This window comes from Sarcophilus harrisii, chromosome 1 (genome assembly GCF_902635505.1).
Source record: "Sarcophilus harrisii chromosome 1, mSarHar1.11, whole genome shotgun sequence".
Classification (NCBI taxonomy): domain Eukaryota; kingdom Metazoa; phylum Chordata; class Mammalia; order Dasyuromorphia; family Dasyuridae; genus Sarcophilus; species Sarcophilus harrisii.
The window spans coordinates 519,920,681-520,064,859 of record NC_045426.1 but is presented as its reverse complement, the minus strand read 5'-3'; positions in this window follow the sequence as shown (position 1 = coordinate 520,064,859).

Genomic DNA, 144,179 nt, shown 5'->3' with positions numbered 1-144,179 from the left:
TTCCAGAAAAGAACATCTCCTTCTACTTCATTGAGTACAGTAAAGCTGTGGTTTACAACAGAATGTGGCAGGTCCTCAAAGACATGGGAGCATCAGACTAACTTGTCTTTTGAGGAATCTGTATGCAAAACAAAAAGCAACAGTTAGAACTGAAGATAAAACAACCAATTGATTTAAGATTGAAAATGAGCATCACAAGGCTATATATTATTGCCTTATTTATGTAACTTACATTCAGTATACATCAAGCAAAGTGCCAGGCTGCATGAATCAAATGCTGGAATAAGGTTTTAGAAGAAAAATCAACCATCTCATATATGCAGATCATGGCTACACTGTTAGCAGAAAGTGAAGGATTAAGAAGCCTCTTGATGAATGTGAAAGAGAGTATAATCAGAGAGTATAAAAGCTGACTTGAAGTTTAACATCAAAAAACAAAACCAAAAACCAAACCAAAACAAACAAACTCTAAGATTTTGGCAACTAGTTCTATCACTTCCTGGAAAATAGAGAAAGAACTGGAAACTGCGTCAGATTTTATATTCTTGTGTTCAAAGAAAAGTGAAGATGGCAGCTATAGCCATGAAATTAAAAGATGTTTGCTCCTTGGAAGGAAAGCTATGGCAAATTAATACAGGATACTAAGAAACAGTGGCAAAACCTTGCTGATAAAAGTCTGTATATCAAAACTATGGCTTTTACAGCCATATTTAGAAAAGCTATGAGAAGTTGATTAAAAAGATAGCTGAGTGCTGCAGAATCTATGCTTTTTGATATGTGGTGCTGGAGAAGACTTTTGAGAGTCCCTTGGACAGGAAAGAGATTAAATCAGTCAATACTTCACAGAAATTAATTCAAAATATTTACTGAAAGTTAAAATAGTGAAGCTGAAGCTTAAATACTTTGGCTATACATTGAAAAGACAGGGTTCGTTAGAAAAGACCTTGATGTTGGGTAAGATTGAAGGCAAAAGGAAAAGGAAACATTGGAAAATGGGATAGGTATACAGTGTCATGGAAATAATGAACAAGAATTTGGACAGTTTTCCAGAGATAGCTATGTCCATGAAGTCATAAAGAGTTGGATGTGAATTAATGACTAAACAACAAAAAAGTGTGTGTGTATGTGTGTGTGTGCATGTGAATATGTGTGTGCATGTGTACAAACACTGGAGAGACTGGAGATAAGCTTATAGGAAAGGCAAATAAGATTAGGAAGGAATGGGAGTAGCTTCTTTTCTTTCTTTTAAGCAAAAAATTCCTCTATTATATATGCCATTATATATATATATATCATAATAATATATATATGGCATACACAGTAGAGGAATTTTTATATGTGCACATATCCTCAATATGTGTATATATTTATATATACTTTAAATACTTAAAATATTGCATATTTTAGTAATAATACTCTGAATACTTCACTTTTCTATCTGAAGGTAGGTAGCATATTTTTTCATGGGTCCTTGAAATGTCCTTGAAATGTTGTTAATCATTCTGTTCATCAGAGTTTCAAAATTTTTCAAATTTGCTTATCTTTGCAAAATCTTTTCCTGTTCCTGCTCATTTTATTTGATATCAGTTCATATAACTATTCAGTTTCTCTGAAATCACCTTTATCATTTCTTTTTTTAATAATAGCTTTTTATTTTCAAAATATATGCAAAGATAGTTTTAAACATTCACCCTTGGAAAACCTTGTGTTCCAAATTTTTTTTACCACCCTTCCCAAGACAGCAAGCAATTCAACATATGTTAAACATGTGCAGTTCTTCTATACATATTTCCAGTTATCATGCTGCACAAGAAAAATCAGATCAAAGAGGGAAAAAATGAGAAAGAAAACAAAAAAGAAAAAGAGAAAAATACCATGTTGTGATCCATATTCAGTCCCCACAGTCCTCTTTCTGAATGCAGGTGACTCTCCATTTGATTCCCAGCTTTCTACTTTCCTTCTAATCTTGTTTGCATTGGTTTTGTTTGTAGAAAAGTTTTTTCATTGATATAATTAAAATTATTTATTTTATATTTAGTAATTCAGATCTCTTATTTGTTCATGAATTCTTCCCTTTTCCACAGATCTAACAGGTAGACAGACTATTACTTGCTCTCCTAATTTGCTTATGATATCACCCTTTATGTCTAAACCACATATCAATTTTTACCTTTTCTTGGTATGCATTGTGAAATGTTGGTCTATACCTCATTTGTCCACTGCTTTCTATTTTTCGCAGCACTGCTTTCTATTTTTCACAAGTAATGAGTTCTTAGTCCAAAGTTTAGAGTGTTTGGGTTTATCACACACAAGGTTACTATGGCAATTTGCTACTATATCTTCCATAATTAATCTATTCCATTTATTTCTTAGCCAGTCCCACATATCTGATGATTATTTTATATAGTATAATTTGCAATCTGGTATTGATAGGCCATCTTCCTTTGTATTTGTTCTTTTTTAAATTACCTTAATATTCTTGACCTTTTTGTTCTTCCAGGAAAAATTTGTTATTTTCCTAGCCCTATAAAATAATTTTTGAAAGTTTGATTGGCATGGAACTAAATAAGTAAATTAGTTTAGGCAGAATATGTTATATTGACTAAGCCTACCCACGAGTAATTGATATTTATCCAATTGTTTATACCTTCCTTTATTTGTATGAATAAGCCTTGTAATAATGTTGAAATAGTCCTGGGCTTGTCTTGGCAGGTAAACTTCTAAGTATTCTATATTGTTTACAATTAATTTGACATCTCTTTCCAACTTGTCTTGCTGAACTTTATTGATCATATAAAGACATCCTGATGATATATCTTATTTCCTGCAACTTTGCTAAAGTTAATTTATTTCAAGTAGATTTTTTGTTTTTAGTTTAATATATTATATCATCTGCAAAGATAATATTTCCTTGTTACCTGTTCTAATTCCTTGATTCTTTTTTCTCTTATCTCTATAGTTAACATTTTATGTAGTGAAGCATTCTTGCTTCATTCCTAAATTTATTTGGAAGGCTTCTATTTATGATTTTGGATAGAAATAGATTATCATTTTATGGAACACACTTTTTATTTCTATGTTCTCTAAGGTGTACAATAGAAATGGGTGCTGTTTTTTTGTCAAAAACTATTTCAGTATCCATTGAGATAATCACATTTTTTTCTGTTGGTTTTGTTATTGATTTGACCAATTATGTTATAGCTTTCCTAATATTTAACCAACCCTACATTCATGATATAATAAATCCCACATGGTTACAGCATATAAGATTTGTGCCATATTGCTATACTTACCTTGCTACTACTTTATTCAAAATTTTCATATCAATATTTATTAGAAAATTGGTCCATATTTTTCTTTATTTTGGCTCTTTCTGATTTTTAAAGCAGCAAGAAAATGAAGGACAAAAACAACCACTGTGAGCAGAAGTCATCCTACAGGGAATACAACTTTCTGATTGCCTACTTTCCTTTATCACTTTCTTCCTTTTTCCTTTCTTCTTTACTAGATATCTTGAGGTTCTCTGGCAAGATTTCTTTCTGAAGGAATATACCTTAAAACCCATATCACTCTGGTTCTTATTGATTGACTAACAGAAAATCCCAGGCCAAACCCATTTTGTCTTCCTTTTGGCAATGATTGCCTTGGAGTGAATGTAAATAGCAATTGCTGGGTTTTGGTCAGAAATTCTTAGTGTCCTCCCTCCCAAATCAATTCCTTTTTTTATTCTTTATTTTTTGTTAGATTAAAAAAACGCCATACTGTGCTTCATTTTATTATTATTTAGCCATAAGACTTCCTCAGTCAAACTGAGACCTGTTAAAGGACTAAGCTTAAGAAATCAAGGACTCTCATTGCATCTGTCTCCAGCTATCTTGATCTATATCTGAACACTGGACCCAGATGTTTGCAGAGAAGAAAGTGAGGCTATTTATTCCTATAACTCACTTAACTTCTCCTCTAGGAATATTTTACTCTAGGAATAATACTTGGTATATATAAATTTAAAATTGATATTGCTTCATTGTCAATGGTACTTTTTAGAAAAATGAAGTTAACTTATCTCTTTTCAATTAGAATTATTTTTGCTTTTGCTTTGTTTGAGATCAGGATTGCTACTTGATTTTTTTTTTTACTTTGGCTGAAGCATAATATGTTTTGCTCCAGTCTTTTACCTTCATTCTGTGTATCTCTCTGCTTCAAATGTGTTTCTTGGAAAGATAGCATAGGATTCTGGTTCTTAATCCATTCTATTATATGCTTTCATTTTATGGAAAAATTCATCCTATTCACTTTCACACTTTTGATTCCAATTATATTCCTCTACCTTATTTTCCCCATTTATACTTTCCTCTTTTCTTTCATCCTATTCCTCTTCAACAGTGCTTCACTTCTGATCACTCCTCAATCTACTCTCCCTTCTATCAGCTCTGCTATTTCTTTCTCTTTTCCTCTCCCACTTCTACACTCCCTTCTATCAGGCTTGCATTTTCCCTTTTTCCCCTATCCCCTCCTACTTCCTAATAGGGTAAGAAAAATTTCTATATCCAACTGAGTGTATATGTTATTCTCTCTTTGAGCCAAATCCAATGAGAGTAAAATTCAAACAATGTTCATTACTTCCATATTTCCCCCTGTTGTAACAAGTCTTTTGCAGCTCTTCACATGATGTAATTTGCACTATTCTGCCTCTGCCTTTTCTCTTTTCCTAGTTTAACTTTTTTATTTTTTTAATACCTTCACATGAAAGCAAATTTCCATACTCTCAGTATATGCATACTCATTCTAATTATATAAGAAATACAGTTTCCTAGAGTTTCAAATATTATCTTCCCATGTATGAATGTAAATAATTTATTCTCACTGAATTACATATTTGTTCATATTTTCTTTCTTGTTTACCTTTTAAACTTTTTCTTGAGTTATATTGGAAGATTAATTTTCTATTCATCTCTTGTAGAAAAGTTTGAAAGTCCTCTATTTCACTGAATCCATTTTTCCCTGAAAAATTATGCTTAGTTTTGCTAGGTCATTTACTCTTTGTTGTAATCCATGCTCCTCTGCCTTCCAGAATATCTTATTTCAGTCCTTCTGATCCTGTAATGTAGAAGCTGCTAAATTTGATATAATCCTAACCATAGCTCCTTGTTACTTGAATTGTTTCTTTCTAGCTACTTGCACTATTTTCTTCTAGATTTAATAATTCTGGAATCTGACTCTAATATTAATTGGAATCTTTAGTTTGGAATCTTTTAGGAGGTGGTCAATTGATTCTTTCAATGACTATTTTACCTTCTAATTCTAGGATATCACAGCAATTTTCTTACATAATTTCTTGAAAGATGCTGTCTAGATTGTTTGTTGTAGTTTTATCATGGCCTTCAGGTAGTACAAAAATTCTTAATTATATTTCTTGATATTTTAAAGACTAGTTATTTTTTTTCCAAAGAGGCATCTTACATTTTTTTCTTCAATTTTTTTTTTATTCTTTTGATTTTGTTTGTTTGTAATGTCTTATATTCATTAGCTTCTACCTACCCAATTCAAATTTTTAAGGAATAATTTTCCTCAGTTAGCTTTTGTACCTCCTTTTACATTTGGCCAATTCTATTATTAAAGAGTTATTTTCTGGGAATTTTTTTTCCAATTTAGCTAATTCCATTTTTAAGGAATTTTTTTCAGTCAATTTTTGTGCTTCCTTTTCTAAGCAGTTAAATCTTTCATAATTTCTTCTGCATAACTCATAATTTTTCTTCTATCTCTCTTACATGATTTTTAAAATCCTTTTTTTTTTTTTTTTGAGTTTTTCCAAGAGGATTTTTTGAGTTTGGGACCAATTTACATTCTCCTTTGAGGCTTCACAAGTAGTCATTATACAGTGTTGTTCTCTTTTAAGTTTCGGTTTTAGTCTTCCCTTTGAATATAACAGCTTTCTTTGGCAAGGGTTCTTTTCTGTTTCTTACTCATTTTAAGCTTATTTTGTGTCTTTTAAAATTGATTTTTGCTTCTGGGATATAGGAAGCATTGTCCCAAGCTTCTTAAGCTAGGAGCTAAAGTCTTGTTCTTGGCTTTCCATGCAGCAGTTTCAGTTGCTTGTGGCTTACTTACTCTCCTGGTATAGCCTAGCCTAGTTTCACCTATTGTGTCAAAGTTCTGGGCCTCACAATTTGCCTTCTGTAGTGGGGGTAGAGACCTCACAGCTAGCTTGTTGTGCTTTTAGCCTGCTGTGCCACAACTATGGGGCTTCTGTTCCTTGTCTGTGCTGTGGCTAAGAAGAATTTACCATTGTCTTGTCTGGACACCATCTATGCTAAGCTGTTCCCCTTTTACCCAAGAGACAATGCTCTCTTGAAATCCTTCTAAGTTATTTAAATTGGAAAATTGGTTCACTCCATCTTTTTGTTGTTTTGAGGATAAAGAGAAATAATATTTATAAAGTTCTTTGCAAACTTAAAAGCACTATATCAAAGTTAGCTGTTAATATTATTACAGCAATGAAACTTTAAAATTAGAATTAAGAGAAGTGTTTTTCCAATCAACTATGGACAAAGAGAGATGGATATATTTGGCTATACTGTCTAGTGACTATGAATATGCAGAGACCAATATGAAAAAGTTAGTGACAAATTGCAGAAATTAAGTCTTCAAGAGAAAGACTGTAATATTATTATTCACTTCTGTGACAGACCAATTCATGAGTATAATTTCCCTATTTTCAAAAGATATATTAATGTAATTAAAAAACATTAATTCATTACTTTTTTTTCCTGTTGTACTTCAATATTTATTTATTTTTATTTTTCCCTGGTATGGTTATATATGCAAAATTCAATAAAAGATAATTTTCACATTTTTCTACTTATTATTATTATTTGTTTCATGTCATAATTAATACTGAAAATAATTTTGCTAGATGAGGGTGATATTAAAAGTTATGCATCTTAAAAGTCAATTGTGCTAATACTCCACTGTCAACCAGAAAACATTCAGTAAGTAATTATTATAAGTCAAATACCATGCTAAGAACTGCAAACACAAAGAAAGGCAAAATTTGTTCTGGTTTGGTTTTGTTTTTGTTTTTGTTTTTGTTTTTTGTCATAGTGATAAGAGAATTTCTAGTTCAGGGTTGCCACTGTGCTAAGAAAAACTGTACCTTGATCCCTATCTTGAAGTTTCAGACATTGTTACTGGAAGCTAGAAAGACACATTATCTTCAAATAGAAAGAGTTTTGATGTCTGCAAAATTCAAGCTTGGAACATGAACTAAAACTCCAGTTTTGACCAGCTATTTCCCTGATCTTCCCAATACAGATATCCTTATCTTCCCTTTCTGATACTTGCCTCCAAACATATATGATCTTATCTGTAAAATTTACTTTTTCTCATGCTGCTGACATACTTACATCCTATATAAGGCTACTAACAACAAATTATCTGGGGTCACTGATTTTATGTTCAATGAAGCCTGTTCTCTTAGTATCATAAAACTGCAATAATTATATTTGCATTATTGATCCAGTGACTGATAATAATATCTATTTAATGGACCTTCATATATTTTTATCTTACCCTTGAGAAGCTAGTAATCAAATGGAGGAACAATATATAAGCAAATAGGTACATATAAGATTCATACAGAGTAAAAGGAAGAAAATCTTAGAAAGTAGCTGAGGGAGGAAAGGAGGACTAAGAAGGTTTCCTGCCAACAGTGACATCAGATCTGAGTCTTTAAAGAAGCAAGAGATATTGTATAGCAGAGATAAGGAAGAAGAGCATTCCAGCCATTGTAAAGACATAGAAATAGAAAGGGAGTATTTTGCATGAGGAATTACAAGAAACTGATTCAAAGTTCATATCGAAGGAAGTAAAGCATCTAAAGTTTGGAGAGATATGCCTGAAGATTAGCTTGTTAAGACCATTAAATAGCAAACAGAAAAAATTATATTTGATGCTGGAAACAATAGGGAGTTAGAGTCTAAATACAAAATATTTTGTATTTACTTATATTTACATATTGCCTTTATATGCTGCCCCTCTCCCACAAAGAGAATGCAAATCCCTTGAAGGCAATGAATATTTTCATTTGCTTTTCTTTGTTATTCTGGTAGTATGAGGAATAAGATGTGAAAGGTAAAATGAGTTTCTTCCTCTTTCCAGATCCCACCCTCCCTCAAGTAGCCCTATCTTTTCTCAACTCCTCTTTTAAATTCATGGACCACGTTTTTAATCCAGGCATTGTTCAGGAATCATGCCATCTCTGCTCTTGGGAAATTATAAAATTTATTTCGATAAATTTATTTTGTTGTTCTCAGTACTAAATTTTCATGCCAGTGAAAGCCTCTTGATAGCAACAGAATTTAGTAGTCTCTCTCCCTGTGTATCTCACCAAGTATGTCCTCCCATTTGACTATATTTAATACTCCCAACACACAACACAGTACTTCCTTGAAAAGACATTTAGTTTGTCGGAGAATGTTTTCATTCGAATCAAATAGCAAGAGGGAAAGAAAAACTCTTAAAGAATGGGAGTAATAAAAAAAAAAGGATCACTCTCTTCCTTGAAACAGAAGGAGGAATAGAATGGAAGCAAAGGTTAAGAATCAAAAGCATCAGTTCTAACTCTTGATCACTCACTCTAAATTGATCTTCTAATGTAATGCCAAAGTAACTGAGGCAAGATAGAGATTAGAGATTTCAATTTATTTGAAAGGGAGAGATTTCCTGGGACCAAAGGGATCCATGGTTTGGTCCCAGGGCTGAATGAGACTATCGTCTCCAAGAATCCAGCAAACAATGTGAGTTCTCAATGACATATGTACACACATGTGGCCTAGAAACAGGGGTAGACTGAGACAGGTGCGGAATCAGGGTGCTGAGAGCGGGAACAGGACTATGGATCTGGTTCTGACAGGATGGGGGGAGGGATGGGGGACATCTGATAAATTACAGAATGGGGAGAGGCACCCAACTTTCTGATGATGCCTGAGGTAGAAGGTCTTTCTCCTTATCTGGATCATCATGATTAGAAGGAAGGGGTGGTTGAGCAGAACAATTAGAAACCAAGGCAGGACAATTTAGGGAAACTGAGTCAGGATATTTAGGGAAACTGAGTCAGGATAATAAAAGAGAACTGTGGCATAACACTAAGAGGTTTTCTTTTAGATCCTTGGATCAGTATCTTTCCTTATTTCTCAGGTCTGATGTCTGTCCTATCAGTGGCTCCAATTTTAGCTCACTGTGGTAAGGGCAATGCCATTGCTTTTTACTACTGTGACCACTTTACATACATCCATGACCTTGATTTAGAACAATCATATCTTTTAATGTAATCACTTTTAATGAAAGCTTCTGCTTCACCATTACTACTAGCTATGTATTTATATGTGTATATATATGTGAATATATATGGTATATATAGGTATATATGCATATATATGGTATATATGGATATATATATACTTTGGGAATAAGAAGGACTAGCTTTCATCCACAGTCTCATGAATCTACAGGAACTTAAGTAGTATTCTCTTGGGAATATATGTCCACTAGGAGATTCCCAGCACAAATACCCCAATACATTTTTATTCCAAGATTTAAAGCTGAAGCTTTGCACATAAGTGGAGCTTAATTAATGTTTGTTTAAACAAATTGTAATCAAGACTGTAGCCTGGAGAAGCTGGATGTTGTGAACTCAAAATAGCATTATTGTCAATGAAATTGGTAAAATCCTGACAAACAGGAAATAACTGTTTATCAAATAGGAGTTATATAAAGTCAGATAATCTATTAAAATGTTACAATCATCACTCAATTTAAAGAATTATCATGAGAAGATTTGATAAGCAAGAAAGCATCTCCGAAATGAGTGTTTAGCCAGCCTATTAAAGAGAAAAATAGGAAATCTCTAAAGAAATACATATCACCTATTCCTATGGGAGTTTAATTCATGGAACAAAATGACCAAAAGGCACATTGCCAAATAAGTCAATTATTTAGAATATCATCTTTTTTGAAAAATCTTTCAAATAAGAACAATAAAAATATGATCAATTTTATTAAATATAAGTGAGACAGAGCGGATGAAAACAATAATCACAAAAAGTAAGTATGAGATGGACTTGAAACTATTCCTCTCCATCTTTCTGTAGATTTTTATAATCTTAATTAACCCCTCTCTGTGTTTTTATATACTGCTCACTCAATTTTTCTCCTGCTTTTCACATCAGAGCTTGTAGCCACAGGGAAGCTGGGACTTTGGTCATAGTTCCAGAGTGAAAAAAATAATTGTGGAGAAACAAAAACTAAACCACTTCAAAAAAATGCAATAACTTTTAACATATTTATAAATATTTAGCAAGTTAAAAGCCATTTCAGGCTCAATTGTGCATGTGTGTGTGTGTGGGGGGGGGGGTGTATGTAATCAGATCTTAAGATAAGATAGGTAATGTAATGCATGGAGTACTGAAACTGAAGTAAGAAAGATTCCTCTTCATGAGTTCAAATGCAATTTCAGACATTTTCTGGGTGAACCTGGGAAAGTCACTTAACTCTGATAACTTCAATTTCCTCATCTATAAAATGAACTAGAAAAGTAAACAGCAAACCACACCAGGATATTTGCCAAGAAAACCCCGAAAGGAGTCACAAAGAGTTATACACAGATAAGAAATGCCCAAATAATAACAAATCACATCTTCAACATCATAGCAAATTTTGAATTGTGTAAAGTCTAGGCCAGCTCCCTGGAGGCCTCAGGAATAGCCAGAGTCAGGATAAGTAAAATTCCTTGGTCTTCAGGAGGAGAAGTGAAGGAGAAAGACAAATTGCCACAACCTTGCCACGTATAACAATCTTATCATGTTTCAGAGAATCCAATGATTCCTGAGGGTTTTGAAGTCCAATATGTTTTGATGTCCGTGAGTCAATTGCCATAAATGCCATCCTCTTTCAGTTGTGGGAACAGTCAGAGACAGAACCACCAGATGTTTCTTGGGTCTTCTCCTTTGTTTTGAGGTTTTTCTCTTTTTCTGTTTCTCTCTGATGGACAAGGCAAATACGGTTCATTGGCACCCATCTTATTCCTTCTCCATCTGAGGAGATACAAGGAAACCCTCTCCCCCAAGCAGTTAACCTATTTGGTCCCTTCCATTCACCACTTTCTGGGGCTCTCCAAATCACCTGGCGATTATCTAAAGATAGTGGAGCCACTCACACTGGATGCTGCCCTTCTCATGAGTTATAAAACCTGTCTGCCGGAGGCAGTTCATCTTTGTCAAAAATCAAGAAATTAATAGTATAAAGGGTTAGATTCAGAAGTTCTCTAGAATTACCTGTGGCTCCCCCTTTCTTTTGTTTTTGGAGGAGCATCTTAATGTCTCTGTTTCTCCTCTCTATTATTGCCTTCCTTGAGGCTTAAAGGGTATGCCAGTGATGTATAAAATCTTATATTGGGCACAAAAGTGTGCAAAATGTTTAGAAGTATATGAAGATCCATTGTCTGTTTTTATTGCTTGTGGCACAAACAAAATTACAAATGCTTGGATAAGGAATTCAGTGACCACTTGGACTGTCTCTTTTGCTGTTGGTATTGCAAAAATGAATCCTGAAAAGGTGTTTACGACAATATGGATAAAAGACAGATGACCAAAAGGTTTATAATGGGTCACATCCATTTGCCAAATTTAATTGGGGCTCAAAGCATGAAGATTTTTCCCTCAGAAGAGCATAGGACTGTGGAAAGGAAGGCAAGCTCTACAGCCTTTTACTATGCTCCTAGCTTCCTCTTTTGTTATCCCAAACTGCAAATGTAAAGCTCAAGCAGCCTGATGATATTTAGAATGAGATTGTTGGCCTTCCTGAAATAAAGGAGTATTGGCCAACATGATTAGAAGGCAATCTGCCTTTCAATTATCTTCAAAAATAGGACCTGGAATTCCACTATGAGAGTGGACATGCAAGATATAAATCTTACCTGAATGCTTTCTCACTTGTTCTTGAAGTTCCTTAAAGAGTTGATATATATTAGAGGCTGCAAATTTTATTTGAGCTTTGGCAATTCTTTGTACCACACCTACTGAATAGGTGAAATCAGATATTATATTTATATCTCCTGAGTAATAAGTAAGAGCTAGAATGATTGCATATAATTCATTCTCCTGAGTGGACTGAAAAGGAGTTCTGATTACTCTCTTTAGAGTCAAGTCATGAGAGTATACAGCACAAATATTGTGTTTGGATGCATCTGTAAAGATAGTTGGTCCTCTAAGAGGAACTTTAGAAACCTTTTCTTCAAGAATCCATTGTCAATTATGTAATAGTCTGGTTACCTTTAATGGAGACTCATATGTGAAATTTGGAGCTGTGGCCAATAAAACTTGCCACTCTGGGATGTTTTCACAGCATACATTAATTTCTGCAGTGGTATAAAAGGTGTATATTTTGTCAGGTCTTATCCCAGATAAATGTACTGCTTGCTTAATGGCCTTTCATAAAATTCTAGCCACAAGCACTGGGTAAGGAGTAAGGTTTTGTTCTGGTTGTGCAAAGAGGTTCACCCACTCTATCACACTGTCTCCTTGATGGAGGACTGCTGTGGGTGCCTTTTGTGTGGCAAAAATTGATATTTCCAAGGGTTTTTGAGTGACTCTTTCAACCACATTGGATAAAACCAGTTCAACTTCTCTCAAAGCCTCATGAGTTTCTTTTGTAATCTGGCGTGGTGAGTTTAAAGCACTGTCTCCCCTTAAAATGTCATATAATGGTTTCAATTGCAAGGTAGTCAAGCCTAACACTGGCCGTATCCATTGGATATCTCCTATCAATTTCTGAAAGTCATTTAAGGTGTTTAACTTCTCTGTTCTTAAGGAAAGTTTTTGCACCTTAAATTATAGTTCATATCCTAAATATTGAAAAGGAGCATGTCTTTTAATTTTTTCTGGAGCTATGTACAATTTGTAGTTCCTTAGTGTTTCTATAGTCTTTTGCAGACATGCTTCTAACATTTGTCCCTCAGGTGCACATCCCAATATATCATCCATGTAATGTAATAACATAACTTTTGGAAATGCTTTTCTTACTGGAGTAAGAGCAGCAGCAACATACATTTGACACATGATAGAGCTGTTTTTCATTCGCTGTGGCAAAATTGTCCATTCCTATCTTTTATAAGGCTCAACTAAGTTAATGCTGGGCACTGAAAAGGCAAATCTTTTCATATCCTCCTTATCTAGAGGGATAGAATAGAAACAATCCCTAATGTCTATAACCCAAAGAGGCCATTCTCTAGGCAACTGAGTAGGAGATGGAAGTCCAGGCTGAAGAGTTCCCATAGTTTCCATCTGTTCATTTACCTTTCTTAAATCAGTCAACATCCTCCATTTTCCAGCTTTTTTTCTTAAAAATACTGGAAAATTCCAAGGACTTAGAGGAGGTTGTAAGTGTCGTTGGTCAAGTTACTCCTGTATTATATCTAATAAGGCCTGAATTTTATCTTTGGCTAAGGGCCACAGTTCTATCCACACTGGTGCATCAGTTTTCCATTGGATAGGAACAGGTGAAAGTGTTGCCAGGCCTTCAACAGCAACCCTGTTTAAAAAACCAAAGTACTCATTTGTAATCCTATTTGTTGTAAAATGTCTTTTCCCCACACATTGATGGGGATTTTTCAACTATAAAAGGAGTAAAAACTCCTGTTTCACCTTTAAAAGTCCATCTCAAAGGGGTAGCACTAACTTCAGCTGCTATTAATCCTCCTATGCCAGACATGTAGGTGTCTGCCTTAATATTTGGCCAGTGACTGGGCCAGTTGGCTGTACAATCTGCACCTGTGTCTACCAAACCTTCTAATGGTATGCCATTTATATAGATAATGAGCATAGGTCAGTCAGCTGTAACTGCTGCTGTCTAGTGTATTAAATCAGGATGACCAAAAACTTTTTTGTTGCTTGGAGTCAGAATCTGGGTGACTATCACCAGGTTGCTTATTAGGATTCTGTATCAGTAAACCTGATGCTGCTACTTTGTCTTACCTGTATTAGTGATTGGGATATTACCTACACATCCCCCAGTTTCTCACATCAGTGTATGGATGAACACTGTTTTGTAAGTACTCTCAGGAGGTGACCATTTGGTCATCCCTACTGTGCCTGGAGGCAATGGATCCATAGACTGGAGAGGAACAGATTTCACCTCTACAGGGGGTATCTCAGTATTCCCAGCTGCATACAACTCTATTCTCCCCAACTGTAATCCCTTTCTCTCATCAGATTGCTTCCTGGCTGATTGGTCATGTCTGGGTATTGAACTTCCAAAGGCTCTCTGATCGGCTGTCATCATGCCCCAAGTATTTTTTGCCTTGGGCCCCCCATCCCGGTTCCCTGAATCAGTCTACATTCTGAGGCCCAATGGAAGTCTCTGTTGCATTTTGGACATGGTGTTTTGGGTCTTGTTCTCCCATCCTGTTTTCTCACTCTGTCTTTATGACAATATTGAATTTTCAGATGCCCTACTTTACTACATTGATAGCATTGAAAGTCTCTCTGAAAGTGCCTTGTCAAAAGGCACCCTGTATTCCCATGTTTGGGTCTTGGGAAGTCTGCATCATAGCCTGGCTATAAAAAGGTATTTGTGCCCATTTGGCACAATGTCTTATGATCTCTAAAGGAGCATCCTTTCATAGTCCTAGTATAATTCTTCTACAAACCTCATTAGCAAGTTCCTTATCATAATTTCTGCTGTTGCATTTTCACCAATCGTTCCTATGACAGCTGCCTGCAGGCTTCCCACAAAATCAGCAAAGGGTTCATTTGTCCCTTGTGCTATTTTTGTGAAGGCCTCTCCTTTGTCCTGTTTAGCTGGGATTAAATCCCATGGTTTGACAGCAGCAGAAGTAATTTACTCATATGCTCCTATGGAGTAATTAATCTGTATTCAAGTGTCTGCATAAAAACCCACACCTGTTAGTTGGTTATAGGTGATTGTAATATTAGCTCCACTATGACTATTTCCTTGGGTTTGTATCCTACAGAATTCACTGTATTCAGAAAGCCACAACAAGTTTTGTCCAGGTTCTAAGCATGTCCTTGCTATAGATTTCCAGTCCCTATGGATTAACATTTCATAAGCCAAATTCTGTAGTAACATCTTAACATAAGATGATATAGCCCCATAAAGAGTGCAAGCCTTTTTTAGGTCTTTGATGATTTCTAGATCAAAAGGGATGTATCTTCTACTTTCTTGACCTGAAGAGTTAAACTTGAATCATAGCATACATTTCTATTCTCAAATCAGCTGTATTCTGCCCTTCTTCTGTGGCTTTAAGTAGTGCCTTTTGCAGTCTAGTCATAGGAGGGGATGATTGCAGGGGGGAGGTGCTGGTGATATCACTGCTCCTCCCACTCCTCCTCCTCCCATCACCCTGAAAGGTGAAGTTGATGGGGGAGGGTCAAGGACCTGCTCTGGTGTAGATGGGATTGAAGCTGGGTTGAGAAAGAGAAAGAGAGAGAGAGAGAGAGAGAGAGAGAGAATAACCATGCCCTTCAAGTTCACCTAAATCCTTATGCCCTCTGGCGAGATTTCCATTAATTTGTCCTTTATCTTCCTCTTTTTCCTCACACTTCCTCATCTGGCCGTTCTAAAACTTTTATTTTTTCTATAACATGTGGGATTCTTTAAGGCCAATTGTATTATGTTGTATATAAAAAATGTTTCCTTAGAAACTGAATCAGGACCTTTATCATTATAATATTCACATAGTTGATCTCCTACTAGTTCCCAATTATCTGCCTTTATTTCTTCTTCCTTGAAGAACCAAGGGGATGTGCATTCTAATGTATCCAAGAGGCCACCAATCTGTTCCCAAGTTACAAGCAAACCTTATCTTTTGATCAACCTAAGTATGCTTTCTATAGAGCTCCCTCAGGGTGGGAATGGGGGTGGATTTGGGGGTGTGGGAGAATCTTTTCCTAATATCTGCCTCATTTCAGTTAGAAAAGATTACTAGTTTAACCCTTAACAAAGTAAGTTCCCTATTTTTCTATTAAATTACTCATCCTTTTTCCTGGTCATCTGGGACTTCTTCAGTGAAATTAGGGTTCTTGGTTCACATGTTGGGCATCAAAATGTAAAGTCTGGGCTAGCTTCCTGGAAGCTTCCTGGGCTCCTGGAAGCCTCAGGAACAGCTGGAGTCAGGATAAGTAATATTCTTGGTCTTGAAGAGGAGAAGTGAAGGAGATGGATGAAATTGCCACAAGCTCTCCACCAACCTTCCTTCTCCTGGTCCTGCTGCAAAATGAAATTTTCTCGCCTCTCTCATCCCACCCCCTAATCCTTACCTACCATTCTCTTTACCCCAAACATTGAGTCAGTATTAACTGAGAGAAGAGCAATTCCAAACATGCTAATAGAGTCATTGTCCAATAGGCAATTAGCCTTAAGTGCTCAGTTGTCTGATTCAAGTGCACCTGTTCAGAGTTTCAGCCCTTTACAGAAATAAACACAAATTTAGAAAAATAAGCATTAAAAAGATGTTGCATATTATCATAAAATCTCAAAACAACTTACTTAAATAAGGTATTCCATCCAAAATTGGGAAATATATAAAACTAAAGACAACTTCAGATTATCAATATTTTTGAGATAAATATAACTGATATAAAACAGGCAAAGTTACAAAGATGTCAGAGGATAGCAGAAACAACCTTAGACACCAAATGCTTCATCTTTAACAAGCAGAGAAATATTTTATACAGGAACAAAAAAAATTAAAATGTAATTCAATGGCAATATATTAAGGAGTAGGATAATAGGAAATGGCAAAATCTCCCCAAAAAATATTGAAAACAATGGGGAAGGGAAGGATGACACTTAGAAATGTTGGCATAATACCCAGCTAAGACAACTTTTCCAGAAAATATTTGCAGAAATAATTGGAATAAGGAAAAGAAATAGATGTGAAATGTAATTTTAATCAGCATTTCTTTAATGATATTCTTCTCATTCTCAATGACAATGAAAATGCCACATATGGGCTCTCTTCACCCCATATATCAGCTAATTTAGATGGAAACAGCCCTTAAGAATGAATAAATGAATTTTTAAAAATTAATTGTTATCTACATACCAAGTACTGTACTAAGTGCTGCATATATAAATGTACAGGAAAATGTTGGTTCAAAAAAAGTGTGGTCATACTACATTGACACAACTATTTCTAAAATTAGAACATAGTTAATTTGAGCATTACTCTACAACTAGGAGAGTGGATGACAGGTTACTATCACATAGCAATAAGGCAGTTAACAGATTTGTTAAGAAGATGAATAGGGAAGTGCCTACATCACAATAGGTGATTAATAAATGTTTATTGAATTGAATTTAACATGAAGAATAACTGGGACTTTTACATATAAGTAATCCTCATTTTTTAAATTATACAATTTCAAGATTACATTCTTTATGTCATTTCTTGAGAATATTCATTATGAGTAACAATTTTATTATTCAAATAAAATACATTTAAAAAGATATCAGTAATTGTTGGCCTATATGCCTGTTTTCCTAACTTCATTAAAATGTTCTATGAATACATTAAAAGTATCCATAAACATCCAAGTATAAGTTGGCTGCTGAGAAAATGGTTAGAAAGAGAAGAAAAATTATGGAATGGATTGACATGAATGAATAAAAGCAAAAGAAAGTTGTGTTAGAGGTGATACAATTTTATAGACATTCTGTGATCAATTTTTCAAGACACCTAAAAGAGGGGAAGATTTCAAAAGGATTAAAGGGAATACAGATAATATATCTTAAATATAATGTACTTTGATGGCTATATTATCTCAGCAATACAATTATTTCCAATACAGATTTTAACCCAATTGCATCTTCTTATCCAGAGCAATTCTTCTCTATAACATTTCCACACATATGCAGGAAAAAATTTAGGATATTTTATAGATAGATAAATGGATAGATAGATAGATTGATTGATTGCTTACAGGTACCAAGTATAACAATCCAACTGCCAACAGCCACTGATGAAAATTCTCTTATTTTCCCTTCCTCTTAGAATACAACCAGTCCCATTCATTTTCTTGATTATACATTTCCAGGACAATATTCCTTATGTTATTCCTTGGGTATAATTCATTGTTGGTTAGAAATAATAGTATTATTCCTCCCTCCCCCTTAACTTTCCCCTTACCAAAAAAAAAAAAAATAGACATTTAAGAAGACTACAGAGATTATTGATTTTTTGTGCCTATTTTCTTAACTTCATAAGAAAGTTTTATGAACAAATTAAAATTATCTATTATAATGATAATGATAAGGTTTTAAAAAATAATAATAGCTTTTATTTTTCAAAATAGATGCAGATAGGTTTCAACATAAGGTTCAAAATAAGATTAACAAAAAATTGTGCTCCAAATTTCTCTCCCTCCCTCTCCACCACTTCCTCCCCTAGACAGCAAGTAATCCAATAAAGGTGAAACATGTGCAGTTCTTCTAAAACAATTTCAACATTTATCATGCTTCACAAAAAAAGTCAGGTCTAAAGGTGGTGGGGAGAATAAGAAAGAAAAAACAACCAAGCAAATAAAGAACAACAAAAAAAAGGTAAAACTATTACATTGTGATCTACATTCAGTCTCCACAGTTCTCTCTCTGGATGTGAATGGCTTTTCTACCACAAGTATATTGGAATTTCATTAAATCACCTTACCATTGAAAAGAGCCAAGTCCATCACAGTTGATCAGTAATCTCATTATTACTGTGTACAAAGTTTTATTCATCTGCTACCTTCACTTAGTATCAGCTGATGTAAGTCATTACAGGCTTTTCTAAAATCAGCCTGTTCACCATTTCTTATACAACAATAATATTCCATTACGTGCATATACCATAACTTATCCATTTTTCAACTGATGGGCATCTATTCGGTTTCTAATTCCTTGCCACTATAAAAAGGGTTGTTTTAAACCCTTTGCACATATGGATTCGTTTCCCTTTTTAATGATCTCTTTGTGAAACTGAGTAGAGACACTGGTAGATCAAAGGGTATGCACAGTATTATAACTCTTTGGGCCTACTTTCAAATTGCTCTTCAGAATTTTTGGATTAGTTCACAACTCCACTAACAATGTCTTAGTGTTCCAGTTTTCCCACATCCACTCCAACATTTAGCATTATCTTTTACTGTCATCATAGTCAGTCTGAGAGGTATGAAGTAGTACTTCAAAATTGTCTTAATATGCATTTCTCTAATCAATAATGATTTAGAACATTTTATCATATGAATAGAAATAGTTTTAATTTCTTCATCAGAAGATTGTCTCTTCATATCCTTTGACCATTTACCAATTGGAGAATGACTTGTATTCTTATAAATTTGAATCAAATCTTGATATATTTTGGAAATGAGGCCTTCATCAGAAAATATGGATGAAAAATTGTTTCCCAATTTTCTGTTTCTCTTCTAATCTTGGCTGCTTTGGGTTTGTTTGTACAAAACTTTTTAATTTAATATAATTAAAATTATACCTTTTGCATTTCATAATGTTCTCTACTTCTTTGATCACAAATTCCTTCATTCTCCACAGATCTGAGAGGGAGACTATCCCTTGTTTTCCTAATTTGATTACAGTATCACCCTTTATGTCTAAATCATGAACTCATTTTAACCTTTTTTTCATATAGGGTTTTAGGTGCTGGTCAATGCCTAATTTCTGCCATACTAATTTCCAACTTTCCAAGCAATTTTTGTCAAATAGTGAGTTCTTACTCCAGAAGTTGGAGTCTTTGGATTTCTTAAACACTGGATTACTATAGTCATTGACTATTGTGTCTTAGAAACCTAAACTTATCCACTACTCTGTTTCTTAGCCACTACCAAATGATTTTGATTACTGCTGTTTTATAATATAGTTTTAAATCTGATATAATAAGGCCACCTTAATTTTCATTTTTTTCATTAATTTTCTATTATTGATTGAGGGAAGACAAGAAAAGCTCAGGCAAAGTCTGACATCTTGATTAAAAATAATAGTATATTCATATATTGTGTATATACATTTTCTGCATACATATGCAAATATAGGTGAGTATAGATATAGATTTCTGGGATTTTAGAAATTATTTTATCCAAAAAAAAATCACCTTCATAGTTTAGATTTACATGAAAAGTGCAGGGAATTTAAGATCTTGCACTATTTATTATTTGCTAATTCAAAAAAAAAAAAACATATAACACTTGACGCAGTAGAGCAAAATATGACCTCAGAGGCTCTTTCAGTAGGATACTTTCTATAAGATCATATGAGATTCCTTTGTAAATTCAAATAGGAAGACCACTTCTTTAACAATTTCCTCAGTATTGATATCAAACAAGCCTAAAATATTATGTTTCACTGCATATTCATCAAAACTTTGAGGCATATCTCATAAAGTTTAGTAAATCAATGTTAAATGTCTATTCTGTTTCAGATACTGTTCTATGGAAGATGAATTTATTTAAATATTCTCTGTTTTAGGCATGACATTATATGAATTGCATTAATCATTTTTCTTTTTAAAATGTATTTTATTTATTTCATTAAATATTTCCCAATTATGTGTAAAAAGGTTCTTAATATTATTTTTAAAAAATCTTGAATTCCAAATTCTATTTCCCATATTGCTATTCCTCCTTGAGAATATAAGCAATTTTATAACATTTAACCTTACTAAAAAATTATGTTCCAAATTTCTTTCCCTCCCTCTCCACCACTTCCTCCCCTGGACATCAAGTAATCCAATATAGGTGAAACATGTGCAGTTCTTCTAAACAAATTTCCAAGTATGTGTGTGAAGTCATGTAAAAAATATTTCCATATTAACCACATTGAATTGCTTCAATCTTTTGAGTTCTGACAATATATCTTCTTTCAAAAGAAAAAAAATAAACCCTACTAATCAAAAGGAGAGTATACAATAAATATTAATTAAATTAGCATACAAACTCAAATAGATAATCAATTAAATTAGTTCATTAAACATCACTTTGGAACAAATGGAGCTCAGCCATAAGCATAGAAATGAAAGAGTAGAGAGGGCTGAATAATATTTGAGAAACTCTGGAGCACTTTCAATGAATGCAAGTTCTTTTCTAAACACTTATCATGTTAGCACTTAAAATATTCCAATAATGGAAATTATTGACTATGACTCCCATAAGAGTCAAAATCATAGTGATTTACCAAGAGTGATGTAAAGACATGCTACTGGATGCAAGCTAGGTACAGCATATTTCCAAGGATAATTTGTATCCAAGAAGTATTAAAAAAGACTTCTTAAAAGACATGTGAGATCAGAATATGAAATGGATTGGCTATGTAAGAAGAATGACACATAATAAATGAATAGTCCATGTGCTGGAGTTTAGAAAAATAAATGAAGGCCTTCAACAAATTGAGTCAAATTATCTATGAAGAGTTTTTAGAAGGACCAGCGCAAACATTGGACAGGATTAGAGTTTTCAGTGAGTTATAACTCACACCCATAAAATGTTATCAAACTTCTGAGATCATAAATATACTTAACCATTAAATTAATCCTGTCCAATGTGCTGGGGAAGAATCAAAAATTCAGCTCTCACCTTCAAATATCTTATTATCCAGGAGAGGAGTATTTCATAGAAAAGTATAATCAATAATAATAATTTCACATTTGATGGTAATAGAATCACTCTAAATTAGATGGGGAGAATGGGGCTCAGAAAGGTGACTTGCACTTCCTCACCATTTTCAGATTTTTTTTTATATTCTGCTTTCCCCAGTTAGAATGTAAACTTCTTGAAGGCAGAGACAGTCTTTCTACTTACATTGTATTAGCAATAATATAATTAATATTAATAATATAGAACATATATACAAAAATGTATAATAATAAATAATATTAATATAATAAAGTGCCTTGCACATGGAAGGCTCTTAATAAATGCTAATTGACCGACTGATGATGACTAACTGGGTCACAGAATGAGTATAGTAGAAGATCCTATATTCTAACTAAGGTTTTACTGCAAGTGCAGTACTGTTTCTGTTCAACCAGCTTTTTATTGTACTTAAAATGACATAGCCCTGGAGAGATTTATTCTCTTACTTAATCTTTGAATTCGTTCTTTAGTCTTTTCAGTCATGTACAACTCTTCCTGACCCATTTGGTGTTTTTTTGGCAAAGATACTGGAGTAATTTGCCATTTCCTTCTCCAGATCTTTTTATAGATGGGGAAATGAGGCAAATTAAATGTCTTGCCCCAAATCACACAATTAGTAGGTGTCTGAGGCAAAATTTTAGCTCAGAAAGTTGGTAATCTGTGGGTAAACTCTTTTAAAATGCAAATCCCTTGAAGAATAACTCGTTACAAAGACAAAAATAAAACAACAAAACCTTATGAATACATTCTATTGTGCCAGAACCAGCAGAGAAACAAGAGTTTTGAGATGCAGTCCCTATCTTTAAGGGACCTATGCCAGTCATTCACATTCAATAAATACATTCCTCAGATTTGTACTTTTCCTTGACTTGCATGGGTAGAGTTTTGAGGAAAGGATAATTTTGAGCCATAAAGGAAGACAGCATTTTATGAGAATTATGGCCTAAAAAGACAAACTTCAATGGGATGTCAGAATAAAGAACTTAAGATGTCCTGGAGTCAATAGGAGGGTATTGGGTTCCTAGGAAGGCAGAACATTAGAATGAAAAAAGGAAAGATTTATTACAAAATCAGTGGGAGAGTGCTAAAAAATACTCTTCCATAACTCAAAATGTAACTAGAAAGAGGAAAAAATGAACTCATATAATCATCAAAATTTTCTCTAGTTAATTCGATTTGCATTGCACATGCACATGGAAGGCTTTCAGCATTGTCATTCATACACTGGGCAGTACTACCACAATACTTGGAATGCAGGTGTGAACATTACAATATTTTCTTAGTCATCACTTCTCTGCAGTAAGGCTTTCCTTACAGTAGTTCTGCAGCACAACCTTGTAACCCAGTTAGAGCTAATAATGAGTTTAAGAAATTCAGCAAAGCTCTAGGGGGTCACTTAGGCATGATTAAAAGAATATAAAGAACCAGTGGGCCTTCCAGTTACTCAGCTGCCAGGAATGACAGTTATTAAAAGCAACTATTATCAGGAAAGAAAATTTCCCTGACCCAGGAGAGTTGGTAAAAAGTCACCTGGGCTTCCTTTACATCAATTTAGCTAGCATCTCCCCAGAAACTTCTCAGCAATGCCAATTATCCAAGTGAACAATTTGACTAGAGATAAAGAAATAAGCCTAGAAAATGTTGAGAAACTTTTCATTTTCTCAATTCTTATTTCTTAATGTTAGTATGACCCTTTTCATTTTTAGGACCAGCATATCATCTTGTCTAGCTCATTAACGAAGAAGTTATTTCATTGGCCCCTACACGTCTTAACCTTAGGCACAGGACAAATTTCTTCTCCTGCATGCCCATTTCAACTTTTCCCATTTGATCTTTGTTGCCAAGTTCAGTTTAATGTGTTTGACATGCTATCCCCAAATTAGAAATTAGGAGGGGTGAGGGGAATAATACAAAATAAAGGAAGACTTTTCAGAGGTAATAATTTTTAAAAACAGATTTCCTATAAATCCAATCCAATTTTCAGTCCCCAATGTACCTATCACTATACCCACTACTGATCACAAATTCTACAACCCAATCCAACCAAAATTCCCTTCCTATGACACTGATACTTGAATGACAATAACAGAAAATTCTTTTTTCAATAAAGGTACAAACTGGAAACTGGGTAGTATGGTATCTAGAGTGCTGGACTTGGAATCAGTATCTTAATTTAAATCATGCCTCTGACACATACTTACTATGTGGTACTAGGCAAGTCATTCAACTTCCCCTAGACTTAACTTCTTCAACTATAAAGTAAGAATATCACCCAACTCCATAGGTTATTGTGAAGATAACCTTAAGATAGCTTTATAAATGTTAGACATTGTTTGTTTTGGTAATTATTATTAATAGCTTTATCTAGGGTTATCCTTGATCATGACTCAATAAATTCAAAGAATTGCTAGTTCAAGTGATTGCATAAATGAAATTTCAGGGTTTTTTTTAATGGGGTTTGGCTTTGTGTATCACCTACTTCATGCCACTCTCCTTTTATTAAAAAAAAAAAAAAAAAAAAAAAAAAGGAATAGCTAGCTACTCAGAGAGTAAAGTCACTTGGTTAAAACCAAGATGAAAAGGAAAGCTTTTAATTGAGGACATTTCAAATCAGTTATCTCTGATATTCAAGACATATAGGGAATTAACATAACACTACAATGACTTTCCAATGGATAAGTGACCAAAGATAAGTGCCCAGTGTTCTTTTAAAAAGTACAAACATAAAATATAAAATTATTTCTAGCTATCAATAACAAAAAGAATGTCAAAATCATCAAAATCAAAATCATGTTTAACCACAATGTTTCAGAGTTTTTCATTTTTCCATAATAGACTTGTTTCTCATTTAAGAGTTTGTGCCTGTTTTATAGAGGAATTCAACAGTTATTAGTAATTTTAGCCTTTTATTGAGTATAGCTCAGTGAGGATGTTAGAGAACTACTCTTAGCAAAAGCAAGAGCAGTTTTGGTTATCCATCATAGACATGAAGGAAAAATAGGAAATGGAAGGAATTTCTGAAGGATAGGACACCTAGTCTCAAAGGAGTGAGGAAGGATGATTTGGTCTGGAAGCAGAGCTACAAAGGGTTTAGAGTACTTCCTCTTAGAAAAAAGAAATGGGTGGGGTTGCTAAATGTCTGTTTATTTTTGTTGTTCTGCTTCTTCTAAGAGAAAAAAAGGTGCCCTGGGACAGAGTGGCCTCATAGGAATTGTTTTTTTTTTTTTCCTACCTTGATCTTAATTGTACTTTTGCTTTGATTTCTTTTTTTTTTTTTTAAATAATAGCTTTTTATTTTCAAAATATATGCAAAATTAGTTTTCAACATTCACCTTTGAAAAGCCTTGTGTTCCAAATCTTTGCTCCTTCCCTTCCTCCAACCTTCTCCCCTAGAAAGCAAGTAATCTATCAGAGATTAAACATGTGGATTCTTTGATACATATTTCTATAATTATCAAATTGCACAAGAAAAATCAGATCAAAGGGAAAAAATGAAAAAGAAAACAAAATGCAAGCAAACAAGAAAAAAGTGAAAATACCATGTTGTGATCCATAATCTGTCCTTGCAGTCTTCTTTCTGGATGCATATGTCTATTGGTATTGGTCTGAAACATCTCCTTGTTGAAAATAGTTTCATCTATCATAATTGATCATCACATTATTTTATTATTGCTGTATCCAAAGTTCTCTTGGTTTTATTCACTTCACTTAGGATCAATTCATGCAAGTTTCTACAGGCCATTCTGAAATCATCTTGCTGAATATTCCATAACATTCAAACACCCTAACTTATTCAGCCATTCTCCAACTCAGTTTCCAGTTTCTTGTTACTTAAAATAGGGCTGCTATAAATATTTTTGTACACATGGGTCCTTTTCCCTTTTTTATCCTTTTTTTGGGATACAGGCCAAGTAGAGACACTGATGGATCAAAGGGTATAACAGTTTGATAGCCCTTTGTGTAAAGTTCCATAATTTTTTTTTCCAAAATGATTAGATGAATTTACAACTTCACCAACTATGTATTAATATCCCAATTTTCCACATCCACTCCAACATTTATCTTTATCTTTTCCTGTCATCTTAGCCAACTTAAAGGTAGTACCTCAGAGTTGTTCTAATTTTCTAATTTTCATTTTTCTGATGAATAGTGATCTAGAGCATTTTTATATGACTATAAAATTTTAATTTCTTCACCTGAAAGTTATTTGTTCATATCCTTTAACCATTTATTAATTAAGGACTGGCTTGTATTCTTATAAATTTGAGTCAATTCTCTGTTATTTTAAAAATGAGACCTTTAGCAGAACCCTTGGATATAAAATTTTCCAGTTTTTTACTTTCTTTCTAATCTTGTCTTCATTGGTTTTGTTTGCAAAAACAAAACAAAACAAAACACCTTTTTAACTTAAAATAAACTAAATTATTGATTTTACATTTCATATTTTATTCTGGCTCTCTACATATCTGAGAAGTAGACTATCCTTGTTCTTCTGATTTGCTTGTATTACCACTCTATGTCTAAATCATGGATCCATTTTGACTTATCTTGGGATAGAGTATTAGTTCTTCATCAATGTTTGGCTTTGATTTCTAACAAAAATTCAAAAGTATATTACAAAAAGAATAGTTTGTCTAGTTATAGAGACAAATTAGTGACAGAACAGAAAGAAACAAAACCTTATAAAAATAATATTGACATAAACAGTTGAAAAAACCTAAGCCTAACAACCAAAATTTAGTAAATGAACTAAGAAAATAAGAAAATCAAAAGACAGGCAGAGTAGATTTTTAGAAAAGAAAACCTCAACATATTATGCACATAACAAATATGTGAAGCAAAGACAAATGCAAAATCAAATTGAAAGTATGGAACACATTTTGTGACACATTTAGTAAAATAAATAGGAAGTTCCAAAAAAATCACTTTTAATAGAAGAGGGGAGGAGTGATAGAAGATAAAGTAATGGGTTCCAAAAAACACATGGCTAAGGACTGGACAAAAAGGGAAAAAAATAGGATGGAGGGAAATAGAGAGATGGTAATGATAACTGTGAATGTGAATGGGATGAATTCTCTCATAAAATGGAAGCAAATAGCAGAGTGGATTAAAACAGAATCCTATAATATGTTGTTGTTTGTTGTTGTTTTTAACAAGAAACACTTTTGACACAGAGAGACACAGAATAAAGATTAAAGATTGGAACAGAATTAAATATACTTCAGCTGAAGTTAAAAAACAAAAAAGCAGAAATATCAGTTCTGATGTCTAAAGATTACAACTTAACCTTATCTTTGCTAAAGATAAAGCAAAAGTAAAAATAGATCATATTAAAAGAGATAAGGAGGGAAAGTACATCTTGATAAAGAGTATAATAAATAATGAAATAGTAATGATACTAAATGTCTATACAGCAAGTAGTATAGCTGGCAAATTCCTAGAAAAGATTTTAAGCCAGATACAGAAGAATTAGACAGCAGACAAAACTATTCTAGTGAGGGACCTTAACCTTGCCTTCTCTGAATCAGACAAATCAAACTGCAAAATAAACAAGAAATAAAATACGGAGGTTTGTAGGATCCTAGAAAACCTACCTATGATATACCTCTGGAGAAAATTGAATGGGAACAGAAAGTAATATACCTTTTTTCCAATACTACATGGTACCTACTCAAAACTGACTTGTTTTAGATCATAAAAGTCTCACAATCAAATGCAATAAGGCAGAAATAGTAAATGCTTACTTTTCAGATCACAATGCAACAAAAATTATATTCAATAAAAGGCCAGGGAAAGATAAACTAAAAAACAATTGGATGTTAAATAATCTAATTCTAAAGAATAAGTGAGTCAAACAACATATGACATAATTTCATTCATAAAAATGAAAATAATTAGACAACATACAAAAACCTAAGAATGCAGCCAAAGCAGTTCTTAGGGAAACTTTTAACTCTCTAAATAGCAACATGAATAATTAAACAAAGAAGAGATCAATGGATGTTTATTCATGCAACTGAAAAAGCTAGAAAAAGAACAAATTAAAAATTCCCAATTGTTAGGATTCTTACAAAGTGATAATTCACTTGTCTAATTTAGCTAAGTAGTGCTTAGCTGTTCTCTAGTTCAGAGTCCACACGTTTTACACCTTTAAGGGTTCACACATTAGTTCACACATTAGCATTCAAGATTCATAAGTCACAGCTCCCACAATCCCACTCTGAGAGGAGGAGTCAACCTTTGAGTTCACACCTTTAAAAGAGCATATAAAAGGACGAGCTTCAGTGAGGAGTCAGTTGAGGAGACTGAGAAGCCAGGAGTCACTTGAGGAGACTGAGAAGCCAGAGACTGCAGTCAGGCAGAACTGGGGATTTGGAAGAAGAGAGGCTGAAGCTGGAAGAGGCAAAGGACTAGCAATAAGAGCTCTTGGAACCAAGGAGGGAGATAGGCCTCTAAGAAAACTAACCAGGCTATTTTGGAAGAGATAATAAAGGACTGGACTTTTAACAGCTGGCTGCATTTGAGATGATTATTGATCTGAACTAAAACTAAGGCTGCATCGAGAAGCCCCCGAGAAAGCTGCTCACAGAGACCATTACAATTTAGAGAAGAGAAGAACATTACACCCAATTAAATAACAAATTAGAAATTTTGAAACGCAAAAGAGAGATTAATAAAATAGAGACTAAGAAAACTATTGAACTAATAAGCAAAAGCAAAAGTTGATTTTATGAAAAAACTAAGAAAATATGTAAACCTTTGGTAAATCTGATCAGAAAAAGGAAATTAAAAAAAAAAAAGTAAATCACCAGTATCAAAAATGAAAGGGGTGAATTTACCACCAATGAAAAAAGAAATTAAAGCACTGATTAGGAGCTATTTTGCCCAACTCTATGGAAGCAAGTCTGTCAATGTAACCAAAATGGAGGAATATTAACAAAGTTATAAACTGCCCAGGTTAACACAAGAGGAAAAAAAATACTTAAATAATCCCATTTTGTAAAAAGAAATTGAACAAGTCATTAATGAATTCCCTAAGAAAAAAATCTCCAGGAGCAGATAGATTCACAAGTAAATTCTACCAAACATTTAAAGAACAATTTAATTACAATACTATATAAACTATTTGGAAAGATAGATAAAGAAAGAATATGGCCAAATTCCTTCTATAACATCAATATGGCACTGATACCTAAACCAGCAAAAGCCAAAACAGAGAAGGAAAATTACAGGCCAATCTCTCTAATGAAAATTTATGCACACATTTTAAATAAAATATTAGCAAAGAGATTACAGCAATTTATCAGCAGGATAATACACTATGACCACACAGGCTTTATATCGAGAATACAGGATTGGTTCAATAGCAGGAAAACTATTACCATAATAGACCATATCAATAAAAAAAAAAAAAAACAGAAATCATAGGATAATCTCCATAGATACGAAAAAAGCTTTTGACAAATCGCAATACCCATTCCTATTAAAAATAATAGAAAACTTAGAGATAAAAATAGCTTATTTTACAATACTAGGAAGTATCTATCTAAAACTAGCAGCAAACAATATTTATAATGGAGAGATGCTGCAAGTGTTCCCAATAAGATCAAGGATGAAACAAGGGTGCCAATTATCACCACTATTATTCAACATTGTACAAGGAATGTTGGATGTAGCAATAAGAAAAGAAAAAGAAATTAAAGTAATTAGAATAGGCAATAAAGAAATAAAACTATCACTCTTAGCAGATGATATGATGGTATTCTTAGAGAGTCCTTGGAAATCATCCAAAAACCTACTGGAAAAAATTCTCATCTTTAGCAAAGTTGTAGGACATAAAATAAACTCACAAAATTCACCAACATTTCAATATATTACTGACAAATCCCATCAGCAAAAGATAGAAAGAGAAATTCAATTTAAAATTACTGCAGGCAAAATAAAATACTAGGGTGTCTACCCTAATAAAAATGACAATTCTGCCTAAATTGGTCTACTTGTTCAATGCCATATTTATCAAAATGCCAAAACATCACTTTATATAACTAAAAAAAAAATTCATCTTGAAGATCAAAAAGTCAAGAAGATCAAGGGAATTAATGAAAAAAAAAATACAAAGGATGGTTACTTAGCAGTACCAAATCAAAAATTATAATATAAAGCAGTAGTAATCAACACCATTTGGTACTGACTAATAAACAGAATAGTGGATCAGTGGAATAGATTAGATACATACAACATAATAGTAAAAGTCTATAGCAATCTTTTATTTGATAAATCTCCTAAAATCCAGCTTCTGGAATAAGAACTCATTATGTTACAGAATTTTCTGGGAAAATTGGAAAATAATATGTCAAAAACTTGGCATAGAACTACTTCTTACACCCTATGCCAAGATAAGATCAAAATGAACATTTTATTTGGACATAGAATATGATACCATAAACAAAGAGAATAAGGTATAATTTACCAAGTAGATCATTATAATGTCCAGGCTACCTTTCTGGAGGTCCTCCAGAAGTGCTTTGTTCCCAGCAGGATAGGCACCAGGAGAATGAACAAGAATAGAGTCCAAAGTCTTTATTGTCTCTTACACAGTCTGTGTCTGTCATAGTCTGACCCAGTCTCAGTCTCACCCAGTCTCCTTCTGAATCTGATTTGTCCCCAGTTTAAATACCCTATTACAATTACATCATTACAGTATACTGAATATGTGTGAACTAGAGAACCATTATATCACCATACTAATTATTATGTATATATGTGAACTAGAGACCCATTATCTCATCAATTCCACTGAGTTAACACCTTGTTTCAAGTATACTTCTCCAGAGTTGCAGCCCTCTACATCTCCCGCTTTCTTTTGTTTAGAACACAGGTAGTCATGCCCTCCCTGACTTCTCAGGAAGGGAGGAGAAAATACCAAAAACAGAGATGATCACACCGTCCCTGATTTCTCAGGGAGATGAGAACACCAAACCAGATATTGTTACCAGGTTTCCTCTGGGTTGAAGGGTCTTACTTAAAACAGATGTACATAAATTCATCAGCATGAGAGATATTACACAAGCACATAGTAATATAACACAGGCTAGTAATGATGTAACAAACAACCTGAATCAATATGAAGAATTATATATGTCCATGAGTTTCAGAGATAGTCCAAAACCAATCTATTGTCCATTACTTCATGTGTCAGGGAATCCAATGATTCCAGCACATTTTTAGGTCCTACAACAGTCTCATTAACCATTTTTGATGTTCATGAGTCAATTGACATACACATTGGGTTAACAGCCATGCTTTTTCAGTAGCTCTTGTAGTCAGAGATGGAACCATTTGATGTTTCTTGGGTCCTTTTTGTTTCAAGGGTCTGCTCTGTCTCTCCCCAATGGACAAGGCAAATATAGCTCGTTGGCACCCATCTGATTCCTTTTCCATCTGTAGAGATACAAGCAAACCCTCTCCCCCAAGCAGTTAGCCTATCTGGTCCTTTCCATTCACCACTTTCTGGGTCTCTCCACATCACCTGGTGATTATCTAAAGATAGTGGAGCTGCACAGACTGGACACTGCCCTTCCGATAGGTTATAAAACTGTCTACCAGAGCCAGTGCATCTTTATCAAAAATCAAAAAATGAATGATAAAAGAGCTAAATTTAAAAGTTCTCTAGGGTTACCTGTGGCTCCCCCTATCTTTCATTTTTGGAGGAGCATCTTGATATCTCCTTGAGGATTAAAATATATGCCAGTGGTGTGTAAAATCTTATACTGTGCACAAAAGTGTGCAAAATCTTCCAGTATTTTAATATTTCCTACCAACTATGGTTTTTAAAATTCTACTAAACATAATATTTCTTATTTCTTATTTTTTTTAACAAATTTGTAGTAATGAGTAAAGAATATGAAGATTGTTAGTAGTTTAAAAAAATAAAGGATATTATCATATCACTAGATTTCTTTTTAACTATTGTCATGGTATTAATGATTCATAAACCATATATTCATTATATTTTTAACAAAAATTCTTTGAAATATTTAGTATCACAGAAAAATATTCACACTTTATTGTATGTACTTTTTACTTAAAAACACATAAAATTTTATGAAAAACACAGTGTTACATTTCAGGAAACTTGATTTATTTTTCTCCAGTCCTAAAGATTAATATGTGAGGAATTTGGAGCTACTACTTTACCTTTAGTAACCCAAGGATATGTGTCTTAATTCACTTAGACACACATTACTAGTTCTATCATTTCTTTCTCTCTTTTAAATCTATGGCCCTTACATAGGCTTGTCCTTTTATTGACACATAATTATTCCATTTCTACAAATGTATCCCTCACAAAGTTTGGTAATGTCTATTTAAAAAACAAAACAAAAACAAAAACCTTATTTGGCAGGCATAGAACATTTTTTTTATTGTAAATTACAGGTAGTTTCTTGATTTACATGATTGTATGATTGTACAGGTCGTTCTTGCCACTTCAAGTCCTTATTTATAGAAAAAATAAAATTGCTTAGTGAGTGATTAACTCAATCTTCTCCTTGCTTTATTTTTTTCTTATATTTGTTTCATTCCATTCAAACCCTAAAAACCCTCTCTGCCATTTCATTCAAACTGTTAATATATCAAAGTATCTTTTAAACAAGATCACAGGAATTCTTTCATTCATGATTTCCTACCCTGAAGAGGAAGAACAGAGTCTCTAGCTCTGGCCTGCTCAGTAGAATCAACACAAAGTTGTTAATATAGTCCTGTTCTGTTTTTTTTTTTGTTGTTGTTGTTGTTGTTGTTGTTGTTCTGTTGTTCTCTTGGTATCATGTTCAAAAACCAGCCTGGGTTCTCTGATGATCTGAAGATTACCTTAAATGCTTTATTTCCTAAGTTTAAAATATTGTGAATATGTCCCAAGGTTCATCCCAATTTCATTAATAATTAGAGCCCCATGACATAGACTTTTTTTTTTTGGTACACTTTTATTTCTTATGGAGTGGATCATTATAGCAAATCTTCCCTTGGAGGGTTTTTTCCTTGCCCTCTCCTCTGGGAAGCTCCATACTTTTATTTTGTTTTGTTTTCAACATTTTCTTTCTTCTTAGCTGATTCTTCTCCCGAAGATTTTTAAAATGATAAAGTAGATGAAACCAAATGACCTTCTCTCTTTTCCTTTCCTTCATTCTCCCCATTTTTTGGTCCTTTTTTTCTTTCATTTCTATTGATTTTTTTTAGCATTTAAACATCCCAGGACCCATTTATTAATTATTTCCCTGATTTATGGGGAGGAGGAAAAGAGCAAGGTATAGCAGGGTAAATCTTCCTCATTTACTCTCTTCCTGCTCTTTGGAGTATAGAAAATATGATCTTGGGGAAATTAATGGCCTGAGCTCTGGTCCACTTTCAATTAACCTTTGGATGTCTCAAACTTAAGCTGTCCAAAATAAAACTTACTTTCATAACCAAATCTTCCCACATTCCATATTTCCTGAGCTCACAACCTCATATCATTTCTGATTTGTAATATTTTTTGTACCATATAGTTAATCAAAGAGTTATGCTAAAATGTTATAGCCCCTATTTTCACATTATATCTTTGTATATATCTCTTCTCTTCATTCACACAGTCAAATAGCTCAGGCTTTCATTACCTAAACTATTTCAATTGTCTTCTAAATAATCCCTGTGCCTCAAGTATTTCTCCATTCCAATTTAACCTCTGCTCATCTATGAAAGTGATTTTTCATAAAGCATAATGCAAGCTATGCCATACCCCTATTCAATAAACTCCAACAGCTTCCTATTAACTTCAGAATCAAATATAAAGTCCTATATTTGGCATTTAAATTGTGAATTCATTGATGGCAAGATCTAACTTTTACCCTTTTTTGTATAATAAACTTAATGTTTTTTAACTAACCTCTGACTTATATAATGCTATTCACAATCTGGCTCCTTCCTACTTTCCCAGTCTTCTGCATTTTACTCCCATCCAGGTACTTTCCACACTCTGGTTACAATTTACTGACTTCATAATCCATTCCTCAGACACAATTCTTCATATCCCAGTTCTATGCCTTTGAATTGGCTGTACTCTGATCTTTAACAGTTACATTCAGCTTCTTGATTCATGCTTTAGCATCAAAATATTCTTTTTAAAAGATAATTTTTGTCTGCATCATGTGATTTCCATGTACTACTTACTACATGGTAGCTATATACAATAGATCCTAAAATATGAATTCCACTTTTTCATTCATATATCTTGCCAATATCTGTTGAAAAGGTAGTAAATAACAGAAAAATATAGAGAATAATTGAACATTGATAACAGAAAACTTTGTTATTTCCAGAAAAATAATGACAACAGTTTCCTCAGTTCTACATTATATTTTGGGATTTGTTCCAAGGTCTCTTTGATTCTGAGCTCTCTTCCTCTAGCTATTATTATTAGTTCACACATAGCTATTATATTTGTCTTCCCAAAACATTACTACCGTTATATAATTGATGTCCTTGTCATGAAGACTTCAATGGCTAATTCATTAACTTTAAATTTCAAGAATTCAAGGCATTTGAATAACCATGTTTCAACCTATCTTCCTAGGCTTGTTTTCTATTACTTCTTTGTATAAATTATAATCAGCTTGTGCCAAAGACTTCTTGTTATTGTGAGGCAATTGGCATTAAGTGTCTTAACCAGGGTCACAAAGCCAGTAAATGTCAAGTGTCTGAGACCAGATTTGAAATCAGTTCCTCCAGCCTGCAGGGCTGGTGCTCTATCCACTGTACCATCTAGCTGCCTCTTTGTGTCATGCATCTCATTTCCCACTTCTAGAGTTTTATTTTTCAGTTTTACTACTTGGAATATCTTCCTACTCTCCCACTCTTTGTCTATAAAGATATCATCAGGATATATGGACTTATTTGTGTACAAATCTTATATTCTTCTTATTAAAAGTAAGATGTTTAAAAGTAGGAATTTTATAATATGCATTTTGGTATCCCTTGTATCATCTGGTATATTTACTTTATTTTAAGCAAGCCAACTTAACTAAAGAAGCAAGATATCCTAAGGAAGGAGCATATGTCCATTCAGTCAAACTATTACCACTAATTTGATTACTTCCTCAGACCTCAATGGGTGGGGGAGTAGTAATACAGTTTCCCCTTATTCCATTCTTGACCTTACAGCTGTTTTTGAGAGAAGGAATCACTTTTTATGTGTGTGTTTGTATATATGTTCTCATCACCAAAGTATTTGATCATCTTCCTTCCCACCCTCAACACCAACTGATAATTATTCTCCAATTATGAATGATTATATAAAGTATTTATTAAATGGAGTTAAAAGATGAAATGACTGAGGAAACATAGGTTTGAGATTATGAGAATAGTGATTTATTAAGCAATGCATACCAATTGTATAGGAAGTCAGGGCCATGCCTTTTTCAGCTTTGTACCCTAAATATAGGGGAAAACAGATTTAATGCATTAAAACAATTAATCGAATAAGATCAATTAATTAAAAGAAAATAATTACCAAGGTACAAGCAAGCATGCAAAATGGGGTAACCTAATTAATAATTGGATCAAAGATTAAAGACTTTCCAGTTTGGGAGAGGAAGAACAAATAGATTCAATTCCCTAAAATTAGAAAAAAGAGTTGTCCCATTCTCCCGAAGTGTCTGAATGCACTCCTTTGAACTGTCTGTGTGCAGTCAAAGAAACTTGAAAACAATAACTGATTAATCAGTACAGTGGCCAGTTTTCAGATGAGATATGTGGGTTGCTTAAGATGTCTCATTGTGAGAAAATTCTCTTTTTTTAGTCTTCATTTTTTACTGAATTTCAGGTCAACATAATCTAGGTCCTTAGCTAAGAGTCTCTAAGCTGCACTTAGAAATGATACAGCTTCCTAGTCAAACTAGGCTAGGTTCAAATAATGTCATAAAGTTTTCTCATAATTCCCATAGTTGAATAAAGTTTTCTCACAAATCAGAAATTACACTGGACCTATATAGAAAAAGAAATGTCTGAGCTCCAGAATTGAGTCATAAGATTGAGTCAATGTAGTTCACTCAATTTCTACTACCTCTTGCTGTTTTAACTCCCTCATTAGTGCACCAAAACTCTAAGTGCCAGAGTTACAAATAGAAAAGTAGAAAAATTCTTATTTGCAATAAGTCAGTCTAATAAGGAAGACAACCGATATGGAAGCTTTCAGGTACAATTAAAATGCAAAAATGTCATTGTTCTAAATATATAGTAACAAAGCAGATGACAATTTCTCTTTAATATCATTTTCACTGATAAAAGCATCTGTTTCTGATGCTGGATTATTTGAGCATCAAATACTTTGGTGATGAGAACATATATACAAACACACACATAAAAATACATACATATATATGTAGAGCAAAACTAATATCTGTAAGAGCAATTGCCAGGATGCATGTCTATAGAAGTTGATTCCCAAGATGATGTGCACAGGAATAAAAGTATTGCTAGGTACTTGTGGTCAGAGACCTTGGCTGTCTCCATTAGTCTCTAAAGGGGGAATGGTAGTCAAGATGTTGGTAGATTTACCTTGCCTGACACATATTATCTCCCATCTCTTCACCTAAGCTGACCTACCTGGTCTGTAAATGGCAGTTGACTGGCAATCAGAGATTGTCGACCCCTTCTTCCCTGGTATTATTTCCTTGGAAGCAGGTCCAATATTGTGAGGGCTATTGCTCCTCCCGGTGCTTGTATATTAGCTGCCTATTCATAACAGATTAGCAATCCTTGCTATTTATGTTGAGAAAAAATTTTTACAGTGATTTCTCCCTTCAATGATGACTCCATTGGCAGATCTGAAAGCAAATTTGGTGCACTGGAGGATGCTGCTATTCACTAGGTTCCAAGACTGAGTCCTAAGATGTCTTTATCGGTGTTTGGGGTGTGATTATGGTTAAGGTAATGGTGGTTCAACTTGCCTGACACATGCTACTTTCTATCTCTCCTTCGGGGCACCATGCTTTTCCAACAAAGCTGATTTTCCTTTCCGTTAGTAGAACATTGATTAGAAGCTAAAACCAAGAGCATTGAGAAGGCAAAACTCTCCCAACTCCACAATAATTTGCATTGCTTCCCCAGCTCGGGGAAGCTGGGAAACAGCCCTGGAGAGATTCAACCTAACATCTACTTTTAATGATGCTGCCTTTCCTTCCTGTTTGCAGTTCCTGATGACCTATCACAAGAAAGTTCTTGCCAGCAAAGATGACAAATGTCAAATGATCCAATATAAGAGGTGATTTTTTTTCCAGTGGAAATGCCATTAAGGAAGATGCATTACTATCTGCTTTGAATCTATACCTAAGGATCACAACACCTCTTTATCTAACTTAAACCTAAAACCATCTCTTTGTATGGTCTCCCACAGAAGAATATGAACTCCTTCAGAGAAGAAACTGATATACTTTCTATTTGTACCCCTGGTGATTCATATTTTTATTTATTCACATATTCATTCATACATGCATTGTAAAAGTAGCTCATAATCACTTATTGAGAGAATAAATTTCCTCATACCATTTATAATGTTTTATCATCATACTTTCAAAACAAATAAAATTGAAATCACAGATGCAATCTGACTGCACAACAATGAAGTTATTTTTGTTTCTCAAGAATTGCAAACTGAAGTTTTCAGAAGTGATTTTCAATATTAGGTGTATTTTGCAACTTGTATTTTTTATTTATTTGTATTTTGACTTTGGGGTTGGTATTATTTGTTCATTTCTAACACTAAAAAAAAATCCCCTGACTACTGCATGATTTGACTTAGGAATATATTCTGGGAGAAAAAAAAGTTTTCTACCTGTATTCTCAAAATATTTTCTGAATCTACTCATATTTCAAGCATTTCTGCATCTGTTTTTGGCATTATAATGTAGGACTATATTTATAAATATGTATAAATGTGTACTATTCTCCAGGAGAATTTGTCCATTTGTGAAGAATTATTTGGGGGACTTAGAAATAGATGTTGTTTATTGAAAAATAAAATTTTCCCCAAGTGCAGTTAGAAAGTGACACCAATAGAAAATGACTGTCCTTTCATTCTTGTTGACATTTAAAGGACTATTTTTCTTTTGGTGACCCCCTAAGGGCTTCCATCCTGCAGATTCATGAACCTTCATCAAAAGACCTTATCACTTAGTGTCTACCACCAAGAATAGCATTATCACATATAAAACCAAGCTGAACAAAGCTAGCACGGACCCAAAGGCATGATAAATTCAGAGCATTCTTAAATATTTAAAGTTCAAAACAATGTTTTCTTTCTTGGCTTTAAGCATGCATTTTTATAGTTTCCAATTTAGTACTCTCTTTTACAGCTGGCCCAACAGGACTCTATGTAGAAATTCCCACAGGTACAATTGAGGTAAAAATGCTACACAGAGCCATAGTGGTTAATTCTTTATATCTGACCAAAATGTTCCGGGCTTCAGGCTGAGTATTTGGATTTAATCATGGAAAAGATCTACAAAAAGAAGTGATAAATAGGATGCAGAGAAGACACTGTAACAACATAAACAAACAAATAAACAAAAAAGATAACAAAAGAACTTTTTTATTCAAAATTCAAAATTATATAATTCTGGAGATAGATGAAATTGTAGAGATCACTTCCTGATAGGAACCCAGAACCAAAAATCAGAAGGGACCTTAGAGATCATTCAGTCATAGGAAAAGAAAATCAAAAGCTAGAGGGTTTTTAGTGATTAACTAAGCCAATACATTCATGTTCAGAATGAGAAAAGAGAGAGATGTGGAAGGGTGACTTGCCCTTTTGATCACACATCAAATTCGAAGCAGAACCATGAATCTCTTGCCTCAAACCCTTTCTATTCTATGATACTGAATCCTGTTTAGTGTAAATAAGAAAGGTATACAATACAGAAATATGAATATTTCTATAAAAGTTACAAATAAGGTTTCTTGGAACAATAAAATTTTTATTTGAAATAAATTTGTATATGATGATTCAGTAGGAAAGTATATATCAGGGATTATCTGATGTTTACATGAAAAGAGTGATATATAATGAAAAAAAAAACCTGCAAGGAGATAATAATTCTTGTTAATTAAAGGACCTCAGTGTCCCTTGTTGAAGAACAGATAAAACATGAAATAATAGAAATATTGCAAAATGCTATCATTTGACAGTAATGCAAAAATAAGAAAATTCATCCAATTCAATAAAATAAAGTCATGCTTTATAAACTGTGTTTATAAGTGTGTGTGTATGTGTGTGTGTGTGTGCATGTGTGTGGATAGTCAGATAGATAGATATTGACTAATATATTGATTCCATGCTATGTATCATAGTCAACATGTTTAATTCCCATCATCCTAAAATATGAAAAAAATAAAAAGAAGGACGAAGGAAGTGGCCCAAAAATGAGAATGCAATCCTATTGCCAACTTTCTAATGGAAAACCATGTAAAGTTACTCAAGTTCTTAGGAAGTTAGATTATTTATAAATATTCTAATCATGAGAGATTTTCCTTTAACTTGTTCATTTCAAAAATGTGTTTTACAATGAAGTATGAAAAATGAGGGACCCTGAAGTAATAAATGAACAGTTTTCAAATGTGCAAAACACTTCCATTATGAAAATGAAATTCCTAAATGAAATCCAATGAAGCTCTGAGTTTAATAAAAATCCAACAATAGCTTCAGTTTAACAATAAAGGAATCATATGGAATGATGAATAGACAGCTTACAATGGTTTTCATCTACATATTATACATAGTATCAATTCTTTTGGGGGCTAACATATTCTGTTTCCTAACAATAATGATTTTTTAAAATAGCCAAACCTTGTGTGTACATAAAATTTTCTTTCCATGGAGATGAAAGCACTTAAAGAATACTTTTTAATTTCTGCCCATAGCACCCACAGGATTATATAGGAGTCAAGTACAATATTATCTCCTCTTCCCTCCCACTGCATTTTTCAGAAAGAAAAGTTTTGTCAGACAAAAGTTAAGTGGCTCATCTGAGGTTTTGTAGTTTGTCCTTGCTGGAGTGCAGATTAGGATCCAAGATTTTGAACCTTGCTGTTTCTTGTCTAACATGTATATTGAGACAGCAGGTACTAGAATAATGAACAGAAGTGATAATAGTTCCAACATATTGAATAGGAATTAGCTAGCCCACCTCTTGTGGGAAATGCCTAACACTACTACACCACCATAATTACAATGATTTTAGATGTTTCTGCCTGTGATTCTCCTGTCAGATTCTCTGTGTTATTGAAAATAAGAGAAACAGAGGAATAACTTGAAATGGGTAGTAGTAAAATAGGTAAGAGATATGCAAACCTTTAACATGACAGTCCATTTATTGCTACAACACTATTCTGGGAAAATCTATGCCACAAATCACTGTTGCATATAGCTGTGGGAACTCAAAAGAAACAACTTTAACAGCCACTCAAAAGGAATAAAAATTCTTTCAATATTCCATAGCTCACCTTGACCTACATATCTACACTAGAACTATAGCTAGCAATTTATGCATCTGGGTATTTAGTAAAGAAATAATTTTATGTGATCACCAAGAGGAAAGGAATCTTGTAACTTTATCCTTCCCAGAGCAACCTATCAGCAACAAAACCATTAAAAGCATGCCCTCCAGAATTAGTTGGCACAGATATTTCATCCATTATCAATTCTATGATACCAGTTTTTAGCACAATACTTGGCACATAATAGGCACTTAAATGTTTATTGACTGACTGACTTAACTAGTGTCAATTCAGTGTCATTAGAAGCACACTACATTGCTATTTCTCTTGCAGAATGAATCCAAATCAAAATTATTGCTTGTCTCAAGTAATTCACATACCAATATAATCGTCTAGAAAGAAATGGAAAACAATATCATACAGAGAGCAATGGCAAATTGCATAATGAATATGAGCATACTGCAACATATAATAGAAGAAATTTCAAAGAAGAAGCAAGAGTAAAATTTTCATCTGGAAATATAGGAAAGATAAAGAAAACAGGCTAGTCAGGTGGTTAGGGCAATAGGTGATGGGGGAACCGTTCTAGTGATTCACTATTATCCTCATGAAGTTGGAAAAACCTATAGTATAGTGAGCAGTAATAAACTTATAAAAGATATGGAAATGGATCTCCTTCTAGGATGGTCAGATATGGATGAATATCAATTTGCATCATGGCAGGAAAGGTGAAAACAGATGAGAGTTCATTTGAGCAATACGAATTTTGCAACATTAAAATGCAACAAAAAATGTCAGATGTAGGGGAAACTTCATCAGCCAAGCAGTCTAAATCAGAACTGGAAAATAAATCAAGAGTTCAAGCATTGAGAGAGAAAGAGAGAGAGATAGAGGAAAATTAGTCTGGAAAATTATATATAGGAAAATCCTATAGATTAGGAAAATTAGTTTGACTTTTGTGTGGAAGATAGATTGCAAGGGTAGATTGCAATCAAAAGGTGATTGTAGATACCTATATAAGAAGTGATAAGATTGAAGAAGTCTCTTCTCGAACCTATACCAAAGAACTCAAAACCCTTTGTGCTCCCATTACACCACATCCTAGTAAGGTCAGCTAAAGTAAAATGATGGATATGTATTTGAAAGATATGGAGAAATAAATGACAAGATGTTGCAACACATTGGGCTTGTGAGACAAATAAGAGTGAGAAATAATGGATAAATTTGTGAACCCGGGTAACAAGAAAACTAATGATATCCTTTGAAATCTGGAATAAGTAGAGAATTGGGGTGGGGGGAGTGGGGAATTAGTTCATGTTCAGACACATTGGGTTTGAGATATCTATCAGATGGCATTAATCTTGATGAAGTAGAAATTTGGATTCTCAATGGAGCCCAAACTCTCATAGTGTTTTGGATTACTATATCACACTGTTTCTAGTCCACTAAAACACAAAATATTTTTTTTCAATAAAGTGCTTACCAGAAATATTCTCTGTGTCTTCTCTGTCCCCACAATCTTGTACTTGTGATAACTGAGTTGTTGAATGTGACTTTAATTTGATGATCACTGGATTTCATTTTATTAGATCCAGATTATTCTAGTACATTAACATTGCTTTGGATCCTGGTTGTCACCTAATATTTTGGCTCCCCTTTTTGTCATCACATCACCTGCAAATATTTAAGAATGATATCTATGTCCTTACTCAAGTCATTGAGTTTTAAAAAGTTAAAGAGCACAAATCCAGGAAGAAATAATGCAGCACTCAGCTAAAAGCTGACAGGGAACTATTAATAATTGCTCTTATATCTGGGCATTTTATAAGACAATCTTCATATGTGCCAAATGATTTTGTTGAACATAAATAACCATTTTATTCCACTAGATTTTAAAAATCAAAGAATACTCAAAAAAATTGTGTTGTCACTTCTAGCAAGGAATCACTAGTGATTTTACCATGCTTATAGGAACAAAACATTAAAGGAGAATTTTTGAGATTGAATTTTTTTGTAAGAAATCAAATGTTCATGTGTACATATACGTTGTAATATAAATATAAATGGAAAGAGATCTAGACATATATGTATATATTTATACACATACATATACACACAAAGTCAAACACAGAAGTACATTAAAATCATATATACCCTATACCTTAGAGTTACATGTCTGAAGAGATGGGGTTTACTCTAGACTACATTTTTTTATGATGAAAGGTTGAATTTCTCTTGAATTTTCCTCATAAATGTCCTCAATGCATGTGTAAATTATTCTGATAAAGATTTTTTAAAGGAGAAAACAAGCATATGTTAGAAGTTTTCGTTTGTTTTTTGGGGAGGGGAGTTTCTTTTGTTGTTGTTGTTTGTTTTTTTAAGAACTTTTAATTACCTTTTTATTCTCAATAGGAATGAGAGGTATAGCTTTTCCTTATTTGTCTGGTATCTTCCACCATTTCAAGCATCTTGAGAATTAATGCCTTCAGAATTGTGTTACCTTTAGAAAGAACTTTCTTTATGTATATTTGATATAGTCCTTCATCTTCCTACCTCTTTTCTTATAAATAATTTCTACCTCTCCATGACGTACACTAAGGATTGTATTATTAATGTACAAACATGTTGACTTCACATGGAAGGAGAAATTTGTTCATAATGGAAATCTTATTTATTTCCCCCCATTATTCACCTTTTTGTTGCTCCCCTTTTAATTTCAGTCTTAAATACTCTTATTTCCATTTCAAGCCATGCTTCTTGAATCTTTATTTTCCCTTACATTACTTTCTTTTGTTTTAAAAAATAATCAATTCATAATCATCCTTTATCTTGGCTAGATTTAGAATATACTTTTGTATTTTGAAGCAGTGTTTTTTGGGGGACAAGTACATAACTGATTACTTCAGAAAAAGATTGAGTTTTGCTTACAGAAAAAAATAGTCCTTTTTGACTTCCTCATTAGGGTTAACTCATTACATCAGTTAAACTTCTCTAAGATACAGTCATAGTTCATGCCTATACCCATCTCATTATCTACTTTCTATTGTGGCACCTATTATTCTAAAACTTTTGGGGCCATGTCAGGATTTAGGAAGATTCATCTTCCTGAGGAGTTGTGTAAACCTGGGGAAAACCATTATTTGTCTCAATTTTCTCATCCTATAAAATGAGATGGAGAAAGAAATGGAAAACAATTCCAGTACCTTTCCCAAGAAAATCCCAAATGATGTCATAAAGAACTGGATATAACTTAAAACAACTGAAAAAAATGTCATTGCATGCCATGTCTTCTACTAATATTTTCCCTTTTTATACTGATTTAGATTTTGAGTCTGACAAATTCATATTTGATTTGACTATATTCTGAACTTCAATTTAACTTCAATCAGGAAGACCAATTATGCAGCCACTGCAATATTCTAGCTGAAAGGCAGTAAATAAACATCTGAATGGAGGTAGAGTTAGCTAAGTGACACAGTGGATAAAGTACTATGGTATGAAATCAGGAAAACTTGAGTTTAAATCCAACCTCAGATACATACTGTCTGTGTGTGTCTAGGGAAATCACTTAATATCTAGCTGCTTCATTAGCCTTAACTGTAAAAAAAAAAAAAAAGATAATAATGCTACCTTATATAAATGTTGTGAGAATCAAATGAGATAATATTTGGAAAACACTTAATAAAGTATGTGCTTATAGTAAACACTAAATAAATGCTTGTTCCTTTCTTTTGAATTATAAAAAAATTAACTTGTGTTGTCTAGTTCATCAGAGATGATTCCCTCAGTTCTCACTGCCTACATGTCATTTCCTTGTTCATTTCTTTGTTTTTTTATCTGGACTATGAAAGGTAAGCATCACCTGAAATTGCTTGAATGCCAACTTAACAGATTACCCATAGATTGTTCTTCCTCATATTTACTCCTGTTCTTACCATACATCTCTGAAGATATTTTTTTGTTGCTTTTTCTACATAACTCTTTCCTAATAATGTTGCAATGGGTTTAAATGCCCATTTTTTTTTTCATTATCTTGAGACACTTCCACAATTTCCTTTCTTCAGACACTACAGTTTTTTTTTTATGATTTCATACATTTAGGTTCACTTAAAGAGTATTGTGTAATATTGTTTATTTTCTATAAATTTTATACTTTTGGTAAATTGTGTCTTCTAGGTGATGCAGTTGAAAGAGAGTGGGCATGGAGTCCGAATGATCTGTATTCAAATTCTGTCACAGGATCATACTTACCAAATGTGTGACCCAAAGCAAGACATTTAATCTCTGTTTTCATTTTTCAACTATAAAATAGAGATAAAACAATATTTATCTCCTAGGGTTGTTATGAGGTTCAAATTAGATAGTATTTGCAAAGTACTTAGGATACTGCCTGGTGCATTTTAAGTGCTTAGCAAGAATTGTTCTTTCCCTCCTTGTTCCCTCTTTTTTTTTTCTATCTGTCAGAAATCCTATAGAAATGTGTCATGTAGGACCTGGGGTTATTGTGTATGTTTCTCTGTTTGATGCCTTGCCAGTACCAAATAATTTATTCCCTAGTGGCTAGCCTAGTCATGAGAAGTCTCTTTATTGGACTAGGTTTGTAAATGAACTTCAAACAGTCCATCACAAGTACTGCTATAAGTTTATGTGTTCACTTTTATTGATTTCTCTCTTCTTAATTTCCTCTACCTTGAGGTAAATGTTATTTATGCCACTGTTTTCTCATATATATATATATATATATATATATATATATATAAAATCATCCTGATTACTTGTATGATCTACTTCACAAGGACTGTGAAAATTAAATATGATGATCTTTGTGAACAAATTTTGTAAAGTTTTAAATATAATATAGGAGTAGATTGGAAATACAGTTATATCATTATTGTTGCTACTGTTTTCTGGGCAAAAAGTATCATTATTATTTGTTTTTAAACAATATCTAGTCCAAAAGAAAAAAAACTGTAAAGTTTCTTTGATTAGAAAAATAAAATGTTTCTGTGGAAAAGTCAATGTTCATAAGAGTAAAAAATATATTTTCCATTTTTTTCTCTTGTCAATTAACAAACCACTAATTTAAAAGAGAGGCAAAACTAATATCATTAAGAGTCACTGGACATAATGAGAAGATTTGTTTGTTTCATCCTAATTCTGTTGCTTCCTAGAAATATAACCTTGGGAATAAGCATGCAACAATTTTGGGAATGCATATTTAATTGCTGTATTATTATATGGGGACAAAAATATTGTGATTTTTAAGGTCTAACTGAATTGAAGAAAAGATTGGTTTGGTATTTACATAGATTTTAGAATGAACATATTTTTCATTTTTGTTTTTTTTTTTTTCAAAATTAAATAACATCATAGATAACTAGTATAATATATACCTTACAAACAAAGAAATCTGGATTACCAAAACCTACATGGTCCTTTATTTTGGCAATGAATAAATTTTCTCATCTTTTCACTTTTAAGAATAGTATCCAATAAATTTAAACAATAATAAATTCTAAAACATGGCATATTGAACTGGGAAGTTATATGTATATATTTTTTGCAGAATCAGTTTATAGCTCTTCTTTGAAATCACTGAATAATCTACAATATCCTTCAACTGCAAAATATTAAGATGATTTTGATCTATTTCTTTCTCACAAAATAGATATTTGAAGTTCCATTTAAAATAATTATTTTATTGACAAAAGTTCACATTTCTCTACGCTTAAATTAGAATCCATTTAAAAATAAAAAATGTGGTATATAATTCACCAATATGCAGGCAAGTCTATTACAAAGTGCTTGAGGTCCTGTGCAATTCAGTAGTTGTATCAATTACTCGGATAATTTGTCAACTACTTGACATGAAAGATATGTTTATCAAATTTCCTGATGTCATAAAGCATAGAGTGATACTTCATCAACTGAAGTAGATTCAGGATCCCAAGAGGGCTCAACAGGCAATAGGCCAATTTGAATAAAATGGAATTGAATTAAAATAATTATAAAGAACTATACAAAAAATCAACTACACTAATTATTAGGAAAAATATCTTGGATCTTTAAATGAACTACACTTTTAAGAGAATCAATTGTATGATATGTTAAGCTACAAATCTCTCAGTAGATCTTAGCTAGAATTAAAATAAGTAGTGTCCAAAATGAAGTTACTAATTGTCCTATAATATTCTTCCCTAATAACACTATACCTGGAGTATTGTGTTCAGTTCTGGATGGACTCTCAATATAAAAAGAGAGATAGAATTCTTATTCAAATATGGATTTTTACTATATGGCCTCTGATAAATATTTTAACTCTAACAATTTAAGCCTAATTCTCTGAACAACTATATGATTTCACTTTTTGAATAATTTTCAAACCTTAGGTTATTAATTACATGCTCATAGTCCAAATAAAATATTGAATCATCTATTATCATATTAGTATATGGTCACAAATTTGACTTAATTTTAGACAATAAAAACCAGATGAGTAATGTATGTCTATTGTTCAGATTTTGATATGCAGTTGAACAAACACAATACAACTGGTTCAGGAGTATGCATGTCTCTTAGGGTATACATGAACTGGTCTCAGAAATAAATCAGAATAAAAGAAGGGATTGAATTAATATTTAAAAGTTATTCTTTCCTTTTTATGGACTTAAGTTCCTCCTTGAAACACAGCCATATAACAGGACCAGCTTTGATTTATCATCCTTGGTAATAACATGGTCAATAGCTCATACAGGAGGCAAAGTTATAGAAGAATCCTCCCCCTCTCAGCTTAGTTCAAGCAGGACAGTAATATTTTTCAGAGGGTTATATATTAAATGGAAAATTTTCAATTATGAATAAGTATTGAATATGATATGAATAAAGATATGAATAATCTTATTCAAAGTTACATTCTCATGGAAATGGAGTGGATGCTCCTCGGTTGAGGAATGACTGAATAAATTATGATATATGAATATAAATGAATAGTATATGATGGAATTTTACTATTCTTCAAGAACTGATGAGCAAGCTGATTTCAGAAAGGCCTTGAAAGACTTACATGATTTGACGTTAAGTGAAGTGAACAGAACCAGGAGAACATTGTATCCAGTAATAACAAGATTATGTAATGATCAATTGTGATGCATGTGGCTCTTTTCAACAATGAAGTGATTCAAGGCAATTCAATAGACTTGTGATGGACAAAGTTTGAAATGCAGATACAATACAATACAGAAACAAATACGGTCTTGCTTTATCCTTAGTGGAAGAATGGGATTGGATCTCAGCAAAAAGATATATGATGACACATGATTTAATTTATCCAGTAGTGATAAACAGGCTTCAGATAGGTCTGTTCAAATAATAATACTTGCACTTGATGGATTTAAACTCATACATTCATAAGTGAGCTGAGTTTCCATGTACCTAATATTTCATTTATGTATATGTGTATATATATATATATGTATATAATGTATTTGAATCTATATATGTATATGTATACAAAATTGCTTTATTTTGTTGTTTTCAGTTTTTAAATACTCTCATGCCCCAGGCCTAAAGGACTCCAAAGAATACTGGGTGCCAAAATATTTAGATGACAAGAAAGTTTGAAAAGAGTAGCAGAGACTTTGAGAAATATCTCTAACAAAATCATCTTCTAGCATGCTTAGTAAGAGATCTGTATTTTTTTATACACCAATATTCTTCCATTAATCTTATCTAACTCAAGTCATGGAATAGCAGGGACTCCAATAAATTAAGTACTGTGTCGCCCATAGTGTGGTGCATGGTAAGCATGACTGGGTTGCAGCATACTTACCATAGAGAACTGTGCAGGGAAAATAATGTAAAGTAATGGTTCACAATGGTTCACAAAGTATAGTCCAGGGAACTCCTTTCCTGAGTATTCCCGTGACTTTTTAAGATCAAAACTATTTTTATAATACTAAGCTTTTTATCCTAAGAGGGTAAATATAGATAAAATTCACAAAAAGAATTTCTTTGAACAGCATGCAATATTTTTTAAATATTAAATAATTTTAAGATCAAAAAGTCTGAGAACTAATGCTAAAGGGAATTACATAAGAAATGTGTGCAACTAGAAAAAGAACTGAACTATTTGGATAGTGAGTAGAGGAACAATTGATAGATAATCTTGCACTATCAAGAAATTTAGGGAATGGTTTCCTATTGGGGATAGCATATCGGGAGTAGCAAAAGTTGAGAATGTATGTCCACACTAGTGAAGAGAATATTCAATAAATCCAACAAAATTATAGATCCAACAAATTATCCACAAATCCTTTTTAGTACAAATCTTAATAATGTGAATTTAGATTAACCTGAGATAAAATAAATTATTCTTTCCTTTATTTTCAACAGTGTACAAGCTTGAATTTCAGTGTGCTACTATAAATTCTGGCCATGACTTTCACAGGAAGAGACTGCCTTCAGGATAGAACTACTGACATTTCACAGAAGCCTTAGAAACAGAGATGTACCTTTCTCGAGGACATCTCTCTACACCATTTCAATAGTCTGTGTTCATTCCTTGACATGATAAACAAGAAAAATTAATACTTTGTCAAATAATAATAGTCTATGTTCATATGACAAAGATCAATTCAGTCAATTTAATCTAAATCAAGCGACCATGCACAGAAGAAAGACCAGTTCAGCAGAGTTAATTGTATAAACTTTCTTTTTTCTACCTGCTGGTGCATCATTTCAATACAACCTAGATGAAAGAAATCACTAAATATAAATCAATATTATTAATACATAAAATATTTAAAATGAAAAATAAATATTTATATCAGCATTACTATATTTATAGTGGGAAAAGAAAGACTAACAATATCTTATCAGCATTCTATAGTGATAAAGATTTGGATATTTGATTATCTTCTAAAAATAAAGATGTTTCATGTGCTTAAAGAAATGGATCTCTGTTTTAACAGTAGAAGAAAAGTACATCAAATGCTAGAAAAATATAACAATAAGGTTGTAAGAGTATAGGTTGTCAACATGAAAATAACAGCCAATTTGGGGAAAAGAAGGAAGGGGAAAGCAAACTATTTATTATTGGTCAGAGAAAACAAGAAAGGAAAATTGTAAAATAGTTGGAATCATTTCAAAAAAATCTATGTGGAAAAATCCAACAAGAGACTATTATATGAGAATAAACATGATTAGAATTCTTTGAATGAATAGAAGAGAAAAAAACCACATTTTCCTCTTTGCAGATCTATATCTATCTATATGTCACCTCATTTCTGACAGAGAAGTGAATCCTGAGTAGTTGCCTGGCTTAGCTTACAGATTCATAAATAGTTTTTGTGAAAATATAAAATATAAAAGAACCACTGAAATATATGTGTATATAATATTAAACTTTATATTGCACTCTACCAATCCCTGGAGGAGTGAAATTTGGGGTTTTCCTGTGAAATTATATCTTCTGATATCAGCAATTCTTGATATGGAATATTATGATGTAAAAATTATATCATCTCTCTACACAAAGCAGGATACATTTATTTGCTTTGAAATTTAGGCCACCTGAAATTATTCAGGCTTTAGTTTAGAGATATTTTCTTGGTGGAATTAAGACACAGTCTTAGGATTTGACAGAGAAGTATCTGTGAAAATAGAATACCCATGGATAAAGATCAATGATTTTAAAATTCTTGACTGCTATATTAATGATTTGGAAGAATTGAAACTGCTAGAATAGTCACCACCCCCTGTGGCATAAAAATGTAACCCATACCTTGGAGAATTTGTAGTTAAAGAGATGCATTTGGGGAAAAAATGACTTTTGATAGGGAAGCTTAGATATGAATGCAGGCTCTGATAATTATGAGCTATGTAACTTTAGGCAAGTCACTTAAATTCTTTGAGTCTATCTGTTCATCTGTTAGTAAAATGAAGATGTCAGAATTACTTATGCAAAGTGATCTATTACCCCTTATCGTGTGTGAAATATAGCTCAGGTTTTCTAGAAAAGTGTCATCTGACATCATGAATAAAATCCCACCTTCTACAGAAAGTCATCTCCAATCATTCTTAATGCAAGTACCTTTCCTCTGTTAATTGTTTCTTTTTTGGTTCTGTATACAGTTTGTTCATATTTCTTTGCTTAATGTGTTCTCCATTAGACTGTAAGTTCTTTGAGGACCGGTACTTTGCCTTTCTTTGGATCCCCAGCACATAGCCCACAAAATCTGCTTCACAGTGGGTGTTTAATAACTTTTTACTGATTAACTGATTTAATTTCAACAAATATTTATTCACCTGTATAATATATACTGAAAAAAAGTGTTAATCATTGGGTCATGTATATAGTTACATAAAAGATGTTACTTTAATGTGATCAGAACAGGAGATAGAAATTAGACCTGTTTTATAAAAGGACAAAGCTCTAGATTATTAGTAGTCTAGAGGGAAAGAGGAAGATTTCAGGGACAAAATGGCATTTGACCTTGCCTTCAATAAATCATTATGATCCCAATTGAGCAAGATGTGTGGCCTTTCAAAGAATGGCCTACTAAATATGTTGCTGAGTTTAACTATGTCATTGTTAGGTCATATGTAATTGAAAGGATACCTAGCAAAAGAGATGATCTCCACTGCAACTCCATCTTTTATTACTGATGGCCAATTCATAAAAACAATGATGCTTTTGCCAACAATATACCTTTTTTACACTTCCATTAAACAAAATGTTCAAGGACAAAACCTTCTACAGAGATAATAAGAAAAGCTTTGCAGCAGGTGTTATACGTACAGAAGCATGACAGCGTTACCCAGGCTGTCCAATTTTCGAAGGACCATTTTTCTGCCTGGTTAGGCAGGGAAGTAAGGGGTAAAGATGAAAGGACACATTTTGCCAAAGTTTAAAACTCCTCAGAATGTATTTCTTTAGAATTTTAAACAGACTGCAAAACCCTTAGTATCTCCATTATTTTCTGTTTGAAATTGTTCCATTTTAAAGAAAATGAATGCAAGAACACTAAAACATATAATTTGTTTACAAAATTACTGTGTACTGCTTTCTAGAGCCCCCAAGTTGTGGTGATAAAACATACCGTTGCTTTCTAGAGCCCCCACTCTGGGGTGATTAAAATATACCGTCCTAGTAGAGAAATGATGAGGCAAGACTCCTGAGGATGGTGGAAAAATGGAGTCCATTTCAAGGACTTTCCCCTTTTTATATCCTCATACCCTTAAGTAACAAAAACCCTTATATACTGCACACGAGGGACCACATGAACAACTTGCTATTGTATGTAGTTTGCCACCTGGTATCACTCTTCCACCTGCTATCACTCTGCTTCAGTCACAACATAGGTTGTCATCGCCCCCTGACTTCTCAGGAAGGCTGAAAGCCCTTAGGGGAGATGGGGAGCTGAACCAGACATTGTTAGCAGATCCCTCTGGGCTGAAGGATCTCATACCTCATCCAGAGTTTCCCCGCTGACTGTGACCCTCTCCAAATTACATTTTAATATGTGCTAATTAACCAGCAATATATATATAAACCTATGCATATATGTGTGTATACACACAATACACAATACATATGTGCATATATTTATATGCATATAAACTTCCTTTAAATAAGACAAATGATATTGGAGAAAATTTTATTGACCATTATTTTCCTATCAAAAAAGATTTTTAAATTAAAAATGTACTTATAGAATACTATAGATTCTTAGTATAGGTACATATAGAAAATAAGGCTACAGAGGCTCTTAGAGATCATCTAGGCCAAGCATCCTCCTCATTTTACACATTAGGAAGTTGATTTTCAGAAAAATAAGTGACTTGTGCAGAATTAGGTAGAGAGTAAATAGCAGAATTAAGATTTGAACCTAGGTCTCTATATCAAATTAATTGTTCTCTTTCCTACAGAATCATCAAGACATACTTAAGAACCAGAAATAGAGTCGGCAATTTCACCTGAGTCTCTCTCTTAAATTAGTACTCTTCCCAAGTGCAGCCCTTTTTTATTGCTCATACACTCCTAGAGAAAGAAAATCAAGTGTTATTGTCTTCCTGAAGCTCAGAGAGGTTTTTAATGATTTGACAAAAGTCACACTGTTATCCATACATGGAACATTTTCTCTAATACCTTTGTTAGTTGGCTATATAACAAAGAAAGTGAATATTACTATAACTAGGAAAATGGGGCTGCGCCATTTTTTCAGTCACAATATCAAACAAAGAAAACAGATTTTTAAAAGTGTCTAGCTAGAAAATATTAGGAGCACAGAAACATTGTCCCAGGATTAGGACTTTCTAATTAAAGGTCATCCACATGAAACCAATACATAGAGGGAAAGTATAATTATTTTTCAGTGTATAATCTAGGAATTCTTTAAGAGGCAGAATGATTTTGAAAATCTTTTCTCAAACATTTTCCCCAGATCCTAAAAAAAAATGCTGTATTATTCCAGGAGACTATTGCCAGAGCTTCAAAATTCTAGGAATGATATAATTAAGTAATAAGTGACAATGTGTTACCACACTTTTAGTGAGTCTTGGCATAGACAGTAAATTACCTGAGCCCCTGTGGGTTACAGATGTGTATTTATGAATGTGTTGCCGGGAACCATGATAGAAATGCATTTAAATATATTTGAGTATTGATGGGAAATACACAATACCTTTCTAGTTTTCAAAATTGAAGAATGTGCAGTATTTCTCCATATTAGAAGTCATGAACACAAAGTAGAAATTAAATCACATGGAGATTTAGGCGTCTGGTCTCCTGTCATAATGAAAAATAAATAGCACTACAGGATTTCAGATATCTACTTCTTTCCACTTCATGCAGAAGGCACTTTGGCCTATAATTAAATTTGTTCTCTCTCTTGCTATGAGAATTGAAATATCCCACAGTGTTTTTATAAGAAGTTTCCACATTATCTCTCCATTTGAGGTTGTGCTACATATTTTCACAATCTTTCTTCCCAGAGGATATTAATATGTATGTGTATATTTAGATTTATCTATAGTGAGGAGCACGTGTAATGAGACAAAACCTTCTCCCTGTCAAATCATAGCTCCTGCTACTTCAGGAGTACATACATGAACTAACATGAAGCCCAACTCCTTTGGGCATAATTGGAAAGGCACACTGCATTCTATCTCACTGAAAATGTTTTCCTTATTGTTTAAATCACTACAGTTCTAAATATTGTAGGCCACCCCTGAAAATGGGGCATACTCCTTAAAGGAGATTTCTTTGAAAAGGAAAAAAAAATCATAGTTAAATCATGAAAACTAGCAGTCAAGTTTTACATAAGCCACATTTGGGAAATAAGCATAAGCATAATATTCAGACAAATATGGTAATTTCAACAATGAGAGAAACATTTTCAGAGGAATAAGATACAACAGCTCACTATCTTATGCTTGACAGAAGTTTAAATTTACTTCAGATCACAAGATTATAGAATGTGAGGGTCCAAGGGAATCTTAGATTTCTAGTCAAAGCATCTTGTTTTATAAATAAGGAAACTATGGCCTAATATAGCGAGTGAAATGATTTTCCCAGAGTAACAAAGAAAATGAGACTGAACTGGGTCCAGATATTAAATCATCTGCTTCTCTATCTAAGCCTGCTTCCAATTACAAAATCTTGTCTTTAAAACACAGCTATCCTAGAGGTACCAGAAGTTAGAATATGATTGATTTTTTTCTGCTTTGAAAATTAAGTGAAAAATAGAAATCTAAATGTGAAATCTAAAGCATTTGGTTTAAACCGAGGGTGACTTGAGTGTTTGAAACTGTTTTAAAAAAGAATGTGTCCTAAGCAAAGTAAAGAAGTTTAGCCCGTTGAAGGTAATTATAATATATGTGATAGAACAGTGGCTTTCCAGCAGAGACATGACCCTCACTATAATGTGCTAAATAAATTGGAGTCCTCTGTATTCTATCTTATAATTTCTCATCTAAAAGTTATCACTGTCATTTATTAAATGTCATTCTGTAAAAAATGCATGATCTATTTTCTCTCTAGGACTTGACCACACTTTTTCTTCTCTATTCCTACCTTTCTGTCATTTTCATTTTTCTGATATGAAAAATATATTTGGACAGCTAAATGGTGCAGTGGCTAAAGCACTGGCAATGGAGTCAAGAGTTCAAATACAGCCTCAGACACTTAATACGTAGTATCTGTGTGACCCTGGGCAAGTCTTCTTAACCTCAATTGCCTTGCCAAATGTGGTGTGTGTGTGTGTGTGTGTGTGTGTGTGTGTGTGTGTGTATGTATTTTCTCACAAAATATAAGGGTCAAGATAGAGACCACAGGATGAGAAAAACAGAATGAAGGCTCCTAGTGGGACTTTTGTAGCCACCTCTCTTTTCACTTCTTTTTCCACAGATTCTATAGATTCTCCTTGGCTCTTTCTTGCGGCTCTCAAGGAAATTACACAATGATTACCCATATGAGAGGAAAGCATCATGCATAAGAAGAGAGCTCTCCTTTTCTAAGCACAATATAGGTCCTTGTGGGATAAGCAATGTTCTTTCCACATATATTATAAATGTCCTCAACTGACTGAACTTTCAAGATGATCTTTGTTAAGTATGTGCAAGAAAATATATTTAAGTTATAGCTTTCAACAGATACTTTTAATCTTCATAGACATCAATCTTTTGTTTATCTTTACAAGTGGAGATGGAAGTAAATTTTCTTAACTCATCTTCAGAACTAATCTTGATGATTATAACTATACAGCACTCATTTTGAGGTATTTTTGAAGGGCTTGGACATTTTCCTAAATGATATTTTCAAAGTTGAATTTTTCTACCCTTTAGAACACAGAAATGTTTTTATCATGCTCTTTTCAGTGGAAATAAGAAGGGAGAGTCTTGTTGCAGGTCTTTAATCATTTGTGGAACTACACATTTCTATATTTACATCAGAAGCAAAATGGAAATAGAAAAAGGACATTAATACTTTATCTCTCTAAGACAATTAACTAATTACTATAATTAAATAACCCATTAAGATAAATTTTTTCACTAAATTCACTGTTTCATTGCTTGTCATGACAGCCTGTGGAGATAATCAATGTTGTACTATTTGCCAGCTTTTAGTATAATTCAACTTACTCAGGGTAGAAATGCATCAGTCACAACCCCTGAAAAGAAAGGAAGAAGAAAGTCATTTATAAAGGTGAAGAACCACAACATTTTTAACTTCACATCCCTGACTGGTCACACATGCCATTTCAACTGATATATCAGTATCATTTAAAAAAAAAATAAGCATAAACTCTGCCAGTTAAAATGCTATACAGTATTGGGATAGAAGTTATCCTGAATACTACAAAGTTACACCGGGAGAATTCAAGCTCTGACAGCCCAGGGAAGGAAAGAAGGGTTTATTAAATACTTATTATGTGCCAGGAATTATGGTAAGCACTGGAGTTATAAATACAAGCAAAAAAAACAGCTTTTATCCTCATGGAGGTAATATACTAAAGAGGGAGACAATACACAGACATGAGCTAAAAAGCAGCAGGGAAGGGGATGAAGAAGGCCCTGTAGAGGTCTCAAGAGGAATTCATCAATGGCAGAAGGTAGCAAACCATGAAAAGAAATAAAATCTGAGTGTTGGCACAGTGAAAGTCAGTATGTCTTTTGTCTATGAGCCAACCTAATTAACTTTGGAAAGGTTCATAAAAACAAGACTGGGAACACAGAAAAAAAAAATTGGAAAGGGTCACAGAAATTCATTAAATGATCTTGTAAAGCTCACATGGCCTATATTGTGGAGAGAACATCCAAATGGAGGAGATTACATATTCTTGAAGTAAACATAAATGAATTATGATGAATAATGAGTAATTTGAAATGTGTGATTCAACATAGTGAGTCAAAGTTCATTATCTGCCTGGTTTAATATTAACAGAAGTCTTGTTTCAGAAACATCCCATACATTGGATATAGAATAATTTTTCTGATCTCTAAAAATTACACATTTAAAACTAGATAGTCTCATTTGGAAAGAGTGTTATGTGTATTCCTAAACTTATAGAGAATATGAATGTATATGAAATCATATTACCCATTGATTTCCATTATAATTCAGAGGGGTAGTTTTTATCCCTATGAAAATCTTTTGGTCAGAATTTTTAATAAAATACCAAGGATTCCCCACTCTTAAGACAAAGAACAACCTCTTTTTGTCAATTTATATTCTGTCTATGATTGGTTCTCATATATAACCTCTAAATAAATCTGGTCAAGAGGAAATCAATTTGTTTTGTATTGCAAAGCCACTTAATGAAAAACATTGCAAACACACTAGCTAATGAATCCTAATGTCCTTGGAAATCTCATACGTTCCATGGGAATTGCATGTTTAAGCTGTTATAATGGTAATGTTAATACTCCAATCAACTGACTATCATTTACTAAGCATACACAATATATCTGTCATTGTGAAAGGTCTGAGTATCCAAAGACAAAAGTTTATAGTCCTTGTCCTCAAGAAGCTTAGCATAGATTGTTACTCAGAAAAATCACAGATATTGGCTTTTTCAGATACTATTAAACAATAAACAGTTTCTCCAGGATCTGCATCAGAATGAGATCTCCAAGTATTAACTGAAAATGACTGAAATCACAAATGGCTCTGAGAATGAAAGTTTATTGCCTCTGTATCTCAGTGTGAACTTCAAGGTTCTGAGTAAATCTAAATTCACAAAAACATGGGCAGCAAGAATTCCATGAAAACAATATTACCATCAAAGTTTAGCTGCCTTTGTCTCCGACTGGTACCTAAAACAATCCAGAAGCAGCAATAGTTTAATAAATGATCATTAATTACTATGTTCCAAATACTGAAAAGGATACAAAGGAAATACAAAACATGGTCTAAATTTTCAGATCTTAAACTCCAATTAGATAGACAAGACACATATATCAGAAAATGATTATAATTCAAAGCAAGGGAAGATAAACATAAATGAATAGTAAAGACAATAAGAGATTTCAGAGGAAGAAGCAAGTACTTCTATCTTGGATGATCATGGAAAAATTATCAGAGAAACTGAAGTATATTTAAGACTTTTGTAATTTGCCTTTCCTGCAGGAATATGCATAACATTCTTCCCAAAGAAGACTATTTAGTTTTAAATATGAAATTCTTAGAGAACAGAAAAATTACAATGCATTCAATATGTGAGAATGTTTCAAAAAACAAAACAAAAAAAACTCTGTTAACATTAATCTAAACAAATAATGAACTTTGACACTCTGTTTAGCATTTCTCTCATAGAGATGAAAGTGAGAAGAAGCCAAAGAAGAGACAGGAAATATTTGGAATCCTATCTAATATCAGAAATTATTTGCTTCTGAAAGAAGCATAATTACTTCCCCTCTACTTACTGGGAACCTTATTTTATTCACAGTTATAGTGGAACCTATCCTGAATTAAATTAGGCCCTACAATTCCAAGGGGATACCCAGGAGAATTACCAGGAATTGAAAGTAGAACTTCTTTGATTCTTTTGCTTTGCCATTTGATTGTGATTGTGATGAGGTGTAGGAATCTGGGAGAGATATCCTCTCTGCTCAGAGATGCAGGTACAAATGCGAAAAAATTTGGGAACCCCAAAGTCTGTGGCAAAAAGGAAGTTTTATTTTTTCACAAAGAAGCTCTCTCTTAGCAAATTTCTTTTTTTTTCCTTTTCTTTTTTTTTCCTGAGGCAATTAGGGTTAAGTGACCTGGCCAGGGTCACACAGCTAGGAAGTGTTAAGTGTCTGAGGTAAGATTGTAATTGAGGTCCTACTGACTTCAGGACTGGTGCTCTATCCACTGTGCAACCTAGCTCCCCCTTAGCAAATTTCTTAATGAAGAAATTTGCAAAGAATGGGTTGACAGAAACATATTTTAGGAGCAAATTTTGGGACAGTTTGAATTGAATATCAGATCAGGATCTCCCAATTGAATGAAATTACTTTGAAGGCTTTTTTCATCATTATTTTTTTGTTATAATAACTTTTTATTAACAGAACCCATGCCAGGATAATTTTTTTACAACATTATCTCTTGCACTCACTTCTGTTCCGATTTTTCCCCTCTCTCCCTCTACTCCCTCCCCTAGATGGCAAGCAGTCCTATATATGTTGAATATGTCGCAGTATATCCTAGATACAATATATGTGTGCAGAACCAAACAGTTCTAAACAGTTCTCTTGTTGCACAGGGAGACTTGGATTTAGAAGGTAAAAATAACTTGGGAAGCAAAACAAAAAATGAAAACAGTTTACATTCATTTCCCAGTGTTCTTTCTTTGGGTGTAGCTGCTTCTGTCCATCACTGATCAATTGAAACTGAATTAGGTCTCTTTGTCAAAGATATCCACTTCCATCAGAATACATCTTCATACAGTATCGTTGTTGAAGTATATAATGATCTCTTGGTTCTGCTCATTTCACTTAGCATCAGTTCATCTAAGTCTCTCCAAGTTGAAGGCTTTTTTCAATTAGAGTTTCTTGAAATGGGATCCAGCTATCCAGAAAGATCAATGGGGGATGATTTACCTGAGATTTCCAATTGAATGATGCTGCTTATCTCAGAAAAAAAAAATTTTGGCTGGAAAATATGCCTTCTCCCAGGCTCCTTAAGAGCCTGGGACACCCGAATTTCTCTTCTTTTGAAAATCAAAAGGTACACAGTTTCAGTGATTATTTTATAGATTAAAGGGGACACAATTTTTACAGAGTTCACCCACATCATTTCAAAACAATATTTAGTTTTCAACAAATATTGAAAATTCTAACTGGCATTAGTTCTTAAATTTTTGCCTCTTTAGATGTTGATTAGCTCCTCCACTCTACAACTTATTTTGTCCCTGACATCAGTCCCCATGAGAGTGATTGGTCATTGGTTAATTCACCCAGTAGGACTACTTCTACTCTCACTATTTCACTTCATTGCCATATCATCTCCCTAGCCACCATGAGTCATATCTTGCACATCTAGCCCTATATCATTCTGGAAAGGATGACAATCTTTTCTTCTGAGACTCATCATTCCTGAAATTTTCAAAACCAAAATATCCACTCCTGGCCACCACTCTCAAATAATAATAATGATAATGAAAAAAACAATAGCAATATCAACGAGCATTTATATAGGGCAGCTAGGTAGCTTAGTGAAAATAATGTCAGGCCTGAAGTCAGGAAGATTCATCTTCAGAGTTAAAATATGGTTTCAGACACTTACTAGTTCTGTGATCTGGAAAAATGAGCTGAAGAAATGGCAAATCACTCCTGTATCTTTGCCATGAAAATTTCAAATGGGGTCACAAAGAGTCAGGCATAACTAAACAACTGGGCAACAACAAAGCATTTATATAGTATTTATTATGTGTCAGGTGCTATGCTAAGTAACTAATATTTACAATCTCCTTTGATTTTCACAAAAGCCCTGAGAGTTCAGTGTTTTTATTGTTCTCATTATTCAGATGAGGAAACTTAAGTAAAAAGGCGTTAAATGTCTACCCCAGAATCACACTCCTACTAAGTTTCTGAGGCCAGATTTGGACTATATGTTCCTTACTTCATGTCCAATATTGAATTTCCTGTACTACCAAGCTGCCCCTTAGAATATAAGTTCATTGAGGCAAGGAAAAGCTGTCGTTTTTGTATTTGTACCCCCTAGCATTTAGTATTATACACACTTATAACATTTAACAAAATGGTTATTTATTCATTTTTTGATGCAATATATAACAGATAACAAAGAGATTTCCTCATGAAAATTTTTGATATGTTGATGACATTGATGAGGTGTAGATTTGGGGTACCCAAATGAAATTAGGGTTTCTGGTGGTCAGGGTTAAAGTTAAATGAGGTCTAGTGTCAACACAAGGGTAGGGAGTTCTGAGGATTCCCTTTCTGGCAGTGCAAGAGTCCCCTGTAAAGGGATTTACAGATCCTAAAAACCTAGATTGATAGAAGAGGTTTATTATAGGGATTGGAAGTAAGGTTTAAGTCAAGATAAGGAAATAGGTGAGGGAAGAGAGAAGAGAGCACCAGAAACAGTATTCCAGTGGGCAGAGACTTTTGGCATGCCAGGCGTAGGATTGGCATGTTTGGAACCTCTGCAAAGAGAGGATTTTAGTTTGGCCCTTTTTATAATGAGAGATTTAACTAAAGGGAACCATGGGTGGAATCCCAAGTTGGCTCAGATCCTATGGGGGTTGGGACAAGCCCAGATCTCCTATTGGAATTCAAAGGGGTGCTTTTGACCAGGATTTGTGAATCAAAGATCCTAGCTTCTTGAATTGATTATGCATCAGCCAGGAGGGACTGGAAGTAATCTGAATCACAAATCAATTTCTTAAATGATCACAAATCAGTTTCTTAAAGAGACCAAAACCCACTTCATACCCCCCTCAAGCAGTTAAAACTTAAATTCATTTAAGAGAAAAAAAGGACTTGGGGCATTGAGGCAGAATTGAAAGTTTTCTCCTTCAAGGATTTTCAGAGTTTCCCTCTTCAACATGTAAGTAAACATGTAAGTAATTAGAGGTATTGATACCATTCTTGGTGATAGCCCTCCAATGTTCAAATCAGAAAATTACTCTACTTTATCAGATATAGAAATGTGAAATTAACCATAATTTTGTAAGGTAAAGTTGTATTTGATTAAACTTATTTTAGATTAGGTCAAAGAAGAAATCAAACTATATATCATCTTGTTGAATACCCTGTTATCTTATACCATATTATATTATATCATATTGTATTTCTTTTATACTTGAAGGAGCCATGATTTTACCAGTATGAGTATTCCTTTTGCCCATACACCTTTTTGCTTTAATAGAGTGTCTTCAATATTTTCTTCCTATTCTGTTTCTGACTTTCTGGTCTTCAAATCCATACCTTCTCTATTGTTGGCTTATCCTGGAGCTTCTCTCAATATACAGAGCCTCCTAATTCTGGAATAACTTAACCACCTCTGCAGCCTGCTTATCCTTGAATATTCTTCCACAAGGCCTACCTTACTTCCCTTTCTCCTATTGATAAGTTCCTTCTGGAACCTCTATTTTGTAAAAAGGTCCAGGTCAGCCAGCTTTCATTTTTCACTTCTCTGTCCCTAATTTTCTAGCTTTCAAAACCTTGTATAGGTATCGTCTGCTTTTCTATTTCTCTTTCCCACTTGTCTTTTGTGTATTGTTTCTTCCCCCTCCACCTCCAACTCCCCCCCCCACAGTCCCGATTATAAATTTCAGGAGTAAAGAGACTGTATTTTTGTGTGAGTTTTTGTCTGAAGACTAGCACAAGACCTGCCACTTAATAAAGTGTTTAATAAATGCTTTTTTTTTCCTTCCTTCTTTTCTAGATTATTTTTAGCATCTCTGAATTTAGCTAGATTCATGCTCAGGTGGATGCTGTTGTTTGACCTATAGTCAAAGACTTCATGATTTTATTAGATTTGTCAGAAGTTATATTTGATTAGCAAGGCTTTCAAGAACTCAAAAAAAACATGCACACCAAATTAAGGCAGCACTGGAATAAAACTTTAGTGGATCATGATGTATGCATGTATGAGAGAGGGAGAGTAAAAGAGAGAATTATATAGAATAGCAATATATCTTTATAGGCAGGAAAATTTTGGCTCAAATCCAACCTCTTACACTTACTAATTGTATCATCTCATTGCCATAGGAAACACTTAAACTCTCAGTCTAATTCAATAACATGTATTAAGTGCCTACTAAATTCCAAGATGTGTTAAGTGCTGGGGAAACAAAAATAAGCAAAAAAGTCCTTGCTATCAAAGAATTTACAATCCTGTGGAAAGAAAATTTAAACTAATATATACAAAGCAAGTAATATACAAAATAAATAGGAAATAACAGGGGGAAGGAATTGGAATTAAGAGAGATTAGGAAAAGTCTCTCATAGTAGATTGGGTTTTAATTGGGTCATAAAGGAAATCAGAGAGGTCAGTAAGCAAAATTGAAAAAAAAAAGAATATTTTAAGAATGGGGGCAGCCAAAGAAAATTCTTGGAGCTAAGAGATGAAGTGTTTTGCTCAGGAAAAAAAAAGTAAAGCCAGTGTAATTGAATCAAAGAAGGCAGGTTGGGCAGTATAGTATAAGAAGACTGGAAAGGTAAGAGAGGGTTAGGTTATGAAAGGCTTAGAATAGCAAACAAAGAATTTTTTATTTACTCCTTAAGGCAATATGAAGCCATGAGACTTTATTAAGTTGGTGGTAACATGATCAGACTTGCATTTTAGGAAAATCAGTTTAGTGACTGAGTGAAGATTGAATTAGAGTGGAGAGAGACTTGAGAAAGGCAGAACCACCAGCAGGCTATTGTAGTAATCAAAGCATGAGGTGATGAGACGTGCACTAGAGTGACCACAATTTTAAAGAAAAGAAGGGGGTATTTTCAGGAAACATTGCAAAGGTGAAATTTGCAGGTCTTGGCAATAGCGTGGATGTAAGGAGTAAAAACTAGTGAGGAATTCAAGATGACTCCTAGATTGTAAGCCAAAGGAACTGGGAGAATGATGTTGCCCTCTGCAGTAATAGGGAAGGGAAAGGCAGCCTTTAGTGGGAAAGATAATGAGTTCTACAAAGATTTGCAATAGAAGAATTTCTATATTCCCTATACTGAAGAAATCACAAGTCTCAAATATCTCTCTTAATCCAAATAAAGATAAGTTATATCCATATATGCATATGCAGAGTCAAGTATTTATTACCCTCATTGTTGTATTTCTTCAACTTGTTTGTAATAATAACATATAAAATTTGCAAAATATCTTACACATTTGATCTAGTTTCAAACTTACAACAAACCCATGAGTCAAGTTTTATAGATATCGTTATTCTATTTTTAAAGATGAGGAAAATGAGGTTTGTACAATTTAAGTTATTTGCCAAGATTCATAGCACTAGTAAGTGCCTAAAACATAATTTAGACCCAGGTCTTCCTGATTCGAAGTCCAGCATTCTTTGCACTAAGTCATGTCGAATCTCACTGCTTTTGTAGTTTATAGTTGTAAAGAGAGCACATACACACACACACACACACACACACACACACACACACATACACATACACACACACACACACACACCACCACCACCACCAACAACAACAACACATACATACACACACACACACACACACACACACATATAGAGCTACACAAAGATATGCAACTCCTATGCAATTTGTTTTAGAGAGTTGCCTAATACACTGAAAGGTTAACTCTTTAGTCTATGCTCACTTTGTTATTATTTGGCATAGGCAATATTTGATTTTCCAGGTAAGCCTCCCATCTACTACACCACATTCTACTTCTGTGCTTAAGATAGGATACAATGGTAAGGTATAATATGCATAGTACTTCATATAATAGTAGAGTATACTGCAGAATAGTACAGTAATTTCAACATTTGATACTTTTTAGTGGTCATATATTTGAAAATTATTGTTGAATTACAATAAAATAAAATTAGTGAATTAAATCATATTACATTGTTTTTCTTCTTAAAAAAAAAAAAAAAAAAAAAAGCTTTGGAGGGACAGAGCCAAGATGGTGGAGGTTCTTAGGCTACTCTGTCCTGTTTACAAGCCAATTAGCTGTGACTCACCCAAAGCAAATACAAAAACCCAATAGCAAGCCCACGCCCTATAAAATGTAGAACCTGGTCATGCCTCAACAGTACCAAAAATCAGTCAGCAGCACCAGATACAGGGTAAACTAAAGTGGCTATCACCTCTTTGTCTTAAGAGGAGACCTCAAATGTTTAAAAAAAATGAGCAAAAAATCAAAAATAACTCTGACCATACACAGGTTTTTTTTTGTTTGTTTTTTCTTTGCTTAAAGGGAAATCAGCCCCAGATGAAGATCCAAAGGTTGATATGAGTTGGTCCCCATTTCACAAAGCTCCCTTGGAAGAATTCAAAAATGATCTTAAAAGAAAGATAGAAGGAAAATGAGGAAAGGAAATGAGATCTTTGCAAAAGGGAATGGAAAAGGAAAAACAGAAATTATCTGAAGAAAACTTCTTAAAAATTGATTTGATAAAATTGCAAAAGCATACAACTCCTTACAAGAGAGATGTGAAAAAATAAACCAATTCATTGAAAAACAAAATCTGTGAAATGGAAAAACATGCAGTTAATAAAATCTCTTTTAAAAGTTCAATTGGCCAAAGGCAAAAGGAGATTTCTTCTCTACCTAAAGAAATAATTCACAAAAAATTAGAATTGAACAAATGAAAGTGAAGGACTCAATGAGATTTTAAGAATCAATCAAACAAAATAAAATAGAAGATATAAAATACCTTATTGGAAAAACAACTGACCTGGAAAATAGATATAGAAGAAACAAACTAAGAATTGTTGGACTTCCTGAAAATCATGATGAAAAAAAGAGCCTATGTAATTTGATTTTATTAGGTATAAAAAAGATGGTATAAAAAAGAAATTAGAGGAGGAAAGATGATTATACTGGAAGAAGAGGAAAATGGAATTAAAATGGTAGGAGGCAAGAAAGGCCTATTGCCATAGAAGGAAAGAGGGGAGGGTGATAAACATTGTGTGATTCTTACTCTCATCAGATTTGGCTCAAAGAGAGAATATCAGACACATTTAGCTTCACAGAGAAGCTTGTCTCACCCTTTAGGGAAGTAGGAGGCAAAGGGGACAAGGAAACAGGGAGGGTAATGGAAGGGAGAACAGAAGTAGAAGAAGAGGAAATATATAAGAAAGGGTAAGGGACTGCAAAAGGGAAGGAGTGTTTGAGGGAGGGGATGGGCAGTAACAAAATAGTGGGGAGGAGAGGAAGTAGGAAAGGGAAGAGAAAAGTTTATTTGCAGGAAATAAAGGTACCATAGATAATGAAGTAATTTCAATACTAAATATAAATGTACCAAGTAGTATAATAATCAAATTCCTAGAGGAGAAGTTAAGAGAGCTGCAAGAAGAATTAGACAGCAGAATTATACTATGGGGGATCTCAACCTTGCTCTCTCAGAACTAGATAAATTGAACCACAAAATAAACAAGAAAGAAGTTAAGGAAGTAAATAGAATCCTAGAAAAGTTAGGTATAATAGACCTATGGAGAAAATTCAATGGAGACAGAAAGGAATATGCTTTTTTTGTAGGCAGTACATGGAACCTATACAAAAATTGACTATACATTAGGACATAAAAACCTCAAAACCAAATGCAGAAAGGCAAAAATAGTAAATGCATTTTTTTTTCAGAACATGATGCAATAGAAATTACATGGAATAAAAGGTCAGGAGAAAATAGACCAAAAATTAATTGGAAGCTAAATAATCTTATCCTAAAGAATGAGTGGGTGAAAACAACAAATCAAAGACATAATTAATAATTTAATCAAAGAGAAAGACAACAGTGAGACAACACACCAAAATTTGGGGGATGCAGCCAAAGCAATTATAAGGGGAAATTTTATATCACTCGATGCTTATTTGCATAATAGAGAAAAAAAGATCAATAAATTGGGCATGCAACTAAAAAATCTAGAAAAAGAAGAAATTAAAAACCCCCAAATAAATGCAAAATTTGAAATTCTGAAAATAAGGGAGATTAATAAAACTGAAAGTAAGAAAATTATTCAATTAATAAATAAAACTAAGTGTTAGTATTATGAAAAACTCAACAAAATAGACGAACCAATGAAAAGGGAGAATTTTCCACCCATAAAGAGGAAATTAGAGCAATAATTAGGAGTTATTTTGCCCAACTATATGTCAATGAATTTGATAATCTAAGTGAAATGGAAGAATATCTACAAAAATATAGATTGACCAGATTAACAGAAAAGAAAATAAATTACTTATGTACTCCCATTTTAGAAAAAGAAATAGAAGAAGCTATTAATCAGCTCCTTTGCAAAAAATCTCTAGGACCAGATAGATTTATATGTGATTTCTAGCAAACATTTAAAAAACAATTAATTGCAATACTATGCATACTATTTGAAAACATAAAGAAGGAGTCCTACCAAATTCGTTTTATGACACAGATATGGTGTTAATATCTAAATCAGGTAAGTTCAAAACAAAGAAAGAAAATTATACACCAATTTCCCTAATGAATATTGATGCCAAAATGTTAAATAAAACCTTAGCAAAGAGATTACAATCATCCCCAGAATAATAATACCAGAAATGCAAGGCTGGGTGAATATTAGGAAAACTATTAGAAAAATTGACTATATAAATAACCAAACTTATAAAAATCATATGATTATCTCAATAGATCAAAAAGAGGATTTAATAAAATCCAAAACCCATTCCTATTAAAAACATTAAAGAGTAGGAATAAATGGAGTTTATCTCCATCTATTTAAAACCATGAGTAAGGATCATATGCAATAGGGTCAAACTAGAACCATTCCAAATAAGATCAGGGGTGAAACAAGGCTGTCCACTATCACCATTGTTATTCAATATTGTATTAGAAATATTAGCTTTGGCAATAAGAGAAGAAAAAGAATAAAGGAATTAGAGCAGGTAATGAAGAAATCAAATTATCACTCTTTGCAGATGATAGGATGGTAGGATGGTATACTTAGAGAACCCCAGAGAATCAACTAAAAAGACTACTAGAAACAATTCATAACTTTAGCAAAATTGCAGGATGCAAAAATAAATCCACATGAGTCACCACAATTTTTATATATTATCAAAAAAAAGTCCAGCAACAAGAAATACAAAGAGAAATTCTATTTAAAATAACTGTCAATAGCATAAAATATTTGGGAATCTATCTGCTAAGACAAAGTCAGGAACAATATGAACAAAATTACAAAACACTTTCCACACAAATAAAGTCAGATCTAATCAACTGGGAAAATATCAAGTGCTCATGGGTAGGCCAAGTGAATATAATAAAAATGACAATAATACCTAAATTAATCTACTTATTCAGTGCCTTACCAATCAAACTCCCAAGAAATTATTTTACAGATCTAGGAAAAATAATAACAAAGTTCATCTGGAATAATAAAAGGTCAAGAATTTTTAAAGGAATTAATGAAAATATGCAAATGAAGGTGGCCTAGCTGAACTAGAACTAAAATTATATTATAAAACAGCAGTCATCAAAACCATTTAATACTGGCTACAAAATAGAGTAGTTGATCATCGGAATAGATTAGATTCACAGAAGAAAGTAGCCAGTGACTGTAGTAATCTAGTGTTTGACATATGCAAAGACCTCAGCTTTTGGGAAAAGAGCTCACTATTTGACAAAAACTGCTGGGAACATTGGAAACTAGTATGAGGGAAAGTAGGGAATGACACACATTTAACATCATATACTAAGATAACGTCGAAATGGGTTAGTGATTTAGACATAAAGAGTGATATTATAAACAAATTAGAAGAACAAAAATTAGTTTATCTCTCAGATCTGTGGAGAAGGAAGGAATTTGTGGCCAAAGAAGAACTGGAGTTCATTATTGGATACAAAACAGATAATTTTTATTATATTAAGTTAAAGATTTTGTGCAAACAAAACTAATGCAGACAAAATTAGAAGGGAATAATAAACTGGGAAAACATGTTTTTAACATTCAGGGTATCTGATAGAGGCCTCATTTCTAAAATACATAGAGAATTGAATCAAATTTATAAGAAATTAAGCCATTCTTCAATTGGTAAATGGTCAAAGGATATGAACAGACAATTTTCAAATGAAGAAATTGAAAACATTTCTACTCATATGAAAAAGTTCTCTAAATCACTATTGATTTCAGAAATGCAAACTCTGAGGTATCTCTATGTACCTCTCAGATAGGCTAAAATGACAGAAAGGCGTTCAGTCATAATCTCACAGATGGTAGCTTTGCCCCATTGGCTCCTCAGCCAAGCACATACACCAAATGTCTGAACCTGTGGTTCCTCTTGTACTGAGCAAGATTACTATGGCGACAATGGTATCGTCACGCTTAGGGGGGATTCTGATTTAGAGGCGTTCAGTCATAATCCCACAGATGGTAGCTTAGCCCCTGAGGAGCCAGGAGAAACCACCGGCAGGCATGGCAGGCCAGGGACCACCGGGTTGAATCCTCCAGGTGGACTGCGTGGACCCCACCTGTTTACCTCTCAACAGTTTCACACCCTCTTGAACTCTCTCTTCAAAGTTCTTTTCAACTTCCCTTATGGTACTTGTTGACTATCGGTCTCATGCAGGTATTTAGCCTTAGTTGGAGTTTACCACCCACTCTGGGCTGCATTCCCAAGCAACCCAACTCCGAGAAGACCAGGTCCCGGCTCCAAGAAGACCTGGTCCCGGCTCACCGGGGTCTGCTACTGGCCTCACACCGTCCAGGGGCTGTGCCTTGATCAGAAGGAGAAACCAAAACTCCATCTAAGGCTAAATACTTGCACGAGACCGATAGTCAACAAGTACCATAAGGGAAAGTTGAAAAGAACTTTGAAGAGAGAGTTCAAGAGGGCATGAAACCGTTGAGAGGTAAACGGGTGGGGTCCACGCAGTCCGCCTGGAGGGTTGTGGCGGTCCCTGGCCAGCAGTGCTGGTGGTTTCTTCTTCCAAAATAGCCTGGTTAGTTGAGGCCTAACTCTCTGCTTGGTTCCAAGAGATCTTGCAGCTTTGTCCTTGGCTTCTGCCTCTGCTTTCTTCAGCCTCTAGCCAGCACCAAGGTTCAAGGTGCAATGAATCTCTCTTGCCTCAAAGATAGGGCTTGTGGGTTCCAAGAGCTCTCTCTGACTCCAAGTAAAGCCTCTCAAGCTCCCAAGAAAAACTTTTTCAAGTAACTCCTCAAGTAACTCACCCAAGTCCGTCCCCACGCTGCAAGAGCTCCCTCTATATAAATGATCTCCCAAAGGTTAACTCCGCCTTCTGTAGGGAGAGGATTCTGGGTTATCTCCCAGAGTGCTCTCTGCCCTAAGGGAGGTGTGAATTCGGATTCCTCATACTAAACCTGAAATCTCCCAAATGTGTGAACTCCTTTGAGTACTTAGATATTTATGAGCTCTCTAAAGGTATGAACACAAGCATTGTTTCTATCAGTTCCACTTAGTACCTTGTTTCAAGTTCTGGCCCAAAATATCTCTTTCTAAGATCAAATCAACTCCAATGGCTTAACAGTTTGTAAAGATTCCAACATGATAGAAAAAGATAATGATGAATGTTGGAATGTGGAAAAACTGAAACTAATACATTGGTGGTGGAATTGTGAACTGATCCAAACATTTTGGAACTGTGCCCAAAGGGCTATCTAAATGTGCATACCCTTTGACCTAGCAGTGTTTTTACTGAGCTTATATCCCAAAGAGATATTAAAGGAGGGAAAGAGGCCCATATGTGCAAAAATGTTTGTGGCAGCCTTCTTTGTAAGTTTCTAGAAACTGGAAAATGAGTGGATGCCCATCAATTGGAGAATGGCCAAATAAGTTATGGCATATGAATATTATGGCATATTATTCATCTGTGAAATGATCAGCATTATGATTTCAGAGAGGCCTGGGAAGACTTATATGAACTGATGCTGAGTGAAATGAGGAGGACCAGGAGATCATTGTACACAGCAACAACAACATTATACAATTATCAATTCTGATGGATGTGGCTCTTTTAAACAATGAGATGATTCATCTGTTTCAATGATTTTGTAATAAAGTGAACCATCTGCATCCAGAAATAGGACTGTGGGAACTCACAACATAGATTTTCACTCTTTTTGTTGTTGTTTGCTTACATTTTGTTTTCTTTCTCATTATATTGATTTGATTTGTTTTTGTGCAGCAAGATAATTGTGTAAATATATATATATATATATATATATATATATTGGATTTAAGATATATTTTAACATATTTAACATATATTGGATTAACTGACATCTAGAGGAATGGGTGGGGATAAGGAGGGAAAATTTGGAACACAAGATTTTGCAAGGGTCAATGTTGAAAAATTATCCATGCAAATGTTTTGAAAATAAAAAGTTTTAATAAAAAAATAAAATTTACAAAAGAAAGATATGCTTTAGGGTTAAACAAACTTTTTGATTAAGGTTAAAGAGAGGGGTACATCTTAGAAAATTTAAATCATTTACTCCACTTTTTTTTGATACAAGACTGTAATCACTATTGGGAAAGTCTGTGTCTATTTGTGATTCTGCCTCAAACTAACATTTAGGTTCTCAAATCAAAGTGAACTGATTTATTTATGACACAGGGATATTTATTGTTCCTGGGAAATCTAAGAAAATTCTATGATACTGCTTTCTAAAGGTGGTCAAAAAATTGTTAGTTAATCATGCTGAATTTTCTCTGACATTCTGCATCCTACAAGCCTGACTCCTCTACAAATTGAACACTGTACTAATGGCCAATTCTCTACCCACGTTACACTAAAATCACATCTGACACAATCAGGGAGAGACAGGTTTCAAATGTCATCCCCACGAAGTAAACACATGTATCATTATGCCATCAAATCCCACACTATAGTATGTCAATAAGCAATTTTCAAAATCTCTCTTCCCAGGGGAAAAAAAATCTTTAAACTATTTATTGAGCCATCCTTGAGATGCTATCAGTCTCCTAACCAAATCTAGCAAAAGAATTATGAGTTCTAGAATAACCACAAGGCAAGTGAAAATATAATCCATAATGTTTTAAAAGTTATTCTGAAACTACTTAATGAAACTACATACAATTATTCTTGTCACTAGCAGTATTTTGATCAAATGTTAGAATATATTTGTCCCATTAAAATAGGAACCTAGTGGGGAAGGATGCCTGAAATGTTAATACTATGGCATGACTTTTTTTAAGAGGTAGAACTTCTGGGATTTAGAACCAAAAAGATGACATACTAGCACTTTCCCCATCATAAAAGTATTCTACAAAGCTTAAAAAAAGTGAGTCAGATTTATACTAATTACTGATAAATCTATAGAATAGAGAAAACCAAGATTAATTAAACTCCTTTTCAATAAACACCAAGAACATTAATTCCTAAAGTATTCATTTAACAATCTCCAAACTCTCAGCAAATAACAGCATAAACTAAATAGAAGATTTATTATACCTTGTGCCGGTATTGTCATCTTTCCTTTCTACAGAGACTTTTTCAGGCCATATCATTCCCTGCATACTCCCTAGCCCACAACAGGATGAACGCATTGATTCTGGGCAGCCCTTGAATTGAAGAATAAACTGCCTTCTGCTTATGGGGATGAGTTATAGGTTAGAGGCCAAAAAATCTTCAGAGATCTTGTTGAAAACACCCACTTCACTTTCCATCAACCTTACAAAAATCAAATGATTGTGATTCAATCCAATCTGAGTAGAAGACGAAAACAGCCAGAAAATAACTTGATTAAGGGGCCAACTTGAGTGGTTTACTAAGTCTAAAGGAAAAGAAACTGACATCTACTACAAGGGAAGTCTGACCCACTGGAGGATACTGCTGTACATATACAGGCTGGTGAGCCCCAGATTGGGAGTTAGCTGTGATAATTTTGCAGTCAAGGTCCAGCATGTACCCAGCAGCAAAGGAGAAAGTGTCAAAAAATAAGTGACAGTGAAATATTGGGGGAAATCGTTTGTATCACCAGTGATTACAAGAGGAATTTTAAAAAGAAACAGATAAATCCACAAACTAAATGGAAGAATAAGAAGTCATTCCAGAATGAAATATATTAATGAAATTTGTAATGTACCATATACTAATATTTATACAGAAATATCAAACTAAATTATCAGGTCAAGGGAAATAAATTGATCCACAGTGAAAAGTTTCTCCAAAGAAGTGAGAAAAGATTAACAAATTTAAATATCAAAGTGAAAGAAATTTTAGCAAACCAGAAAAAAATGTTGATATTAAAAGATACACTTTATCTATACATGCCAACATCATTAGCTTCAAATATAGGATGTATAGAGCCAAAAATAAAAAATAAGGGGTCTACCAGAAGAATAATGGAGGTGGGAATCTGAAAGCAATAATGCAGAAAATAATAAAAAACAATTCTCTATAGCTTCAGAATACAGATAATACAAACTAAAATTAAAAGAATCCATGAATCATTTTCAAAAGGGAAGGAAAAAGAAGATATGCTTCAAATTCCAAGAAACATAACATCAAATTTAAAACTTCCAAAGACAAACAACATAGTGTGTAAGGAGTCAGGAAAAAGACTCAAAATAGAAAGGATGTAAAATAAAATATTATGAAATTATTTACTCACTAGAAACCATTAAAAGTAATAAAATGAGATCAGCAAAGATAATTAAATATGAAGAAACAGTTTCAAACTTCCCCAAGTAATCCATTAAAGATTTGAAAACAGCAACAGTTCAAGTAGGAAGCGGGAAATCTAAGGAAAATTCACAGCATGTTGTTGTTGAAAGACATGGTCAGAGTCACAAAAATACAGCCTACACCAATAGATTGGCTCAGGAGTACAGATTCATCCTTCAGTCTCTAGAATCACTGATCTGTTAGGTCCCAGAGCACTATCCTAGATTCAGTTCCCCCCCAAATCAGGAAATATGTAAGCAGGCAGTACTGTTCCAATTGAGAGTAAATTTGTGGACTGACTAAAAACTAAGATTTGAGATTGTTTAATATTGTAACAGTGAAAATACAAAGAAATTCAGGACACATATATAAAAGCTATAGATATAAAATCCTAAACAATAAATAAATCAAAAAATAAGTAATTGTAACAATATATTTTGTGAATGACAATGATAATACTGGTATATATATAGATATATATAGATATATATAGATATATATATAGATATATGTGTGTGTGTGTGTGTATATATATATATATATATATATATATATATATTTTCCCCCCTGAGGCAATTGGGGCTAAGTGACTTACCCATGGTCACACATTCCTGACTTCAGGGCTGATGCTCTATCCACTACACCAACTAGCTGTCCCTGTATACAAAATTTTAATGGGATTCAATTAAAGCAATTTTCCAGAAAAAAAATGACCTCCCTAAAATGTATAGAAAAGGAAAATAAAGGTTAATTAAATAAACATGCTGATTTGGGGCAGGAGGAGGTTGAGGCAAATCAGAGTTAATGACTTGTCTAGAGTCACACAGCCAGATTTATAGTCCTCCTGACTCCAAACCCCATACTCTATCTTCCTAATTGCCCCTATTAATTTTTAAAAATTAAAAAGTCCAAAAAAATCAAATTTCAAATAAACACAAAAAAGGAGATCTTGGAAGTTAAAAGATAAATACATAAATTGGAAGAGGAGGGAGTTACAGAACTAATTTTAAAAAGCTTCTTAGAAAACTTTTAGTGGATGGAGTCAAGATGGCAGAGTTAAGTCAGGAAACTGCTCTTGCTTTCTTAGTTTCCCTCAAAAACCACATGAAACCAAGCCTCTGAACAGTTTGATGGAGTGAAACCTCTCTCCAGCTCAAGATATCCTGAAATTTTAAAGAAAGGAAAGTCTCACTGGGGTTTATATATATATATATATATATATATATATATATATATATATATATATATACCCCAGTGAGACTTTCCTTTCTTGAAAAAAAATATATATATATATTCAGCCCAGCTCAAACAGACTCTGAGAAATCCAGTCTTAAACACAGCAAATCAGCAACAAAGATCCTCAGTAGAGGAGCAAAGCAATGGCACAGAATCTAGTTCCAGCTCAGAAGGCAAATTCTGGGAAACCAGATCGTTTCCTGAAAAGAGAAGGCAAAGTTACCTCCTGCAGACAGAAGGGACCACTGTGCTCAAAGCCAAGGCACAGAGCTGCACAGGAAGCTTGGGACAGCACTCATTTAACTTCAGGAGCAGAGCTGCACCTTAAAAGTTAAAAAAAAAAAAAGAGGAAATAATAAAAGAAAAGAAAAAAAATAAGTGAGAAATAAAAAAGAACCTTGACCATAGAAAGCTACTTACTATATGACAGAGCAGACCAAAATACAAACTCGGGCAAGGACAGAATGTCCATGGAAGAAATCTCAAAAAGTCAAATGCATTGGTCTCAAGCCCAAAGAGGCTTTTTGGAAGTGCTCATAAAAGAGTTTAATAGGAAAATAAAAGAGCTGAAAGAAAAAATGAGAAAGGAAATTAAAGTTATGCATGAGAGAAGGAAGGAAAGGAAGGAAAAAAATGTCTGAAAAAAATAACTCCTTAAAACAGTAGAATTAACCAAATGGAAAAAGAGCTATAAAAGTTAACTGAAGAAAATCACACATTAAAAACTAGGACAGGCCAAATGAAAATGAATGACTTTGTGAGACAGCAAGAGTCAATGAAACAAACTAAAAAGAATGAAGAAAATGGAAGAAAATGTAAAAAAAAAAAAACCTCATTAGAAAACAGCTGACCTGGAAAATAGATCCAGAAGAAACAATTAAAAATTAGTGACCTCTCTGTAGGTGATAGCCAAAAAAAGAAACCTTGGAAAACATTTTACAAGAGATCATTAAGGAAATCTTCCCTGAAATAAATACCAAAGTAGAAATTTTGAAACTCAAAGGAGAGATTTAAAACTAGATATTAAGAAAACTATTGAACTAATAAAGAAAAGTAAGAGTTAGTTTTATGAAGAAACTAATAAAATAGGTAAAACTTTGGTTAATTTGATCAGAAAAAGAAAGGAAAAAAATCACCAGTATCAAAAATGAAAGAGGTGAACTTACCACCAATGAAAAAGAAATTAAAGCAATAATTAGAAGCTATTTTGCCCAATTCTATGGCTGCAAGTCTAAGCAAAATGGATAAGTATTTACAAAAATATAAATTGCCCAGATTAACAGAAGAAGAAGAAAGAAAATAATAAAATACTCAAATAGTCCCATTTTAGAAAAAGAAATTGAACAAATCATTAGTGAACTCCCTAATTAAAATTCTCCAGGGCCAGATAGATTCACAAGGGAATTCTGCCAAACATTTAATGAACAATTAGTTCCAATACTATGTAAACTATTAAGAAAAATAGATAAAGAAGTACTGCTAAATTCCTTCTTTGACACAAGTAAGGCACTGATAACTAAACCAGGAAGGGCCAAAACAGAGAAAGAAAATTACAATGAATATTGATGCAAAAATTTTTAATAAAATATTAGCAAAGAGATTATAACAACTTATCAGAAAGATAATACTCTATAACCAAATGGGATTTATACTAGGAATGCAGGGCTGGTTCAATATCAGGAAAATTATCATAATAATTGACCATGTCAATAACAAAACTAACAGAAATCATATGATAATGTCAATAGATGTAGAAAAAGCTTTTGACAAAATACAACTCCCATTCCTATTAAAAATACTAGAAAGCATAGAGATAAGGGGAGCTTTCCTTAAAATAATCACCATATCTATCTAAAACCTACAATAAGCACTATTTGTTATGGAGAAAAGCTGGATGCATTCCCAATAAGATCAGGGATGAAATAAAGATGCCCATTATCATCACTATTATTCAACAGTATACTAGAAAGATTGGCTTTAACAATAAGAAAAGAAGAAATTAAAAGAATTAGAATAGGCAATGAGGAAATAAAACTATCACTCTTTGCAGATGTTATGATGATATACCTAGAGAATCCTAGAAAATTATCCAAAAATTTACTGGAAACAATTCACAGCTTAAGCAAAATTGCAGGATATGAAATTAACCCACACAAATCATCAGCATATTTATATGTTACTGACAAAAGTTATCAGCAAGAGATAGAGAAATTCCACTTAAAATTACTGTAGACAAAATAAAATAATTGGGGGTCTACATGCCAGGACAAATCCAGAAACTATATTAATATAATTACAAAATACTTCTCACAAATAAAGTCAGATTTAAAAAACTGGGAAAATATCAATTGTTCATGGCAAGGTTGAATTAACATAATAAAAATAACAATTCTGCCTAAATTTGTCTACTTGTTCAGTGTCATACCAATCAAACTGCCAAAACATTATTTTATAGAACTAGAAAAAATAACAAAATTTATCTGGAAGAACAAAATATCAAGAATATCAAGGGAATTAATGTGGGGGGGGGGAGGGGGAGTACAAAGGACTTAGCACTACCAAACCTAAAACTATATTATAAAACATTGGTAATCTAAACCATTTGCTACTGGCTAAGAAATAAAGTGGTGGATCAGTAAAACAGATTAAATACACACAAGACAATAATCAATGCCTATAGCAATATAGTATTCAATAACCCCCCCCCAAACTCCAGTTTCTGGAATAAGAACTTACTGTTTGACAAAAGTTTCTGGCAAAACTGGAAAATAATATGGTCAGAAACTTGGTATAGACCAACATCTCACACTCTATACTAAAACAAGGTAGAAATGGATCCATTATTTGGGCATAAAGGATGATACCATAAATAAATTAGGAGAACAAGGGATAATTTACTGAGCAGATCTTTGGAGAAGGGAGGAATTCATGATCAAAGTAGAACTGGAGAACATTATGAAAGGCAAAATGGACAATTTTGATGACATTAAATTTTTTAAAATTGCACAAACAAAATCAACAGAAACAAAATTAGAAGGGAAGTATGAAGCTGGGGAAAAATCTTTACAGCCAGTGTTCATTTCTAAAATATATAGAGAACTGTGTCAAATTTATAAGAATATAAGTCATTCCTCAATTGATAAATATTAAAAAGACATGAATAGACAATTTTCAGAAATTAAAGTCATCAATAGTTGTATGAAAAATGCTATAAGTCACAACTGTAAATAAAACAACTTTGAGGTGACCCCTCATACATTGCAGATTGGCTAAGATGATAGGAAAAGGTAATGATAAATGTTGGATGGTGTGTGGGAAAACTGTAACACTAACTAATACATTTGGCGTAGTTGTGAAATAATCCACTCATTCTGAAGAGCAATCTGGAACTATACCCAAAGGGCTATAAAACTGCAAATCCTTGACCAGCAGTGTCATTGTTGGGTCTGTATCCTAAGGAAATCATAAAGGAGGGAAAAGGACTCACATGTGCTGCACATGTGGTAGCAAAGAATTAGAAAATGAGTAGATGCCCATCAATTGGGGAACTACTAAATAAGTTGTTGTTTATGAAGGTAATGGAATATTATTAGTAGTCTATAAAAATGATGAACAAGTTAATTTTAAAAATGCATAGAAACATTTACATGAACTGATACTGAACAAAACAAGCAGAACCAGGAATGAATTGTACACAATAACAGCAAGAATGTGAAATTATCATCTGTGAAATGCCTGGTTATTCTAAGTGATTCAGTGATTCAAGGTAACCCCAATAGACTTTGGATAGAAAATGCCATCTGCATCCAGAAAAAGAATGATGAAGATTGAATATAAAGCAACACATGCTATGTTCCCTTTTTTCTGTTTTTATAATCTCTCCCATGGTTTTTTTTTTTCCTTTTTTGCTCTGATTTTTCTCTCTCAACATGATTCATAAGTCAATGTGTATTAAAATAAATAAATTTACTAGAAAGAAAATGAATAAATATCATGTTCCAAATAGTCAAAAAAAAAGACAAAAGCTTTAAAAAAATCAGTAAGACAGATAATCAGATTTAAATTAGAGGGGAAAGAATCAAATTAACAAAATTTTCAAATGATGAAATTCACATAGTGCCTAGAAGACATAAAAATAATTATCAAAGGATCATATAGCTATATGCAAAAATTTACAAAAGAATGGAGCATCATTTACAAAAACATAGCGTATCCAAATTCGCAGAATACTAAGCATATCTCCAATAAAGTAATATCAGAATGTTATATTTAAGAGTAAAGTAGCTACTAAATAAAAACTAAAATCTTTATCCAAATAGATTTAAAAGAGAATTCTATCAAAGTTAACAAAACTATCCATAACCACACAGATTAGTCTCAAAAAAGTTAAAAAACAATTGAAACTTCTTTTATGAAGCAAATAGAGTTCTATTCCCTTAATCAGTTAAGGGTAAAGCCAAGAAATTGAAATACAGATCAATTGTTGAAAATCTATTCAAAAATTTTATGATATTCTGCCTAAGAATTTGTACAAGGATTTAACCAAAAATCATTCACTGTGACTAAGTTGGATTTGCACCAGGGAATAGAGGGATGGTTCAATGTTGAAAAGACAATATGTTAAATAATATTAAAACAAAAACATGCAAAACTACATTATTTTCTCAATATATGTAGAGAAAGCCTCTAATAAAAGTACCCTCTTGATAAAAAAAAAAATTGTAGTAAAGAGAATCTGAGACAAAAATATTCTGAGCAATCTATTTATTAGCAAGGTTATCAGCTGCCAAAAGGAGGAGTCAATGGTTTCTCAGTGACCAGAGATATACTTTAGAATTAGAATAGTTTTTTCTCTTAGCTGGCGGCTACATAAGCCCCAGTGATGCAAACTAAACTAGGACTGTGATTGGTCTATAAGGAAGGTAAAGGGTAGGCTAAAGAGCACCCTGACTGTCAAGAGGAATCTCCAGAGTCCATAGTAACCAGTGGAATAACATTTTCTGAAAAGTTCCATGACAGGTACCACTCAATACCAGAAAGGTGAAGTGTTAGACAAAACCATCTTCTACCATCTATCTTTGTTAGGATATCTAAACTTTTACAAAAACTATTGGTGAAGCCACTACAATTAATTTCAAATCAGATCCATAGATATTGGTTTCACTGATTAATAAGCAACCAATAACAAATAATAAAGTCTAGAGTACCATATGCTAAAAAAATTACAAAATAAATACAAATTTGGATCTTTTTAATGAGATATATAATGTAACTAAGACTAAAATCTAGCATTATGTGCAATAGAGAAACACTAAAAGCATTTTCCCCATGGTTAGCACAGTTGTATTTAGCATTAACAATAACAAAAGAGAAATCAACATTTATATAGAGGAATATTAAAGATTGATTAATAAGATGTAAATTCTTAGCTTCACAGGAGATAAAGGCAATACTAGGTCTCACTCAGTATGAATAATGAATCCTATGAAGTGTTCATACAATTAAAATGTGTACTGTATATTTCCATTGCTCTGGAACCAAATGCCAAATTTTATATAATTCTAAAATTGAATAGTGTGAATTCTGATATATTCAATAATTTCATGTGATTCATTATTTGTACTAATTGGGATGTAGATGAAGATAAAATAAAACATTTAAATTATGTGAAATTTAAAAGTAGGTGATTTTAAAATAAAACTGTATAAAATAATTTTAATATGAGTCTGATGATAGAAAATATACAAATATTTTTGACCAAAAGCTGATATCTAATAAATAAGGTTAAAGGATATAAAAAGTTATCCAAAGAATAACTGCTTTTAACTGCCATATGAGAAAGAATGCTCCAGATCTCTAATGATAAAAGGAATGCACAACAAAACAATCCTTGAGGCTTCACCTCACATGCAGAAAATTGATAAAGTTGTCTAAACCAAGGGAGAAAGTCACAAAACACAATATTGAAAGGGTTGTAGAAAGAAGATATTGATGGTAGAATTTTAAAGCAACCTATTAATTCTGTAAGGTAGTTTGTAATGAAAGAAAAAGAGTTACAGGAATGTGCCTTCTCTTTGATCCAGAGATTCCATGATAGGTATATACTCACAAAGAGATCAATGACAGAAAGATTCCCTTTACAAGAAGATATTTCTTGTAGGACTAATTGTATTGTGATGGGAAAAAAATGGAAACAAAACAGGAGTTAATTGATTAGGGAATGACTAAACAATTGTGATATATCAACATAATGAAATGTGTTGTGCTTTTAGAAAATTTATACATGTATGATGGATTCAGAGAAACATGTAAACGTGAACAAATACAATATGAAATCAGTACAATCAGGCATAAACGTAATGACTACCATATTTTTAAAGGAAAGTCAAGAACGACAAAACAATTGAATCAAAGCTGTGAAATTATAATGAACAAATCTGACACAAAATATTACAGAGTTGGAGAACCATGGACTTGGAACACTTCATATAACATCAGATTTTTTTAAATATGTTGCTTAGCTTTCCTGAACTTTTTTTATTGTTTTCTTAAATTCTTTATTATAATAGATGGCTATTCTAAAAAGAGGTGGGAGAAGCATATAGTGGTAAATATAAATCGTGTAAAAACAAAGATATCAATTTTTAAAAAATAAGACATTTTAATAGCTGGATTTTTTTTTTTTGCTGAGGCAATTAGGGTTAAGTGACTTGCCCAGGGTCACAAAACTAGGAAGTATTAAGTGTTTGAGACCAAATTTGAACTCATGTCCTCCTGACTTCAGGGCTGGTACTCTATTCATTGTGTCACCTAGCTGCCCCCAATAGTTGGATTTTTTAAGAATGTCAACATATTTAATAAAATTCAATTGAAAGTCACTTTGTACTATCTATTCAACTATATTTCCATGCTCTCAGGAAAAGCATGGTTTCTTTCTTCTATAACTTATGCAAGATCAGGATAAGGCACTTAATTGTAAAGAGATTTTCAAAATTATGAAGTTTTAAGATTGACTTCAAAGTAAGCTCATAGTTTTCCAGCAGACAACTCAGGATTCTACAATTGAAAAAGAGAAACCTTATCCCTTATAGTTTAAGGTTTATGGATCTTCATGATATTTTCTCCAAGGTTAGAATATGAGGAAACCAATCAAAAAAGGAAAAGGCTAGTTCTTCATAGAATCTATAATAGAGTAGTTCTAATATAATAGATTTTCAAACCAAAAGAATAAAGATTAAAAGGGAAAGAAAATACAGATGAATAGGCAATAGGAAAAGGGGATTTCTTAGCGTCATAAAATCTCACTGTTAGAAGAGGACTCTGAGATCACATAGCTCAATACACTACAGACCAATAATCTACAAAAATGATAATGTGATCATCCATTCTTCATTTTAAAACCTCTCCTGAAGCCTTTTTATCACACTGAAATCTTTCCCTCCACACCTTCTATACATTGATCCTAGCTTTGTCCTTTGGTCAACTATGCCATCAAAAAAAAGTGACAAGCATTGAAAGTTTGGATCCACAACAAATGTTTTACAAACCCTCTTGTCTTTTCCCAGACGGAACCTATAGACCTTCTGCCCACCTCCACCAATAATGCTTTTAGCTTTAAAGGCTTGTAGGCACATAGATTTAGAGCCAGAAAGAAATTTAGAGAACATCTTTCCCAACCTTCTTATTTTATTGGGGGATTATTGAGACCTAGAACAAAAAATGAAACATCTAAGATAGTAAATAACAGAGGCAGATTTTGAACTGATTCTGAATCCAGAATTATTGTCAACACACTAAAATTATGGGGTCCAACACGTTTATTTAACAAACAAGGAAATTTAGTTCCATTAAGGGTAAGTGACTTGTTAAAAATCATTCAAGTGTAAAAAACATACAAGTGATCATGATCAGTTCCCGTTTATGCAAATAGTAAATTTCAGAAACCAGTTTTGAACTCTTGGTATTCGAATGTCCAATCAAGTGGATATTTTTTTCATTAGAATAGAATATTCCTTTTCTCCATGTCTCTGTCACTTGGATGAGATTTGGTACCTTTTGTTTCTTGCTAGCAAGGGTTTGCAGTTTTTCTGACAGAAGATAATGTCTTAGTAGAAGACAAACTAAACCTTTGAACTAGAGGAATAAAACTAACCCATCTTATTTTCCACAGCCTTAATCACAACATAAATCTGTTGAATGATTTCAAATCAGACATGTTAGCTTCCAGGAACAAGAGATATGAAATATTTATAAAGGTTTTATTGACCCAGATGTCTACAAATAACCCATAATATTTGGTGTCTCTGAACAACATGTAAGCAGGAACATTGGATATCTGACAATGCTATATGAAGATGGTCTCATTTGCTCTCCCTCTCTGTGTATGTGTATCTGTCTCTTTCTCTTCCTGTCTTCTCTCTTTCTCTCTTTCCATTCCTGTCTGTTTCTCTCTATCACTCTTTGTCTCTCCCTTCTTCTTCTCTCTCTCTCCATCTCTCTCTCTCAATCACTACTTCCCTCAGTCCCTTCCTTCTCTCCTTTAATCCCTTGTTTGTCTAACTAACTAACTATCTAACTAACATCAACATAGGTTGCTAATCCCCATAATCTGTCTTTGGAATCATTTAGAACCAGAAATTGCAAAGGTGTTTATTATGATTTTAAAAGAGACTAACTTTATGACCTCATATGAATGATTTCAATGGTTCTTCAGTATATCATATTCTCAGATCAAATATAGTCTCTGGGCAAGTCACTTTTTGCCTCAGATTCCTCATCTCAAAATGAATTAGAAAATGAAATAGAAAACTACTATAAACTCTTGGTCCAGAAAATCCCAAATAGGGTCACAAATAGTTATACTGAAAATGACTGATCAGCAAAAAAAATAATAGCTAATATTAATAAAGTGTTTACTATGTGCCAGAAACTATGTGCTTTACAATTATTATTTCATTTGATTCTCCCAGCAAACCTGGGAGATAGGGGTCATTATTATGTCCATTTTTAAGATAAGAAAACTGAGGTAAACAGAGGTTACATGATGTACTCAGGATCACATAGCTAGTAAATGTCTAAGGCAGAGTTTGAAATCATGCTCCTGACTTCAAACCCAGGACTTTATTCACTGTACCACCTAGCTCCTTCCTAAGAATGTAGCATTAGGATTCAAAGATGGCAAAGCAAACCACAGCTCATTTAAAAGGATATTTTGCATGCCCTGAAAATGAAAGTGTTGGCCCTGACCACACTCTCTGTCTTTATATTTGAATGATATAAATCTTTCATCTACAAGTCTCCATATGTTCCACTTTCATCTAGGAAACAATTGAGGAGTACTTTTGAAGTTAATTTAACAACTATAAATTCCCATAGGCAGTCCCCAAAAACCCAAGAATCTATTTGATAAAGTGACTGTCTTAAATTTCAAAGGTGCTAGCTCAGCTCCCAGACAGTGCTTTACTTTCCTGAGATTTTTTTTGCTTTTACTTTTAATAATCATGTGCACAGAAATTGTTGTTTCCTTTATTCTTCAAGAGAACTGTAACATCATGTAGGTAATACCATAATATGCAAGTAAATTGGATTTAAGTGAGGGAGGGCTGTGCAAGGTCCCCTAACTCACTTTCCCCTCCAGAATCATTTGGGTCCAGTGACCAAATATAGATTATAATGACTGGAGATGGCCCTGGATGAAATGGGAGATCTTGGCCTTTTTTAAGCTAAGATCTTCAACAAGTCTCAGTTTGACTGAAAACAACACCTGGGTTGTAGCATTTGCTAATTTACAGGTTATAAATGCTTACACTGACAATTTAAGAATAGCATCTAAGGAAATAGTTTGAATTGGCTCTAGGACTATTCTAACTACATGTAGATACAGACAGTTATCATCTCAGAACAGCTTTTTGTTCTGGTGCGTAAGAAAATAGATTGAATCTTCAAGAAATAATAAGTTATTCTTTTATATAAGTATTTTAGAAAAATACTCTAGAAAACTTTTCAATAATAAGTAAAAATACCATCAATTATTAAAAGATGGCTTTTGAAAATTTCATTTTAAAATGAAAATATTAAAGAACCAGATGCTAAAATAATTTTGCTTACCCATCAGAAACTTTCTTAAGAATAAATAGAGCACAGCTTAGAACCTTTAAACAGATTCTGGAGTGACAGAATCCAGAAAAAAAGTTAAAGTGAATTAATTTTTCAGCTTAAGATAATTAAGAAGGACTTCAGGAAGGGTCTGTGTCAGTTGGATAAAAGGGGAACATAGCCAAGCCATGACTGTATCTGGACAAGGCAGCAGAAGGCTCTTAACTACAGCATAGCTCAGCAACATAAGCCTCTCATTCCTACCTCAGAAATATAGTAGCACAGAAGGCTAGTTCTAAGTCCTCCAGCCCCAGTGCAAAAGGGAAATTTTGAGTCCTATATCTTCCTACAACAAGCAGAACACACCAATCAATGGGCAAGCCACGAGTACCTGAAGAACTTGCAGGGAGAATTAAGGACCAGAACTGAAGATTGAGATCCACAGCGTAAGAACTCTGACCATAGAAAGCTACTATTGCCATAAGTAATATCAAAACACAAACTCAGAAGAGGACAACACTGTCAAAATGACGACATGTAAAACCTAAATTGAGTTGGGTAAAATTTTTGCAGTCAATTTTTCCCATAAAAGCCTCATTTCTAAAATATAAAGAACTGTGTCAAATGAATACAAGTCGTTGTATAATTTGCATTATATAATATATAATGTGTATAACATTGTATAACTGATAAATGATCAAAGAATTTGAAGAACTTTTCAGATAAAGAAATTAAAGCTATTTATAGTCATTTGAAAAAAATACTCTAAATCACTATTTATCAGAGAAATGCAAATTAAAACAGCTTTGAGATACCATCTCAAAACTATCAGTTAGCTAATATGATAAATATGGAAAATGATAAATGCTGGAGAAAATGTGGGGAAACTGGAACATTGTTGGTTGTGAATGGATTCAACCATTCTGGAGAGCAATTTGGAAACATGCCTGAATGGCTATCAAATTGTACATACATATTGACTCAGCAATACCATTATTAAGTTTATATTCTGAAAAAAAATCAGAAAACTATGGAAAAGGATCTACAGGTACAAAAGTATAGCGCCTCTTTTTGTGGTAGCAAAGAATTGGAAATTGAGGGGGTAGCCATCAGTTGGGAAATGGCTGAACCAATAGTGGTAATGCATGTGATGGAATAGTATTATTGTGTAAGAATGATGAGCTGGAAGATTTCAGAAAAACCCAGAAAGACATGCATGTAATGATGTTGAATGAAATAAGCAGAACCACGAGAATCTTATACACAGCAAGAGTAGTATTGCACAATGATCATCTTAGATAGACTTAGACCTTCTCATCAGTGAAAATTCCAAGTTACTTGTGATAGAAAATGCTCATTTCATTCTAAGAAAGAATTATAGAGTTTGAATGCAAATTATAGTATCTTTATTTTTTTTTAATTTTTCCTTTTGTGTAGTTTTTCCCTTTTGTTTCATCTTCTTTCACAATATGACTAATGCAGAACTAATTACTGGTTAATTAGTTGATGTTATGTGTTTGATGTAACCGTACAGGTGCAAACATATCAGATTGTTTGCTATCTTGGGGAGGAAAGGGGAGAAGGGAGAATAATTTGGAGCTCAAAATCTTACAAAGATTAATGTTGAGAATTATTGTTGTGTGTAATTAAGGAAAAATACCATTTGTAAAGAAAAAGAAAAAGAATAAATGGGACCTGACCTGATAGTATTTACCCCACCTACCAGGAACATTTTAAGACAGATATGAGAAGTAGCAGATAATAAGCCAGCCCCTGAATCAGAAAGATCTGAGTTCAAATCTAGCTATAGACACTTACTATTTGTGTGATTCTGGGAAAGTCACTTAAATCTGTTTGCTTCTTCCTCATCTGTAAAATGAACCAGAGAAGGAAATAGCAAACCTCTCCAGCATCTTAATCCCAAAAGGAGGTCATAACAAATCAGACATAGCTGAAAAAAACTGAACAACTAGGAAAATTCAGGCTGGTGAATCATGTGAGCTCAGGAGTTCTGAACTGCAGTCAGGCTAAAACCAATGAAGTTTTCACACCCAGTGTGGCATGAATATGGTAACCCTTGAGGAAGGAGCAAGTGGGACTAAACTGCCCCATGTCAGAAATGGATAATGTGAAAATTTCCAAGCTTTTCAGCAGTGGGATAGTCTTATGAATAGTCTACATTTCCAACCTGAACATGATAGAGATATATCTCATAAAAAAGAATAGAAATAAATAAATATTAGTAAATAAATACATCAAATCATTATATGAATAGAATGATGTTAGCATTACCAGGAAGATCAAGGAAGAAGGTCATGTCACTTGAAATTCTACCTTCTAGAGTTAATTCCTTTGGTCTTGACATTCAGAAGAAATTTTTGGTAAGATGCAAAACCCTCTAGGGAACATACCACCTAAAATCATAAGCTAATAACTTCATGGGAAATTTGTTTGTTACCCAAAAGCACCTAACTACTTATAAGGTTCCTAGGATGCCAGGAACAATAGAGGGAAGGAGAGATATCTTAAAATTCAAGCCATTCCTCTATGTTTCTAGATAGAGGCTATGTATGTAGTTTAAATATAGATGTTATTTTAATTTCTTGTCTTCATGTAAATTATATAACTTTATAGACCCACAAGAGTCCTTCCTGAAAAGATTAAAAATAAAATGAAGATTTATGCATGATCCCTGTGGTTGGAATGAAGAAGATTAATGCTTCTTTATTTTCTCTAGTCTGTAAAGATTAAAATTGCTTTCTGCTCACAATATCCCTTAAATACAAATATGTCAACATAGCAGGGAAACCCAAACCTGCTTGCTATAAAAGCAGATTACACATTGTTTCTGAATTTCTGGATAGGACAGAAGAGTATTTATTATTAATAAAACGTAATAAACCACTGGTTTAAACAAAGAAGCCAAAGGAACAACAAGCATGTAGCAAATGATTCCTGACAAAAGAGACAAAGCCATAATTAACTGCCTCCCTCCAACTGGCTACAATTAACAGGAGCAGTTCTAATGATTATAAGTCAGGCTGGTGAGCTTTTGTTGTGGCATTTCAGTGTGTACACAAAAGCCTCACAGAAGAAAGCATCTTTAGCGTGAATTTCCTCCACCTGCCCATCACCGCATCCCTAACTGTCACCCGTTGTCAATGCTCAGGGGAACAGCTTCCTGGCAGCAGTGCTCAGCTTCTCAATAATGCATCAAAGCTGGGTTCCTCATTTGCCAACGTTATTATTCTTCCATGTCAACAATCGAAGCTTGATTTTCATATTAATTTGGAATTTCCATAGTCATCTTGAGTTGCAAGGAGAGAGAGAGAGAGAGAGAGAGAGAGAGAGAGAGAGAGAAGAACTAAAAGAGAGATAGAAAATGTTATATGGGAAAAATTGTTTGGGTACAACAGGCAAACAAAGGACTGCGGCAGAATATGCAGGTATAAAGAAAGATACTCATTACCCCCTGACATGAAGACTTATGTATTTCCTGCTTGTAAAACCAATGCAGTCCACAGGGACCCCTCATCTATCATTTGGCTTTGCCACTGTGTTTGTCATGGCTTTGTAGGAGAGTCTCTAATGTGGAAACAACACAGAAAATATCAGCCCTCTGAAAATAATAGCCCTCTGAAATAATTCTAATAAAAACAAATCATTGGTAACTGAGTGGAATGTCTTTTATATTCCAAATCTTAGTATGACTCCAGGTTTTCAAACAGTGGCAATTTTTAACTATGAAATTAATTAGGCAATTCTTTTAATATACCAGCCATTTGATCCTCTAGGGGACCTAAGTGTTGATACATCATTGAAATTACTCTATTCTTTGTGATATATCCCCACATAAAGTAAATCAACTTAAGTTAAGTATGATCATTGAAAGAAGTATAATGAGACTTTCAAAATAATCATTCCTTCAGGTAATTTTTCAATTTAGTTTTATTTAATTCCGAACAGTTTTTTTTTTTTTTTTAGTTAAGTGAATTTACAATGATAAATTCTTCATTAGAAAGACTTGACTCTGAGGCAGAATGACATAGTGAATAGTTGGCTGCAGATGTAGAAAAACCAAGATTAGGTCTCACCTCTATTAATGACATTGTGACCCTAAGCAAATCACCTAACCTCACGGTGCTCTAGGCAAAATGGAAAGTTCCTCAACAAGAGATGCCTATATCAATTAAATCACAGTCAGTCCTTCTTTCTATCCCCATGGAACATCACTACTAGATTTCTACTTAGAGAGAAGATGAAAGTCTCCTCTCATTAGACAAAACAGACTTAATTTCAACTTGTGCTGAAAAGAGTTAAATGAACTCAAAATTTATTTATTAAGCACTTTTTTATGGCAGGCATAATTCTAGGCTCTGTAAATAAAAGAAAAATAAAAATACCTCATGCCTCAAAGATCTTAATTCTATTGGGAGAATGCAACATGTACTCAGATCAATAAAAAACAAAGTATATTAAAAATACAGGAAAATGTCATAACTAGCAATTTAAGCAGTGATAAAAGTCTTCACATAGGAGATGACATGATTTTAGCCTAGAAAGAAATAAGGAGTTCTAAGAGATGGAGGTGATAAGAAAAAAAAACTTGCTAAAAGTCAATCTTCATAGTTTTATATATAACTTTTATGCATAGCTAATTTTATCCTTTTGGAAGAGAGAGAGATTTATCTTGTGAATATGTCAGATAAGTTCAGTATCAAGTTGTATGGGGGGTTTGTTTGGATTTTTTTGCATAATTGTGACAAAAGAGAGTAACACTGGGGAGAATATTTCCAAAAATGTCAGTGATGTAAAAAAATTATCAATAAAACATTTGTAAATACAAAAATAAAAAAATCAGAGAAATCATCTAAGCAAGAGCTAATTTGAGGTTTCCCCCCAAAATTTTCTTCTCCATTGTATCCATGTCTGTCACTTATTCTGTAGTACTTAGGAAAGAAAAAAGCATATGGGATGTTCAGAAGCAAAAATACAAAGTAAATAATAGCTTGTGTTCATGTAAAATCATAGATTCACAACTGGCAGGTACCTTATAGACCATCTAGTCCAAGCTCCTCATTTTAAAAGTAAAGAAACTTAGGCTTTGAGAGGTCGTGACTTGTTTATTTTCATACATCTGTTAAGCAACATGGGGGAAATGTAAACTTAAGGTGTCCTGATTATACTCTGCAAAGGTGGATATTCTAATGTATATTAGAGTGTCCAAAGTGTTTTCCTCGCAATTCTGTGAGATTGATATTACAAGTATCACTAACAGGAGCATTTAAATTTCAGCTTTCCCTTACCCCTGCCCTTTCCAGCTTTGCTATACTTCTTATTTATTATTCCTTTCCACATATTCTGAGTTCCAACCTAACTTACTATTGTTCATTAAATAATTGATATTCTTCATTCTTCTTGTTTCAGTATTTTTGCACATTTAATTAACATACCTGGAATGTACTCTCTCCTTCACTCCACCTCTTGGAATCCCCATTTCTCATTCAGGCTCATTCAAAAACCACTTTCTATATGGACCTTTTCTTGGGTTCCATATAGAAAGTATTGGGTATAATATGGGTATTAATGAACACTTCCCCAAACTAGTTCAATTTATTTAGCATTTATAAGATCTGGAGGTCCTTTTCTGAATTCTAATTTCCCTAGAAAGTCAAGTCCCTAGAGTCATATGATCTTTAGATTTTAAGGGTCTTTGTATTAACTCTCATTATCATTTGCAAGTTGGCTTCCTGAAACAAGGCAATAATTCCCTCTGTCCAGGATTCTAAGGCTATCCTGAAGGAGTAAGGTTATGCTTTCTAATGTTATTGATTCAAGTTCCCACTCCAATATAGTTTTTCCAACATCAATTCCTAGTTATAGGTAACATCTCCTTTATATCACAGATCTACCTATTAACCATTTTCCCATGATCATTTTATCAATGAATATAAATTAGATATTATGAAAGGATTTTTAATGAGAAAATATAATAAAAAACATTAGTACAAAAAAATTCCCTTGAATCAGAAATACACTGTTCCCTACATGGGCCTCAGTCCCAGGGACAAGCTAGCTCAAATTTAAAGTATTTACTATTAATCATTCTCTCTATTATATTCACTTCTGAATGTGGCAAAGCTGATGGATAAAGTCACATAAGCAAATAGCATCTTATTTACCAGATCTGATCCACTTCTGGATTAGGGCCCACAAGCCACTTCTCACTGGGCTCAGCTGCCAGCACACACTAGTAGAAGTTCTAATTCCTGTGCTTGTGGTGACTCACACTTCCAACCTTTCAGATATCACAAAGCCACAGCTTAGTTTATTCTATCTCTAATACCCCTTCACCAAAGGACAATAAAAAACAAATTCAAACAGGCAATAAACTGAGATGCTATTTTCACCCTGGGTGGAGAGAGAGAGACATCTACTAACTGCTAAGGTGTCTGCCTTAGCCACTGCCCACTGCTAAGTTCTCTCTCTTCAGTTAAAGGCTTACAGAAGTTATTGCCTTGTGCAGCAGTCAAACAAAAAAACATCAGGGTGCTATATTATAAGCAGAACTATCTCTGCATGCTCCCAAGTCCAAAGAAGGGCTTCCACCAAGTACAGCATAGGCTGCCCACTCAGTAAGTCTGGACTTTCACTGGTCAATCCCATGTTAAATGTATATTGTTGTTCAGTCATTTCAATTGTCTTAGATGCTTTAGGACCCATTTGGGGCTTTCTTTTTAAATATACTAGAATGATATTCTCTAGCTCATTATACAAATGAGAAACTAAGGTGAATAAAGCATAAGTGATCCTTCAGAATCACATAGATAAGTGTCTGAGGCTAAATTTGAATTCATAAAGATGAATATTCTTACTCCAAGCCCACTTATATGTCCCCTGTACCTAATATATATTATATATATGTACCTATATATTATATATACACATATGTATATGTCATATATAATACATATATATTTCATATATGTTTAATATATATATTATGTGTATAAAAAGTTACCATTTCTATTAGAATGAAAATGTCTTGAGGAAAATGACTGTTTTTGGGTTTTTTTTTTGTCTTTGTACATAGATACTTAGCACAGTACTTGGGATATAATAGATGTTTAACGCTGCCTAGAGGCAGTTAGGTGGAATAGTGGATAAAACTTTGGACCTGGAGTCTTCCTGACTTGAATTCAACTCCAGACTCTAACATTTAGCCTCTATGTGACCCTAGACAAGCCATTTAACCTCATTTAACCTCTGTTTATTTCAGTTTTTTCATATGTAAAATGAAAATACTATTAGTACCTTCCTTTGAGAATTTTTGTGAGATTAAAATGAGGTATTTGTAAAAAGCTTTGGTACTACATAAATGCTAATTGTTAATATTAATAATAAGAACCTAATTACTGATTTTGTTTTACATATGCAGAAAACGAAACCCAGAGTTGTAAAATAGATTCAAATTCATATAGCTATTAAGTAATAGAATAGGGTCCTATATCCACATCAAGTCAACAAGTATTTATTTAATGTTTACTATTTGCCAAGCATTGCAATAAAAAAAGAAGCAAAAAATAAAGTAAGCCCTTCCTTAAAGAGCTCATCTTAATGGAGAAGAGAGTAAATATATAAAATGAATCAGAAATGGTAGGAAAAGTACCTTAATAGAAGTATCGTAAGCAACACTTGAGCAGAATGAAGAAATGAAATGGGGTTTTCTGAATTTTCTTTAAATGAAGTTCTTGGAAAAACTGACAAATTAGAAAAAGGGAGTCCAAGGATGAAAGTATCCTCAAGTGTCAAAAGGTAGCTGGAGAATAGTAGAAGAAAAAAATCCAGAAAAATCAGGAGGGGGGGGGAATAAATGATAATAAAAGGAATAAAGGATCAAATCCTATGATTTAGCCATTGTAGCACACTATCTTGATTTTGTTCTAATTACTCCATTTCCCATATCTCAGTCTTCCCATTCCCTCAGTGATGCTGTTGCCTACCTGCAGAACACTGAAAAAGAAGTTAATTCCATAATCTTGACCTTTCCTTTCTCTGATCTCTCATTAAAATTTAATTTTTCTACTTTCCATCTTTTGAGATTCTGACTGATTCTGACTACTAGCTCAAGTAGTTAATCATATATAGCATGTAGATAGGTAATTCCTTGTTCTGCCTACCTTTAAAGATGAGTCCTGAAGTCCTCTTGTGAGGGCTCAATAGATAATATATGTTTTAAGGTCATCTGAAATTCCTAAAAATAAAGTTATAAGTATCTGATTAAAAACAACTTTAAAAACTAGACATAGACCTACATCTCACACCTTATATCAAGATAAGATGTAAATAATACATGATTTAGACATAAAAGGTGACATTATAAGCAAATTGGGAGAGCAAAAGATAGTTTACCTATCAGATCTTTAATAAGAGAGGAATTTTTGACCAAGAAGAAATAGAGAACATTATGAAAATATGATCATTTTGACTGCATGAAATTAAAAAAAAGGTTTTACACAAACAAAACCAATGCAGATTAGAAGGGAAACAGAAAGAATATAAAAATTATTTTATAACCAGTGTTTCTGATAAAGGCCTTATTTTAACTTATATAGAAAATTGAGTCAAATTTATAAGAATACAAGTCATTCCCCAATTGTTAATTGGTCAAAAGATTTTAACAGATAATTTTCAGATGAAGAACTTAAACTATCTATAGTCATATGAAAAAAATGTTCTAATTCACTATTTATTGTAGAAATAGAAATTAAAAATAAAACCTTGAGGTACAACTCCACACTTATCAGATTGATTAAGATGACAGGAAAAGATAAAGATTAATGTTGGAAGAGATGTGGGAAAACTGTGACACTAATGCACTGTTGGTGGAGTTGTGAGTTGATCCAACCACTCTGGATAGCAAATAGGAACTATGGCCAAAGTGCTGTCAAACTATGCATATCTTTTCATCCAGCAGTGTGACTATTGGGTTTATATCCCAAAGAGATCATAAAAGAGAGAAAAGGACCAACATGTGCAAAAATGTTTGTACCACCTCTTTTTGTGTTGACAAGGAAATGGAAATTAAATAGTATTCTTGTAAGTTTTCTGGAGGTCTCTGGTTTCAGTTCAGTGATCACCACAAGAATAGCCAGGTGTTAAGTCCAAATTCTTTATTATCTCCTGGGGCCCAGCTAGCTTTCTTGAGAACCTTTCAGACCAGCCTTGGTCTCAGTCGGGGGAGCAAGAGGACAGGCCAGCCGCCACCGAGCTGATGAAGATGGAATGAATCTCTCTGAGTCTAAGGGCTTGTGCTTCAGTCTCCAGGCACCACAAAGGTGGATGATGGAATGAATCTGGAATGAATCTGACTCTCAGTTGTCATCCCCCTCCCAATGAGTTTTTCCCAGCTTATAACTCTATTCTAATTACATTATCATAATTGTGAATCTTGTGGAATTATATTAAGTACTAAGTACATGTACTTAACTAGAGAACTATTAATCACCATGCTAAACTAACCATTTGCCTCATTAATTCCACTAACTTAACACCTTGTAAGAATCTTGTTTTAAGTACAGAGTTCTGGCCCATAACACCCATGAATTGAGAAATGGATGAATAAGTTACAATACATGAATGTAATGGAATATTGTTGTGCTATAAGAAGCAATGAGCAGGCTTATCTCAGAAAAGCCTGGAAAGACATACATAAATTGATTATAAGTGAAGCACTGAACCAAGAAAACACAGGAACAGCAAGATTATGTGATGACCACCTATGATGGACTGACCAATACAGTGATTCAAAACTATTTCAATAGACTTTGGATGGAAAACGCCAACTGCATCCAAAAACAAAACTTTGGACACTGATTGTAGATTGAAGCACACTATTTTCACTTTAATGTTTTGTTTTATTTTGTTTTCTTTCTCATGCTTTTTCCCTTTTTTCTGATTTTTCTTTCCCAACATGGATCATATGTAAATATATTAAAAATGATTGTACATGTATAATATATCAGATTGATTGCTGTCTTGGGGAGGGGAGAGAGAAGGGAAGAAGAAAAAATAGAACTCAAAACCTTATAAAAATGATTGTTGAAAACTATATTTACATTTGATTGGAATAATAAAATACTATTAAAATTTTAAAAAGAAAAAGAAATCAACTGACAACAACAATAACAACAAAAACAACAACAACAATAATAATAATAAACGGGAACTGACTGATAAAACATTGTGTTAACATTATTAGCCTAATATATCATCATGACAATATTTTAGATTACATAACTTCAGTGTCTTAATATACTCATTACTTTCTAATTCTTTAATTCTTTTTATCTATAACTTCAATTTTGGGAAATTCAAACAACTTTTAAATATATCCATCTTTTCAAATCCCTTCCATTCAGGTGAAAACATTGTATAGTTTGTGTGTGGGTATGTATATGGTGTGTTTGTGTGTGTGTGTGTTTTGTGTCAGAATATCTGGGTTTATACCCTGCTTCTACTACTTGCTGTTGTTCATTTGTTTTAATTGTGTCTAACTCTTCATAACTCCATTTGGGGTTTTCTTGGCAAAGATAGTAGAGTATTTTGCCATTTCCTCCTCCAGTTCATTTTATAGATGAAGAAACTGAAACAAACAGAATTAACTTGTCCAGGGTCACACATCTGGTAAATCTCTGAGGCGAGATTTTAACTTAGATTACATTAAATTAAAAAGTTTTTGCACAAAAATTCCCAAACAGAAACAAGATTAAAAGGGAAGTACAAAGCTGGGAAAAATTTGTACAGTCAATATTTCTGGTAAAATTCTCATTTTTAAAATATCTAAAGAACGATGTCAAATTTATAAGAATAAAAGTTATTTCCCAACTGATAAATAGTCAAAGGGTATAAATAGACAATTTTCAAATGATGAAATTAAAGTCATTTATAACTATATGAAATAATGTTCTAAATCACTATGTATTGGAGAAATGCAAAATATACCAGCTCTGAGGTATCACCTTTCAGATTAGCTAAATTGACAAGAAAAGATAATGATGAATGTTGGAGAGAATGTGGGAAAACTGGGACACTGATGCACTGTTGGTGGAGTTGTGAAATGACCATTGTGAATCCAACCATTTTGGAGAGCAATCTGGAACTATGCCCAAAGGACTATCAAACTGTGCATATCCTTTGACTCAGGATTACCATTACTGGGTCTGTATCCAAGAAAATCATAAAGAAAAAGAACTCATATGTGTAATGATGTTTGTAGCACATTTGTTTATTCCATTGTAGCACATCTTTTTGTGAGCAAAGAATTGGAAAAAGAGTGGATACCCATCAACTGGAGAATGAACAAGCTGTAGTATATAAAGGTAATCAATATTATTATTATATAATATATTCTATATTGAATAAAATTCTATAAAAATTTTGAACAACCTGATTTTAGAAAGGCCTGGAAACATCTACATGAACTGATGCTGAGTGAAACAAGCATAACCAGGAATGCACTGTACACTACAGCAGGAAGTGGGATGATCAATGATGAAAGGCTTGGTTCTTCTCAGCGCTCAGTGAGCCAAAGGATAGAAAATGCCATCTGCATCTAGAAAAAGATCTAAGGCAACTGAATGTAAATCAATATATGCTAAGTTTACATCTTTTTTTTGTTTCTTATAGCACTCCCATGTTTTTTTTTCTCTTTTGCCCTGATTTTTCTCTCCCAAAATGATTTAGAAAACAATATGTATTAAAAATAAATAAACTCACTACAATAAAAAAAATCAATATGACATTTTTTGCACTTTAAGACTGTGGACCACTGGGAATAGGTTACCTTTGTATTGAGTAGCTACATGGTAGGTGGAGATATATTTAGAAAGCAGACATCTGTTGTGAACAACAATATTACCAGTGGAGCTATCTCAGAAAATAACTGAAATTCAAAAACACCTGGCAGACAGCTGTTGGAGGGAAAAAGAAATGGAGGAAAACCATAGTGTAAAAGGACTGAATAGATTTGTTAAATGAACATTGAGTGATATATAAACATATTATTTTCATTATATAATATATGTATATATATTATATAATAACAATTTAGATATTAAATAAAAAACTGTATTACCTGTGAATTAATAACTTTTCTCCCTTTTAAGTTCTACTTTATAAGCATGGTTACATTTTTATGTAAACATTGTCATATATAGATATACAAATTTTAGCAATATTTTAATTTTACTTATGTGATAAAGCAATTTTAACATTTGTTTTCTTTGTTGTTGTTTTTAAGTTTTGATATCCAAATTCTTTACCTTTCTCCCTGAGTTGCTTGCCATCTCAAGTAATTATATAGGTTATACATGTGCAACCATCTTAAATATTTCCATATTAGTCATGTTGTACAAGGAAACCGGAAGAAATAAAGAAAAACAGTTTTTTGGTTAATTTTCTAGGATTTGCTAAAATACTATTATATCATTTGCAAAGACTGAGTTTTGTTTCCTCATTGCCTACTCTAATTTCTTGAATTTCCTTTTCTTCTTTAATTGCTAAAGTTAGCATTTCTAGTATTATATTGAATAAAAGTGGTGATCAGTTTTGAAAACTGTTGCCTTAAGAAGTATCAATAGGTATGTGGTGAAACATATGATCTTTCTATTACCACATAGGAAAACAAGAACAGCTTATTGATACAGTGGATAGAGCACAAGGCATGGAATCAGAACTCAATTCAAATACAGCCTCAACAACTCATTAGCCATGTGACCCTGGGCAAGTCATTTTACTCTGTATGGCCATTTTTCTCATCTATATCACTATCAATCACTATCTAGTGATAAAGAATGAATTAAGGCTGTAGCAATGTTTACCAAACTGAAGGTCTACAGAATTATGCTGATTTCACTGGTGTATGTCTGTGAAAACTGGGCAGTCTACTAGGGTCATACCAAGAAACTGGATTGCTTCCATTTGAATTATCTTAGGAAGATTCTGAAAAATCACTTGACAAAATAAGATACAAGACACCGAAGTACTTTCTTGAGCTGAACTGATAAGTATTGAACGCCACTGCAGAGAGCAGAACTCTTATGGGCTGACCATTGTTCAAATGCCAAAGTTCTCCACTTGAGAACTCACACAAGGCAACAACTCCCATGGAAATCAGAAGTGATACAAGAACACTCTCAAGTAACCTCTGAAAAACTTTGGAATCAGTTGTGAGTCAGGGAAGACACTGCCACCAGACCACCAAGCATAATGTGCCACATCAAAGAAGAAGCTGTGTTTTTTAAAAAACAAACAAAATTTGCTGTAGCTCAAAAGAAATATGAGATACACATATTTTTAGAAACATCTCCATTTGAAATATTCATATGAACTATTTGTGCTGGACCAGTGGCACGACATTATGAGCTTATATTGTTCTGATCAGTCACAATTAGATACATTGTACCTTGAACCTGATATAGTAAGGAAAACCAATTAGCTAATGTACTTTCCCTATTTATCTCTTTTCATCAAGTCTGTTTTTGTCTCTGCCTTTTTCTCATATCATGATTGCATCCCTTGCTTTTAAAAAATCATTAGGGGAATGGCTGAATAAGCTGTAGTATATGAATGTGCTGGAATACTACTGTTCTAGAAGAAATGATGAGCTCATTGACTTTAGAAAAATTTGGATAGAATTATATGAAATAATGAAAAGTGAAATGAGTAATAAATATCAAGAAAAACTGTACAAAATAACAGCAACATTGCTTTAAGAGCAACTCTGAATGACTAAATCATTTAGACTATTATATATACTCAAATTAACTACAAAGGATACATGAAGGAAAATGCTATCTCATTTAGAGAAATAACTGATAAACAGAAGTATATGTACAATTATTTCATATATATATATATATATATATATATATGTATACACACATTTGTGTCTAATGGTAGCCATCTCTAAGATGGGAGTGAGGGGAGGGGTAAAAAGTAAAAAATGAAATTTATAAAATTTTATTATATATTTAAACTCATTAGCAAATTGTACATTATAGATTTGCATTTTCATGTGCAATCATATTTTTATTCTATTATGTTATGGAAATGCTTGTTTTTTATTTACTAAATTAAAAATAAAATAAATACAATTAAAAATCAGTTGAAACATAATTTTTTTCTTCAGCCTCTCATTTTAACTGTGTAATTCTATGTTTCATGTTTATGGATTATAAAAATATTTTTTATTTTTAAATATTTCTGCTTTTATTATGGTTTTTTCCATTTCATTCTGAAATTTATTTTTATCCATGTTTACAGTTATAATAATTATTTGTGGGTTTTTTTTTTTTGCCTTTTTGCTAATATTTTTCCTATCTTTGCTCTCTGATGATCTCTCCTACTCTTTCCTTCAAAGCCTCACAAACACTGAGTTAGCAGGTGGCATTCATCCTCTATATGTACATATCTTTAAAGAAAGTATACTACCAGGTTAAATGAACTTATATCAACATTCATAGAATACAAATATTTAAGAAAGAAGTTATCAGTTACAGGTTGAAATAGGCAGTAAAACTATAATAACAGGAGATATCAACTTACCTTTTTCAGGCATAAAAATCTAACAAAAACATATATGAAGGAAGCTAAGGCCCTGAAGATAATTTTGCAAAATTAGATATTATGGCTCTTTAGTGATTATTGAATAGAAATAGAAAAAAAAATTATACAGTTTTTCAAATATGTATTATATCCTTATAAAAACTTTTATAAGGATATAAAAACATCACAAATATATAAAAGTAAAAATACTAAAGAAATTCTTTGCTGACTCTTCACTACAATGGGGAGACTTTTTTCAATAAATTACAACCTCAGAAATTATGTAAAAAATAACTAGAGATTAAATAACCCTATAGAACTAATGGGTCAAGTAAAATTCATAGAGCAAAAAGCAAACAATAAAAAAGCAAACAAAAACTTTTGAGATGCATTAAAAGAAGACCTGAGGGGAAATTCCATATTTCTAAACATTTTCATGAGAGAGAGAAAGAGAAAGAGAGAGAAAGAGAGAGAGAAAGAGAGAGAGAGAGAGAAAAAACATGAGAACAGATCAATGAACTGGTAATGCAACTTGTAAAAGTTTTTAAAATAGCATTAAAAATGATTCATAAAAATGGAAATTCTATAAATCAAATGAGAGATTAGCAAAATTGAAAAAAAGAATTGAATTAATACATTAACAGACTAAAATTATTAACATAGAAAAAATATTCATAATTAGATTTTGAAAATGAAGAAAAAAATCACATCAAAATCAAAAATGAAAAAGAATTCACAACCAATAAGGAAAAAATAAATTATTAGAAATGTTTTGTAAAACAGCAAAAATAAATTGGGTAAATATTTATGAAAATATAAAATTCCCAAAAAGAACAAAAATTAGAGTATTTAATTCAATCTTACAAAAATTGAATGCTGTAACAATTAGGAGAAATGTAGTTAAAGGGAGGTGGAGGTGGGAAAGATAGTAGAAAATTTCTCTTGACAGTCTCTTTTCTGAGATATATAAGAAACTGATTCACATTGATCAGAAATAATTGAACATTAGTCAAAGTATATAAATAGGTACTTTTGAAGGAAGAAATCCAAACTATTAAAAGCCATGCTTAAAAATGCTACAAATCACTATTAATTAGAGATATGCATATTAAATAAGATTCTACCCTGTATCTATGCAATTTATAGAAATAAGAACAAAGGAAAATAGCAATCACTGCTGGATCTATGTGCATTAATGCACTGTCAGAGAAACTGTGAAATTCTGCTCCAGCTATTCTGGAAAGCATTTGGATCTATGCTGCAAAAGTCACTAGATTATGAATATCTTTTGAACCAATAATATCACTAGTAGCCCTATAATCTAAAGAGATAAAGAAAAATGAAAAGAACTCATGTATAAAATATTTCTTGCAATTCTTTTTTTGTAGTACAACTAGAAGCCAAAAGATCAACATCAATTAGGGGTTAGTTAAACAAATAATGATGTATGAGGATATCATTATCATAATTATAAATATTTTATATATATATATATATATATATATATATATATATATATATATATATATTTATAAAAAATATATATGACACTGTTTGACAACTTCATTGCCTAAACCAATTTTTAGGTCATAGTGTAAGGGCAGAGAAGTGAACTTTTGGTTGAGAGATAACAGGAACCCCCAGGAACAGTATCACTTCTGATCACAAAGGAAAAGAGGGATGTAGGAAAATTGGGACTATTGCTATCTAATGAACTATTGTTGAAGATGTGAAAGAGTCTAACTGTATGGCAAGCAATTCAGAACTATGCCCAAAAAGTCATAAAACCGTGCATTTATTCTCCATACAATGTCAACGGGATTGGCCTTAAGCCAAGATCTGAACATATAGTTCCCCTACTCAATAAATGTCATTATCTATTTGTTTTAGAAAAAATATATAAACTCCTACAAATAATTTTTAAGGTATTCACAATCTAGCCCTGTCTTTCGAGCCTTATTTTGTTTATCCTTACCCTGTACTGCATATTCTAGTCAAAATGACATTCTCAATGTTCCTCATTCATGGCAAAACATCTTCTGTATCTATACCTTTGTACTGTCTATCTCCATTGCTTTGGATTGTACTCTCTCCTTTCCTCTGTCTCTTAAAATCCTTTATCTTTCAAGACACAGCTCAAGAACTAGCTTTTATGTGAAACTTCTCTTGATCCCCCTCAATTACTAATGCCTAACCCTCACAAACTAGTACTTTTTTGTATTTATTTATATTTTTCTTAATATTTTTTCTGTATAAACTTTGTCTCCACTGTTAAAATATAAGCCCTTTAAGGTGACTCATTCCTTATCTTTTTACCTCAAAATCTGTCACATTTATTCCTGGTTCTAATCACTGTACTATAATGCCTGCCTCATGACTATCCTAGATAGTTGAGGGGGGGAAAGAACAAAGAAAGAGATAGAGAGAGGGAGGGAAACAGAAAACAGAGGAGAGAGGGAAAGAAGAGAAAGAGAAAGGAGAAAGACAGAGGAGAAAGAGAAAGAAGGGGGATGGAGAGGGAATCCAGAAATGGATTCAGAAAAAGACATGCAGAAAAGAGGACACAAAGAAAGAAAGAAAAATAGAGACAAAGAGATGACAGTTGTATTTCTATATCTATTTTATGGCAATATGAATAAGATGTTAACATTTCCATGAAGCAAAAAAAGTGTCTACTGGGACCAAGCAGGCCCTGACATCTAAAGATGGCAAAAGTTAGTACAATAGCTTGTGTCCTACAGCAACTTGTGAAAATGAGATTGGATTTCTTGGAGGAAATATTCTGTTTTCTTTTTTTTAATGGTGTAATTCCATTAATTACTAAGAAAAACAAACTTATTGAGGAGTTCTCATCCACATTCTCTCATGTTAAGAAATTTCACCTGAAACCAAAGACCTTCCCATTTTATACCTAGAAACAGGAAGAAAATTAGTAAAAGTTAATCCTAGCTGATTCAACTGTATAGAATCTAGTCCAGGACCCTCAGGAAACCAGAACCATTGCTTCATTATGGTAATTTAGGGGATCACTTTATTTTTTTCCCAACAGTGTATGATTAAATCTCACATTTGGTATATGGTAGCAAATTCATATTCTAGTAAATTTGCAACAGAATAGTTGGACTCAAATATTTGCATTTTCTTTTTTTAGTGGAATAGTCATAAATGTTCACTAAAAAGAACATTTTCTCCCTCAAAAGTGAACATCATCTCCACAGTGAGGAAAAGGCATTTTTTAAAAAGTGAGTGTTCAGTTCACGATTGACAAATGAGTGGATTTTTTTTTGCTAAAAAGTTTCAATTAGGGGCAGCAGTTAGATTGCACAGTGAATAGAGCACCAGTCCTGAAGTCAGGAGCACCAGTCCTGAAGTCAGGAGCACCAGTCCTGAAATCAGGAGCACCTGAGTTCAAATCCAACCTCAGATTGATGACCTGCATAACCCTGGGCAAGTCACTTAGCCCCAATTGCCTCAGCAAAAGAAAAAAAGAAAAAAAAAACTTTAATTAAAGACAACAACTTAAAAAAAAAAACAAGCAAAGAAATCTGAACAGGTAGTGTTACATATGAGCACAAACTATTTTAAAAATGCATGTAACTTCTCACCCTTGAATTCTCCATTTTTCATTGTTGTATACCTACTTCCTATTCCAAATACACACATTTCCTTCCATATTCTGTGATTTATCTCTGTCTACAAGCAAATGAGCCATTGTCCATCGAGCATCAAAATCTGGAAAAGATACTGGTCTTCTTTCAGTGGATATCATATATGGAATCATGTATAACAGTCATAAAATATGATGTTAACTGAGAACAACTACTAGGTATTCTTTGAAATAAAAGACAATTATTTGATCTAGTTTAACATATCTGACAATGTTAATAGACATTGGTGGGTAAGATAGAAAAGTATCAAATTATATTCAAATGTTCCAGACATTGCAAAATTAGAAAATAATTTTCTCATTTTTCATGGTAGGATGATATTTTCCATAAAATAAATCAAGTCAACATTCCTCTATTTACTTACTTTCTTTGGTATGAAATGACACTCTGTTATCCAAAATAAGGTATTATAACATTTTGCAAGTATCATTTATCTTTGAAAAGAAACAACTGTATTATCAATAATAATCTCACTGTTTGATGAAAGGGGTTAAAATAATTTTGCATTCCAATGCTAACTGTCCAAATTTCAAATAAGACAAACTATGTGGTGCATTAATGAGATCTGTTTTCTATTCCTAGCTGCCAACCACCTGCTAGTCTGACCATAGCACTGAGTGTTTAAAGTGATTGAACTTGCATACTAAATATAACTCTTTTTCTTTAATCTCAGAAAAGCAAACAACTGGGCATCTCAGTACCATGCTGGGGTTGAATTGAGCCACATGTTAAAATCTAAACTAGTGTATCAGTTATTGCTGAATTTTTTTATACACTTGAAATTCACATTAACCATTTCTTTATGTAAGGATGTATATATCTTCCATAAAATGTGGTGACATTTTATATACCCTTGAAAATAATTTGAAAATATAAATGTTGATTTTAAAATATTCACAAGACTAAGAACTAAATATTTTTCCTCTCTTCCCCCCCCCCAAAAAAAATGTAAATATATGCTATCAGAAATACAGGCTTATTCATTGTCCATTCTAGTACTCCTGATAGTACTTGAGAAATTCCCAGACTGTTTGAGAATAGAAACTACAAACTGCTTTGTACAGAATACAAAAGAGGGGGGAGGGTCAAGAAAAAATGTAAGGTTCTAAAAAAATACCTCTAGTTCTACAAGAAATCTCATAGCAGTTATTCTCACTTTTCAGGTAACTATGTTCCATTCACTGTGTTCCACCGTAATTAAGACTCAGGCTTTACTCTTTTTAAGCTTCATGTGTTTAGTATACAATTTCAGTACAATGGACAACAATAGAATATAAAAAATAGAATTGTGGCACCCACTGTTCCATGTATTTGCCCCATGGCACACAGCAAAAATTTTCTTCATTCATTAATACTGTTTTTGTCAACATTAAAGATATAATAAGTGCTTTAATGGCTCCCCTGAAAGAGAAAAGTATCATAATAACCTGTCACAAAACATCAAATATGAAGAAAAGTTGTGAGAATATTTTGTGCCTTTTGGTCCATGATCTAACAAAATATTTCATCAACAATAGGTATAAAATGATTATTAGTTTAATGACTGATTGTTGTGTCATAACATTAAGATATACCATAATATTGTATGAAATATTTGGTAAACTAAAAAAAAAAACCCACATTTTCTGGTCTGTTTGTTATTGTCATGATTAGTGCAGAGCAGTGGGAGAGGAGAGATTAGAGCTTTGAGCTTTGAGTTTTTTAGAGCATCTTGGCAGAGAATATCTCCTGTAGAGAATAAGTAGAGAATTCTTCAGCAAAATAATCAGAAAGAGAGAATCAATTTGATATAGCAGGTCTCAGAGTAACAGATGAAAAATAATGATGTATTAGAACTTATTGTTTACTCTTAGCTTTCCTGTGACCTGACATTGAGCAATCTCACGTGTATTTTTAGACAAATTGAGAAAGGGAAGGATAAAGGTGGAAAATATGTAAAGTACCCTCAGCATAAATAGCAAGGATTTCTTAAATCATGTACTATTTTAATAGCTAAATCAATGTAACTCAATAAATATTTATTGTATATAGGTAAGGCATATAATGAATTATTTAATTTCTCTTATTATGATAGAGAGGAATTTATTAAAGGAAAAGGGAAACATCAATCTAATTATCCTTGGTGTTTTACGATGGCCAAAAATAAGAAGCTCTTGCAGTGTAGACTACAAAAATACCTAGGAGAATCATACAAGATTGAAGGGAGGTCTAAAAAAAATCACAAAATTTTTATAATTATTGTGGAATTAAGGCTAGAAAACTAGGGAGAATATCAATGCTAATACTGCAACTGAGAATCAGAAACAAAGACCGAGTTTAGAAAATTTAGGGGAAAAAAAGTTAAATTAAATTAAATTAAAAAAATTTTTAAAGGAAAAAAAGAAAATTTCCCAATAGAAGTCAGAGATGACCAGGAATAGTATTCTTTGGGAAGTTTATGGACAATATATGATAACTGATTGGTCATAATGTTATTGCTTAGTGTGCGTTCTAATGTTCCTACAATTCGTACATTGGTTTGTTCTTATGGAAATGTTCTGGAATTGTAACAAGCATGAGACCAATGAATCATCCCTATTTCTAGGGATTCCTCTTAACCTTTAGGTTTAGGACTTAGGCAAAATCATGTTTGGAAGTTCAAGAGTATTCATTCCCATGTTCATTGAGCAAACCTGAAATCTATCAAAGAATTAAGTAATTTACTTGCCTCTACCATACCATTGTATGTCCAGTAAACATACAATTCCTAGAATTTATCACTTTTTTAAAATGATCGTAAGTGAATAGTGATTTGAGTATCCATGGACCAAGGAAACAAACAATGGAATAACTGGTCAATCAATATGAGAGCAAAGAGTTTTAGACCAAAGGTTACTGAGATCATTACTTGAGTTACTAAGAAGGATCAAAATATTTTATCTCAATTTCCAAAAGAGTAGTTCAAAGCAAAAATTTCAAGTTAACAGCTCCACCTACATTTGAAGTCTGCAGTAGTTTTTGAGGAGGACTCTATGGACTGTGAATAACCCACTTATAGGTATTAAATAGTCTCTATATGTGCTTGGGTGTTCTTCTATTGTTAAAAGGAGTGATCTTATGAGAAAGAAGTGTAATAGAGAATCAGAGAAGATTTTTTTTAATTTTCTGCTTATTTAAGAAAAACAGACTAGGAAAAAAAACAGAAAAGGGAAACAAAACAAAATAGAATATTATCATGTGTCCAGCAGAACCTAAGGGAGGATTCAATATATAACAATACATTTTCAGTTCAAGAAAGGATTATATAAGAGTAGAAGAGCTTGAAATAATGTAGAGCTTGAAATTTACTGACCTATTCTGCCATTGTCCCAGAATCCTCCAAAAATAATTTGTTTAAAGCACAAAGTTTGCAGTTTGAGAAAAAGTATATATCATAAATGGAGGTACATGTAGAATTATTAAAAGTAGAACTCAATAATAGAAAACTGATACTTTGATTTTATTTATAGCAGGAAATGAAACGCTAGAAATATTTTTCCAACATGTGATTCATTTATTCATTCTGACTATATCTCATTTGAGCAGCTAAACTATTTGATGTGATAGGTACAGTAACCATTATCCTTATTTTACACATGAAGAATTGAAGCTTAAAGAAGTAAAAGTACTTTATAGCTAGTAAATGGCAGGAGCAAGATTTGAGTCTAGGCTTTGCCAGTGTTGCCCCCACTGCAAAAAGCTATGCTTACTTATGGGATAACATGATCTACTTTATGACAATCTATTTTTAATACAGTTTCTAGAAATATATTACAATAAAAGGTGGAGTGGTTCCTAATGGTAGTATACTGGGCATTACACTAATCAAAACTCACAACTTTTTGAGTTCAGTGTTAGGATTCATATTTATGCCATGTGTTATTTCAATATATTCTCTCCAAAACATAGTAAAATATTAATTAGTATAAAAATACAAAATAAATAATGGGAAAATTAAACAATAGAATCATTCTTCCCTTCCATTCATAAAATCCCCCATAGATTCATGAATGAATTAGAAAGAAATAATTTCCTAGAAAATTCATGTTCTGTAGAAAGAAGGACACTATAAAATCTATAAACAGCCCTTGACTGTTCTGCTCCCTTCTACTGGGTCTCAGTAGTAATCAGTGCCATAGCTCTTGCTTCTATACTAGGGTGTGCTTATTTCTTCTATCAGGAGTCCAACATTTCTTTCTGCTCCAGGTTCCAAAACAATTCCATCATTTCCAATTAGTAGATTGGATTCCATGACAGCAGACTGCTAAAATTCAGCTTCCTCTTGGCCCTATACCAACTCCTCTCCTCATTCCACAAATCTTACAAAAACACCAGGCTTGCTGAAAGTAGTTAGCTCCTCTTCAAACTGATTCCATTCAGCTTTCTGTATTCCTCCTTTATTTTCTAGCCTTATGTCAAAAATCTCCTTACAATTAGTGAGATTTCAGTACTTGAAGTTCCAATAAAGCATCTTTGTAAATATAGATAGAGAAGAAATGAATAATAATTTGTCCCTGTGTCCATAAAATCATAAAAACAAATATTTGCTCTACTCAGCTATAAAATACATACAGAATAAGGTTAAACTAGGGGGGAAAACAGCTTACTGGCATTAGCTTCTCTTAGTATCACATTGCTCATGTATAAAATGGGTATAAAAGCACCTACTTAACAGAATTGTTGTGAAGATAAAGTGATATATGTTAAAACAGTTTATAAACCTTGAAATGCTACAGAGATATTATCATATAGTAATAATCAGCAAACTGCTTTTACCTAAAAAGCCTGGCAACTCTACCTGATTCCTTTGTCATGAATCATTTTGCCATGAATCATTTCATTGAATTGTCATCTTGACTTTTCATTTTCCCTCCTTCCCCCATATCCAATAAGTTTCCAATATTTTCTGAGAGATCACATTTATCCTCATCTCTCCAAACAAAGGACCCTACTCTATTTCAGACCCTTATCACCTTTCACCTAGACTACTGAAGTAGTTTTCAAATTGATCCCTCTGTCTCATTCCTCTCCACTCTCTAATCGATAAATATATTATGAATGCTGAAATGACATTAATAAGGCAAAGGTCTTGTCATATCACTGCCTTATTTAATAAACTCCAATGGCTGCCTATTAATTCAAGAATTTCTCTGTTTAATATTGAAAGGCATTCACAATCTGACTTCAGTTTACCTTCCAAGTTTTGTTATAAATTATTCCTTTTATGCTATGTTTTAGCTAAACTGTTCATTACTTCTCATGCACATTCTCTCCAATCTCTATTTCTCTGCACAGAATGTCCTCTGTACCTATGTCCTTTTTCCTCATCTTAACTATCACCTGCTTGAGGTTTAATCTGATCCTCTAGATACTAATATGTCTCCCAGATGAAATTACTTAAACTACTATTATATATACTTAGAAGCATGCATGTTAATTCCTTTGAATAGAATTCAATGCTCTCTGAAGGCAGGGACTATTTCATTTTTGTCTTTGTTGCATATACAAACCTATCATAGTCTCTGGAACATAGTGAGTTCCTAATAAATAATTGTTGATCAACCGATTACCTAAAAAAACAAAACCATATAAACTCTCATTTCTGAACTTCCATCCAAAGTCTTTTGCTATGTGTAAGAGTTATCCCCTGCACAAACTATACATTTTCTTCATGTTTTTCAGTCTTGTAAAGGGATTTTCAGGATGAAGAGATTCAACACCATGACACCATGATCTTCAAGAGTATGTATATTCCCATACCTTATCACACTTTCATAGTAACTGTCTGTATTTCAAATAATTCAGTCTGAGTGCACATAGAAAGGGAATCTTGTTGAGATGGCAGTAATATTTTAACATTTCTTAATTCAAATAAGAGACCCTACACAAAATATTGTACATTTGAGAATACTACTATAGGTACAAGATATGACCACATTCCAGGAAATCATAACACATTTAAGAATTCTTCAAGTGAGGACTTATATACAGAATATATTTTCAGGTATCACTGAATTTATTTAATCTATCTCAATAAATATTTACAGTATTAAGAACTTGCTCTATATAATGTACTGCCATAGAAATTCAGATGCAAAGACAAAAGAAAAACAAAAGTTCATTCAAGCAATTTCTAGATTTTAGGTATATTGAAAAAGTCATTAATCTAGTCAGCCAATAATTGCTAAATGAGAACGACTGTGGTCTTAAAACACATGCATTATACAAACTCCCATAAATTACTATTTTCCTATTTCTGCTATATTCAGTATCTAATCTTCCCATTCACAAAGCATAAAATTGGAGAAAAGAGAAATCTCCCTTTTTCTCAATATCATAAATCATCAATCAGTTTACAAGTACTTCTTTCAGTAAAAGGAAAGGATCACGTCTTCAAATCAGAGAACCTGGATTCAAATTGCATCAATTATGCTTATTACCTAGATTACCTTGAATAAATCATTTTATCTCCATGGTTCTTCATTTATAGTTAAGGAATTAGACTACCTAGTATCTAATTTCCCTTCCAATTCTGAATAATTCTATGATTATGTTGATTCCCTTATCATTCTCTTTCTCTTTAACTTTGTGATCTCTCCAGGCACTTAACTCTACCCGTTTTGAAGTTCTGATTCTGCTTTCCCACATGTATTTGTTGAACTTAATTAAATCAAATCAAATTTTTAGCACTTGTTGCCTCTTTACTTTTCTATTTCAACCTATTGCTTTTCTATATAATATTATGTGAGATCCCTCCTCCTTAATTAGTCTTAATACTGCCATTTATTACTTGTCTTGTGCCTTTGTAGATCACATATTTGCATGATATAATATAAAAGAAAAGTGATTCATCATTTTACTGCCTTGAGGAGGTAGGTGGCTGATAAAGCCAAAGATGGCCAAAATCATAAATAAGTTTGCAACATGAACATTTCTCTACTTAAAAAGAAAAGATTTTGAATTGAAAATCAGAACTGAAATAACAGTCTTATATATTGTTACACTACTTCACTAAGAAGTAATGAACTGAATCAAGAAAGCCAATGTGTCCTTTGGATGGCTGAAAGAATCTGACAAAAATGTGGGGATCAGTCTTCAGGCTAAAAATCAGTGGTACTTTCTCATGCAGCTGGGAGACCTGGAACTGTCCCAGACATTATGTCTGACTTGAGGGTTTTCATCAATGTCCTACTGAGCATAGAGTGGCAAGATTATTCACAATTCAGGCCTGGAAAAGGGCCAATATGCCATCATCGAAGTGATGCTCATCAAGGCACAGCTCTACCAGGCTGGATGTGTGTAAAGAAAGGATGACAGCTGTGTAGCCAAGCATTTGTATAGTAAGCTAAAATGAAAAAGGCTCAGAGGACTTACTGAAGCATAAACAGTATGCCACAGCTGAAGACAATTGGGAAAGTACTGCAGCAAAGAGACTAGCCAGATGTACAGCTGTAAAGAAGGCGGTTGCTCTGTTTAAGCAATAGTTCTGAAATGAACATGAGTCCAGGAGAGTTGCAAACAGTGATGGACTGTTCAATTAGTATTTTTAGTCTCAGCAAAGGAAAAAACCCAGCAAAATAGATGAGATCATTATTGCTTTATTCATCTTTCCATCCATATTGAGTGAGCAAATTGTCAGTGGAGTTATCTTTTAAATACAGAATTATCAAAATGTCCTTCCTGAACTTCCAGAAGTTTTTATTATCACAGATAAAAGCTCACCATTGTACTTTCTTTTGCCTTTATAGATTTATCCTTGCCTTCATGTAGTCTTAATATTAGGCATTTAATATGTGAAAAAATATGCTAAATCTATCACAAAACCTGTTAACTAATGGGAAAATGTGTTCAAATGCAAACAGCAGTCAATAGTCACTTATGTTTGAAAACTTAATTTTTTTTTCCTCTGTTAAAAATACTTGGAAAACAAAACCAGCATGATGTCCCTATCAAAATAGTATCCTCCTGGTGCAAAGCATATTAAGAACTTTGAGAATAGATTATTGCTAGGTTTTGAATCCTTAATTCAAAGCATGCCCTCAGCACAGAGAGACTTATAGGCAGATTTTTCATAATAATTTGAGAAACCACAAATAAGAGAAAATTCTTGAGAAATAAACAAAGCCATCTATGTTTGTGAGAAGGACATATTACAAAAACAACCCCCAGGAATTATTTCAACAAAAGATCTCAGGTTGACAGAAAAATGACAAAGTGGAGGAGGGAATAAAACTAATTGAGAGAGCAATGTTGATTTTCCCATGACTTAAAACTTAGTCCCACCTTCAATCAGCACCCACAAAACAGATATTCTTTTGCTTTAAAAAAAAAAAGTAAAAACTTACTTATGCTTGATATTTTAAGATATTTCCCCTTTAATGTTTTTTATCTCTGAAATTATATTTTCTATAATATGGTAAACTCAAAGTTAGGCAAAACAAATTACCCACTTGAAGCTGATCCTAGCTTAGGCAGTCAAGGTCAATGATTCTTAAAAGATCACAAGAGACCACTATTCCAATGAATATTCAAATAAGAATGTCTTCCATAACAAATCTCATAAATGTTCATCGACTTTTGATTTGATTTTTACTTTTTAAAAATACTTTTAGTAAGGAGAAATGCCACTACTTCCTGCAGTTGCCATGTCTTTGACATAGTTCCATTTGTTGGGAAGTTTTTTTTCTGACTTCAATATACTATGGTGGATCTATAATTTCAAACAGGTGAGTATTACCTCCAGAGACACAAATCACAACTTATCCAGTCTTTCCCTATATGTATAATTCTTGTGCAGAGAAGCATTATTCAACTTCTTTTGTCATGTTAGGGAACTATATGAGTTATCCATTAGTTGTTACTCCCTCTCGCCATATGAATAGCTCATCTATTTCCTTGAATCAAGTCTATAGCTGATTTTTTAAGCTCCTACCCATTATTCCTAATTCTACACTCTAGAGCCAAAAAGACATGCTTATCCTCCTTATATGTGACAAATCTTCAATTACTTAAAGTTGGTTGGTTGCATGTCAACCTCCCCTAATCTTCACTTCTTCAAGCTTACTATCTCTAGTTGCTTCATACAGTCATCATTACGTTCTGATATTAGCCAAAAAAAAATTATGAAGATCACAGTTCATTTTTATAATGCTGATATTTTAAAAAGATAAAACTCAATTCTAGGAAATCCCATTCATTCTATCTTTCTCATCTTTAATAAAGCTCACCACAAAAGCAAGACAAAAGAAACTGAAAACTAAAAAATCCATTGCTATTCACAATTTTGTTTTCTGAAACCAAGATATGTTGAGAACCTTTACTTAAACAGAACGATGTCTTTCACAATCTCATATCATATAAAAGAGCATTTTTCTCTTGATCTGAATGGCTCGAACAGAGACTTAGATTTTAAGTCAGGCAAAAGATGCCTTTTTCAAAATTCAGATTTATCCCATTGCACAAAATAGAAAAAAACTGCTTGCTATGCTCCACTTTCAAGGCCATACATGAACCCTGTTCCATTTTTTTGAAGCTACCCCAGAAAGAAAGAAATGCATTGTTCTCTGTTTCCCCTTCCAACATCCATGAAACTTTCTTGCTGATGCTCTGAACTCTCCCAACTTGAAGGTCATTTTCATACTAAAATTTTTGCAGTCTGACTTCTGACCACATACATCATCAGCTGAAATTGCACTCTCCAAAGGTGACAATAATGTATTAATTGTCCAATTTAATAGCCTTTTCTCAATCCTCAGCATTGTTGACCTCTGTTGCTTTGACACTGTTAATCCTCTTCTATCTCATACTTTCTCCTCTCTACTGAATTCATCCATCCCTTACTGATCTACCTGCTCCTTCTCAGTCCCCTTTGCAATCCATTCAACCAAGTTATATTCTCTAACTTTAATCTTTCAAGGTACTACTCCGAGATTTTTTTCTCTTTTCCTTCTTGGCAACCTCATCATCTTCCATTTGTTCAATTATCATCTCCATGGGTATAGTTCCCAAGTCTATGTGTTTCTTAACCTCTCTCCTCAATCTTACATGACGAACTTCTCAGTGGACCTTTTAAGCAGGATGTACCATAGACTTGACCCACTTAATATAAATATATACTATTTCCTAGTCTCATACATTGACACTCTTTCTAGTCTGGTATCATAAAACCTACACCTATATCACCTCAAACAATTAGACAGTTCTTACCTATTAGCAAATTAACCATTAAATATACCCAAAATTGGATAATTTAACAACTATTTCATTCTCACTTAATAAGTTTAGAATATTGCTTGAATCATTAACATTTACTAGAAAAATCACTAAGCTACCAGTAATTTTTATTATTTGCAAAGAAATAATAAAATAGATCATTTTGTTGTAATAATAATAGCTTACAGAGTTCTAAAGATTGCAATATGCTTAAAAAAAACATTATCTCATTTCATCAAAGTCCTGTCAGGCAATTAACACCCAAAATATTACTTCAATTTAACATATGAATAAATAATATAATGGGTTCTGTTAAGAGCATAAGTAATGTGCCCATGATTACATCGTTAAAATCAGAAAAAGTGTTGGAACTCTACCATCTTTTTAGTACCAAGCCTCTCCAAGGTGTTTTATTCAACTCTTTAACAGAAGCCATATTTGAGCAAAGGTAGGTTGTTAAGGAAAGAAATCACTTTAAAAGTATATGTACAACTACCAAATTAACCATTGTTGTAATGTATAATATAGTATATACACATATACTTATATGATAATTTTTATGAAATATTGAAGCTAACAAAAACAAAATAGATAAAACTGTATTGTTTTTGGAAGCCTTTAAAAGTCTTCAAATGTGAAACTACTTTTAGCAACATTAAGAAATATAACAAATTCTATATATTTAATTTGTGTATTTTAATGACATAATAGTTATAAAATATATGATTAAGGTCAGATTACCTGGAAAGCGTATTTTTAAAAGAATTATAAAATTAAAGTCAAGAAGAGTAAGTTTAAATCTTGTCACAAACAGCTGTGTAACCCTTGAAAAAACCCTTTATCGCCTTTATCTGTTTCCTTATCTGTAAAAATTTTAAAAAATGAGGTTGAATGATAACTAAATACCTTCCAGTTTACAATCTTTGATTATGAGACTCTATGATTCTCCTGTCCATCATTTCCATGTATATCTTCATCAATAATATACAGCTTTGATGGAAATTATCCATGAACAAGTAGCATGATAGTGAAGTTAGAGGCAAAGAAAAGCAGAATATAAGAATAGAGGCAATGTAACATTATTCCCATCTTTGACCCATACATGCTTTCTGTTCATCACAGTTTCCACTCCAATATGCTGCTACATAAAAAATAATAATAATAACTCACATTCTCAGATTATAATCCTTGGTCAAAAGACTATGAAGAATACTTCTGTAACACTCTTAGGATCTCTTATCTTTAGAGGAATGCAGGATTTCTTAGCTTTATATTCATGTTCTATTCCAGAATGAAAACTGAAAAATCTAGGGATTTAAGAATATTTTCTGAGAGAATTTTCTTCAGATCCATTAGATTCTACTCTCTATCTCACATAAACTTTAATCTTTCCAAAATTTTAGGTCAGGGACATACAATATCCAAAAAATACTCATTATGTTGTATTTCTTTTTAAAGAATTATCCACTGAGAGCAAAGGTTTTGTTTCTGATTCTGTCACCAAATATATATGTAATCATAGATAAATTATTTTACTACCATGGACTTTGGTTTCCTTATCTGTGCAAAAAGATTGGACTAGATAATCTCTAAATTTACTTCCAGCTCTACAATTCTGTGGTTTTATTTGTGTCGTTGCTATACAATACTAACCACAATAAATACTGGACAGACCTACAACAGGTAGTGACCTATTATCTGCTCCCTGGAATGGTTTATATTTTGTTCCACTTTTGGTTGATGTGGACAATCATAGCTGTCAATAGCATCAGGAGTATCCATTTTAACTTTCCCTAACTCCTATCTACAGAAGCCAATCTTTATTTTTGGAGCTATCCAAATCCTATTCTGTGAAGAAGGAAATCCTCTAAATTTCAAAGAAGCAAGATAATCTCCTAAATAGATGGTGAGAATTGATGTAGAATCCTGGAGAAACCAGATTTTAAAAGTATGATCAGAGATTCTGATACTTCCTGTGTCACCCCAAATAAGCCACTTAACATCTTCCAAACCTTATTTCTTCTTCAAAGGAGGAAGATGATGTTTGCACTATACCTATCACAAGGTTATTATGGAACATGTTTCATAAGCCTACAAATCTAATATTAATTTGAGTTATCATTAAGACAGAAAAATTTGGTAGACTAAAACTGAATCAGCTCTAAAGTAGAAAATTATCTATATTGCACAAATTTTCACTTAGTTTGAAATGTAAGATAAATATGTCTTAAAATAGATTCCTAAAAATCCTTTCATTTACTCAACAGAATTATCCAGAATCCAATAGTTAAAGGAAAAGCAAGCTTAGCCAAACATTATTCACTATAAGAACAAGAAAAAGAGGTCTGCACCTGCTGCTTCAGGCAACTGTGTTGTATCCCTGTAATGAACTTCTTCAGAAACTAGTCACTTTTTTAGAAACTCTACATGAGTCATCTTCAAATACAAGCACACCCTCCAAAACAAGGGAATTTCCAGCTTGAAAAAAAAAAAACTCAATCAAAATGGCAAAGCAGCTTTTGAATGAGTCTAGTAAAAAAAAACAAAAACAAAAATAAAAAACCTATCTTCAACTATTTAAGGACAATTCTGTCTTTTACCATTGCTCACAATGAAATAAAAAATCTTTGACTTTGAGCCAGCCCTGGCCTGCCTACAACATTTTCATGGTTTGACTATAATGCATACGTATTTATAATTTCAGAATGCACCATGGACAAAAAGGGCACTATGAAAGAATAGTAAGACTTCCTAATTATGTATTACTGGAACAGGTCAAATATAGAATTTAGTCACATTGGTTGTTGTTGTTGTTGTTTTAAAGAGTATCTGTAGGAAGGAAGATGAGTTAAGATTTGTGTTATGTTTGTGGTTGTTACAGAACCATTTTAAGTAACTTCACATCACAAAAAAAGTATATTTTCCCTATAATTTCTATAAACATTCAAAATAATCCCCCACTAAAATTTATTATTGATGTTTTCAATATTTTGATTTGATTATTTTCCATTTAACATGATAGACAACCAAGAATTAGCTTTTTTATTCATTTCCTAACAGGCATGACACTGACTTGATCCTTAAGTAGAAAATACACTTAAATATTATTAAAACACTCCTTTGAAAAAGATGTGAATTCATATAACCAGAGTCTAATGAGTATGCCAACAACAAACATAAAAAACTAAGAGCAGAGATTAGACAGATCTCTATTATTGTCTTTCTTCTATTTGCAATTTTGACTCAAGCCTAAAATCACTGCTTATTAAAAATATTACTCATCCCAACATGTGGTTCTTTAATTCCTATGAGATAGCAATCCAAAAAAATAAAACAAGATGAATTTCAGAGAATCACAAGAGAATTCTAAAGCAATTGAAAAAACTGCTGATTGGTAGCTTCTTCATATGTTGACTCTTTTTTTCTTGCTGATGTAGTTTTAAAGGGCCTTGTAAAACTAATGCTCACTTCACTTCTTTTTAACACAATAGACCATGCAAATTTTTCTTAGTTATATTTCATACAAAGGTACTGGCAGCTGGTCTGATAGGATTAGTTCATCATACAAATTAATCAAGAAGGCATTTTTTGATAATATTTTTGCATCAGGACTGTTCAAGAATGCAAAAACAACAAAATAATACCTTCTCTTAAGAAATTTATATTGTAAGGGGGATACAATATGCATATATATAGCTATATATAAACAAATATATGAGTATACAAAGCACATATAAAACAGATATAAGATAGTCTTGGAGAAAAAAGGCATTAGTAGTTGGCAGGGATGGAAGGAACAGAAAGATTTCCACTATTTCAGTATAAATTCAGCTCTATTGAAAACACTTTTCCTATCCCATTTTTAAAAACAATGTCTCCTCAGCTTGTTTGCTTGCCTAAAATCCTATCTTATAAATCAATTTTTAGTTTGATTTCTCTGACTGTTGAAATGCAAATACATCTGGAAAAAATATATATAAATGGAACAAAATAAGCCCAACTTCCTTTGGACACAACAGAAAGACACACTGCAACCTGTTCCATTACAAATGTCTGCCTTATTGTTAAGAAATAATCAAAAGAAATATAAGCCACTCAAAAAAATGGATCATACTTCTAGATTGAGATCTCTTTGAAAAGAAAATAGTAGAAATATAAAGTTATTAGTGGACAAATTTTGTACTAGTCACATTTGGAAAACAGATATAAATTGTAACCAGATTAATATAGTACTGTTCAATAGAGACAAGCATCTACCAGGGAACCTAAGAAATCATTCAGTTCAAGCACTTCATTTTATATATGAGGAAACCATGACCTAGAGCAGTGAAGTGATTTTCTCAAAGACCTGTAACAAATTACTAGAAGAGGTGAGATCAGAACCCAGGTCATCTGATTTCCATAAAATGTTGCTTCCAAATAAAGAGCCCTTCCTCCCTCATTTGTTATCCTAGAGTTGCCCAAAGGGTATGACCTATATTTTTATTATTCTACTTTGAAAATGAAATTCATCTTAAAATGCAGCTGATATATGAAATCCAAACCATTTGGTAACTGATATTAATGATTAGAAATTTGAGAATTCTTAAAAAATAATGTATCCTACCTATAATTTCAAAATGTTCCATAGACAAAGGAATTTTGTCAACATATGAAGAAATTTCTAATCAGCAATTTCACCAATTGATGTAGAATTCTCCTGTGATTCCCTGAAATGCATCTTGTTTTTTTTTAATTATTATTATCTCAGAGGAAGTAAGGAACCATATGTCAGGATGAGTAATATTGGGATGACTTCCAGATCTTTCAGCCCAGAGATACCAAAGACAACTTGGAAGATCTTGGTCTATAGCAACAAGATGGGAGGCCAGTGTGCAATCTCAGACCAGGCTGGCCAGTGCAGCCCTGACCCCAGCCCTAGCCCCATCACCAGCAAAGCACAACCGCTGAATCATCAGCAGGACTGGCGATTTCTAGACCTCTTAGCTTAGACATAGAAAAGACAACTTGGAAAGGAGGCAGAAAAGGTTTCTCAGCAGGATGAGAGGGCATTGGGATGCCAGCAAACCAAGAGTGATATGTATGGGCAGTGGTGGCCCTGGCACTTTCCTGAGGTTTCAACTAATGGGGGAAGAACTCTGTTCTTTAGGACAGTAGATCTACAGTAACAGTAAGTCAGGGACACTTTGAACAGTTTCAGGAGAGAAAAGAGGGCTATTGGTCAGATCTCTAGAAGGATCTCTGAAAACAGCCATACAAAAACCCTGAAATTTGGGACAGGTTTCTTGATTTTGTATTGTCATAGGCTTAGCAAAGGCCTAATGCAAATAAGTGTTTAAAAAACTTTAGGGCATTCTTTGTGGATCAAATATGTAGCAAATCCACAAATATGTGGGTCAAACCAGTAGCCCTAACCTAGGCAATATACCCTAAATAAAATTTAGCTTGAGTGGTCCCTAAAGCATAGGTTGGGAACCCAGCACAGGAGAAAGCTCCAAGTGTACTCTGGGGGAAAGGACCCAAGAAGAGCCTTTGTTGGGGGAGGAAGACGCCAGAGCCATGTGGCAAAATCCAGAGAATCCAGAGGCAAAGCTCAACGACAAAGCAATATGTGAGTTCCTTGAAAATAGAGCCTAAACTAGGACATTAAATCCATAACACTAAACTCAGAACCAGGTAGTCTCTATGTACACCATTCAGCTGTTCAGATAGTAGACCCAACTACAATACTGCTCTGAACTCCTAACTAAATACTGAAATGGTTAAGATGAATAAATGAAAGAAAACTAGAAATATCATGAAGAAATATTTACAGTTCACAGATACTCAGGTTGCAAACTATAAGGAAAATAGTAATTTCAACATGAATCTACATAAAATTTCAGAAAAATATAAAAGATCATGGACACTGAGACTGTAGGAACACTTTGAAAATTTGAACCAAGAAATTCAGAATGGAAAACTAGGGTGCAAAAAAATGACAATGAAAATTGGTACCTTAGATCAAAGGAGGGAAAACCTTAAACAAAAACTAAATGCACTGTGTGTGTGTGTATATATATATATAAACATACATATATATGACCAGAAAGATGAAAAAAATGCCATTAAGAGAATAAGAATTATTAAAATAAAAGCAAAAGATTTTTTTAAAAGACAAAAGAAAATATATAGCATATAATACCAGAAACAACTGACCAGGAAAATAGGTTAAAATGTTACTTAAAAATATTCAAATTATCAAAACATCATAATTTAAAATAATATATATTTTAAGAAATTGTGAAAACAAACTGACCAGAAACCATAGAATCAGAGGGTAAGGTGAAAAGAGAAAGAATCTACCAGTCACTCCTGGAAATAAAAAACAAAATGAAAATTCCCAGGAAGAGCATAGTTAAAATCTAGAATTATCATGTCAAAGAAAATAAATAAGAAGTAGCCCAAAATACAAGAAACAAAAATAATAATCACTTAAGATTTATTAGAAAGAAGAGAAGAGCCTAAAATAAGAAAGAGAAATGCAAGAGATAAATGCTTAAATAAATGTACTTCTAAAGGGGAAAAAAAGTTAATCTTGAAAGCAATAGTTGATATTCAGGCAGGTCAGATGATATGCTAGAACTGATTAGACATTTTAAATAGAAATATACATAATAAGAGAAGATAAAAGGGCATAGGTATTTGCTTAATTAAAAGGTAATATGATGGTGTGAATTGTTTACAAGTTAATAGGGTGCTAAGAAACAAATGTATTCTCAGAATCCAAATAATTTTAAGGGCCATAGAGAAAGATAAAAATGATAGAGGATCTATAGATGGCTTTAACCTGTTTTAATTATCTTTAAAGAAGAAAATGGGAGAATTATGGGGACTATACTGAGAATTAAAGGAGAAAGAAAAAAGGAAATCATTATTGCATAATAAATGGCTATATATATATATATATATATATATATATTCCTATGAATATGTAGTCACAGAGGAAGGAGTAAGGAAATGGGCATACCATAAATCATACTTTCATCCAAACCAGATAAAAGAAGATTGAATGCAACCATATGTGCATACACACATTTATACACAAATTTTGGTATAACTTATTCATTATACTCAAAAGAAAAATATAGTAGAAGAAGAAGGGAGAAGGGTCTAAATGAGAGGTGCAGAATAGATAAAGAGGATAGTTATAAGTAAAACTAATTCAAATATTAGAAGGAAAGATGTGAGGCAGGATTAAAAGGAAAAAAAAGAAAGAATAAAAATAACTGGAATCAGTGGAAGGGGGAGAATAAAGACATGTGACATTCAGGAAATAGACTATATTGTTACTACCTTGTGCTTATTATTAATACAGGGATAGTAGGAAAGAGAGCCCAACATACAAAAGGACCAAAGAAAAGGAAATATATAAATAATAAGAAAGTTGAATAGTAATGGGATAGACTTACTCATAAAATGAAAAAGCATAGCAGAAGAATGGATTTTTTTAAAGTACAAATGGGTTATATTTGGGTTTTGGGGGATGCAAATTTCCTGATTACTTCCTCCATGATTACATATTCATTTTCATGAATATATGTTGTCTGCCACCATCAAAATGTCAGCTCTTTGAGAAGAGGACCTATCTTTTTTTTTTTCCTATTTGTACCCTTTGATTTTAGCACAGTGCATTCCATACAGTAAGTGCTTAATAAATATTTTATTAATTCCCAAAGACCTCACAAAAAATACAGGAATACAGAAATGCTAACTACATCATTTGCCAAACAAATGGAATTTTTAAAATCCAATTAAAGCCCATAAAGAAAAAACTAACTGGGGCAACTAGATGGCATAGTGGATATGAGGAGTGTCCCTGGAGATAGGAGGACCTGAGTTTAAATCTGGTCTCAGACACATAACATTGCCTAGCTGGATGACTTTGAACAAGTCATTTAACCTCAATTGCTTTGCCAAAAAAAAGAAAAGAAAAAAAAGAAAAAGAAAAGAAAAAAGAAAGAAAAATAAAGAAAAAAAAAAAAAAAACAAGAAAGGATTAATTGCAATTGGAATGAAATCATACACCTAAACTAAATCTAAAGAATTTGTGGGTCAAAAATAAATTATAAGAATGCCAGAAAATCCTATCAAAGAAAATTATAATTAAACAATAACAACTGAAAATGTAAACAATACAACTAAATCAGTCCTTGGTAATAAATTTATATCCTAAACATTCTTATCAACAAAAAAGAAAATTAATCAATGAATTTGATATAAAAGAAAAAATTCTTGAACAAGAAACCAGTTTTAACCAAGTAACAAAGGAGATTTTTTTAAAATTAAAGAAAATATTAAAATTTATAGATTAATAAATTTACATTTAATAAAATTGAAACAGAGTCATTAAGTTTATAAATATAGCAGTGTTTGGGGGGAAATAAAATAGGTGATCCCATTTTTAATGGAGAAAAATCAAATGTTAGCATAAAAAAAATTTAAAAAGTGGTAATAATTGAAAAGGAAGTGAAAGGAATTCATCAAAACTTCTTTTGTCCAATCATATTCTAACAAAATTGTTAACCAAGTGGAAATATATGTACATTTATTTAAAAAATAAAATTCACAAATTCCCCCCAAAATTTTATTTAAATAACCAATATCAGAAGAAAAAAAGAAAGTAAACAGCCATAAATAACCTGTCTGTACACCCAAAATATTCTTAAGTCAGATATTTAGAAGTAAATCCTAATAACCATTCAAAGTATTGATTTTTATTATAATACTTTCATTTTCCAATTACATGTAAAGATAAATTTTTTACAAATCATTTGTGTAAGATTTTGATTTTCAAATATTTTTCTCCCTTCCTCACCTTTCTTCCCCCAACATAGCAAGCAATCTGATATAGATTATACATATACAATCATTTAAAACATATATCCATATTAGTTATGTTATGAAATAAAAATCAGAACAAAAGGAAAAAAAATCACAAAAAAAGAAAATAAAACAAAACATACACAAAACAAAGTGAAAATAGTATACTTTGAATGTAGGCACTCTTCCAATGTCTTTCTTTGATAGAAATATGGCCTTAATGTCCAAACAAGTAGAAAACAAAATAGAAAAATAAAATTACTGACAAATATCCCTAATAAACAGTAATGAAAAATTTGTAAATAAAATACTAATAAGTAGGCAACAATAACATACTAGAAAAGTATACACTTTATGTTGGATTTATACAAGAAAGAAGTTATTTAACATGAGAAAGACTATGACTATAATAGCAAAAAATAAAAAAAACAAATAATTATATCAATATATCCTGAATTCAATTTTTACAAAATCCAATCCAATCTTTCTATTCATGTATCATAAAAGTACATGGACCTACCTATCCTTCATATAATAAATATTTTCTATCTAAAATTCAGAATAAATATTATGTGGGGAAAAGTTATAGGCCTTTCCAATATTTTTAAAGACAAAGCAAGGATAACCATTGTCATCACTATTATTTAACATCTTGCCTTTTGAAGAAATAGAAACCTAAATAATTTTAGATGCATTAATTGCTTATGAATAGCTTAAGCCAACATGATAAAAATTTAAAAATAGAGAATATTTGCAACAAGTTTCTCTAATAGAGATCTCATTTCCAGGATATCTTAGGAACTAATCCAAATTTATACAAAACTAAAATCCACTCCGTAATAGATAAATTGATGAAAGAATATGAATGGACAGTATTCAAAAGAAATAAAACCTATCATCAAACACTTGAAGAATGTATTTTCATGAAGATTATTTGTTGTAAAGTCTGGGCTAGCTCCCTGGAGGCCTCAGGATCAGCCAGAGTCAGTATAAGCAAAAATCATTGGTCTTTAGGGGGAGAAGTGAAGGAGATGGACAAAATTGCCAGGAATTTTGCCAAGGATCCTTCCTTGATTCTGGAGTCCAGACTCTCCACTTTTCTCCTCTCTGTCCTGCGGCCAAGTGAAGTCTAGCTTATTTTTCTCCACCCTCTAATCCTTGCCTAATTATTTGTATACACCAAACATTGAATAAGCACTGAACAGTGAGAAGGACCATTCTTCCAAACATATGTTAATAGAGTCATTGTCTCATATCAAATATGTAATTAGCCTTGAGTGCTCTGTTGTCTGATTCAATCACACCTTAAGAGTTTCAGCCCTTTAAAATTTGTACATAAGAAATGGTACAACAGACCTTTCCAGAAGAAACACAAAATATGAGAAAAACAGAAACAGATCAAAGAAAGCAAAAAATAAAAAAAATAAAAAATGAGGAAAACAAGGCAGCTAAGTGATACAATGGATATAGTGCTAGATCTGAAGTTAAGAAAGACTCATCTTCTGTAGCTATGTGACTTTGGGTATGTCACTTAACCCTGTTTGCCTCAGTTCTTCATAAAATGAGTTGGAGAAAAAAAATAACAAAGCATGTTAAAAACAAAACTCCAAATAGTCTTACAAAAAAATCCAGACATGACTGAAATGACTGAAAAACAATAATATTATACAGGGGGTAAAAAACATTGACTGTAGAACTCTGATCAATGAAATGAATGATAAACCATGAATCCAAAGAAAGAAAATGAAACATTCCATTCATATGACCAGAAAAATAATAAATTTCAAATGCAATAGGAGATACACATTAACAAAAACAGCCAGTGTAGAAATATGTTTTGCCAATATATTTATATTTAACATATTTCATTAATGTATTCAGGTTTTTACTTGTCAAGATTTTTTTTTTAATGGCCACATACTGGTGTAGTAAATAGGACAAATGAATAAAAAAAAAGAAAAAATAGTTCCTAAATTCAGTCATATGGGAATATTTACAATGTCACCCTAACTAATTGATGTAGATTGATATGAGTCTGAAACACAGTGCTAAGTGCTGGGAGTACAAAAAAAGCAATAACAACAATAAAAAAAAAAATAAATAAACCAACAACAACAACCCACCCTTACCCTCAGTAATCTTTCAATGAGAATAAGCCAAGTAGCAAATATTCAGTAACGGCATGTAATCAAATAGGAAACTTATGATTCAAGTCCCAGATTTGATATTTTCTAGTTGTGTGAATTTATACAAGTAATTTAGTCACACAGTGCCTCAATTTTCTCACATGTAAAAAAGGAATAATTATATTTCCACTCTACCTCACAAAATTGTTGTGAAGAAAGCAATTTATAAACTTTTAAACATTCTATAAAGGTTAGTTATAATTATCCTGACAACTGTAATTATATTGAATAAGACTTTTAAGCAAGGGTTTGCTGAGGACAACATGTACTGGTTAGTGGGAGCCTGTATTAAATTTTCAGAGAGAGCATTTGCACTTTAGAAATCAGCAAATGCTAAAAAAAAAAAAAAAAAAAAAAAAAAAAAATCATAACATGATTTTATTGCCTTGTTCATTGTCTAGACTCTTAAATGCTAGGAAAAAATGTTAAGAATGCAGATTGAAAGTCATGCATGCCTTTTTTCCCCCAGAGATTAAATTGTCAACCATTTACCATCATATCTCTGCTTTCAAGGAATGCCACATTTTAAAAATATGCACTCACCTTTAAGTACTGTCAATTTAATGGGCTTTTAAGGCAGGAACAAAGAGTTCATGCTCAGATATGCCATAAATTGAATAAATATATACAAATAGAATTCTAATAATTAAATTTTCAAAACAATCTCTCTCTTTCTCAAAAGACTAATCTTTAACAAACTGAGTTGACATATGTAAAGCACTTTGTAAAATTTGAAGGACTTCATTAATATTAGTAATATTATGTTATTAATGGGAGTAATTTTTATTTTGTGTTATCTTTGAGGCACTTAAATCTTACTCTTTATTTAATTTATTTGACTAGAATATAAATTCAATGCATACCATTGCAAAATGGAAAGAATAGAACTTAAAAATCATTCATACTTCATTTTATTCATGGATGATATGATTATACTCAAGCCACTAAAACTCTTTGCCCCATTGTTTTGTTATTAATTAATAATACCCAGATTACCTACCTTGCAAGTTTCTCAAGTAATGATTCTACAGTAATGATTTTAAAGAGCTTCCTAATTTTCAAATGTGATCTCAATACAGAGAGGCAGGAAAAAAGAAAGTCTGTAAACCTACATGCATGTTTATTTATGAATATATATTTTAGGTGTGTCTAATTCTTCCTGACTCCATTAATGATTTTCTTGGCAAAGACACTATTGTGTCTGCCATTTCCTCCTCTACTTCATTTTTACAAATAAAGAAACTGAGGCAAATAAAATTAAGTGACTTCTCCGGGTCACACAACTAATAAGTATCTGAGGCTACATTTGAATTCAGGAAGATGTGTCTTCCTGACTTTAGGTCCAGCATCCTATTCACTGTGCTATATAGTTATATTAAACTTTTGGGAATCAGTTGAAACCTATACAATCCCCTCTTAGTATGCATTAAGGTTTATAATAAAATACATAGGATAACAAAGGAAAACAACCATGTTGAAATATGAATGGATGGATGGATGGATGGATATAAACAAGTTCATAGATCACAAATTAAAAATCATTATTCTAGAGGGAAAGCTTGAATTCTACCAGAAAATAAGAACTTTTCATGGTTTGCATTGCATGATAAGAACCTTTGTGGCCACCAGTCTGGAGCAAACATGGGATGAGAAGGTAGAATATAAATATAATGAAGAATACTAAGAATACTGAGTTTGGTCTAAAATATCTAAAATACCTTAAAACTTTATCTCTAGTTCTTCTGTACATTATGTCTGGAAAATGATCCCAAGTTGGCTGAAAATTTTAAGATAAACAAGTCTAGTATGATCTCCTGCTATGAAAAACTTGGATTTGAGCAACTTTGAATTTATGTAAAGTATGTCAACTTAAGTCATAAACTATACATCATGCAACAGGATGAATATCAATGTTCAATCTCTAAAGATCCAATTATATGAAATATGCATGTGTATCAAGGGAGCACTGCTTTTCTGCAGTCATCTTATCTCTTTTCTTCAGGAGAATAATTGATTAAATTGAAAATCTTGGTAGGGATGGTATAACTTATAATGTCTGGACTAGTTTTCTGGAGAGACTTGGGACCAGCCTTAGTCTCAACAGAATAATCACCATGAAAATAGTCAGGAGTAAAGTCCAAAGTCTTTATTGACCCCTTCACAGTCTATGTCTGTTATACTCTGACCCAGTCTCTTCCAACTGTCTGCCAGTCTGCCAGTCTCCCCTATGGTGCAGGAGGCAGGAGAACCACCACGAGGCTGATCAAAGATAGAATCTCTCTCTTCCAGGCCTTGTTGGCCCTTATATATCTTATTGTACAGATATTGTACAGATACAGCATACAGATTATGTGTGAACTTAGAGAATCATTATATCACCATGCTAAGTGAACTAGAGAGTGAACTAAGAGAACTAGAGAACAATCATTTTATCAATTCTGAGTTAACACCTTATTTCAAGTATACTTGTTTTAAGTATACCTCTCCAAAGTTCCACCTTCTACAATAACTGACTTAAAGAATTAAAAAGGAGATTCAATGAGTCCTGCATGTGAACACAATATATATTTATAAAACATGTTAAAGAATCTTTGAATTGAAGTATTTATTATTCAATCCCTTGGGATATGTTGTCACTTTTGTTAGAGTTAAAAAATGATGATTTGGGAGAGACTAATTCCTGGGGATTACACACCTGAAAATAAAAAAATAATTCTCTTCTTTGTAGGATGACAATATTTGATGATGAGCCAAATTTTGAGGATGTTGTATTTACTTCACAAAGCATGTAGTTTTCTTAAGTTAAATAATACTCAACTAAAATCCTACTCCAAAATCCTATTGTAAAAAAGATACAGAGTTGTATGTGCCTAGGTTAGGATAACTGATTCTTTTTCCCAGGACAAGACATTTTAAAGAATAGAAAGATTTACAAAAGTTGAGTTCTCCATCTTGCTGTATTCTTTTCCTGAGTAACTGTCTCTAGCAGCAGTCTCCAGGAGCAACCCTCCAAAGAGACTGATACATTTGGAACTCAAGAGACATTGACTGCTCTTCAACCTATCCCAATATATGTGCAAAAGATTCTGTTGTTACAGACAACAACAGGTTGATCTGTTGTCATGCTTAGTGCTACTTGGTCTTATTACTAGTGTGAGTTTCTTGCCTTAGAGGCCAAAATTTCTTTTTTAAGATTCTACTTGATTTTTCCAAATACAAGTTTCAACATTATTTTTTAAATTTGTGTTCTAATTTTTCTTTTACCTCTTTTATCTCCCCTTTCCCAAGACAGAAAGCAATCTGATATAAGTTAAACATGTGTAATCATTTTTAACATATACCATATTTGTCATGTTGTACAAGAAAAATCAGACCAAAAGAAAAAAAGAGAAAGAAAAAACAAACAAACAAATAGGTGAAAATATTATGCTTCAATCAACATTCAATCTACATAGTTCTCTCTCTGGATGTGACTGGCATTTTCCATCTCAAGTTTTTTGGAATTGTCTTGAATCACTGCATTATTGATAAGATTCAAGTCTATCACAGTTAATCATCATATGATCTTGTTTTTACTGTGCACAATGATTTCCTATTTCTGCTCACTTCACTCAGCATCAATTCATGTAGATCTTTCAAGGCTTTTCTGAAATTATACTGCTCATAATTTCTTATAGAACAATAACATTCCATTGATTTCATATACCATAACTTATTCAGCCATTTTCTAAATTATGATCATCCCACTGAAATTTCATTTTTGTACATTTTTCCATTCTTTTTAGTTTGTTTGACTGAGTCTTGATGTCTCATAGAGTCATTAACTTCCTTTTGCCCCGTTCTAGTTTTTAAGGTGCCATTTTTTTCAGTTAGTTTTTGTATCTCCTTCTCCATTTAATTAATTCTACTTTTGAAGGTATTGTTTTCTTCAGTGGATTTTTCTTTGCATTTGCCCAATTGTACTTTTTAAGGAATTGCCTTCCTTTTCTAAGCTGTTGACTCTCTCTTGCATACCTCTAATTTACTTTCATCTTTTATCTTCTATCTGTTTATTTGCCTTTTAAAGTCTATTATGAGCACTTCTAAGAAGCCTCTTTATGCTTGAGACCAATTCATATCACTTTCTGAGATTTCCTCTGTGGGTATTTTGTCCTCATCTCAATTGATGCTTTGGTCTTCCCTGTCACCATAGTAGCTTTCAATGATTAAGATTCTTTTCAGGTTCTTGCTCATTTTTTTCCTTTTCTTTTTGTATTTTTTCTTTTGTGACTTTTATGTGTACACTCTGTTCCTGGGGCAAAGAGGCAGCTGTCCCAAGCATCCTGTGCAGCTCTGAGCCTTGACTTTGTGCAGAGACCCTTTGTGTTTGATGTTTGCTCACCGCAGGGGGTAATTTTGCCTGTTCTTTCTAGGAAACATGCTAGTTTTCCAGAATTTTCCTCTTGCAGTGGTACTGGGGGCTGCCCCACTGGTTTGCTTTGTAATTGAGCCAGGATAAAAGGTCTTAGTTTTGATCTGCTATGTTTAAGATCCTCTCACTGGCTTTCCCAGACTCTCTGAACTGGGATGAACACCCCTTACATCCCAGTGAGACTGACTTTTCTTGAAGTTCTTGAGCTGGAGAATGGTTTCTTTCCATCAGACTATATTTAGAGGCTTGGTTTCATGAGTTTTTTGAGGGAAACTGAGAGAACTCAAGCAACTTCCTGGCTTTACTCCACCATCTTGGCTCCACCTGTGGAAGTACATCCAATGAACTTTCAATTTCTTCCTAATTAAAAAAAAAATTGCTTCTACAAGCAATTTTGTACATGTGGATCCTTTTCTCTCTTTTATGATCTCTTTGAGAGATATTGCTGGATCAAAGAGTATGCATAGTTTGCAGCCCTTTGGGCATACTTCCAAATTTCTTGCCAGAATGGTTGGATCAATTCACAACCCTTTCCAATGTATTAATGTTCTAGTTTTCCCACATTCCCTTTACATTTATTATTATCTTTTTCTATCATCTTAGTCATTCTGAGAAATATGAAGTGGTACCTCAGAGTTGTCTTAATTTGTAGTTCTCTAATCAATAGTAATTTGGAGCATTTTTTTCATATGACTATTAATGGCTTTAATTTCTTCATCTAAAAATTTTCTGTTAATATCATTTGATCATTTATCAATTGAGAAATGACTTATACTCTTATAAATTTGAGTCCGTTTTCTATTTATTTTAGAAATGAGGCTTTTATCAGAAACATTGGATATAAAAATGTTTCCATCTATCTACTTTCCTTTTAATTTTGGCTGCATTAGCTTTGTGCAAAACATTTTTTTCAAAACCTTTTTAATTTAATGTAACCAAAATTACCCATTTTTGAATGTTATAATGTTCTATAATTCCTCTTTGGCAATAAATTCCTCCCTTGTCTACTGATCTGACAGGTAGACTATCCCTTGTTCTACTAATTTGCTTGTAATATCACTCTTTGTGTCTTTAATCACAAACCCATTTTGACTGTCTGGATATAGGGGTATTGGATGTTAGTTAATACCTAGTTTCTGCCATACTATTTTCCAATTTGCCCAACAACTTTTTGTCAAACAGTAAGTTCTTATCCAGAAGCTGAATTTTTTGGATTTATCAAATACTAGATTACTACAGTACCATTGTTTAGTACCATATACCATTGACTATTGGGTCTTATGAACCTAACCTATTCCATTGATCTGCTACCCTATTTCTTAGCCTGTACCAAATGGTTTTGATGATTTGCTATATAATATAGTTTTAAGTCTGGTATGGCTAGACTACTTCCTTTTCATTTTTTCCATTAATTTCCTTGATATTTGTTCTTCCAAATGTATTTTGTTATTATTTTTTCAGTTCTATATAAAGTAATTTCTTGGCACTTTGATATTGCACTGAATAAGTAGGTTAATTTAGGTAGAATTTTCATTTTTAGTATGTTTGCTCAGAATCCCATATTTCTGATTACAAATCTGAAAATGTAACGATATATTTTCTAGTAAACAAAGAATAACTTTGTCAAATCACATCAACTTGAAGTTACTTTTTATACTTGAAATCAGGGTATTATGTTAACCAAGGATCACCTATCTAAGCTCAAAAAGGGTTATCACAAGCTTAATCACAGATTTATGCATTTGGGAGTTATGGTAAGCAATGAAGACCATTTGCTAAGCTATAGATTGTCATGAGCTGTATTTGTGGAGAGAGTACATATAACCAAAAAAATCATGGATTTGATCTTGTAAAAAAGAATACTCTGGGAAAGAGAGTTTTAGGTTAAGTTGATAATTGTGATTCTTTTCCTCTTGATTATAATTTTGATTATATATTATTTGACTTTAAATTTGCTTAAAATACTATAGACGTGCTAAATAAAAAAACTCAATAATTACTATTACATTCACATATAGGACTTCTCCTCATAGAGGAAGAAATCTTATAGAGGAAGATACACAAATGCATTCACACACATATAAAAAAAGAGCCTAAAGAAAGTGATTCACACAGATATGAAAACTATATAGCGGTAGAAAATTGGTATTAAAATATAGAGGCCTCCACTTTAAAAGGAATTTTAGGGTGATTTAAAGGAATTTAGCAATTTGCCATAAGCAAAACCTACTGACTACTTCTCTTGTTTCATTCTGAGCATAATCAGTCCTTCATTTACATACCTAATCCAAAATTGAAAGAAGGGTTCTGTAAGTTGTCCAAAATAATCATAATAACGAAAATCTGGATAAAGGGAATTCTTTACTATTGGTTGCTCTTTCAGTAGCTGTGGCTGGCAACTAGGTATAGCCATGTTCCCAGGCTTAACAGGACCAATAACATGTCATTTGCAAAAACAAAAAACATCTAAGGGACATCACTATGTATAAAGGATCCCTCTTCAAATTGGAGTCAGTGCTTGACCCCTTTCCAGACAGTGGTGAACACCTCTGGCTAACTAAATTATCTGTTTTATGCCTCTCCTTATTTTAGTTATTTAAGTTTAATTTGAACAAGGTTACCTATTTTGATAATTTCATATCTTTTTGGAAAAACAGCTGTAAGGTAACCCTTTGCTCTATCAAACCTAATTCCTTTCTAGAATAAATAAAGTACCATAGGACCTTATATTCTCTAAATCTTTCAATCAGCTATGTGACAGTAAAGACGTGGCCTACTATGGACTACTTGCTCTCTGATCTCTTTGAATTTCAGTTTCTTCCCCATCAAAGTCTTTGCTCAAATCTGCTATATTATAAATTCTAACAACATTCTTTCTAGCCTGTTTAATCTTTAGAGAAGTACCCTTGCTTGAATTTACCATATCTTCAGCAGTCTAAACATATTCTTTTCCTCTTGATCCAATTTGTTCCAACTCCACACTGGTTGAATTGTCCTCTTTGGGATAATCTACCTCACCCTTACTCTTTACCAAGGTTTAATGTCCTAGGGTAACTCCACTGAAGCCAACACAAAAATTAGAGAGCCCTTTCCTAGTACTTCCACTTCATGAAAAGGTCAAGCCATATTCTTTTCTCTCCATACTGGCTTAATTTCTGGCTTTTCCCATTTCCCTTGGAGTGTATGACCTCCTTCAGACAATAATAATTAGCATGAATTAATTGCTTAAAGATTAGTATATATACTCATTTCTTCAGATGTCCCCTATTCCAGCAATTCTGAAAACCAGAATGCCATCATATAAACCCTGTTCCTTAAAACCAAATGTCTGCTCTCTTTTTCTCATCCCCTGAAGCTGAATTACCCAATGTCCTACTCCAAATCTTTTGACTTCTTACACTGTGTTATCTGGAAGTATAACTACTACATTGACAACAAACTTACTTTCATCTTGAAACTTTTCCTTTCAATAAAAAGTCAAAAAAGAGAGTTCAAGAAAAACTTAGGAAAAATATAAAAGCAATTCAAGAAAATTTGGAAAAGAAAGCTGACTAATAACAAAAAGAGATTCAAAATATTGAGGAAGAAAATAACTCCTTGAAAACTAGAATTAAGCAAGAAGAATGACTTTAAAAGACACCAAGAAATAATAAAATAAGAAAAAAATAGAAGAGAATCTGAGACATCTCATTATAAAAATAACTGATCTAGAGAGTATATCAAAGAGAAATAACATAAGAATTGTTGGACCTGCATGAAAGTTAAGATTTTAAAAATCTGGACACAATATTACAAGAAATTATTAAGGAAAATCGCCCTGAATTTCTAGAATAAGAGGATAAAGTAGAAATAGAAAAAATGTATTGTTCACCACCTAAAAGATATCCCAGTAGGAAAATTTACAAGAATGTGATAATCAGTTTCAAAACTCCCGGGTTAAAGAAAAAATACATAAGCAAAAAGGGAAAAAAATCCATTTAAATGCTGCAGAAATAGTCAGTATTTCACAAGACCTAATAGCTTCCACTCTAAAAGACTGGAGGTATTTGAACTTTGTATTTCAAAGATCAAAAGACCTTTGGTTGTGTCAAAGAATAATCCAACAAAGTTTAGTACAATCCTAAATGAAAGAAAAAATGGTCATTTATAAACTGAAAGACTTTTAGAGAGGGAAGAAAAAAGGGGAAAGAAATTTATTTAACTGTTGTATATCTGGAGAGAATGGCAAGTTATACATGATAGATTTGGATTTCCATATGTAATCATCTTTATTGTACTGCATTATGAAAATCCTTGTTTTGTTCACTGAATTGAAAATAAATTTTAAAAGAAAAAAACTCATTCTTTCCCATCTTCTGGCACTTATTGGAGACTCCTGATGCTGATGACAAGACATCCCTGATTGCTCTTTTGAACACTAGTTGTAATTTCACTCAGATTTTGCCATATTTAATGGTATATTTGGGGGAGCTAGAATACTCCTTGTCCCCCTCTGACACTTCTTTAAAATTACATTTCCATAATCTATTCTCCTTTGAGGTTCACTAAATTCATACATATCACTCAATCAAGATTCTATAGTAACTTTTATACTTATTGCCAGGATACTTTCCATGCTTCCTCAATGAGTTCAGTTATTGACTCACAGTTTTCTCTCTTCCCCAACTCTTGATTTCATACTAGGGAACATCAGTATACATATTAGTATTCTTGCAAACACTCTAACCTCTCAGTTCATTAATTTACTCATTTTATATGACCTACTCCTCAGTCCCACCTCAGCTTCTTACAAATGGTCATTATCTTGATCTTGCCATCATTCTGAAACGTCTTTACTTCCATGATCATGAAATCAAGAATTCCTTTCATCTGATCATAATGTTTCTTTATTTCATTTTCCCACTATCTTTCAACTCTTAGTCCTGGTCTTTGTCTTCATAATTAACACCCAAACCTCCTAACACTCAGTTCTTTCCAAGATCATCATCCACATATTAACTATATGATCCTCTTTTCCCCATTTGATTTCTTGATAAACCAATTCAACTTAAAGCTATTCCTTTCTCTCTGGTCCTTTTACTCCATGACCCATCCAATTTACCAAGCCCAGCCCTGGATTACTCCCCCTGTTGACTTCCTTCACTCTTATTTATTTAATGTTTTAAAAAGATAGAGAAAATAAAAAACCATGCTAACCAGGTCCACATAAATTTGTCACATGTCAGCAGTGTCCTCAAACCTCCCTAATTAACTCATAGTCCCATTCAACATAGGGACTTTTCCAAACTTTTTCATCTCTCCTCAAATATTGGATAACTCTTTTTTTTTCTCAACTTCTCAGCTGAACATCTTGCCTTATATTTCACAAAAAAAAAGTTGAAGTCATTCACGATGCTCCCTATTCTCACTTCACTCGTCTTTTCTGATGTCTACCCATGAGTAACTAATATTCTTCCAGTTGTTGACTTTATCTATGTGATGTATTTTATAATTGTGTTCATATAGTTCCCAGTTGGCCTTGGCAGGTAGACATCCAAATATTTTACTTTGTCTACAGTTATCTTAAATGGAATTTTTCTTTCTATCTTTCTATTTCTTGATGCTGGACTTTATCAGTGATATATAGAAATGTTGATTATTTATGTGGATTTATTTTATACCCTACAACTTTGCTAAATCTGCTAATTGTTTCAAATAGGTTTGTGGATGATTTTCTAATATTCTCTAAGTATATCATCATATCATTTGCAAAGAGTGATAGTTTTATCTCCTCATGAGGCAAGGGTACCTGGAAGGGGAGATACTACAAAGAGATGATGAAGTAAGAAGATTGAATAAAGATTGTCTAATTTAATAATTAAAAGATCATTATTAACTTTAGAAATAACAGTTTCAGTTTAGTAGTGAGATCAAAAGTTAGACTGAGAAGGATTGAAAAGTAAATGACACAAGTAGAGGCAGCAAGTATGGATATAATTCTCAAGCTGAGAGGGAGCAGATATATGGAACAACATTTAAGAAGGTCTAGAAAGGCTTTTCTAGAATGCTTTTCTGCATTATATAAATTAATTAACATTCTAAGCAGATTTTACCTTTTGTTGACGTGTCATAGTGCTCAGCAAAGAGAATGGATGTTTTAAGCCTGAGACAATTTCTGGGTTCTTTTGGTACCCCAATATTGTCATATTATTTGTATTAATCAGCCTTCCATACAAAATGTTTATAATTGGTATCAGTGTTAGAGATATCTATTTCTAGTTTTCCTGATTTAAATCTTGCCACTGGACCCAAATGGTTTAGAAAAAAAAAGAGAAGCTGATGACTTTTCCCAGTCTTCCCTTACTTTAATTCAATTGCATGTCAAGGCATCATCTCCCAGATATCATGGTCCTCTTCAAGAAAGAAGGACAGAAAAACCCCACCATAACAATACCCATCAATATTCCATTTTTCTTTATGAAAAAATGGATTAAAGTAATCAAATTAAAGTCATTTTAATTTTATATTTTGTATTTTAATTGTTTTCTTTGTATTTAGTATTTAGTATTTTTCTCATTTTCATTTTTTCCTTCCAGTTTTATGGTATTTTGGTGGTCTGCATTCTATTTTATACTATTTTTATAATATGGTTTAATACTTTTTGAATATCTTGTGTATACACATATGTGAATCACAACATAGATTTCATTCAGGAATGGCTCTACATCAATATCAAGTCATTTCTTATAATTTAAATAGAAACGATTTCAGTTTCTGCATGTTATTCAGTTCTTACCACATCTAGGATCTCAATTTTTTCTTAAGGAAAATATTCATGACATATATGAGTAAAACTTCTGTGTAGTCCACAAGCTTTTGAAATTATTAAATCCAACCATTTTTATTATAAAAATTAGAGAACTAGAGTCCAGAAAAAATAAACTTCAAAGTCATACAGATGATAAGTAACAGATCTATATGTCAAACCCAAGTCATAACATCTTAGGATCACAAATTTAGAGGAGGAACAAACCTCAGATGTCTTCTAATCTAGCTCCCTCATTTACAAATTAAGAAACTGAGATCTAAGGTGATAAATGATCTTCTCATAGTTACACATTATTTCAGAAATGGTATTTGAACCCAGGTTCTTTAACTGAAACTTTAGTGCCTTTTCAGGGCATAGAACATATAAAATAAAGTATTGTGATACAAGCTTGGGAAAATTTTGGCATCAAATTATAAAAGACTTTTCAGAGGACATCAATATAAGTAGCCTGGGTAATACCATAGTTGATCTCTACCCTTTGGAATTTATAGAAACATTAATTTTACCTGTGACAAATTAAAAGTAATGAAAATAATAGGCACTGGTAGCATACTTCATATCATGACACTTCAAAGCATTCCTCTATTGAATGGACCTCCCTATTCTTCTCATTTCATCTGTCTTATCCACTCTTTAAACAAGGTCAAATCTCATCTTTTCCAAAAAGCCTGTTCAACCTCCCCATCCCAGTAATTGCTTCCTCTTGGATAGTTATAATCTATGGCACTCATTAGATACAGCATATATTGTGCTACAGATTCTACAAAATTTCTAACAGATAGCATGAAATATAACATGATATAAGATCCAAATAGTGTTGGAGCTTGAGGGTACCTTAAAGTTTACTTATTGCTCCTTTTTATTTAGTTGATGAGGAAACTGAAACTCAGAGAGGCAAATCACTTATCCAAGGCCACAGTTAAAATTTGAAACCAATTCCTCTGATGTCAGATCTTCTTTTCACCATATAACACTGCCTCAGCAGTTTTCTGACTCTGCCATTTTCTCCTTACTATTTTTCTACTTTTAATAAATGTTACTTTTCATTCCTGCCACCCTTTACTCCTGCCTCATTTGAGAATTTTCCTTCTTCCTTCGGCAAGATCCAACTAAAATGCTACCTCTTCACTAAATCCTAACTGAAAATTATATTTACCTTCTTTAATTTCACTGAAATTCATTCAGACTTTACCTTTGCTCTCCTCACATTGGGCTCTGTTATCATCACATGAGCATAGTTCTTATCCTCCTGTTATATTACATGTTCCTTTAGAATGGGAATTGTTCTCTGTATGTGTAACAAATGATAGATTCTCAATAAAAGTTAATTGAAATTAACTGATTTCAATATAATAATATGACTGAAAAGCTGTCAATTCCTGGATATGAGGATTTCAGCATAATTCAATTAATATATCTTTCTAATATACCAACTTCTATATCTTTATCTCAGTTGTTTCATTCCTGCTTTTTTTTTCCCTATCAGTATCTCATACTATTCTAATACTCTTGATATAGCACGTCTAAAATTCTATACATAATCCCAAATTGTAGCTTAAATTTTCATAGAACATTAAGTGTAGGAGGATCCTCTTTTAATATAAATGAAGGTTCCCTCCTATATATATATAGTATATCATTAGCGATATACTATGCCATAGGCTTGTCAATCAATCAATCAACAAGTTGGCATTAAATGTCTACTATTTGCCAGATACTTTGCAAAGAAGTAGAGATACAATTACAAAAAATAAAATGATTCCTTCCGGAACTATGCTTCTTATGGAGGAAACAAAAAATATACATAAAAATATAGACAGCCAATCATCATCATACATAACTGTAATCACCACTATGGGAGAAGTTGAGACTGATAGAACTCTTGAGTCCTGGAATTCTGAGCTTCATTAGAGGGAAAACTGGTCTGATGTCCATTTTAATTCTCTGAAATTTCAGGAGCAGAGGACTAGAAATCTGATTTAGGAGAGGAGATTTGATCCAATGAGAAAAACAGACTAGCTTGATATTTCCATGCCAATCAGCATTGGAATTGGACCCATGAGTGTCCATTGCACCTTGAGCCCAAGTGAGATTAGGAGAACAATTCTCAAAGGTCTACAATGAATTGATATATATTTATATATATAAACATATATACTATAGATGGATATAGCTATAAATATAGACATATATGTGAATATATGATATATATAAGTGTATGAATATATTTTAAAAGTGGTTAAATAAAATTTTGCTTGAGAGGAACAGGATAAAAAGAAATGCATACTAGATGATAGGGAAAGCTAGTATAAAGGGAGATAGATAGGAGATAGATCATAGAGTGAAAGAGAGGGAGTTATGTCCAATGAAACTGAAAAGATAAGTTGGAACTGTTGTATTGGTATTTAGAAACTAGAGAAATGTTTTTTATATTTCATCTTATAGGCAATAGGAGACCTCTAGAGTTGATTAATTTTGTCACATGCTCAAATTGTTTAACAGCAATGTAAGATGAATTAGAATGATGAGAAATTTGAAGAAGAGGGAACAATTAGGAGTAAATCTAAGCAAGAGTTCCTGAACTAAGATAGTAGCTTAGTTTGTAAGTGGAAATAAGTCTTAAATTGGAGATGTTGTAGTGATGGACATGGGAAGACTGATTGATTGATTGGATGTATGAGTTCAGGGAGTGAGAAATCCCAATACAATGTCAAAGATAGCAAACCAAAAGACTAACATAACCTTAGTTAGTTAAATAATTTTGGTTAGTTAACATGCTTCTCAAAGAAATAGAGATGTTTGAAACAGGATAGTGTATGAGGAGAAAAAAGTATAGTTTCAGATATATTGAGTTTAAGATGACTCTGGAGGCATATAGTTTGAAATGTTTAAAAAGTAACAAAAAAAAAAAAAAAGAACTGAGGCTCACAGGAGAGATGAGCTGGATATATAGATCTAGGCATCATCTACTTCGAAATAACTAAATCCATGAAACCTGATGGGGTTACCAAAAGAAAGAGTTTAAAAGGAAAAAGAAAGAAAATCAGGACATTACTTTGGGAAACTGTTTCCCATGTGCACATGTAGTGGACATAATATGGACAATAACTCATTAAATAACAGTGAGAAAGATCATTCAGGCAAGGATCAGTCTAATCATGAGAGAGAAAGTATAGCAAAAACACAGAGAGGGAGAGTATACAGAAAGAGAAGGTAGTCAACAGTGTCAAATGAATCAAATAAATTAGGAAGGACTGGAACTCAAAAAAGATGATCAAATTTGGCAATTAAAAAACTACTGCTAATTTTGAAGACCAAAGTTTCAACTGAATGCTAAAGTTGGAAGTCATACTGCAAAGAATTAAGGACTAAAGCGAGGGAAAGTGAAATTACAAGTTTAAAATTTTTGACAAGTTTACATAATATAGAGATATAGAATGTTGTCTTTAGGGGATTAGAAAGTATAGTGAAGTTTTATTTTGTTTTATATTTTTAAGGTTGGGAAAAGTTAGGCATATTTAAAATGATAGGGGGAAAAGTTCTAAGGAAGAAGCTGAAAATTTGGAAAAGAGAAATGTCTGAGGATACAATTTCCTATAAAAGCAAGAAGACATAGGATTAAGTACATTTGTAAAGAAATGGGTTAACCTTGATTTTAAAAAAATTATCTCTGTCAAAGATACAAGGAAAGGAAGAGAGGTGACAAGTGGTTTTGTGATGAAAAGAATGAGAGGAATTCACATTAAATAGTCTCAATTTTTCCAGTAAGTAAGAAATAATGTTTTTGCCTGAACAACTTGGGGAGAATTTGTATGGGGATAATCAAATATATGATCATTTCTGGAAGAAGTGAAATAAGAAATTATTTAGAGAGGGGAAAAAATTGCCTTGTTGAATAAGGGCCCAACTGAAATTAAATAATATGACTGGGTAATATACCCAGTTGTCATGATTATAATATTCCTTCCTTCAGCTTTGCTCAGAGGTTCTTGAGTTGAAGCACAGGAGGCATATGGCAGTGGTAATTTAGGTCTGAGATATAGCAAGAGCAGTCATAGGACAAGTAGGCAAGAGATTCAAGAAGAGAAGTCAGTGTAAAGTTAAAATGGTCAACTAGTTAAGGTTAAAGAGCAAAGAAATTGAATCCAGAACAGAAGTAAGTCCTGAGAAAGTACTAAAGTATAAAAATAACAGAAACCTTGATGAGGGCAAACGTCAGGTTTAAGAAAGAAGTCAAGAATTTATTTTATAAATCTTTAATGCTATATAAATGTGAACTGTTATTGATATTACAATGTATATTAGTCATTCCTTCATGATTCAATAAAAATGACTATTCAAAAATTCATTAATTGTTTTATCTTATTTATAAATTCAATATATGCTTCAGGAAGATTGTTTAACTCTCAATTAACCATGTTCATTCTATATAAACTTGCCCTTTATAATATCACAATAAGACATTGAAAACTCTGGTGTGTGTTTTCCCGTACAGGTTACAAGATTCTGCTCACTTGTTGGGGGTTGCTCCATGACCTGGGCAATGTAATATACAGGAATAATATATATTCACTCCTGAATCAATTTTAATATAGCCAGGCTTTGAGGCTCATTGATCTCTCTATAGGTTTCCAGAATGTGATTGAATGGCCTTCTAGGCATTTCAGACCACAAGAGTGGCTTAAGCTCCTTTCATCTGGAGAGGAAAAAGTATTAGAGCTAACAGAGAGGCTCAAAACAGCAGATTCTGAGGAACGTTAGCGACAGTAGCCCTGTTGGTTGTGTAGGACTGATAGTTGTAAACATGGTGATAATCCAGAAGCTGATCTTAATAAAGACTAAAACTACAGAGTTCTAAAGTCAATCTAGCTAGAGCACTCTGTGCATCCAGATACCAACCTACTCAAACTAGAAAAATCTGCAGACAGGGAAGGTTCCAATTTATGTTTCCTACAAAACTACAACCTGTCATAATTGCTCTGTGATTCATGTCTGTTAATTAATTACATACAAAGGAATTAAAATGGAATAAATATAGATAGCTTGGAAACACGGAACTAAAAAGGAGAGAGGTTTAAACCTCAGGCTAAAATAGCTAAGTTTTTCTCCTACCTTTGGGAACCTGAGTTATTATTGGATCTTATATTTGGATTTTTTTTATTACTCATTCATAAGCTCATAATAGAATTAGATGAACCATGTCACTTGGGATCATTTACCCATAGACTAATAAGTGAAAATTAAAATTCAAATGACATGAGTGCCAAATCCCTCAGTAAAGATGCTGGTCCCTGGATTGAAGTGTGGAATACAGATGTGGACAAAAAGAAGGTCGTTCCTCTTGAGCTATCCAATGGAAAAAAACAAAAACTAAAACTAAAACAAGGTCTGGAAAGAATCTGCCCTGCTCATATTCCTAAATAGGAAAGACAGAAGAAGATGGAGTTCTTTCTTTCACATTCACTTTCTACCTAAACCTCCAAACCTTGGAGTGGTTAAATTATTATACAGTACCACCTAGTGGATATACTAGTGCTTTATTGAATCTACTATGCTTTAGCAAAACCTGTGGATAATAAGCATGCTAAATGAATAATCTAAATTGCCTTTGTTTCGTGGATGTGGAACATGATACTATGATACTCATTGAGTTATATCCCCTCCTCTTTTCAATTCCATAATGCTTGAAAACAATATTTCTTCTTTATCATCCCCAAATGTCATTCAAGCATCAGTTCTGATCTTCTTTATCTTCATGATGCCTATGTGGCAAAAATTGGTACAATTCTTCTTTTTAGTTTTCAAGACTCTATTAGAAAGGAGGGATTGTTTCTGGAGCAATAGTACTGTTATGCTTGTTTATCAATGACAATTCAACCTCCACTTCTGATTCTGGTCTTTCTTTGTTTTGACATTCCCAGGATACCTGTATGGCATTATGTGATGAAAAAAGGTTTATCCTCAAAGTCATGATCTGGGTATAAATCCTCTAACATAGACTGACTATGTGACCCTGGACAAGTGACAGTCTCTCAGTTCTCTAGGCAACTCAACTTTCTAAAACTAAAATTTGAAAAAAAAAAATGCAAAATCTGCATTAGGAGATGTGATTTCTTAACATACATATTCTGCCTCTAGGCTTTTGTATAAGTCATCCTATATGCCTGAGATGCAATTCTTCCTCATTTCAGGTAGCACTTCCTCCAAAAATTTTCCACATCATTCCAGGTGTTAAAGTCCTCATCTTCAGATTGCCTTGTATTTACTCGTCTCTCTGTATGTGCTTTATTCCCTGAGTAGAATATAAACACCTTAAGAGTAGAGAATGGTTTAGCATTTTGTATGATTGGCATCAAACATAGTACATTGTATATATGCAAAAATTCCAAAAGAATTGTGATTTCATCTTTATGAATGTTGGCTCCCTCCACCATGACAGAAATAATCTGAGATTTAATAGATGAACTATAGGAAGTTATCTAAAACACATGATGATTGAAGTATTTGACCGTAGTCATGCAGTCACTATGATAGAAATTTAAAGTTAGATCTTCCTGATTCCAAACTAGGTACTCAAATATACCATGCTCCTTCTCAGCTCTGACAAATTAAATGTTTGCTTAATAAATGTTAGTTGAACTAAATTACCTTTGTATATCATATAATATTTTATTTATGTGTACCAGAAATGTCCATTTGCTAATTATTATTCATTCACTAGCATCCAGATAATTGCAGCACACTCTTTAAGACATTTTTTACAAATTTTATACCAAATTCACCACTATATTAAAAGTTCCTTCTTCTAAAAATCTATTTCCCATGATTCAAAGCACTTTTTCAGAGAGGCTTCCTTTCTACTGAAAGTGAAGATTAACCATCTTTCTCGAATTTGTATTCTTTAAGGAGATAACTTTCTCTCATTTTCAGCACTTTTTTAAATAGCAAGAGTTAATGGTTAGTTTTTATTTTAAAAAATGTGACAACTCTTACCTTTGAGACTTGGGCTTCTTAAATTTAACTAAGAACGTTTTAAGTCTTTCTTTTTACAAGCTCAGGTCTTTCAATTTCAATTGAAATTCTGGCTTTTAGTGGAACCTTTTCTCTCCTACATGTATAACCTTCCCACAGAAATTGTACGAACCAGAAGCCCTCTTGATCTCTGTGTATTTTTTTTTTTTTTTTTTTTTTTTTTTTTACTGTTTTGGGTTCATTCCTTTGTCTTTTCCAGATCCTGGTTCTCAGCACTATAACAGCCAATTACTTCTCTCTTTTTTTTTTTTTCTTTTTGGCAGTGCCACCTTGATTCTCTGTTTTTATGATTCAGCCTCTCTTCCTCTGCTCTTTGCCTGTTTTGTTTTTTTCAGACTCGGTCTTCTTATGACCTTCTTTCTCAGTAATGTTTTCTTGGCTTCTCCTCAAGTTATCTTTTCCATATCATTCCCTGAACTCAGGGACTTTTTTGTTTGCTTATTTTTGTATTTGTTGGTTTTTTTTTTTTTTTAATTAACCTCAGAATGAAAGCTGGGGTGTTTATAGCTTTTGTTAGACTTGGTCACAGGACAATTATATAATCCCCTGTGTTCATAGCTAAAGATAAAATTTTGCAGTTAAAGTTCTTTCAACTATTAGCATAAAGTCTCCCTAAAATGCTGAGCCCTCATATGCAGTTCTCATTAACAGCTAGTTAACCAGATCTTTGAGCAACACAGAATGATTGCTCCATTGAGGAGGAGCATCGGTAAGTGCCAAAGACCCCCTCGCTCTTTAAAATAAAGAGGTTACAAGAGATGTCTGAAGATTCCATGCTATTCTCACCTTCCTGTTTCAACCAACATATTAAGTTCCTGGGGGTAGAGAAAGGAATGGAATCAATCTGCCCAGTATTGGTGCTATTATAGAACAATGGACTTTCAGATCATTTTGATGTTCCTTTTGTTATCATTCCTTTTCATGTCTTAACAAATGCCATGAAAAGGGAGGAAGAAATAATTAGTGAATAAGGTAGGAATCTTTTTTTTTTTCATGTTACCATACAAAGGGATGATGTTATAGAAAGTGCTAGTGTAGAAAAGCTATCCTGGGAGACTAGTAATAGCAAGTGAAATAATTATTAGAAAATGAAAGAGGAGAAGCAAGACCAAATTGTTTAATGTTCATAGCCACCCAGAATAACATTGCAAAAGCAGGATGTAAAAACTGGTTTTGCATATACATGTATTTTATGGGACAAAGGCATTGCTTTGAAATGAAAGTATAAGGTACATCAACTCTAAGTGCCCTATTCATCACAAACAAGCCTTCTGTGGTCTAGTAACATTAATTCTTTGGTTTTACACTTGCTAGTCAGGCCATGGGATCCATATTTTACAAAGAAATATTGGAAATTGTTAGAAGTACTTGAAAGCATGTACTAGAGATAAGATAATGATGCATAGCACATTTACTGTACATAAAGATTTTAGATAAGTGAATGGAGAAATACCTGCTCTCCTTAAAGGCCAACTCCATCATTCTTTACAGAAAGCTTATGCAATAGTCACATTATCTTGGAAAGCATGGGGTGGAGTACATCAAATGAATTAGAATCGTGAGGCACATAAGCATTCCATTAATGGCCTTTAAATGAGAAAAACTCAGTCTCACCATAGTAACCTGGGAGATGGCTGATCTGATAAGCTGCCATAGCTGTCACAGCTGCAGAGGGAGTAGGGTGCTGCTTTTGCTCAGGGGAATCCTGCAGCCTTAATTTCCTAAGCTGCTAGACGTGTTTTTGAAAGGTGAGGATGCTGTTTAAGATTCATGTTCAAAGCGTTCTCCAAGTCATCAGAGGAAACTTAAAAAAGCAAACACAATAGATATTTTCAATTGAGGTAAAGGAGGGAACATGAGGATAAGATGTAAAAACTTATTAAATATAATAACTTTTCTGGGATGAATAGATCAGTGAACAAAAAAGCATTTATTCATGGTTTACCGTGTGCAAAGCACTGTGCTAAATGCTAACAATACTAATAGAAAAGTAAAATAATGCCTGCTTTCAAGTAGCTCATGTTCTAATAGGGAAGTGCCATTTATACAGAGATTTTCCCTTTTAAAATGCCTTCTGTCATCCAGGATGGAAATAGGGCTGGTGATCTGGAATGTAACTGCTCAGGATTCTGAGCTATCTCCATCAAGTCTGATGAAAAGCAGTGTTTCAAGATGCCGTACCACTTTCCATGCTAAATACAAAAGTATTAGACTTTTGAGGTATTTAGATGAAATTGAGACAGGATGATCATAAGTATACAAACCACATATTTTAAAAATTCCAGTGACATACAGGTGAAGAACATGTGAGAATTTGATATGATTTATGAATGTTCTGAAAAGGGAATTTCAGAAGAAAGTCACCACTCTCAATTAGAGTCTAAGTGGACAATGAAATATTCATAAGCAGTCTATGACAAAAATAATGACAAGAAATTTAGTTATGTGGTATATGCCAGGGAATCAGAGAAATGGGGAAAAGAGGAAAGTGCTCAATCCT